The 143439-nt window shown below is 37.4% G+C and overlaps 11 protein-coding genes and 4 pseudogenes across 14 annotated transcripts; 10 read left to right on the forward strand and 5 right to left on the reverse strand.

Annotated features, from left to right (window-relative positions):
• The first annotated feature begins 5483 nt into the window (after positions 1–5483).
• LOC143555140 (auxin response factor 11-like) lies at positions 5484–18116 on the forward strand. Its single transcript, XM_077044757.1, has 14 exons — positions 5484–5538; positions 5628–5731; positions 5842–5937; positions 6048–6104; positions 6200–6352; positions 6987–7162; positions 7239–7349; positions 9678–9688; positions 16737–16779; positions 16851–17037; positions 17138–17291; positions 17365–17705; positions 17778–17965; positions 18050–18116. The coding sequence occupies exons 1-14, from the start codon at positions 5484–5486 to the stop codon at positions 18114–18116; spliced, it is 1743 nt and encodes a 580-aa protein (XP_076900872.1).
• A 487-nt stretch (positions 18117–18603) lies between these two features.
• Positions 18604–20252, reverse strand: LOC143555141 (small ribosomal subunit protein bS6c alpha-like; annotated as a pseudogene).
• A 29711-nt stretch (positions 20253–49963) lies between these two features.
• LOC143555142 (protein ABIL2-like) lies at positions 49964–52300 on the forward strand. Its single transcript, XM_077044758.1, has 7 exons — positions 49964–50083; positions 50174–50256; positions 50331–50481; positions 50552–50651; positions 51604–51664; positions 51815–51894; positions 51984–52300. The coding sequence occupies exons 1-7, from the start codon at positions 49997–49999 to the stop codon at positions 52298–52300; spliced, it is 879 nt and encodes a 292-aa protein (XP_076900873.1). The 5' UTR covers positions 49964–49996.
• Positions 52301–52585: 285 nt separating this feature from the next.
• Positions 52586–52864, reverse strand: LOC143555144 (cytochrome c oxidase subunit 5C-1). The gene has a single exon (XM_077044759.1). It carries the CDS (start codon positions 52856–52858, stop codon positions 52634–52636), a length of 225 nt encoding a protein of 74 aa, XP_076900874.1. The 5' UTR covers positions 52859–52864; the 3' UTR covers positions 52586–52633.
• Positions 52865–54597: 1733 nt separating this feature from the next.
• Positions 54598–58840, forward strand: LOC143555164 (uncharacterized). Its single transcript, XM_077044774.1, has 5 exons — positions 54598–54646; positions 57008–57126; positions 57217–57323; positions 58646–58680; positions 58755–58840. The coding sequence occupies exons 1-5, from the start codon at positions 54598–54600 to the stop codon at positions 58820–58822; spliced, it is 378 nt and encodes a 125-aa protein (XP_076900889.1). The 3' UTR covers positions 58823–58840.
• A 588-nt stretch (positions 58841–59428) lies between these two features.
• LOC143555152 (signal recognition particle 19 kDa protein-like) lies at positions 59429–61319 on the reverse strand. Its single transcript, XM_077044766.1, has 3 exons — positions 61140–61319; positions 59869–59968; positions 59429–59662 (listed from the first exon to the last, which is right to left on the reverse strand). Exons 1-3 carry the CDS (start codon positions 61317–61319, stop codon positions 59502–59504), a joined length of 441 nt encoding a protein of 146 aa, XP_076900881.1. The 3' UTR covers positions 59429–59501.
• A 2442-nt stretch (positions 61320–63761) lies between these two features.
• On the forward strand, positions 63762–67450 carry LOC143555153 (putative alkaline/neutral invertase F). The gene is made up of 4 exons (XM_077044767.1): positions 63762–64275; positions 65526–65966; positions 66033–66591; positions 67116–67450. The coding sequence occupies exons 1-4, from the start codon at positions 63808–63810 to the stop codon at positions 67418–67420; spliced, it is 1773 nt and encodes a 590-aa protein (XP_076900882.1). The 5' UTR covers positions 63762–63807; the 3' UTR covers positions 67421–67450.
• Positions 67451–71735: 4285 nt separating this feature from the next.
• On the forward strand, positions 71736–74463 carry LOC143555151 (rab GTPase-activating protein 22). The gene is made up of 5 exons (XM_077044764.1): positions 71736–71854; positions 72571–72706; positions 72837–72886; positions 72966–73019; positions 73117–74463. Exons 1-5 carry the CDS (start codon positions 71739–71741, stop codon positions 74378–74380), a joined length of 1620 nt encoding a protein of 539 aa, XP_076900879.1. The 5' UTR covers positions 71736–71738; the 3' UTR covers positions 74381–74463.
• Positions 74464–76926: 2463 nt separating this feature from the next.
• Positions 76927–80498, forward strand: LOC143555165 (protein HLB1-like). Its single transcript, XM_077044775.1, has 13 exons — positions 76927–77237; positions 77902–78018; positions 78110–78179; positions 78257–78370; positions 78458–78541; positions 78621–78671; positions 78755–78784; positions 79261–79389; positions 79461–79589; positions 79658–79693; positions 79775–79894; positions 79981–80127; positions 80379–80498. The coding sequence occupies exons 1-13, from the start codon at positions 76927–76929 to the stop codon at positions 80487–80489; spliced, it is 1449 nt and encodes a 482-aa protein (XP_076900890.1). The 3' UTR covers positions 80490–80498.
• On the reverse strand, positions 80498–84370 carry LOC143555154 (metal-nicotianamine transporter YSL1-like; annotated as a pseudogene). The gene is made up of 7 exons (XR_013139155.1): positions 83916–84370; positions 83640–83809; positions 83488–83582; positions 83268–83405; positions 82582–82768; positions 81623–81737; positions 80498–81538 (listed from the first exon to the last, which is right to left on the reverse strand). The product of XR_013139155.1 is annotated as a metal-nicotianamine transporter YSL1-like (transcript).
• A 13566-nt stretch (positions 84371–97936) lies between these two features.
• On the forward strand, positions 97937–105692 carry LOC143555155 (uncharacterized). The gene is made up of 23 exons (XM_077044768.1): positions 97937–98117; positions 99357–99611; positions 101804–101928; positions 102023–102067; positions 102161–102242; positions 102322–102390; positions 102467–102637; positions 102724–102789; positions 102886–102954; positions 103027–103095; positions 103176–103237; positions 103310–103552; positions 103630–103763; positions 103863–103957; positions 104025–104063; positions 104134–104190; positions 104281–104385; positions 104492–104543; positions 104621–104676; positions 104760–104818; positions 104935–104986; positions 105094–105195; positions 105285–105692. The coding sequence occupies exons 1-22, from the start codon at positions 97956–97958 to the stop codon at positions 105157–105159; spliced, it is 2133 nt and encodes a 710-aa protein (XP_076900883.1). The 5' UTR covers positions 97937–97955; the 3' UTR covers positions 105160–105195; positions 105285–105692.
• Positions 105693–108125: 2433 nt separating this feature from the next.
• Positions 108126–110779, forward strand: LOC143555166 (uncharacterized). The gene is made up of 7 exons (XM_077044776.1): positions 108126–108161; positions 108295–108378; positions 108890–109099; positions 109186–109265; positions 110343–110418; positions 110485–110553; positions 110645–110779. Exons 1-7 carry the CDS (start codon positions 108126–108128, stop codon positions 110777–110779), a joined length of 690 nt encoding a protein of 229 aa, XP_076900891.1.
• A 21880-nt stretch (positions 110780–132659) lies between these two features.
• Positions 132660–135004, forward strand: LOC143555157 (uncharacterized; annotated as a pseudogene). The gene is made up of 6 exons (XR_013139157.1): positions 132660–132862; positions 133569–133869; positions 133944–134102; positions 134180–134473; positions 134563–134691; positions 134781–135004. The product of XR_013139157.1 is annotated as an uncharacterized LOC143555157 (transcript).
• Positions 135005–136332: 1328 nt separating this feature from the next.
• LOC143555156 (uncharacterized) lies at positions 136333–138619 on the forward strand (annotated as a pseudogene). The gene is made up of 7 exons (XR_013139156.1): positions 136333–136560; positions 136667–136813; positions 137331–137429; positions 137579–137770; positions 137857–137976; positions 138052–138123; positions 138217–138619. The product of XR_013139156.1 is annotated as an uncharacterized LOC143555156 (transcript).
• Positions 138620–139349: 730 nt separating this feature from the next.
• Positions 139350–142668, reverse strand: LOC143555145 (putative N(6)-adenosine-methyltransferase MT-A70-like). Its single transcript, XM_077044760.1, has 7 exons — positions 141568–142668; positions 141313–141411; positions 141156–141239; positions 140740–141080; positions 140453–140669; positions 140287–140366; positions 139350–139656 (listed from the first exon to the last, which is right to left on the reverse strand). Exons 1-7 carry the CDS (start codon positions 142663–142665, stop codon positions 139365–139367), a joined length of 2211 nt encoding a protein of 736 aa, XP_076900875.1. The 5' UTR covers positions 142666–142668; the 3' UTR covers positions 139350–139364.
• Between the last annotated feature and the right edge of the window lie 771 nt (positions 142669–143439).

The following is a 143439-nucleotide window of genomic DNA, read 5'->3' on the forward strand; positions in this document are numbered from 1 at the left end:
TTTTGGCTAGTAAAAACATGCATAAAGAACAAAGTATTGGGTCAGGTGGTTCAATCCATTTCGATAGTAGTAATATGTTGGATGGTTTAGCTTTCTAGGTGCGACTTCATATTCAATAGTGTTCCCCTGTACTGTCCAAAACGGTGAACGACATCAAATTGGCTTTATTCATACTTCTTTTGGTTTAACAAAATTGGTATTGAAAAAAGAGAGAGAAGAAATTTTGGATATACAATTTTAAAATGTCAAATAATTTTAGTTTTAACACTTTTTTTAAGGACTTAAATTTTAACACTTATAGTAATAAAGATGTGTGTATCTGAGTTGAGATCTGCCATATACCCAGTCCATGCAATAAAAGGTGTAAGGGCACGTGGTGGGGCAAGTAGTGGCAGTGTAGTGTAATTATCCATGACAAGTGGATCTCGTACTATATTAATAACTGAAACAATAATTATGTTCTGTTCTGTGCCGGATTTAACCTAGCCAACATTGTTGCCTAACCACGGAACACTCTACCATGACGTCACTCCTTGATAACTTTTTTTCCTAATTATATTTGCTTTTTATTTGCGTTACAAATCTACTACTTGTTTTCTATTTAAAAACTAGCGTATCTTATTCTTATTAATATCCAACAATTTGGATAATAGCTGACGAGATACCCGCAAATTATGGACATTCACCTCCTCATTTAAACCTCGTTTCGTATCTTCATATTCCTCATGATTGAAGTTTTGAGTCTTTTCACTTTTGAGTGTTAATTTAGGAAATTTTATAACAATAGCTTAAGAAAGAACATTTATTAATAGGGTTGAGTTATTGTATAAAGTTTGGGCTGAATTATTATATAAAGCTTGAAATGGAACGATAAGGAAAACATTTTAAGTTTTTTTTTTATTTTTGATTTATATTTTAAGTTATATTGTAAGTATGTTTAAATAGTTATATGTGTATAAAAATAAAATAATAAAATAATAAGTAAAATACAAGCAAGCCGAGATTGAATTTGAAATTCTACTCATGCTACAACCTCGAATGTTGAATATACAACTTGAAACAAACTAAGTTCGAAGGAGCTAAGCTTGTGATCCATTCGCAAAATCATAAATTCATTAACAACTTCGCCTATCAAATCCCACATTTTGTATAGTCACATTTGTACATAAAAAGATGAGAAATTCTTGTTCTCCTAAAGCCAAAAAATATTCGTTAACAACTTCAGTTACATCGAAAATTTTCACAAGATATTTAATCCAACAAATTAGGGAAGAGGGTGGGGGTGGTGGGGGGGTTTAATTTTAAAATATTTATATCCTAATTTCAATGAGTGGGCCTGTCACCTGGTCACAATATACTTTTACAAAACAGTCGTGTGCCTATTCAAATTGAGGCCCAAAACCATTGCTTGGGTTTACTCTCCCGCGGACAAGCCTATGTGCAACCCCTTCCCTTGCCCAAATCACCATGTATTAACTATCAAGATCCATTTAATAAATATATCACAATCCTTTGTAACGCTAATGAATTAGTAACATTTTTACTAAAATATCATTGGTTGCTGGTGTAGATCACAAGATTGTATGAAAACATGTCGCATTAAGAATATTGCATGATTGCACAAAAAAATATCGCAAAATTATTATTTCATTAACAATTTCTACCTATCAAATCCCCAATTCCCTATTAACTCATTAGAGAAAAAAATGCATAGCTCCACTTGTATTGAAGATCTTCACGGCTTTAAGCGAAAAGAATTTCATTCATAACTTAACCTATAAAGAATTTCCTTAAAATATTTCTACCGTAATTTCAATGAGTGGGCATGTCGCCTGGTCACAATATACCTTTTACAAAACTGTCGTGGGCCTATTGAAATTGAGGCCAAAAACCATTGCTTGGGTTTACTCTCCCGTGGACGGGCCTATGTACAATCCCTTCCCTTACCCAAATCATCATGTATTAACTACCAAGATCCATTTAATAAATATATTACAATCCTTTGCAACGCTAATGAATTATTAACAGTTTTACTAAAATATCATTGGCTGCTGATGTAAATCACAAGATTGTATGAAAACATGCCGCATTAAGAAGATTACAGGATTGCACAAAAAAATATTGCAAAATTATTATTTCATTAACAATTTTACCTATCGAATCCCCAATTCCCTATTAACACATTAGAGAAAAAAAATGCATAGCTCCACTTGTATTGAAGATCTTCACGAATTTAAGCGAAAATAATTTCATTCATAACTTAAACCTATAAAGAATTTCCTTAAAATATTTCTACAGTAATTTCAATGAGTTGGCATGTCATCTGATCACAATATACTTTTTTACAAAACAGTCATGGGCCTATTCAAATTGAGGCCCAAAGCCATTTCTTGGGTTTTACTCTCTCGTAAACGGCCCTATTATGTACAACCCCTTCCCCAGTTCCCCTACCCAAATCACCATGTATTAACTACCAAAATCCATTAAATAAATAATTCACAATCCTTTGCAACACTAATGAATTATTAACAGTATTATTAGCATATCACTGGTTGCTCGTGTAGATTACAAGATTGTACGAAAACATGTCGCATTAAGAAGATTGTAGGATTGCATAAAAATTATTATTTTATTAACAACTCCACCTATCGAATCCTCAATTCCCTATCAACACATTAAAGAAAATTTTGCATAGCTCCACTTGTATTGAAGATCTTCACGGCTTAAGCGAAAATAATTTCATTCATAACTTCACCTATAACGAAAAATTTGCATAACTCCACTTGTATTACATAGTTACAAAACTAGATAGTGTTTAAATTCATCACAAAATGATTAAAAACCCGAGATGTGATATATGACAATTGATATTTACAAAGTGTGATTCAGGGCCCGCCATGGCCTAAGGCAGAGGGGTCGACAGACGTTAGGCCCGATTTTTTTTTAATTATATGTATTTTTATAAAAAAAAAACTATATGTATACTTAATGTTTAATCTTAATTAAGTAACAACTAACTTGGTCTAGTGGTAAAGGAAATGACATTTATAAGCTTGTGACTTCCAACCCAAAGGTCGTAGGTTCTAGTCTCATTTGATGCATTTATAAGCTTATTTTTATACATTGGTTTTACACAACCCAAGTCACAACCAAAGAAATTAATTTAAAAAACAAATTATTTAAACCTAACAAAATACTATTTTTACTTAAGGCCTAAAATATTTTTCGCCTTCGGCCCGATTTTTTTTTTCAATTCTCGAAGCCGGCCCTGGTGTGATTTACATACTAACCCGAGACTTGCTCATCCATGTACATCTATCTATGTGTATTTTACCGGATACAAACATTGTAAATACATATTAGCCACATTAAGTGAGTATATATGGTAAAGCTTTCTAAAATATCAAGTTTTCATCACTTTGGTCACCGAGGTATGCTTACTCAACATGGAGTAAAGGTACGGCAACTCTATAAACCAAATTGGGCATTTAGGCATGTGTGATTGCGTTCTATGCACAACACAAAGTAGTAGAGCAACCACTTTCTAAGTGGCGTACACCTACATCAAGAGGTATATAACTATGCTAGCCTCTAAACTAACGTTTTTTAGAAAATATTTTGTATGTTAATGTTATTTCAGTGTAGTTTTATAAATTTTTTATATTTAAGATTATAATTATGAAAATTAGTTTTTATACATATCTATGTTTTTTTTGCACATATGCAAATTTTATTATTACATAAATTTTAAACATATGTAAACTTGTTATTTATATATGTAATTAAAAATTTATTTATAAAATATGATAAAACTACTTTCAAATAATGTTGATATATAAAAAAATTTTAAAAATGTTTTGTTGTTAAGAGTTTATTTAAGTTCTTAACATTTTTGGAGTTTTTAAAGGATACTAACCCTACACACACACACATATATAAGTACCAATTTACATATGTATATAAAAATGTATAAGTACAGTATAAAAACAAATTTCCATAATTTTAATTATAAAATTACATATACTAAGTAAAAAAGCGGCCATCAAACAGTACTAATATATAAAAAAATAAAAAATGGTTGATTGTTAAGAGTCCTTAAAATTCTTAAATTATTTAAGTGTTCTGAAATGAATCTAATAATAAAAAATATATATTAGCAACTTATAAACTTTGATTATAGTAAAAAAAATTACAACAGGTTATCCCGTCGCAAATGTTCATTAAAAATAATAAAACTAATATTCCATCACATAAAGTAATAGGTTTTTAGACTACTTTAGTGATGGAATATTTATTTATACTATAATATGTAACATTAATTAATTTAGATTACACAACATTACATCATACTACATTATATAGACATATTACATCATATCATATGCAATTATATCACATTACATGAGTATTTACTATTTACATGATATTATGATATTACGTTATATTATAACATATTACATTATATTTTTCATATTTCATCTTATTGCATAAAGTTGTATCATATTAAATTATTTAGGATAGTAGGTGTGTTGTGTGCACATGAGTCGAGCCGTAAATTATTTGTGAGCAATTCGCTAAATGTCAAAATCACATTGTACTTTAAATGACTGATAAATTTATTTAAAAAACGAGAGCAAGCACGAGATTTATATATTAAGCTTGACTAGACTCTAGAGTCCAACAAATATTTTAGCTTTCTCAAAAGTTATTAAATAACTTGTAAAAATGTATTATAAAAATTCTACTTTATGTTAGTTACGCATGAAATAAGTCATAGTATTTTCTGCCTGATTATTAGGTCTAAAAGTTATTACCATTCTTTGCGAAAGTATGTTTTAATCTATCATTATCTTTTTGCATTTATTATTTAATAAACTAAATATCTTTTTTTATAAAATCATATCTTTTTTATAAAATCATAAACAAGAAATTAAGTAGCAAACTATGAATCCCAGATAAACATTTATACTTGTTTTTACTGTAATACATAAGACACGTAACTATCTCATTTTATCTTACACACCTAATGTGTAAGTGATTATACGGTTGTGTGCGTTTTTAACTTAAAATTTGTACTATATTTTATTAATTTAATCCATTATAAAAAAATCAACTATAAAAGCAAAGCTTTTTATCCATACTATCCGGTTATAAAAGTTATGTCACAATTCTCATACATTGCACTGAAAGAGTAAAAAGTTATATTTTAAGGGAAAAAGATTTAAAGTAAGTTAACCCAACATACCACATTAAATTTTTAGATTCATGCTTTACACACCACCCAGAAAGGAGACAAACACATGCCTATATATATGTGTGTATATATCCCATTATACACACAGTGATAGAGACAAAGAGAGAGAGATAAGTATTTCTCATATCTTTTTTTCTAGTGAGAGAAAGGAAGACATAAGTCTGAGTTATCACCAGTTTTCACATATCTTATAGATTGTGTTTTATAAAATTATCAACTGTTAAAAATCATGGAGAATGCAGGGCCATCATCATCATCATCAGCATCTTTTGTCTCAGTTGAAGGTGATATTACTTCATAAGTCCATGCTATACTATAATGATTAATGTTTTAATTTCCATAGATAACTAATGTTGTTCTTAACATTATGCAGATCTTATGTTCAAAGAGTTGTGGAAATCCTGCGCTGGACCACTCGTCGATATGCCAAAAAACGGAGAACGAGTTTATTATTTTCCACAAGGGCATATAGAGCAGGTGAGCATATATAATTAAATTACAGATCTATGTTTGTTGAAGTTTAATATTTTAACTTTAATTAATCAATTTTAATTAATTCTGTTATTCTGTTTATGTTTTTTGTTAAGGTGGAAGCTTCAATGAATGAAGCACCAACTCAAGAGATACCACATTTTGAACTCAATTCAAAGATCTTATGTCATGTAGTCCATACTCATTTGTTGGTATGTAATTAGCTATTTTTGGATTAAGATTTTATTTTAACTAGGGATTTAAAGCGAATTCGGCTTTTTATCAAGAAAGATCATAATATACAATTCTTGTGACTTTGTAGGCTGAACGTGACACGGATGAGGTGTACGCGTCAATAACCTTATTGCCCGCAATGGATGTAAGAATTAATTTGATTAATTAATATTTAAATTAAATTAAATATATATGTAATCATGGTTTTCTTACTTTAATTTAATGTCACATTAATTGCAGCAAAGGGAGTTAACAAGTCTTGATCCATGTCATCCTGAGCCAACAAGGCTAGCCTTTCACTCGTTTTGCAAGGCTTTGACAGCCTCCGACACCAGCACCCATGGTGGGTTTTCCGTGCTCCGAAAGCACGCGCAAGAGTGCCTTCCCGCATTGGTAAACTTTTTTTTTATGTGGGAAATTGGATTTTAATCATCCAAACTTTGCCCCATTGGTCAGCGCTAAGCCAAACTTCAAAAATATACCATAGCAGTCCCAAGCTTCAACCTATTGGCCAACAACGAGCTTTTCACTAACGGGGTTATATTCCGTAAGTTTTTGTTGACGTGGACCAGCTTACGTGGAAAAATATAACTTTTTAATTAATAATGTCGGTGGCCTGGTCCACCGATATTATTAATAAAAAATTTTAAAAAAAATCCACGTAAGCTAGTCCACATCAGCAAAAACTAATGGAATCTAACCGCATTAGTGAAAAGCTCGTTGTCAGTCAATAGGTTGAAACTTGGGACTGTTGTGATATATTTTTAAAGTTCGGCTTAACGCGAGTCAACGAGACAAAATTTAGATTGTTAAAATCCAATTTCTCTTTTTCATTTCCTTATAATTAATTATTATTATTATATTATTATTTAACACTAAGTTCCACCTCACATTTAATTTATGAAGGGGGTACCATATCACATTTATAATTAATTATTACTAGTTATTCCAATCTCTTTTACATTTTTGTTATGCTTTAAATAAATAATTTGTTTTTATGTTCTAATTTGAGTAAATTTGTTGTTAGATCATGAATCAAGAGGCCCCAAGTCAAGAAATAGAGGCCTTTGATTTACATGGCACTATCTGGAGATTTAAGCACATTTTTAGAGGTCAACCAAAGAGACATCTGTTGATAACCAGATGGAGTAACTTTGTTACTCAAAAAAAATTAGTGACTGGGGATACACTCGTATTCCTAAGGTATTGTTTTTTTAGTTATTGATTGTAAAGTTTGTACATGTTATATGTCTTAAATATATACCGTGTTTAATTATAGGAGTGAAAACGGTCATTCACGGGTTGGCATTCGACGTCAAGCTCGTTTACACACCTCCGCGCCTTCTTCAGTTATTTCAAGCCAAAGCATGCATTTGGGCGTGCTGGCAACGTGAAGAGGTAGGTCCCAGCAGAGCCCAGTTGGACCCGCAAGACTCACCTTGAAGAGGGACGTCTGCGCAGAAACCAACTGGATCCGCAGGACCAACCATGCTCAGAGACGTGACGTCCTTACGCGCAGTACGCAAGCTGTTCCCGCAGGAAATGCCTCCCAATGGTGAAGTACTCTGCCTGTTCCCGCAGCTGCGGATACAAGCCATCAGGGAAGGCCACCCGCGCAGCAAGGCTACACGCACAAGGCACTTAGCTCTCAAATCACTCAGTGTCACCTGAAGGAATGAGCAAAGCCGGGAACAATCCCGCACAAAGGCGGGAGGGGGAATACTCCTGCCCAAAAGCCAGTCCGTACGATACGGGAATATCTTTTGTACTGTACCTGACGAGGTATGGGCAAAAGATCTGACTAAAGATACGACAGCTTATTGACAACAGTATGGCGAGCAGCATGCTCTTGTACTGTATGTCACTATTAGCCGCTGCCTACTCACCAACTCCTGTCATACCACGTGCATAGCCGGCAGTTGGTGGAAAAGGAATAGTACACAGCAGGCCTGGTCACTGTCAGCCGCTGCCTACCCACCAACTACCAGCAGGGCACGTGCGTAGGCCACAGTTGGTAGAACAGGAATACTATTCAGCCGGCCACACCTCCTTGGAAACCTACCTTCGGCTATAAATACCCCAAATGGTATGATCATCATATCTTATCATATAATCATCATATTATACCTGATATCTGCTCTAGCAATCTTTTAATATACATTTATATTTAAAGAGCAATCTAGTCTGATTCTCACGCCGGATGGTGGTCACAAGGAGGAACCCCCCCTTCTCAGTGACAAGCTCACGGTGTCTGTTTTGCAGGTTATCAGAAGAACCATCTTTGCCGGATCTAACCCCTCGTGGGAAACATCTATCTAACCCCCAGGTTACCCGTAATCTGCCGGGGTCCGGTTAGTGTTTCTTCATTGGCGTCATCCGTGCATAAAAGCTAGAACTTCATTTCTTTTCAGTTTTTTCAAACTTCTGGAAAGATGGTTAAAGAAACTCCGGTAACCACAACCCCAGCTACTGGGGGGAATACCGACTACACAGTCTTTACAAACACTACCCCGGTTACCCAAGCCGGGGCAAGTGAAGTAAATTTTACGAACACTACCCCAGTTACCCAAGCTGGGGCAAGTGCAGTAAATAATCGCTCACTGGGATTCACCGATACCCAGTTAGAGAAACGAACAAGACTCCCCCGCCAAACACTCGATGAAGTTAAGGCATGGGCGGAGGCACGTCAGAAGGAATTCCAAGCTGAGTTGGACGAACGCTTGCGTTCCGTCCAACAGGCTGACGAATTCGAAGAATACTTGGACGATGACTCGGAGGAATCCGACACCGACATAACCCTCGCCATAGGGCAAAAGGGAAGCGTAAGGAAACGGACTCCCAACCGAGAAGGCGTTTTGGGGAAGCCTTCAAACCAAAAAACCCAGGTGGAAGTCCACGTGACTTCTCCAAAACATATAGACCAACTGTGGCAAATGCGGGAACGTCCAAATTTGCAAGGGACATTGCGGAAGCAATTGCCCCAAAAAGTGCCAAACAAATGTCCAACATAGGCACATATGATGGTATATCTGATCCAGACGATCATTTGAACAGGTTCATAGCGGGGGCAACCGTTAGTAGTTGGACGGAACCCACGTGGTGTTACATGTTCCAAATGACGCTTGTTGGGGCAGCTAGAGCGTGGTTCGATCGTCTACCGGTCAACCACATCTACGACTGGGCAGACTTCCAACAGAAGTTTAGCCAACACTTCAGCCAACAACGAAAGTATACCGAGGAGCAATGGACAATCCTCAAATGCATTCGAGAGGAAGATGAATCTTTGCTAGACTTCATCACTCGCTTCAACTCAAAGAAGCTAAGTCTGGGTAATATCAGCGAAGATCTTGTTCGCGCTGCTTTCATCCAGGGCGCGAACGACCCAGAGCTCATCCGCACCTTAACGGGTAAAGATGGCATGCCATCCACATGGGATGCCATCATGACAGCAGCAAAACGCTTTGCGGAAACGGAGAAGCAACTGGGTAGAGATCTCCCCCAGAGCACAAACCTCTACACCCAGAAAACAAGGGAAGACAACGTCCTTACCGCCCGATTAAACAAAAAGCGAAAGCTAGGCATTTGGCAGTCAAGGGTAAACTTTGACACCTCATCCGGCTTGCAACATCGGTTAGGCGGAAGGGATAACGTACGGTCGAACCAGAACTCCAGATGGACGCCACTCACCAAAAGCGTCACCGAGATATTCGCCACTGAGGAGCTCCCATGGCCAAAGCCTCCAATAATCCGACATCGTCACAATGCTGATCGGAGCAAATACTGTGACTTTCACAGGACAAAAGGCCACAACACTGAAGAATGCACAGACGTTAAGGACATGGTCGAGGCATTTGTCAGAGATGGGACACTCGCGCACCTCGTGGCGCAATGAACGCTGAGCAGGCTGATGCGTGTAGAACCCCACTTGGGGAAAACACGAATAAAATTGCAGCTTCAATGTTGGAGACTACATACTGCGCAAACAACGAGATCCCGAACCAGGTGCATATCGGCTCGATGGCACTCCCATCCCAACAACATGGAAGGGAGCTCAATTATACAGTTTGCATGTAGATCAATTCCAAATTTGTAAAGAAAAGGCCCAGAGCCACTTCTAATGGAAATGATTCTCCTTAGAACATCGACGCTGATGATTTTACATTTATACTTTATGAACTATCAACACTGATGCCGGTCTTCACCGCATACATAAGTGTGAAAGTCGTTGCATGGGGAAGGCGGCAAAACCCGCATAAACCCAAAAAAACGACAAACCTTCACGCAGGTCAGTTAGAGGGTAAAGTTCAGTCATCCCACTAAATGAAAGTGCCGGTCTATCCGCATGAATCATGATAGAGGAAACTGAACACTAACCTATTAACAACCGCACGTCGAACGGTTAATTTATTCAACACAGATATGCCGGTTTTCACCGCATAATCACGTGGAAAGTCGTTGCGTGGGGAAGGCGGCAAAACCCGCATAAACCCAAAAAACGACAAACCTTCACGCAGGTCAGTTGAAGGGTAAAGTTCAGTCACCCCATTAAATGAAAGTGCCGGTCTATCCGCATGAATCATGATAGAGGAAACTGAACACTAACCTATTAACAACCGCGCGTCGAATGGTTAATTTATTCAACACTAATATGCCGGTTTTCACCGCATAATTACGTGGAAAGTCGTTGCGTGGGGAAGGTGGCAAAACCCGCATAAACCCAAAAAACGGCAAACCTTCACGCAGGTCAGTCATAGGTAAACGTTGGTCAACTAAATGAAAGTGCCGGTCATAACCGCACAAATCATGAGAGGAAACCGAACCTATTGACAACCGCGCGTCGAACGAATTAACATTCAAAACAGAGAATTTCTAACAAAAGGATGAGGAAAACCTACACGCAGGTTAGATGTAGGTAAAGTTTAGCCATCCTACTAAGTGCAAGTGACGGTCATACCCGCACAATCACGAAAGAGGAAGCAAAACTTCAACCTATTATCTGCCACGTTCAAAGGTTAACTTATCCTAAACACTTAGAAATTTCAAAAAAGATGAGGAAAACCTACACGCAGGTTAGATGTAGGTAAAGTTTAGCCATCCTACTAAGTGCAAGTGACGGTCCTACCCGCACAATCACGAAAGAGGAAGCAAAACTTCAACCTATTATCTACCACGTTCAAAGGTTAACTTATTCTACACACTTGGAAAATTGCTAATTTAAACTAAAGTATGCAAGTCATATAACGTTTATAAAGCAAGGAATCCAGAGAAAGTAGCGGTCTTACCCGCACAAAGATTTATATTTCACAATGATTCATTACAAGAATGGCCGGGTAACTACCCGCCTACAAGAAAATAAATCTATACAAGCTAAATCTATCCTAGCAGTGGGAAGGGATCTTCAGGATCAAGCTTCAGGGCCACTTCCACTTGGACCAGCACCATCAGTAGAGCGTGGCAGTTCAAGGAAAGCTTTAAGGATAGCTAGCCCATCATCATCAGCAGCAACTTCGTTTACCTTCTCCACCACCGGATGCGGGAAGGCGGCATACTGATTCACTGCTTGGTCATAAACAGCTTCAGTATCAACATTATATAAAGGGAAGTTGGAAGGCGGGATGCCTTTCTCAACGAACCCTAGACCAAGCAGGAAACCGGCCTTTTCCCCATCCTCGTGAGAAGCGTTGAGGGCTGCGCTCATAGCATCGTCATAAGACGTCTCCGTGAAGACTCGATGCACAACCTACAAAAAAGAAAATATACATCAGAACCTTTTCTATTTACAAAGAAAAGCGTAAAGACATGAAAAGCATACCTGAGACAACGCTTCTCGAAGAAGCCATTCCTTGGCAACCAGAGCCTCCTGGAGGGCAGCTTGAGCTTCGTTACGGGCGCGTTCGGCTTCACTCTTGTTGAGGTTGGCAAGCTACACATCTTTAGCCGCAGCCTCTTCGACGCCCTTTAGCTTACGCTCAGTATGGTCAAGCACCCCCCTCTGGTCCAAGATTTCTTGGAGCTTTTTGGCGTCTTCCATCGCCAAGGCATCATGAGCCTGCTGGAGAGCCTCTAATTTGGCTTTAAGCTCTTCATTCTCCACGCGTAGAGGCTCAGCAACAGCTTCAGCCTTGGTGGCCCTTTCGGTTGCGTTCCTAGCAGTTTCCTTAGCCAGCCGAAGCTGTTCATTAACTGCTTGGGCAGCCTTGGAACGGGCCTCGAGACGGGCCTGAACCTCAACTTCAAGGGCCTTGAACGCCTTCTCCTTCTCCGCAGCCGCGGCGGAGAGCCTCCTATTCTCCTCCCGGACAGCCCGCGCCTGAGCTACTTCGTGAATGCAAGCTGCTTTTAACTTGTCGTTTTCACGACAAAGCAGCTCGACGCGCGGCTGCATCCGGGCCAGGAGAACCCGAAGCTCATTGGTTAGCCTACCCTCCTGGTAGCTAGCCATGGCTTCCCCTAACGCACCACTGGGAGCAGCGTGACGCGCGGCTGCATCCGGGCCAGGAGAACCCGAAGCTCATTGGTTAGCCTACCCTCCTGGTAGCTAGCCATGGCTTCCCCCAACGCACCACTGGGAGCAGCATGACGAGCCCACTCCACGCACTCCACAGGTGTGCGAAGGGTTGTTCCTCGGCGAATGTTCCATCGTGGAACATACACTTCATTGGAATCCGACACTGCAAAAAACAAAAAGCAGTTAGGAAAAGATGATAAAAAAATATATAAAAAAGGCCAAAAGAACCCTACGCACCTGTAGGGTCAATAACAAGCCGATAGCCGCCAAACCCATCACCTGAACCCAAGGGAAATCCATCCAAGAGGTCAGGCAGATGGGAATGAGGCAGAGGTTGGCGATAAGCCCCATGCATACCTGAAGGATCGGCCGTCGTTGCCGATGACGGAGGAGGCATGGTAAAGGCCGCCGCGGCCGCCGCGGTCGCCGCTGCGGAATCCGCAGCAAAAGTAACCGCCGGCTCGGTGAAAGATGCGGTAAAAATGGCACTCACAGCCGGCGGTGACGTTATCACAGCTGGAACAGTCGGCTCAAAGGAGTGAGCAACTGAACCAGCGGAAGCAGGCGCAGCCGCCTGGGTCGTCGCCTCAGGTAGGCTGACCAAGCCTACCGTCATGGGCGGAGGGGTACTCCTCTGCGCTCCACCCTGGAATGCGTCAACATCCACGCCTGCATAAAGAAGATAAGTATTAATGATGGAAAACTATGAAGTTAAAGATGAAGTTTGTACTTACGGGTTTTCTTGAGCCTAAAGGTACGGAGAGGCGGGGACGAACCCGGCCTCTTTGCGCCGCTCACCGTCGTCTTCCTGGGCTCTCCGGAGGTGACAGTCACAGCCTCCAGAGCGGTGGTCTTATCACCACCGGGATTCCCCGCCACCTCTTCGCTCTCGGTCTCCGAATCAGACCGAGGCACCGGATCGGCAGTGGAGGCCACCTTCTCTTTCCCCTTCCCGCCGGCAGCCTTCTTCTTCCGCACCAACGGAGGACCATCTGCGGATTCCTTATCAGAACATAAGATTAGAGGAATTCCAGCAGAGGTTTCAACATTGAGGGGTCGAGGGTTGAATAGCGCCTTACCTGGCCGCCTGGCGCTAAGGATCTCGTGGCCTAACGGGTAGACCTCCACGAACCGATCCGCCGTTTGTTCTAGGATGGGCAACTCGTTCTCGTCTAGAGCGCGAGTACCCATCCGAGCGGGACCGTCAGCCCCCCGCGGGTACAGGAGCGACTGCAAGTCGTTCCCCTCTGAAATAAACAGGAAAGAAGTTAGAAGAAATTCTAAATCAACAAAAAGAAACAGAGCATACCGTAAGGAACATAGTTCAAACCGTATTCGAGGACGATCGGGATCTTTCGCGCATCCGCATCTTTCCACACCCGGCTCATCCCGAACATCACCATCCCGGACTCCGCAAACCGGTAAACCGGAGATTGGACTCGGGATATCTTCGAAAACCATTCCGCCTCCTCGTAGTTGGAGGCGTGAAGGCTGGGAAGTGCTTGCCCATTCTTGAACTTCATGGCAAGGGGGATGGCGCGAGCGGAGATGTAGAAGAACTTCCGCTTCCACGAGCGAAGACTGCGCTCGGTTGCGCAGATCTTCAAACCCTTAATCCGGGTTATCAACGTATACCACCCCTGGATGCACCTCCAAGTGTAAAAGGTCATCAGGCGGTCGACGAAGGGCTCAATGCCCAGAATCCGGCACACCCACTCGAAGTGGCGAATCTTGGCGATCGCCATCGGGTGCACCTCGGTCAAGTGAACACCGTGCCTCTCAAGGACACGGTAAACAAACTTTGTCAATGGGAACCTAAGATTCCCATAGACAAAGAATGCAGCATATACCCCGATCTTGCCTCTGGGGGAATCATACACCGTCTGATGGGGTTCAGGAAACTCAGGCTCGAGGGACTCGAGCATGAACTTCCTGACGATGTACTGATACAGATCGACAGGCAGAGCACACTGGCACTCGCCAGCAATACTCTTGTCATCGGCTGTAGATTCGAGATCACGTGAAGACATCTTGCAGCTGAAAGAAGAAAGCGATTTCAAGAGAATGCTTGCCTGAAAAGGTGAGTATTCGCCGAAAATCGCTTAGAAGATGAAGAGAAGAGTGAAAGTGTGGATTACAAAGAACCCTCTCCCCCTTTATATACTAATTGCAATTAATGCGATGCATTTAATGCGGAAGAGAGAGAAATCGAAGGTGCAATGAAACTATGACACGTGGCAAAAAGCAAGCTGGCAACAGCTGTTGAAAGGACGCGTACCATTAATTTCGCGGCCACGCGCCCGAAAAATCGCGCCCACGCGCCTGAAAAGGCGTCTGGAATGACCATGTACTGTCACGTCACCATAACTTCCTGCACGTCCTGACACAGTCAGAAGAAACCGTCGCACGACGTTTCAGAGGTTTGGACTGTTCTTATCCTTTCACCAACTCTTCGAATTTCAAAATTCAAAAAGATTCAAAAGTAAGCGGGAAAATACCCCTTACCTTGGCAACCAAGTAACCGTAAGACGGATGCGGGTACAGTGTTAAGGCAAAACCCTTCACATACCTAGCACCCGCAGGGAATTGAAGCCAAGAATAACTTGGCAACCAAGTAACCGTAAGACGGATGCGGGTACAGTGTTAAGGCAAAACCCTTCACATGCCTAGCACCCGCAGAGAATTGAAGCCAAGAATACCTCGGCAACCAAGTAACTATAAGACGGGTGCGGGTACAGTGTTAAGGCAAAACCCTACACATACCTAGCACCCGCAGGGAATGGACGCCAGGAATACCTTGGAAGTAAAGTAACCGTAAGACGAGCGCGGGTACAGTGTTAAGGCAAAACCCTTCACATACCTAGCGCTCCGCAGGGAATTGAAACCAAGAAGGATCTTCTGGGCAATGCTTGCGGAAACGGAAATAACATCCCCGCATAGCGGGAACGTCGAGAACTACGTTGTTTGAAGCTCCAGGATGGAATTGGTGGTTTTAACATAATTGATCACTATGTTCAAAACTACCAAAACCTCATGGAGATCCACACAAGTGGGACTCAACGCTCCTGACTTGCGAGGAGGTTACAGACCTACCCGCATCATACCCAAAGATCAAGCAGGAAAGTCGGGAATTTCTGCAAGTGACAAGGACTTCCGCGGGAAGAATCCCCATGGAAAACCTTAAAAAACCCTTTTCAAAACCCTTTGCTTAAGTCCAAAAGTTCACCTCACTTTATTAAACATTCATGAGAAGAACATTGGACTGGGGGGACTTGAAGAGGTAGGTCCCAGCAGAGCCCAGTTGGACCCGCAAGACTCACCTTGAAGAGGGACGTCTGCGCAGAAACCAACTGGATCCGCAGGACCAACCATGCTCAGAGACGTGACGTCCTTACGCGCAGTACGCAAGCTGTTCCCGCAGGAAATGCCTCCCAATGGTGAAGTACTCTGCCTGTTCCCGCAGCTGCGGATACAAGCCATCAGGGAAGGCCACCCGCGCAGCAAGGCTACACGCACAAGGCACTTAGCTCTCAAATCACTCAGTGTCACCTGAAGGAATGAGCAAAGCCGGGAACAATCCCGCACAAAGGCGGGAGGGGGAATACTCCCGCCCAAAAGCCAGTCCGTACGATACGGGAAGATCTTTTGTACTGTACCTGACGAGGTATGGGCAAAAGATCTGACTAAAGATACGACAGCTTATTGACAACAGTATGGCGAGCAGCATGCTCTTGTACTGTATGTCACTATTAGCCGCTGCCTACTCACCAACTCCTGTCATACCACGTGCATAGCCGGCAGTTGGTGGAAAAGGAATAGTACACAGCAGGCCTGGTCACTGTCAGCCGCTGCCTACCCACCAACTACCAGCAGGGCACGTGCGTAGGCCATAGTTGGTAGAACAGGAATACTATTCAGCCGGCCACACCTCCTTGGAAACCTACCTTCGGCTATAAATACCCCAAATGGTATGATCATCATATCTTATCATATTATCATCATATTATACCTGATATCTGCTCTAGCAATCTCTTAATATACATTTATATTTAAAGAGCAATCTAGTCTGATTCTCACGCCGGAGGGTGGTCACAAGGAGGAACCCCCCCCCCCCTTCTCAGTGACAAGCTCACGGTGTCTGTTTTGCAGGTTATCAGAAGAACCATCTTTGCCGGATCTAACCCCTCGTGGGAAACATCTATCTAACCCCCAGGTTACCCGTAATCTGCCCGGGGTCCGGTTAGTGTTTCTTCACAACGGCATCACAAGCGGTTTCCACCCAGTCCCGGTTTACAGTTTTTTACAAACCAAGGTATGATGTTGATCTTTGACTGTTTTTCTTATAACATTTGTTGAATAATGTTTTTTTTTTTCGTTTTTCAGGACGGTTCAGTTCATCATTGGGGTGAACAAGTATTTAGAAGGTGTGAATAATGGGTTTTGCGTTGGAATGAGGTTTAAGATGCGGTTTGAGGGTGACGATACGCCGGAAAGAAGGTTTACCGGCACGATTGTTGAAGTCGGAGACTTGTCGCCTCAGTGGGTAAACTCCACGTGGCGATCGTTGAAGGTTACAGTTATTTATGTAATATCATGTAATATAACATATGTTTGAATTTGATGTTTGTTTAAATAAACTAAAAAGTCAAACCTTTTGTTGACCATACCAGGTTGCGTGGGATGAACCGGCATCAATTGTGAGACCCAAACGGGTTTCACCGTGGGAGATTGAGCCGTTCGTGGCACCTGTTCCGGCTAGTTTAGGTGAACCAGTGGTGCTAAAACATAAAAGGCCAAGACCAACAATGGAGGACCATAATGCTGGTTAGTTGACTTTCTTATCTATTATTATTTGTATACAATATGCATATTATTAACATCTTTTACTTTGTTTTAGAAGCAGGAAGTTCAGGTTTATCTGCTCGGTTAAACAAGACCGGTGAAGGACAGAGGGATGATAACCCTACCCCTAGCCGTAACCACAACCACGGTTCCTGGTTATCATCGCCATCACGTGTGAAAGCTTCAAGGAATGGTCATCATGGAGATGAACCCGAAGAAAGAAGAAGTGCTTTCTCACCTGGGTCGGGTAAGCAGCGAAAAGATTCGATACCAAATTCTGCAAGCGGATCAAGCTGTAGAATTTTCGGTATTGACATAAGCATCCCACCGAAAGGAGGTGATAAAGAAGCTGAAAACATACAAAGCAGTTCCACTTCCACCCGAAGCCGCACAAAGGTATGCATATAACTTTGATTTTTCTTTGTGATCAAGATATGCATCTGACCAACTTGGTTATGGTTATGAAAGGTAAAAATGCAAGGGGTGGCGGTTGGTCGAGCGGTGGACTTGACCGTGCTGAGAAATTATAAGGAATTGATTGAAGAGATGGAAAAAATGTTTGGTGTTGAAGGACAGTTGCGCAATGCAGAGGAGTGGGAAATTGTGTATACGAACGACGAAGGAGACGACAGGCTTATGGGGGATCGTCCATGGAGGTAAGACTTTTAAAAACTACTTTTACCCTTTCGAAATATGCATTGCTTTGTAAACAGTGTCTGATAATGTGGTTGTAACTGTAGGGAGTTTTGCAGCACGGTGAAGCGCATCACCATTCGTTCAAGACAAGAAAACGAGGGCGGGAAGTAAGTTTCCCTCTTCAACCGACAGCGAGGCTAGCATATGTAGCTTAGAAGCTTCTGGAAAGTGATGTTGAAGATGTTTACGAAACTCCCTTGTAATGGTTTCGGGGTTTTTTTTATCATTTGTTCATAGGCGTTGGATTCCACCTAAAAGAGGGGATGAACGAATGTCCGCTTTGGTAGATAATTAGTGACCCTCTTGAAGGATTGAATAGGATAGAGTAAGGAGAGATGTGAGATTTATGAGTAACATATATATATGCATATGAAAGATGTGTATATGATTAGTTGTATTTTTGGATGGTTTAATGATAATTATGATGATGAGTTTCTTGTGCTTATAATGTGTATACTCTTCTGTTCTCTCTTTCATGGACTACACAAATATTTTGACTTTTGACAACATATCAAACCGTCACATGGTTCGAATTTGACTTGATGAGCAAGGTATGAGGTATCAGATATCGAGTGAACCAGGTGATACGAGAAAACAGCTTCAGTGCATATGTCCTGTACCCAGTTTAGTAACAAAAAAGCCCACGCAACATAATCTGCTAAACGGCGTTTTAGTTTTACATCACGAAAACATCATATAGTCCTTACTGGTTCCTAACTTACTATGCTATTCTACATGAGCTAACACTTTCTTTTCCGAATCTTGAAGGTGGATGACCTGATCACATCATCATCCATCTTCAATGTTGCCTCGAGTACCTCCGTTGATTCGGGTTTCGTGAAAAACGCGAATAAGAGATAAATACCGTCCAAGTACGTGTTTGTTTCTCCAGCTTTGTTCTTTTTGATGCTGTATGCAAGTGGAATAACTCCCCTGTTGAATACCTCAACATACATCCCACCTCCAGCAACAAGCAACTGCAACAACAATAATAAGTCATAAATAATAATTGAAAATTAGATGACAAATTCTTGAAATTAATTCAACAAATTTGAGTTTAGATTGCAATAAGCATCCCTACTAATAATTTACAAAGCCACACTAACAAATACTAATAAACCTAACTAAATAACAACTCTCAAATATTCGCTTTTCAATCTAAACGTTTGGCATCGACATTTAGCTTGCAACAATGACAGAAAACAAATACTAATAAACCTAACTAAATAATAACTCTCTAAGACTATGTGCAACGGGCGTTAACACATAGCGCGTAGCATACCATTACGGAAAGGAGGAAGGGCGCCAATGAGGGGAGGCGTGAACTGAATGGCGAGCGATGGGGGCTGGGTGTGGGGCCATGTTTATTTCTAACCAATCAAACAACCCACTAACAATTTCTACAAAAAAAAAAGTTAAAATACAACTAATGCTTTTCATTAAATCATTACAAGTCTTCAGTTAGTGAATGCCCTTCCGCCTATGTGGCAGACTGGCAGTTATGTGACAGTTTATGCAGTCAATATCTCGGTTATCAATTCTCATGTGAATATCGGTCAGAATATCGGTACCGATAATATTGGCGATATTGACCGATACTTCACAATTATATCATCGATATTCATGATATTAGTGTTTTAAGTCTTAATTTTCAACTTTTAGTGTTTTAAGTCTTAATTAGATCCTACTAGCTACAATTGCTAGTGTTTTGCAGGTTGCAAAAGAATAATTTGTTAATAGTAGGACAGGATACTAAATTGTTAGTGTTAAAGTACTATATATACAAATTCTGCATGATATTAAAATTACCGGCATCCCTCAGTGATAACCAATATCTCAAATATCTGTCCTCGACGCATTAACTACTTAGACTAATAAACGTAACTAAATAATAATTCTATAACAACACTACCTACCTCTTCGTACTTGTGGGTTAGAGTGAGTCGTTGGTCTTCAGACATAAACAACCATGGATTCATACTGTCTTAAACCTGGTGGGCACTGGGGCTCCTGGGTTTCTTCAACGGTGGGGTTTGGTTCATCTTCATTTCCATTTCCGAGTCCACCTTCGAAGAATGTTCCAGAGAAATCAAGGGTTTGGGCCCTGATTGAAAAGCCTCTGCAGGGGTTTGTTTTGATGTGATGATTGCAGACAAAAGGTGTGAGCTTGTTGGTGATGGTGTAAGGAGTTAGGGTTTGAAGCAGAGGACGTGATGGGCCAAGAGAAGAAGAACAAGAGACCATCATCGTGTTAGGTTTAAGGGGAATCAAAGAAAGAAGAGAGGGTTTAGCAAACTATTTTCTAAGGTGTTTTGCTGTGGTCGCTTGAACTCGTTCGTTTTTTTCTGTTTTTGGTTAGATTGTAAACGAGCCGCTATGTTTGGTTCGGTTTGTAATCAAGCCAAGCAACAAGCAAAGGTTTGCTCAAATCGGTTCGGCTCGAATATGTTTAATTTATTTTATATATAATTATATAGACATCACACGTAAATAAAGTATACAAATTTTTAAACCCTTTAAAGTTTTTTCCCATTCTGTCAATTTTATAGTTTTATTTGTTCACATCAAGTTTTCAGAATACCAAAAGTTTGTTTACATGTTCAGTTTCGATATGTTTGATAGGGAGCCTTTAGGAGTTTCTAGCTTTAAGCTTTTAAGAAAAAACCGTTATTCAATAAAAAGATATGTTTGTTTGAAGTAGCTTGAAACTTTTAGGTTAGAAAAAAAGCTCCATATTTAAATGCTCCTAATAGTAGCGCAAGCTTTTAGTATTTAAAATTTTACAAGTTTGATACTTGAACTTTCATTAGCTTTTGTTAATTTATATAATGGTTACACATTTAACACGTTAATATATTTTTTTTAAAAAATTGCATCATAAAAACGACATTTTATTCTCTTTGATTTGAGTATGGTATTGCTATACTCAATTTAACTTTAAAAAATTAATATATTACGTGATTACCGGTTAGAATCAACAACAAGTTGAATCAGGCGAGCTCGGGGTCATGTGGAAGACCAAATTAGGGTCGGAATGAGTTGATAGGAAAAGGGTTAATTTAGTTCGGTTCGTGTCCGTACGGTTTTGAGTCAAAAAGGTCAGGTCAGAACAAGTTTCAGATTAGAAGAGTGTCGGGTCGGAATGGGAAACAAGTTGGTTTAAAAAATTATCCATTTGAAATTACTATATATTTCAACTTTGCTTCTTGATTTTTGTCAACGGTTACACGCGTACTGCCTTTGTACGAATTACACGTCTACATTCGGGTTATATGTGCATTGTCATCAGGTGAATCATGTACCAACACTGATTATGTGGTTGATGTCAGGTTGCGCGCCCACTGCACCGCGCGGGCACCCAAGTGTTTCTATTAAAAGCTCCAGCTACTCTGCCAAAAATCTAAATATATCTAAAAGGCTACAACTAACAGCTATCAGCTTCCAGCTACCAGCCAACAGCCACCAACTAGTTTTGCCAAGCATACCCTATATCTCAATTCAAATTTATTTGTCATAAGAATTTATAACATATTACATGTTTGTCTAAATACCACTAATTTGTTTACAAATAATATTATTTACAACCTCCAAACTTGTTTTTTATTGGAAATTTTAAAGTGAAAAAGAAATAAATAATGTTCGAAAATCGCTCGATATTCGATTGAAAAATACTCAACTCGATTTTGGCTCGTTTCGATTTTCGCTTGGTTCGGCTCGGCTCAGCTTGTGAAAAGCCCTAGTGTTTTTGTTATTCTAAAAAAGGGTGAAAAAAAATACTCTCACGTCAGTGTCACTCTTATGTAAGATTGTCCGTTGTTCGGGTGTTAAAGAGGGGCTCAATGCCACGTCACTCGTGAATACCACAACGGGATGACTTCAACCAAGTAACGTCCGCAAAGAGGATTTTGGATCGTTGGATGCTATGCTATTCACTCATGTGACCAAGTTATGTACTCATCTTTGAAACCCCCTCACTTGAACCAAAACATGGTCAGGTGGCTTCAGTAATAGCTTTATCCAATGCCCAGTCAGCGTTAAGCTGGAGAGTGCCATCAACCACTACGCATAGTCTAATTATGAGAGTTTTTACTAACTTTTTCATTAGAAATTCATAATGGTTTAAGCAAAAAAATTATTAATTTTTAAATCTTTTTTTTATATATATAAAAATTATGAGTGGATTATCTAATTGGTTAGAACAAAGTCCGGCCTCACTCACCCCTCACGCCCACCAATAGGATGGTGCTCACGCTCTTCTAACACCTCACCTTTTTTTTTTTTTTGGTAACGATATGTTTAATGCTCTTAAAATATAAAACAGGAATTATTCTCCTCTTATGAAATGAATAAGATGTTTGATTGTACTTGGCCCAGTAGGAAATAGGCTTCCAACAAACTAGGCCCAATAGAAGATGAGCTTGTGTATATGATCATGGTTTATGCACAAGCCTACAACTCTACAAGGTCCAAGAGAAGATGGGATATGTATAATGTTAATGAGAAGGCATGTAATTTGTTGATTACTAATGTTTTGTAAAAAACATCACTTTAGTCATGTACATTTGATTGATGTTGTATGTGTTATAGCAAAAGTAATTTAACTTGTTTTACAGGCGGACCTACTTCATAAGTAGGGGTAGCATCCGCTACCTCCCAACTTTTCGTCGGCAGTTTAGATTTATTTCTTTTTGGGCCGATTTTGGTATTTCGTTATTCCTGAAAAAATATTATGTTACCTCTATTTGTTTAAAGGCCAACCAATTTAAAAGTTCAAATTAAATAAAGCCCAAACAAATTTATAGTCCAAAGCAAATAAAAACAATTAATTTTTTTTCTTTTGTTTGAACAAGAAACATTAAACAGAAACAGAGTCAAGCAGAAACAAACTCAACAGAATCGTCATTTTTTAAAAGTTCAAATCAAATAAAGCCAAAAAAAAGTTTATAGCTCAGAAACCATTTTGTTTGAACAAGAAACTTCAAACAGAAACAGGCTCAACATAATCATCATTTTTAGGTTGACATTTTTAATACGGTTTTGGATATACAAATTCAATAACTTGGAAATAAATTTAGTGAGGCGTTAACTAGTTTGCTAGAAAATATGTCTGGTTTAAATCTTGAGATTCGTTTTCCAAGTTTAACATATCTAAGATAGTGGCATTTTCAGAAATGTATCCGAATGATTTTAGTAATGAAGAAAGACTGTGTATTTCGGTGATCATACGGCATTTTATCACACTTTAAAGGAAGATAAATTTTCGAAATTGGGTGAATGTGTGACCTTGTTCGTGTAATGGTGGAAACCGGAAAGCACATCACCTTTTCTTTTATTTATCAAATATTGAAGCTAGTGCTGATTTTACTAATTGCAACCGCAATATCTGAAGTATGTTTTTCTAAAATGAAACTTATCAATACAGGTTTGTGTAAGCGAATTGGTGATGAGTATTTGAACAATGCTTTTATGCAGTCGAAAGAGAAACGTTCGATAAAATAAAAGAACGTGGTGTAATGGCTTGATTTTAGGCTTTCAAAAACCGAATAAGAGAAATTTGTACTCTATGTATCATGTTTCTAATTTTTGTTTCGTTTACACTGTAAAAATACGGTTTCAAGCTTTCATAAAAAAACGGCAAAAAAAAATTCTTTTTGAACATTACCGCTGAGATTTTTTTCTAGATCCGCCACTCACTCCACCTGCCATTAAATTTACACATGCTATAATATCCCACCTATTTAAATGCGACATAAATACTTCTTTTAACATATACAATTTAGTTAAGTCAATTTAAAATAACAGAAAAATAAACATCAAAATCCACCGATACCGTAACACTGTTAAACAACTCATATTAGATCATGTGTAGTGGTTTTAACTAAATCTTTAGTTAAAATGACATTTAGGCGCCATGTAGGCGAAAATTAATTCACTAAAGCCCATGTTAAATCAAGTGTAGTGGTTTTAACTAATTGCAATTATTACTCAATCACTTATTTTATTTTTTTTTAACATCATTTTTTTTACTTTTAATAATTTATTATAAACGTAAATAATTTAAATAATAAAAACACATATTAAAATACTAGAAAATTTTAATAAATAAAAGTTATTAGAACATAATAAAAAAAGTAAAATTCTTAATTAACCATTTTTATTAATTTACAACAAACGTCATGACATAAAATAAAATAGAATAATATATAATCAATAAACAACTTAAAAAGAAATTATTTTATCATAATAATGGTCATTTTCGTCATCGTTGTACTTCTCCTCATCATTGCTCTCATAATTGTCGTCGCCAATTATGGATTGTTTCATAGATCTTCTATCAAGTCCGCTCGAAAATTTTCACGTGTCCCTATTTTTTATTTTCCGTAGGTTTGCTCCTTTTTCTTTGACGGATAATATCGCTTGGATTATTGTCACTTTATCCACCTTCTAAGAAGATAAATAGTTGAGTAGTTGAATCATTTTTTTGTAATATACGAGAGAATTAGAAAGTGAATTATAAGAGAGTATGTATGGTTGAGATTTAGAGATGGAATTATGAATATAGGTAAAATTTGTTTTTTAATAGATAGTTGTTTACTAAATAAGTAAATTGTGCTATTTGGTTCTAATAATAGTATGTTGCTAATTTTGCTTATTGGTAAAAATCAAATAGCGCCGTGATGGGCTTGGCGGTGAATGGATTTTACACCCCTATAGTAATGGTTTTAGCGCCACATTTTATTCCACCTCATCACAAATGGCGCCTATTTTTTACCACTACTTTCAGTCTTAGAACACCATACATTTCAGCATTTGTTTGCATCGCAGTTGTAGAGATTAGAGAGTGATGTAAATCATGTTATAACCGGTGTTATAATGTAAAATACTATGTTTTAAATAAAATATTGGGTTTTCCACTTTTACATGTTTATTTTTATCAAAAAAATTTGTATAGTGAATACTAATGTACAAGTTGTCAAAACTGAGCCTTACAAGTTTTAGCACTCCTACTGTAGCACCTGGGTTAGGCCTGTTAGTTTTCCAAACGTAAATGCAAATTAATTTTGTATGTATTTATTGGTAAATGTAACTTCCTTTTTGTTTGTGTGATTGTGTCTTTTATTTCACTTAACTTTTTATGCTTGTTTTCAAGCTTTCTTCTCACTGAGAATGCGTGAACACCATTTGTATTGGGTCAATTCAAACCGTGTGGCATATCTTCAATGTGTTCACGTGAACTTGACCCTAAAGTTTCAACCTTCAACCACCAACAGCAGTTATATCTTACCTTCATTTCATATATAACCACTTTTGAACTTAGTAAACGGTAGGTGCACTATTTGAATAAGTGTACAACAATAGCAATTATACCCAGTATAAATCCTACCAATAGCAAAACTGTTAGCAGGGTCTGGGGGGGGTGGAATGCAGACAAACCGTACCTCCATTCTAAAGGATAGAGAGGTTGCTTCCAGAGAAACCTCCGGCTCGAAAACCATATGCATGGGATCAATAATAATAGTGATATTAGTAGTGAATACTAAATATGTGTTATAGTGATAATAGTGATATTAGTAACGAATAGATCAATAATAGTGATATTATAATGAATAGATCAATACTAAATATGTGTTATAGTAATAATAGTTGTATTAAATATTGAAATAGATCAATAATAATAGTGATATTAGTAATAAATACTAAATGTATTATAAATACTAATTTGAGGATAAGGTATTATAGTAATATATCATTTTTCACTCGAAATAAGGTAAAGAAACACCCCATATGAAAGAATTATAAGTGTGAGTAATAATATTTTTATGTATTTAAGTTGACCTATTAGACACCCTGTAGTGGGGCGCTATATCCACCCAAAAAGTCCTCGTAGCGCCGGAAACACCACTTCCCACAAAACGTCGGATGAGGGGATAAAAGTGATTATTGATTGGTGGGCTGGTTTAAGTTGTATTATTTTAAATAATAATAATAGGTAATGATTGAAAGAGACTCCATCCACTAGAACCCTTTTAGCCAAAAAGCCACGTGATGACGTGGCGTTACATGACGCAAAACACACCTATATGAACTCCATCCACTACACACGTTTTTATAAACAAATAGGTTTTCTATTTTTCTTAATTAATTAACTAACTATGTCAAAAATTAAATTTGACACCAGAAGACTTTAACTTTGGTGATATATGCGTGGAGCCACTGACTTCTCAATCCAGTCTAATTGACATTGAAGAAACGTGGATCGACTCACTGGTAGACGATCAACTTTCCTCGGGTGTGACTATACTATTTCACCGATGGTTCTCTGAGATCTGGATTCTTCCACCTACAAAATGAACAGCACCGTAAACTTACCCCTCAGAAAGGGACAGAGGGGTCCTCTTTGGGGTAACCCTCCGGTGTGAGAATAAGAGTTTGTAGGAGAAGATAATAATCTGAGAGTAAGGAAATTGGAGTGTATTGCTTAATATAGCTGAATACTATGTAATAGGGCATACCTCTCCTTGTGGAGTTGATGTGGTATTTATAGTGCTAGGGTTTCCAATGATTGGGCTCAGACCCAATTAGGGCCTTTTTGGCCTCCTCCTATTGCTTCGCGCCACGTGTCCTTAGGACACCTGGTGCTTTTTCATTGGTTAGTTGCATATGGGTTTTGCTGAGTTGTCCACCTTTCATTGGCAGCTGTCAACATCAGCATATTCTTATTCCTTAAAAAGATACCTTCTGGAAGGTTGTCTGACGTGCACAATCAAGGTTGTCCTTACCCTAATTTGGATAAGGACGAGGTTGATTATGTGCATGTGTGATATGCGCATATCCTGAGGATGCGCGAGGTCTTCTCTTTATTCTCACGCGCAGATGTTTCATGCGCAGATGTGATATGCACAAGCATGTGATATGCGCTACGCGCGGATGCGCCACGCGCAGATGTGATATGCGTGAGCATATATGGTGCGTGAGCATGTGATACGCGTGAGCATATGTGATGCCTGAGTATATGTGATGCATGAGCATATGTGATGCATGAGCATATGTGATATGCGCCATGCGCATAGGTTTTGGCTTTGTGCCTTCATAATGTCTTGATTTCAAGCCTGTTGTCTATATCTTGTGGGTTGACCCGCCTCGCTCGGTGTTGAGGCGGGTACATACCTCTTCAAGCCCCCCCAGTCTAATGTGTGTCTTGTCTCGCGCGAGCGAGGTAAGATAGATATTAGACTTAATAGTTTGCTCTTTTAGTAGGGTTTTGTCTTTTTCTTCTTATTACTCATCGTTGCGCGAAATTCTATCCTTTTGGTTGAAAACGAATCGTCCCTGTACGTGTTTGGTTGTTGCTGACATGCGTCAGTGATGGAGACGTGTCAGACTTTTCGCGTGTTCGAGGTGCTACAGTTGCCTTTCATGTCCCCTCACATAGTGTCAGGAACACGTGTCGCGCTCGCGTTGGTCCGTACCTGCGAGTGGTGGCGCGTGAACTCTGGCAGCACCTGTATCGTTTCTTTTCGTGTCCCCTCACACAGAGTCAGGGACACGTGTCGCGCTCGCGTTGGCTTACACCTGCGAGTGGAGGCGCGTGAAGTCCGATCAGTACCAATTTTTCTCTCTCCTGGGCCTATAAAAGCAAGCCCTTTGAGTTTTTTATCCTTCATCTTCTTTGTTGTTTATTCCGAGCTTTTTCCTTTCATTCTATTCCGATTGCCTGTCTTCTGCTTCCAGGTCTCTGTTCTTCAGAAGCATCCTTTGTCCGATTTTATAGTTGTATGTCTGATAGCTCAGACAACACAATCTCCCCCATCCATCGCCGTGTGAAATCGTTAGTAATGTCTACGTTGAAGAAGACCGGCAAGGGGAAGAAGGCTGCTGAGGCCTCATCGGAGGAGGTAGGGAAAACCAAGGCAGTGAAGAAGTGGGATGAGATCCCCTGTAAACTGAGGCAGTCCGATTTTGACAGTCTTATCGCCTCTCAGGGTTTTCTCCCTGAGTATGGCTGCATGCTGCCGGCGGCCGGGCAAACGGCGGCGGACCCGCCCACCGGCTATATATCCCTTTATTGCCATTTTTTCACCCACTGCAACATTCGTCTCCCGATGACAAGGTTTGTGGGTGCGCTGCTTAGGTTTTATGGGATTCATATATCCCAAGTCCATCCGTTTGGACTCGTACGCATGACTCACTTTGAGTTCATGTGCAAATCTCAGCGCGAGGAGCCCACCCCTCGGCGCTTTCAGTTTTTTTATAAGCCCAAGATCCAAGATTCTTGGTTCTCCTTCATTCCTCGCAGTCAGAAGGTCAAGTGCTGCACTGTTTCCTTCGAGAGCCTTCATGACTGGTCTGAGAGATTTTTTTACATTAAGGCTGGTGTGATCCCCATCCGCATGACCATGCGCGCGATCTCTTCTGCGCCTGCGGATGTGGGTGTCTTCAAGAACCCAACTGGCGCCTGGGTTAAAAAGTTGACTGCCGAACCATCCCCCGCCAAGAACATTTGCGAGGAGGCGCTGGTGGGGGTTGGTATGAGCAGGAGGTGGGCCGACAGCGCGACTGAGCCCGTTATCCAAGTTGACGGCTTGTGTAAGTTAACTCATTGCATTACTTCTGCGCGAATATAATTCGTTTTGCTGATATCATTTGACTTGTTTTGTGCAGTCAGCAAGGAGTATGTCCACGCCGCCTATGATGAGCATATGGAGGGTGGCTCCGTCGCGCTAGGCGCTGGGGAGGTTGGCTTCCCCGATCGCTTCGATGACATGTTCATCCCTGTTGATCTGGGATTTCGCTTTGACAGCGACGCGCCTGGTAAGCCTTTGTACTTATGCTTATGCCTTTATAATACCAGATTTGGTTAACCTTTCTGTTGCGTGTATTGTAGACGCGCTTGAGAACTACGAGCTGGAGCTCGCGGAAGAGGAGGAGGATGAGGAGGCTGAGGTGCCCCAACTAAAGCGTAAAGCTAAGGGGAAAACTGGCGCAGGGGCCAGTAAGAAACAGAAGAAAGATGTTGCCCCTGTTGCTCAGGATCCTCCTACTCAGGCGAGGGGACTTGAGAAAACCCAGGAGTTTACCTCCAAGTTTTCCTTGTCTTCCCTGCCTCAAAATGTGGGCAGACCTCCTGTCCACACGAGATATGGTGCCGCCACCTCCTCCCTTCTCGCGGCGGAAAAGGGAAGCGGCGCTGCGCCTGCCGTTTCCTCATCGACAGGTATACTTTATACTTTATGGTTTTATGAGCGCGATTCTGATAGAATTACTAATGAATCTTTGCTCACTCAAATGTTTGTAGAGCCGGCGACGTTGGTGGATCAACCTCAGGCGCAACAAGGTGCCGAGGCTGCGCCTGAGGTCGCTTCGAAGTCCCCTTCTTTACCCTCAAAAAAGGGGAGAATGGACTTCATGGCGATGTTTAACTCGCGAACTGCGTTGCGCCAAGGTATGCATTGCGCTTTTATTTTCTGACTTTTTCTTTTAGATCAAGTCATGAACCATTTGTTTTTGTTGATTTTTCATAGGAGTCATAGCTGGCGTTCAAGCTGCTGGCGGCACTGCTGGCGCCGGTGCCAGCGCCGTTGGTTCTGCTCCTGCTCCTGCAAGCGCTGAATCTCCCCTCATCGGGATTACTAAGGAGCAGGAGGCCGTTTTACGCGCCGATCTGGCGGCGTCGAGACCTCCCTCACCTCCTCCTGCGCGCAGCCCTCTTCACGAGACTGATTTTGTTTCTTCTAGGTCGCAGGAGAAAAGGCCTGTTTCAGAGAATGAGGAGGTTCAAGTTGAAGGCTCCGACAGCGGCCGCGCCAGCCCTGCAGCGCCACGAGATTTCGCGGCGCAGTCTTCTCGTGGGGCTGGCGCTGACTTTTCTGCTTCATCCCCGCAGGTATAGGTTCGTTTTTGCTCCGCTGTGCGGACTTCCATATTAGTGTTTTGATGACTTAGATCATTAATTTGTGTTTGCAGGAAGCCGATCACATTTACCGCCCGAGATGGAATATTACTGAGGACAGCACATTTCAGTCCATGGGTGTGTGCGAGGATTTCTGGGCTCATTCTGTGCCTCCAGCTGAAAGGAGGTTTCAGGAGGACCGCGCTCGCGATGACTTGCTCAACGATCATCTGTTTGCTGGGTCGGCTTTCTTTGCTGCCTCCCAAGAGCTTCGCTATGATTACGTAAAGGTACGTGATGCTCTTGCGGAAGCCAAGCAAGAGGCAAAAGTGTCTGCTTGGCATCTTTCTGATGCTCGAGAGAGAGCTGAGAAACTCCAAGCAGAGCTCAGCGAGAACAGAGCAAGTGCCAACACCGCCTTCGTGAAGCGCGGGCATGAGCTACAGGCGGCGCGGGAGAAGCTACAGGCGGCCGAGGCGGACTCGGCCAAGTACGCGCGTAGAGTGCGCGACTTGGAGCTTGACGCGGAGGCGCGTGACCAAGCTCTTGTCCAGTCTATAACTGACAAATCATCATTGGAGAGTGAGGTTGCGCGCCTGAAGAAGGAGCTGGCGGCCGCGCGGGCCGAGAAAGATGAAGCCTTGGCGACGGCAGCGTCTAGCCAGGAAGCCCTCGATGTTGCGCGAGCGGAAAAGGAAGAAGCCTTGGCGGCAGCAGCGTCCGACAAAGAGGAGCTGAAACAGACTAAGGAAACTGTTGAGTTGTTAAACTCTCAGATTCCTGCTCTTGAGACGTCTGTTTCTTCCCTCGCGCAGGATCGCCAATGGCTAATCTCACAGGGTATGACTCGTTGCGCTTACGCGATGAAATACTCAGACGAGTTTCAGGCCCTTGTGATGGATTGCAACGCTGCCGCGCGCTTGGTGGGTCGAGCTGAAGGGTTTAAGGATGGCTGTGAATATAGCATGCTGAAGAAGAACCCATCCGACTACCCTTATCAGGTCGACGTTGCCCGCGCGGACATGGCCGAGATGGGGGAGAAGTATTTGAATACTCCCATTCCCATCCTTGCGCAGGTATTTTAACCTTAATGAGATTACCTTGACTTATTTTCCAAGTCTTTTTGTACTCAAATTTTTCCTTATGATTTGCAGATATCCGCGCTTGCTGACCAGCCAGATCTCGGCGCGCTAAAGAAATTACTTGACGAGTGCGAAGGGGCTGGTGGCGGCGATGATGGCGCGGGGAATGCTGCCCCTGCTAGCGGCTCTGGCGTGGCCAAAGGACCCGCTCCTGACACTATTGTGATAGATGGCGACTCCATTCAGGACGAACATCTTGACTATGGTCAGTTTGGAGATGACGAGGAGTGGGCTGCGCCAGATGCTGAGGGCGGTGATGAGGACGATGAAGAGGCTGACGTCGACGTGGAGACTTGAGAAGCCTTTCATGTTTTTTTTTTTTTTTTTTTTTAGTTTGTATCACATCATCTTGTAAACTTGTAAATTTCAATGCTTTGGAATGAAATTTTGTTTTTCCCTTATTTGCATCTTGCGCATTCCCCATTCATCTCTTTATATTGCATGTTTGCTTGTTGAATATAATATATGCTTGCACGTTGAAATAAGAATAAGGTTGTAAGGAAATTATTATACTTAATCCTTGTCATATTGTAAGTGATTTTGCCATATCCTGACTATGTTGACACGTGCTTTGGCGTTTCATTATTCCTCTTTTGCGCGACGTTATCGCGCATTTATTATAGGGAACTATGAATTTTTTAGCCTTTACGTGTCAGTATGTGTTACTCTGATATCCATTACAATTTCATGCGCGACCTCGACCTGAGACCTTAACAACTATGTTTTGGCATGTGCTTTGCCTTAGTTGTGCTTAGGTATTTTTATGGTCAGGCTGCGCAGCATGTAGGATGGATGTTGTGAGTGATTTGAGCTAAGGCTCACATTATTGGGCTAAGGCCCTGAGCTAAGGCTCATATTATTGGGCTAAGGCCCTGACGTTTTAGAGTTAAGACTCGTTAACGCGTTTGAGCTTAAAGCTCGCGCATGTATGTTTTACTTCGTTTTATTTTTGTTTTGATGTCAATACAATGTTGTCATATTGCTCAAAATTAATAAAGGGAAGTGTGAAACATGTATGCAAAAGGTAATAGAATCCTCATTAAGAGAAGATAGCGCGTATCATTATTCATAATGGCTTAAAAAGCCTTGATTACAAACTTGACATTTTTTACATGAAACATTTTCTAAGCTGTGCCGCGTTCCATGCGCGCGGGATCTTCTTTCCATTCAAATCTTTTAAAGCGTATGCGCCTTTTCCCAATTCTTCCGAGACTTGATAAGGTCCCCCCCAATTGGGGGACATTTTTCCCGGGGGTATCGCGCGGCTAACTTCATTGTTTCGAAGGACAAAATCATTTTTCTTGAAGTGGCATTCTTTCACGCGCTGATTGTAATATTTTTCCAGTTTTTTCTTGTATTTGGCTTCACTGATGATAGCCGCCTCTCTGCGCCCTTCAAGTAAGTTGAGATCCAACCTCCTTTCGCGCTCGTTATCAATCTTGCTCATCATGAGCACTTTATGGGATGGGCATCCAATTTCTGCTGGAATCATTGCCTCCGTTCCATAGGTTAGGCTGAACGGGGATTCGCCATTGCTGGTTTTGCTTAATGTCCTGTGCGCCCACAGGACATTAGGTAGCTCGTCGACCCAAGAATGGGATTCTCCCTCCAACCTTTTCTTCAGCCCATTTAGCAAGCTTTGGTTCGCGCGCTCCACTTGGCCATTCCCCTGAGGGTGGTATACTGAAGTGAAAATTTGGTTGATGCGCAATTCCTTGAGCCAGCTGGATATCTTCTTGTCAGTGAATTGTTTGCCATTGTCGCTCACAATTTCCATGGGAAGGCCAAAACGGCATATGATGTGGCTCCAAATAAACTGCTTCATCGCCTCGGCTGTGATTTTTGCTAGTGGCTTGGCTTCGACCCATTTTGTGAAATAGTCTACTGCCACTACCAAAAATTTTACTCGCCCTTGCGCTTGCGGTAGGGGACCCACAATATCGATTGCCCATTTGTGGAAAGGCCATGCAGAGGTAACCGGAATCAAGTTGTTCTTTGGCCGCATGGTGTTTGGCGCATAGCTCTGACATGCTTTGCATTTTCGGATCTCTTTTAATGTGTCCAACTACATGCCTGGCCAATAGTAACCTGCGCTCATTGCCTTGGCAACCACCATGCGCGGGCCAGCATGTATTCCAAAGATTCCTTCGTGTATCTCTCTGATCACATAGCTTGCTTCCTCAGCATCTAGGCATTTCATGAGCGGTCCAAGATAAGAGCGTCGATATAATGTACCATCAAGCAGTTCATAGTTCTGTGACTTGTGTCTTATCTTCCTCGCCTGTGCGCGATCGTCCGGTACCTTTCCCTCCATCAAGAATTCCATTATTGGAGTTATCCATGATGAAGGGGTTGTATGAGTTACAAGGACAGACTTCGCTCCCACCGACGGGTTGCTCATTACTTCCACCCTGACATCTTTGCCAAAGTGATCGAAGCTGGTTGATGCCATCTTGCTCAGCGCGTCGGCAGATTTGTTTTCACTGCGCGGAATATGAATGATTCTGAAGCAGTCAAATTGCTCGATGAGCTTTTTCGCCTGCTCTAGATACAGAGGCATGGTGTTCTCCTTGGCATCATAAAGGCCATTGACCTGTGCTGCTACCAAGTATGAATCAACATGGGCCTCTAGCTTTTTAACTCCGAATTTGTGCGCGATGCGCAGGCCAGCCAGCAGGGCTTCATACTCAGCTTCATTGTTGGTGCTCTTGAAGTCCAACCTGATGGCGTAAGTATATTCATGATTCTCTGGATCCACCAGTTTGAGGCCTGCGCCGGACCCTTCGTTGTTTGAAGCTCCGTCAGTGAATAATCTCCAAACATTTTCGTCATCATTGGCTCGCGGAGGGTCTACCTCACGCTGAGCCTCTTCGATTTTTCCTTCGGGGATTTCTGCGATAAAATCAGCCAAGACTTGTCCCTTTATTGCTGGACGGGGCTTATAGGCGATCGTGTGTTCTCCTAATTCCAGCGCCCATTTTGTCAGCCTTCCTGAGAGCGCGGGACGCCGCAAGACTTGCTGGAGGTTGTAACCAGTCAGAACTTCAATAGGATGACCATTGAAGTATCTATGAAGCTTGCGCGACGCGTGTGTTAGTGACAAAACTAACCTTTCCATGATGGAGTAGCGCGTCTCAGGATCTGTCAGCACCCGACTCACATAGTATATTGGCGTTTGGATTCCCTTGCGATCCACCAACAATACTGCGCCGATGGCGCGCTCTCCTGCTGATAGGTACAATATCAAAGTTTCACCAGGAAGTGGAGCTGTGAGCGCGGGCAGATTTATCAAACATTCTTTTATCTCACTGAAAGCTTGCTCGGCCTCAGGAGTCCATTTGAATTGGCTTTTCTTTAAGCAATTTCTCAATGTGTTGACAAATGAGGTAGATTTGCTTGCATGGTTCGCTAGGAACCTGTTGATTGAAACCAATCTACCATTCAGCTTCTGGACTTCTTTCATGGTGGATGGCGAGGGCATGTCAAGGATGGCTTCCACCTTTTCTGGGTTCACCTTGAAACCATCCTTGGTGACCATTACACCTAGAAATTTTCCCTCTTGTACGCCGAAAGTGCATTTGCTCGGATTGAGCTTCATGTTAACTTCCTTTAGGCGCCCAAGGGTTTCTTCGATGTCTTTGAGCATTTGTTTTTCCTCCCTGCTTTTGATCACCAAATCATCCACGTAGACTTCTAGGTTTCTTCCAATTTGCTCGCTGAAAACGGCATCCATAAGTCTTTGGTAGGTGGCTCCCGCATTTTTCAAACCAAAGGGCATTTTTGTGTAACAAAAAACACCCTTGTCGGTTCTGAAGGCGGTCTTGTCCTCGTCTTGTGGTGCCATTTGAATCTGGTGATAGCCCTTGTAGGCATCCAGGAAACATTTGAGCTTGAATGGCGCCACGGAGTCCACCTGGTGATAGCCCTCGTCTTGTGGTGCCATTTGAATCTGGTGATAGCCCATGTCTGGTATCGTATCGGGCGGATGATGTTTGCGCGCAATAGATCCTCAACCTGCTCATTCATGGCCCTCGCCTTCTCATCCCCCATGACTCTCTTCTTTTGAGCAATTGGCTCTACAGACTTGAACGTGTTGAGAGAATGTTGCGCCAGGTCTCGCGGAACCCCAGTCATATCAGAATGTTGCCACGCGAAGACCGACATATATGCTGTGAGCAATCTTTTCATTCTCAACCTCGTTTCGTCTGATATCGTAGCGCCAATTGTGATTGTTTGCTCCGGGAATTTTGGGTTGAGAATCCATTCCTCTGGCGCGTTGTCTGCCATTGGAAGTTTCATTCTCCCTTCCCGCGGAGTACTTGTCACTGCACACAAATGATCCCGGTATACAAAAGTTACACCTGTTGGTGTTGGGAACCCCAACGCGCCGTGCGCTGGCGACGGTATGGTGTTGAATTGGGCAATCGTTCCCCTACCCAAGATCATATTGTGGCATGAAGTGGTGGGCAAGACCAAGAAGTTGACCACTTCGGCTCGCTTGTGTTTCTCATCCCCCATGGTTAGTTCAAATTGTATTTGACCTAGGGGATGAATGATTTCATTTGAAACACCAGAGATTGGTGCATTCACAATTTCAAGCCTTGCTTGGTCTGCCGGATCCAGTTTCCTGAAACATTGCTCATACATGATGTCTGATTCGCTGCCCGTGTCCACCAGGACTTTTGACACTTCATAATGAGCAATGTGTGTAGTGATGACAAGAGGACTGCTGATAGAAGGGCCTCCCCTGATTCTTGGGAAGATTACTTGTTGCTCGCAGCCAATCTCCTTGGACTTGCGCGCTTCTCTTTCTTGATTTTTGCCCTTGCCTTCCTCCCTCGGCTACACAGATTCTTTTGAACTTTTTGCTGGCAGAGGCTCCTTCTGGTTGTTCATTTTCTGGTCTTGAGTTTTTCACCAGGTGAGCCAGCTTGCCTGATTTCACATCTTTTTCAATTGCATCCTTCAAGTGGTGGCATGCATCAGTGTTGTGTCCTGTGGACTTGTGAAACTCACAGTACTTGCCACTGTTTGATGGTCCCTTGTAGTGTAGTGGCTTGGGGCTTTTGAACTGGACATTCTCAGTGCTTAACACTTGTGAAGGCGTTTTAGTGAGGGGAGTCCATATTCTTGGCAGAGGTCTGTTAGGATCTCTGCCGCCTTCCCTCTTATCACCTTCTCCGCGAATACGAATGTCTTTTTGGGGCTGGGGTGAGCTTGGTTGCGCCTGTTTTTCTGGGGAAGAAAAACTGGTTGGTTGCAACCTGGACCACACAGAGTTCTGTTTGCCCCTTCTTTCGTTGTTGCGCGGTGCCTCTGCTTGATGCCATCTTTCTCTCGCTCTATCTTGGGCAATTTGTTTTTCATTTATCGCGAAGATTCGCGATGCTTCCATTAGCTTGGCCCAAGTGGTTGGCATGCCATCTCTGCTTACGAGAGCTCGGCAGAGTTGATCACTGCGCGCGCCTTGTATAAAGGCCACGCGCAAGAGTTGCTCAGTGATACCTCCGATTGCCAGAGACTCCTGATTGAAACGAGTTATGTAATCTTCAATCGTTTCATCATTCCTGCGCACGCAGTGCATGATGTCATCAGGGTCGCGCGTGTGTCTGCGCTGCTGTACGAAGTGAGCTTGGAACTTTTCCAATAGTTCCTCGAACCCATCGATTTGCCCAGTCGGCAAGCTTTCGAACCAGACACGCGCCGCGCCCGTGAGGCAGCGAGCAAACATGTGACACCATGTTAGCATCGTCCAGCTTTCTAGGTTTCCAGTGTTGTAAAAACCTTGTAAGAAATCGTCTGGATCTGTTGTGCCGTCATATTTGCCCAAACCACTTGGCATCTTGGTTTTGTGCTGAATGGGAGCCTTCGCGATGCGCTCAGTGAATTTTGAATGTTTCACCAAGATGGCTGGCCTGTACGGTGTGGTTACGTCCACTTGCCCTCTCACTGGTGGGCTGTACGGTGTGTGCAGATCCATGTCGGCTTTGGCTCCAGGCGTCACGTTCATGTGCGCGCGGAGCTGTGAGCCTCCTGCATGAGTATCTCGCGTCTTCCTCATGCTGTGCACTTCTTCATCACTAAACTCAGCTTGTTCAGTGTGAACAGAGTGACCCTCTTCCGGCGCGCGCGCCCTTCTTGTTCCATGAACGGTTTGCTTGTCAAACGCTAGCCATTGTGTTAAGTCGGCTGACTTTTTGTGTTTGACCATTTCATTGTACTTGTCCATTAGACGTCGTTGCTGGTTTATGAGCCATTCTTTAGGGTCATTGGTTTCATCTTCTGGACCCATTGATCCTTTTTGTTTCGCGCCGGTAAGATTTTGGAACGTGAGATCGTCTGGAGGAGTTTCAGTCTGGCTATGAGGAGTTGTGATGAAGGGATGGTTACTGGTGGTGCGCGTAGAATCACGCGGCACCCTCAGAAACTGCTGTCCCCCATTAACATCCTCACGCTCAATATCCTCCAGAACTTGATCGACGTTACGAACACCAGAAACCATGGTGAAATTTTTTTTTTTTGGAGAACTGATGAGATTTTGTTGCCGTGGTCCCACGGATGGCGCCAATGAAGAAACGTGGATCGACTCACTGGTAGACGATCAACTTTCCTCGGGTGTGACTATGCTATTTCACCGATGGTTCTCTGAGATCTGGATTCTTCCACCTACAAAATGAACAGCACCGTAAACTTACCCCTCAGAAAGGGACAGAGGGGTCCTCTTTGGGGTAACCCTCCGGTGTGAGAATAAGAGTTTGTAGGAGAAGATAATAATCTGAGAGTAAGGAAATTGGAGTGTATTGCTTAATATAGCTGAATACTATGTAATAGGGCATACATCTCCTTGTGGAGTTGATGTGGTATTTATAGTGCTAGGGTTTCCAATGATTGGGCTCAGACCCAATTAGGGCCTTTTTGGCCTCCTCCTATTGCTTCGCGCCACGTGTCCTTGGGACACCTGGTGCTTTTTCATTGGTTAGTTTCATATGGGTTTTGCTGAGTTGTCCACCTTTCATTGGCAGCTGTCAACATCAGCATATTCTTATTCCTTAAAAAGATACCTTCTGGAAGGTTGTCTGACGTGCACAATCAAGGTTGTCCTTACCCTAATTTGGATAAGGACGAGGTTGATTATGTGCATGTGTGATATGCGCCTATCCTGAGGATGCGCGAGGTCTTCTCTTTATTCTCACGCGCAGATGTTTCATGCGCAGATGTGATATGCACAAGCATGTGATATGCGCTACGCGCGGATGCGCCACGCGCAGATGTGATATGCGTGAGCATATATGGTGCGTGAGCATATGTGATGCATGAGCATATGTGATGCATGAGCATATGTGATATGCGCCATGCGCATAGGTTTTGGCTTTGTGCCTTCATAATGTCTTGATTTCAAGCCTGTTGTCTATATCTTGTGGGTTGACCCGCCTCGCTCGGTGTTGAGGCGGGTACATACCTCTTCAGACATCTGAAAAGAACCCTTGACATTTGAATGTTACATAATATTCTTTGCGAGAGAAAAAACAAAAATAAAAAGAAAACTTAAATTATTGATGAAGAAAATGTGTCCAAGTGATTTAAGACTGATTATGATGCTGCTAACGACTTTGATAAGGAAGTTTCATAATATAAGAGTTAAAAGTTGAAACCATTGATTTGAAACCATTGATGTTAATTTGTAAAATCTATTAAGATTTTGATTTCAAATTTTTAAAAATTACATTCATGGTTCCACTACTCACTCCTTTTGTATTAATTATAAGGTAACTAGTAATATTATATAACTAGGTTAATAACCCGTGTATTTAGCTGAAAAATGATATAATGTCAATAAAAAATATTTACATATTTGATACAAGTTAAAAGTGAAATCAAGCATATAGAACAATTATAATTATATTATTAGAAACTTGGATAGTGGCCCGTGTTACACACGGGTGGAAAAAATTTCAAACGTCACACACACACACACACACACATATATATATATATGTATGTATGTATGTATGTATGTATGTGTGTATATATATATATATGTGTTGTGTAGCTATCATAAGAATTCTTAACATTGTTTTCTACAAAACCACAAGATGTAGGAAAAGTATATGTAGGAAAAGTATGTATTAATAGTGTGAATGAGAAACTGTATAAATATAAAAATCATTAAATTGCTAAAGTAATAGTCATACTAAAAAAGGTAGCAAAAATTAGTTATAAATAATTAATTGTAGGCAAAATCGGTTTTTAAATCATTTGAAAGGAAATAGTTGGTTATGATTCAAGAAACGTTAATTAGTGAGGTTATGATTCTAAAAAATATTAATTAATGAATTATGTGGCAATTCTAGAGATGGAAACCTTATAAACTTATGTGGACATCCTATTTGAAGGCCATTTGGATATCTTGTTTTGTTTTAATAGTATAAGTAAGAAAATTAGCATTAAGATTAAAAATAATTGATTAATTATGTGGAAATTATAAGTATGAAAAGTGGATGACATGGAACATTAGGTGGACCCCCTAGGTGAAGGACAAATTGACAAATTGGTTTTGCTTTAATATATTAGTTAGATTAGATTAGATGTAATAAAGTCAAAGTAAATGTTAAGTTATGAATTCAAAACTTTAAATGTTAAGTTTGACCAATTCTTGTCTAATATATTGGTTTAAATGTTAATTAGCATTAGGATTAAAATTAATTGATTAATTATGTGAAAATTATAAGCGTGGAAAGTGGATGACATGAAACATTAGGTGGACACCCTAGAAGAAGGACAAGTGGACCAATTGATTTTGCTTTAATATATTAGTTAGATTGTTAATAATATAAATTTTAGAAAGCAATAACTGGTTTAATTGAGTTAATTAATAAATATTAAATAATAATAAATTCATTAATTGTTATATCATTTAACATAAAAATTATGAAATTGAATGAATGGTAATAAAAAAATTGGTTAATTAGGTGGAATATGTATAGTATAAATGAAAATTGATTGGTTGGCATCCCATGTGGATGACATATTTGAAAACCATGTAAAACATGCATTGCTTTAACATATTAGTTAGATTAGATTAGTAGTGTAATAAGGGGAAAGGTTTAAATACAAATGGGGACAAAAATGAGAAGTGTGAGAAGGATTTGTGACAACACAAAAAACCCCTAAAAAATTCCAAAAAATTAGTAAAAAAAATCATAACTCAAAATATAAATAGAAAACAAAAAATTTAAAAAACAAAATTATTTTCCTAGTCATTCTCGTTAAAAAAAAAACCCGCCATAAAGACACAATGCAGAGACAAAATACACAATGACAAAACAAAAGACACAATAAATCGTAAAATATAACACAATGTTGTGTAATATAACGCAATATAAGAAAAACACAATGTCAAACAAAAAAGACAAAATCAATGACGAAAATAAAAATAAAACACAACGTTAAACAAAAAGACACAATGATCTTTTTCCCTTAACTTTGGTTTTTTTTAAGAACGAAGAAGACGGTGGAAACATTTTTGTGTTTTTACTTTTTTTGTTTTTTTATTAAATTTTAAGTTACGATTTTTTATTTAAGTTTTTTAAAAAAATTTGAAGGGTTTTTTTTGTGTGGCTATAAATCCTTCTCATGTAACATCCCGAAATTTCCAAAATGATATTAATTATATTACTTAATAATAGAGGGAAAGTTGACTCGGGTTCGGGAAATAAATAATAGAGTAGGAGTTGGTATGAGTCGGGCTAGTGTTAGATTAATTGAGATGGGTTAAATGAGAATGGGCCTTAGGTCCATGGGCTTTAAGGGATATAAATATCCCCTAAACCACCATAAAACCCTAAACCTCATCTCTTTCCATTCTAATCTCTACACATTCAAAAACACACACACCATAAACGAGCAGGATCCGAGAGAGAGTAAACGTTAGTTGGTGCTAGATCGTCGTGACGAACCAAAGCAACACGACCAGCTCGTGTTCGTAAGTCGACTCGTTCAAGGTACGTTTATGGTTAGAAATCGTTCGTATAGGTTCGGTTTGATTTGAGAAATGGTAGATCTGAGTTTGTATGGTAAAACGATTCCAACAAAGCTAAACTTACTGAAAATGGTTATGATTTGATGGGTTAATCGATTGATAAAAAGGACCCGTAACCTATATGCCTAAATCGCACCCTCTAAACATCGATGTTAGGTCGATTTGATAGTTGGGGTTTGTAGGCGCTGGTCAGACGATTCCATGGGTACCTAAATCGAGTTATTTGGTTAAGGAACGAAGGATTTAAGAGCGAACAGAACCTGCAGACGACAACTTCGCCTGCAAGCTAAGTTCGCCTGATGAACTTCGCCTGCAAGCTAAGTTCGCCTGATGAACTTCGCCTAAAGCTAAGTTCGCCTAAGGTTTAACTTCACCTAAAGCTAAGTTCGCCTAAGGTTTAACTTCGCCTAAAGCTAAGTTCGCCTAAGGTTTAACTTCGCCTAAAGCTAAGTTTGCCTAAGGTTTAACTTCGCCTAAAGCTAAGTTCGCCTATGGTTTAACTTCGCCTAAAGCTAAGTTCGCCTATGGTTTAACTTCGCCTAAAGCTAAGTTCGCCTAAGGTTTAACTTCGCCTAAAGCTAAGTTCGCCTAAGGTTTAACTTCGCTTAAAGCTAAGTTCGCTTAAGGTTTAACTTCGCCTAAAGTTAAGTTCGCTTAGAAAATAAATTAAAAACCTAATGGAAAATGTGTTAAGACAGTTAATGTAAATAAAATTTTTCCAAGCTGACCTGGCAGCTCGACCCCAGCCAAGGGCTCTGCCCCTTGGACCCTGCTAGGGGCTGCCGCCCCTAGACCCCGCTGCCAGGGGCGCTGCCCCCGGACCCCCGTTCGTTGTGGGTAATAGTTAAGACTGGAAAGATGATATGAGTAGTGATAGTTGTTTGATACGTGTACTTGTTATACAGTCAGCCGTGCACAGCTGAAGAAAGGGATTACGATTAACGGTGAACGTAACCGTGTTCAGGTGAGTTTCTAGCCCCATTCCTTGTTATGTTTTCGGGGCTGTGTGCATACTCGATGTGTTGTTAATACATTTATCCTAAGTGATAAGTGTATGTCATATGTGATATGTGTGATAGATATGAATGATTGTTTGTCGGTACGCGAACGATCTTCGGATATTGCGCGTACTGTCAGGTTAAAAATAAAGGTACGAATATTATATATCGTAGATGTATGAATATTTCAAATGAATACTTGTCGGGGCGTGAACGATCTTCGGATATTGCACGTAACGACAAGGGGTATGGTTGTTAAATGAATGAGGTAAAGAATGCCTAGAGTGTTCTTATGTTATAATGTAAGTATGTGTATTTAGGTACACGAATGGCATGTGAGTTCTACGTTCGACATAGTAAGTTAGGATGACAAATCCCTCTAGCTTCTGTCGGACATAGACTCGGCTGGTGATGGCGTAGTTAAGGACTGCGAGCCTTATACATGAAGTAGATGATATATATAAACGTAGATAAGGACTGCGAACCTTATACGTAATGTAGATAGGTGTCAGCATAGGAAAGGACTGTGAACCTTATACGTGCTGATTTTGTAGCATAGGGGAGGACTGCGAACCTCGTACGTGCTATGAATTAGGTTGCAACATAGGGAAGGACTGCGAACCTTGTACGTGTTGTGGATGTATTTCAGCATAGGAAAGGACTGTGAACCTTATACGTGCTGATTTTGTAGCATAGGGGAGGACTGCGAACCTCGTACGTGCTATGAATTAGGTTGCAACATAGGGAAGGACTGCGAACCTTGTACGTGTTGTGGATGTACTATGGTATAGGGAAGGACCGCGATCCTTGTACGTACCATAAATGGTGAACATAGGTAAGGACTGCGAACCTTGTACGTGTTCACGACCTTGAGTACAGGTATAGACGGTGAACTATGAACGTACTCTCGGTAGACTGAGGTTAGTGATTGTAGATATGTATGTATGTATGGTAGCAAGTATGTATGTAGAACAGAAGGGTAACTAGTGAAGTATGGATATGTATCTACGGATATGTATGTATGTGTATGTATTGTATGGCGTTCGATTAACTAGAACTCACTCAGCGTAGCTGACTTTTAGTATGCACGCAGGTGAGCTGATTATAGAGTTAGCATGAGGATGACACACGGCATGGATTGAACGGCTGGCATCTGAAGAAAGAAGTAAAGATGTTTTAAATATAAAGTTTTGTGTTATGGTATCAAAGAAAAGATTTAATGTTTTGTAACAAATGATTGATGTTTTATATTTCGCGAAAAGTTTTAATAAACTCTGATTTGAAGAACTGTGTTTATGAGTAAATCCGACGCTAAAGTAGGGTCACCGGGTTCGGGGCCTTACATCTCATTTTTGTCTCCCTTTGTAAAATAACCTGACTCGTGTACTAGATAGCCTAATTTCTTTGTTTTAGTCTAAATGTTCACTCTCCAAAACCTGCCCAAGGCCTATACCAATTAAAACCAATCCTAATCGGTTAATTTTCATTTTTAAATGCATCTTGCCATCGTGAATCAATCTTCTAGGTCCCAGACACCACTCGACTTCTTATCTTCTGCCTTGTCGCCACTGCCCACTAGTTCGTATTATGCCCTCAATACAAAAAATTTCTGTATCCATCTCCACATATGTATTATTATAAGTAAAATGAACTTTTAAAACTTAATACTTTTTGGCTTGACATGGTTCGAGTCCTTATTTCATCCGGTTTTACCGGCTCCTTGCTGTCGTGCCATTTGGCGGGCGTGGGGGTCGGGTTTTATCCGGGGAATCCCTCAATAGGTGGACCGCTAGGGGCTCCGTCCGTCCGGACTCGTGGTCGGCTCGGGCTACCTTTAGCCAATGGGGGCCGCGTACGAAATACCCGGCGTTACTTAGTTGATCGTTCCAAAAAAAAAAAACTTTTTGGTGGTCCTTTTCTTATGTTTTGGATATCTATATGCTATGGAATATGGACGCATTTATTTTGCTAATACGCCTACAATAACAACATCGCTTTTGGTCTAATAAATTGTATGTATCCTTCCTCACATGCAATTAAACATGGAACAAGTCAAATCATTGATCAACTTCGCCCCCCCCCAGACAACCCACCCAGTTCAACCATAATCATAAATAGAAGCTGTCATTTCAACTTTAATTGTGTTTGGATACAACAATATTTTATTCTCAAATTTGATATTAGACCATGTGTAGTGAACGTTAACCAACTGCCATGTCGCCTAAAGACGGCGATACACACCATCACATCCAAAGCATGGGGGCGCCAAAGGAGCGCAAAGGAAGCGACTACATTAGGGGCTGTGCGTGGGTCGAGGTTTATTTCTAACCAATCATATCATTCATTCACAATTTGTATATTAAAAAAGCGTTAAAATATAAATTATGTCTTTAGTTAAACCATTACACCCATTTGAGAGTTTTGTTAGTGAGGTGCTGTTTGTTTTTTACAGGTAAAATGTCTACAGTTTGCGGATACATCTGCATAGGGGTGTTCATCGAATCGAATAATCCGAATAATTGTTTTTTTTGCCGGTATTCGTATTCGATTATAAGTTGAACTATTCGATTCGTATTCGTATTATATGCCCAATTCGAAATTCGATTCGAATTCGTATTTGAAATTCGAATCGAATTCGAATAAATTCGATTTTCATTCGAATAAATACAATCTAACTCAAGTTTACCTATGCTAAAAAATTTGAAAACCATAATCATAATTACAAAAGAAACATATAAATTTAAAGTAGCTACAATACCACATGATAATAAATTCAAAACTAAACTACAAATAGTATAAATTCAAAATATTCAAAACGAGAAATAAATAACACCCGTATTAGTATAGGCTAGGAAACAATAATATGGCATATTGGATTTAATAATTTGTAATGGACATTTATTATTTATGGATTTGACACAAATAAAAAAATATTATATATATACATATATGTATATATAATTTGAATTCGAATTTTGAATCGAATAATAAATCATAAATTCGTATTCGATTAATATACTCGAATACGAATCGAATTCGAATTTTTTAATACCGAATTCGAATCTTAATAATCGAATTCGAATCAAATCGAATTTCGAATGTTTCGAATGCGAATCGAAATCTGAACACCCCTACATCTGCAGACATCTGTAGTAGAAGAGGTGGACCAAACATCTGCATTCTGCAAGAAGAAGAATGTTTGTTTTTTAATGTTTGTAGACTGGTAAAATAAACTGGTGGTGGTCTACAAATTGATTTCTAAAAAACTAATAATAATTCAACAAATCAATTTCTAAAACTAATAAGAATTCGACAATCAATTTCTACAAATCAATTTCTACAAAAAAAACTAATAAAAATAATACAACAAATCAATTTCTAAAAACTAATAATAATTTAACAATCCATTACCTGGATGTGCGGTAGGGCGGCGGAGCCGGCAGACGTGAGGTAGGGAGGCATCAGAGGTGCGGTGGTGGCGTGGCCAGCCGACGTTAGCGTAGGGGGGCGAAGGGAAGGGGCGTAGGTGCGGCTGGGAGGGCGGCAGTGGCGTGGGGTGGCCGGCATTAGTGTAGGGCAGCTGACGGAGACACGGGGAAGGGCGTCGGAGGTGTGACGGTGGAGAGAGAAAAGGGGCGGAGAGGTTGCTAGGGTTTGATGAAAGTGTTCGATGAAAAGAGTTTGGTGTTAATGATATGATATGAGATGGGAATAGGTTAGAAGATCTTAGAAGCTCATGTTCCAAGTCTGTTTCAGAACGATGGCGCACAGACCTTTTTTAATTAGGTATATTGGTTTTTAATGGTTCTAACTATTGCCTTTTGGTCACTGCTGGTCCCAACTAATGAATTGGCCATTGATGGTCCCAACTTTTAAAGTATTTGTTCCTAATGGTCCGCGAGTAACAGAATCCTAACGTCGTTAGTTTCAGGTCGCCAGGAAAACGTTTTTGGCCGGAAAATTCATATTTGTTGCCGGAAAACACCACCTGAACACCGCAACCACCGCCAATTGACTCACCGCTAATCAACTACCACCACTTGAGCACCATCAACCGATTCCGATAATTGAGTTTTCGGGGAAAAAATTGAGTTTTCTGGCCAAAACCATTTTTCCGGCTACCTGAAACTAACGACGTTAGGATTATGTTGGTCGCGGAACGTAGAAACAAATACTTTAAAAGTTGGGACCATTAGTAGCCAATTCATTAGTCGAGACCAGTAGTGACCAAAAGGCAATAATTGGGATTATTAAAAACCAATATACTTTTTAATTAAAGTCCTTCTGAAAAACAAACACAATATCCGAAATTTCGGATTCGGGTTCGAATAGTGAAATCCAGTAATCCACTATCCCAAAAGGTTCGGATATCCGACTTTGAACACCCCTAGCAGAGATTAGTGGTCAAGAAGACCTTTTCTAGAAAAACAAACATCCCTGATTGTCCCTCCCTCTACATGACAGTGACGTAACACTATATTTTTCGTTAGTTAAAGTCATAACGTTATATTTTTTGTTAGTTAAAGCCCCACCATCAAACATGCCATTATTTTGCAAATGTTACCCTTGCCTAGAGGTGTTCAAAAAAACCGGTTACGGAACCGGTTTGGGCGGTTAACCGGAAAACCGGTTTTTTAAAAACCGGTTTTTTTAAAAACCGGTTTGACCGGTTTACGTAACCGGTTTACGTATCGGTTATACTTTTTGGAGCCAAAACCGGTTTTATAACCGGTTATAAAAAAAACCGGTTTTTTTTAATAACCGGTTATTAAAAAACCGGTTAACCGGTTTTTAAAATAACCGGTTTATAGCCGTTATAAAAAAACCGGTTAACCGGTTTTTTAATAACCGGTTAACCGGTTAAACCGGTTTTCGAACGTTACCAAACGGCTTTATAGCCGTTTTTTTTTTTTTGCCCGTTTTTTAGCCGTTTTTTTGGTTTTTTTACCCCCACAAACATCTATATATAGTTTAGGTTGGGTATTGGTTAGATCACACTTGATTATACAACTCCAAAAGCTCTAAACGTTTATTTCATACGCGATTATAACTCCAAACGCTCTTCTTTCGTAGTCGTTTATTTCATACTCGAGTATACCACTCTTAATTCGTAGTCGATTATCATGGCCTCCCAAAGTGCTGCTTCATCGGTCAACATGGGTGCCTCGAACACGGGAGAAACCGTCGTTCGGGTCATCCCCACGAAACGAAACCAAGATATTTGGCAACATTTCGACCTATGCGAAATGTCTAACGGAACCCAAAAAGCTAGATGCAAACATTGTTTGAAGTTTTATAACAAAGAAGCAAACTCCAGTTTAAGAGCTCATGTAGAAAGGCCCTCTTGCAAGGTCTTGAAGGACGAATCCGGAAGTAGTTCGCAGCCGGAGATGACGAATCAAGGAACGGTGTTTACGTACGACCTTGAAGCGGTACGTCAACAGTTTGGCAACTTTGTGATTCAACAATCACTTCCTTTCAACCACTTCGACAACCCTCAATTCACGGAGATGATGCAAAAGTATGTTCAACCACGCTACCAACACGTAAGTCGTTCGACCCTTAGAAGAGATATGCTTAAAGCATGGAAAAACGCTAAATCCGAACTAATTTCATACTTTTCAAACTTACAAACTGGTGTGAACTTAACAACGGATGTGTGGTCGGTACCTAATGGTTCGCCCGACTCATACATTTGTGTGACGGCTCATTGGGTTGACCCCCGGTCGTGGCAAATGATGAAACGAACCGTTGCGTTTCAATTGTTTGATTACCCGCACACGGGTAGAAATATTTTTAAACTCTTGGATAAAGTCATTCGACAATACAAGATTGAAGATAAAATCTTTTCAATATCGTTTGATAACGCGTCCAACAATACGGCCGCGGTTGGCCATTTAAAATTAAAGTATAAACCTATTTGTGATGGAGCGTTTTTTCATAGCCGATGCATTGCACATATTATCAACTTGGCCGTGCAAGATGGGTTAAACGTGATCGAAACGCAAAGAAACAATTTTAAAAGAATGTTACGAGATGTTTTTAGCAACAATAAAACATTTTCAAGATACAAAAAATTTTGTGATGAAGCTAATTGTCAATGGTTGGGGCCCAATTGGGATTGTCCAACAAGATGGAACTCGACTTGTGATATGTTTGAGAAAGCCATCCAACAAAAAGAATCACTAGTTGCGTTTCATCAAATAATGTCAAGTAGGGGTAAATGTGCACCGTACGATCCTAGAAACTGGTTATTGATTGAGATCGTTACGGAGGTTCTTCAAATTTTTAAATCTTGCACAACTAGTTTATCCGGGGTTTACTATCCAACAAGCCCCATTGCTTTACCAAAAATTGCTGTCATGTGCACAAAGTTGACTGAAATTCATTGTAGGGGTGCACCTTATTTTGATATGGGTGCAAAAATGAAAGAAAAATTTATAAAATATTTTCAACAACTACCCGCTGTTTTGACCTGTGCGGCTGCGTTAAACCCTTGCATCAATGTTGGTGGTGTTGAAGCTTTAATAGAAAAAATTTGTGATGAGCTAGGGTTAAACGACGATCAAAACCCCTATTATAGCCAAACTTTAAAGAATGATTTCAACACCACATTGGCAAACATGTATGATGTTTACCTTACAAAACACGGGTCGTCTTCCCAAATTCATGACTCGTTAAGAGCTGTTGCCCAATCCCAATCCCAAACCGACCTTGAAATGGGGATGTACTACATGATTTGGGAAGACGCCGGTAAACGTCAAAGGGTAAACACCCCAAGCAGTGAACTTGGAAGGTATGGTGGTACCAACTTTGTGAAACACATGACTCCGGATGAATTTAGAAGTCTTGATTTGCTGGCTTGGTGGAGAGGTAAGGAGGATGAGTTTCCGATCCTCGCCGCCATGGCCAAAGATTTACTAACGGTCCAAGCTTCCACGGTAGCTTCGGAGTCTGCTTTTTCTGTTTCTGGCAGGGTTATATCGATTAGGAAGACTCGACTCACTCCAGCAGCTGTAGAGATGTCGATTTGCTACAAGGATTACTTGGACTCTTTAGACAGGGCACAACATCAACGCTCACTCGAGGGGGAAATGGACTATGAGGCGGCCTTGTATGAAGACGAGGTCAATCAAGGACACATTCAACCAATGACCGATGAAGAAGCCGCGTACGACGATTACCTAAGGAATAGCTCGGGATCGGGTAGCGAAGAAAATGAGTAACAAACATCAACTTGTTAATGTAATCGTGTCTAAGCATTCTTTAATGTTTGTATTTTTGAGTTACGAATATGCGATAACGATTTAATGTTTGTATTTTTAATGTAAAAGCTATAAATGAAAGTTATGTGTTTTTAATCTTCCAAGCAAAGAATGCTAACAACGAAACCCTAAACCCTAAACCCTAAAGAAAAAAAAAAAAAAAAAAAAAAAAAAAAAAAAAAAAACCGGTTAACCGGTTAGACCGGTTATTAAAAACCGGTTATAAAAAACCGGTTTAATAACCGGTTCTAACCGGTTTTTAAACCGGTCCAAACCGGTTTGGCCGGTTTGAGTTTTCAGCAATAAAAACCGGTTAATAACCGGTCCGGTTATTAACCGAACCGGTTTTTTTCTGGATAAAAAAAACCGGTCCGGTTAATAACCGAACCGGTTTTTTCAAAAAAACCGATTTGTGCACCTCTACCCTTGCCTCCAAAACCAACCATACATGAGCCACCAAGGTCATGGTCGTTCTGGCCGAGCCCCACCCTTTGTTTTTATTATTAAATATTAATCCTCATTTAATTTGTCCATTTCCACCCATCTTTTCAGCCTTTATAGCCGACATATTATAATAAACCCTTTCAAGAACAACTAAAACATTAAATTCTTGAATCAAATCTTTGTGTTCTTCTAGCTAGCTGTGTTTAAGTATCCATGGAGCCTGTAAAAGATCTTCATCTACCATCAAATTATGATGAAATCTTCATGCAACGCAGTTTAATCTTTGCTGATAATCTACAGGTTTTTTTTTTTTTTTTTTTTTTTTTTGTTTTTTTTGTTTTTTTAAGTTTGTTGCATTATATACAAACATATTATGATCTTTGCTTATAGGATTTGAGGAATGTAAGAAGTCAACTATACAAAGCTGCCGAGTTTTTCGAAGACACGTACCATAAAACCAATCATGATCCCTTGTAAGTGTAATGTTTTTGCTAATTTGACTTAGTTAATAATTTCCAACTAATTTATCACTTTAATCTTGGTTCAGGTTGCTAGAAAGCTTGAAAGATTACGTGTCGAAAGCTCTCATAAGCACCATTGACCATTTGGGCTCTGTGACATCTAAAGTCAATAGTTTCTTAGATGAAAACATTGATGAAGCTTTCGAAACAAATTTTCGAGTTTTATGCATCAAACAGGTGGGTTAGTTATCTTGTTTGTTTTGTTATGTATCAAATTTTCGTGTGTGATTTTGTTGAGATTGTGCAGAGGATGCAAACGTGTCAAACGTTTAGCCACCACGAGGGTCTTTCGCAACAATCGTTAGTGATACATACACCCAAGTATCATAAGCAGTATCTGCTACCAGGTTATTAAAATGTTTTACTTTTGTGATTTCGTTACTAAGGCTATGTGTAATGGTTTTGGCTAATTGTTTAGTTAAAGTGCCTCATAGGTGCCCCATAAGCAAACATAATTTCTCTAGAGTCTCCTTCTAAATCAAGTGTAGTGATTTTAACTAATTGTAATTATTATTTAATCATTTTTTATTTACTTAATATTTATTATTCAATAAATATAATAATTTAAATAAAAAAAGTCACACAATAAAATACTAGAATGTTTTAATAAAGCAAAAGTTACAAGCATATTGTATATTCAGAATAATTATATATGTGAAATTCACGCTCTTGTTTTTTTAATGGAAATTAACTATTTTTATTTATAATATATATAGTGCAATTATTTATTTTTAATAATTGTTTCTCTCCTCATTGTTGTTTTTCTCACCGTTGCTCTTGTCATCGTCGTCGCCAATTGCCAATTTTGTAATTGTTTCATAGATGTTCTACAAAGTCCACTCGAAAATTTACATACGTGTCCCTACTTTTTTTCTTCTTAAAATAATCTTTCATCATCCGGTTATGAGTCTCTATACGATCCGTTAGGTCGTTGATCCATTTTGTTATAAAGTATGAGAAAATTATAGAGTTAATTTACATGTGTGTGGCAAGTGCATTATGTAATAAGTAATTTTTTATTTTATTTAATGACATTCGTTGAAGTGCGGTGGGGGAAATTGCCACAATTCTCTAAACAATATTAATAGCATATCAATTTCTTTTGCCAAATAATAAATGCTTTAACCCAAGTAAAGCTCGTTAAGGGGTTGGCGGAGAAACTCTATGGCGCTAGAATTGAAGGTCTCGTAATGTTTTTAGCGGACAAGTTGGTAGCCACATCACATGTTTGGCACCCCTAATTTTACCACTACATGTAGTCTAACATAATGGTAGACACTTACTGTTGTAAAACTACAGACGGGCAGTTTTCTGAAGGTGTAGAAGCGGTGAAAACGAAGGCCGAATCACTAAGTTTGAGGTAACTTTGTTACTAAATAAAATATAGGGTAACTTTATAGAATAGTCGCCAAGTTTCCCAATTGTGTCGTGAAAGTCACTAAAGTTCCTTTGTTTCTCTGAAGTCCCTCAACTCATTTTAATCGTGTCATTGTATAAGATTCCGGTGCAGGAGAGGAAGAGATGTAAAAGAATCCGGGCCCGACTTGGTTGATTTTACATTTGCAAAGGTTACACCAAACAAAGGATTAGGTGGGATGAACAAAGTGTTTTGTTTTCATTTACCCAACTATTTTGACCTTCAAATACTATGTACTGATTAAAGTTTACCTGATAACCAGAAAAACGATCGCAGTCACTGTCACCGAGCCGGTTCAGAATCAAGCGTTCGGGATCCGTTTCTAATCCGTCCGTTAGTCCAATCTCTCGGGTCGGGCATTTTGGATCAGTTAGTCCATTCTCTCAGGTCAGGCATTCTGAGTCGGTTCTTTATCGATCAGTCAGCCCTGATACACAACATTATCAGCCAGAGGCGAGGCGGTCGTATTCAATGTACTCTGAAAAGGAAAGAAGAAAAGATATCCAACTTTACTCCAAGAAAACCAGAAACCTTTTCAAAGCATTCCTTAGCATACAGAAGAATAAGAGTGAGAGATAGTGTCATATAGACAACTTTTTTAAGTTATAGAACCAAAGTACTGAATATTCAGATCCAATAAATATATATGTACATAAAGCAGTGTAATTATTCTGTTCATAAAATCATTAAAAATGTATTGAAAAAAGCTTTTATAATGATATAGGCTGAGATGTTTTATTGTTTGCCTGCAAAAGGCAAATGAAGTGATTTTAACAATAGCAACTTCAACAATACAAAATTAAGAAACATCACAAATCCAATACAAAAACTTATTTAAGTTTCCAGAGTATCATTATCTCTGACTTAAGCCTTGGAATTTAAACATTAAGGAGATGAAAATGTTTTTGCTTTTCATTCTTGTACAACCACGCTTATTTCGCCCTTCTCTAGAAGATCATAAAACGCCCTGGTTTTTCTCTGCTCATTCCAGTGATGCATTTTCCATAAACCACCTGCAGCTAACCCAAGCACTGAGCCGATGATCAATTCCTTAACCACACTAGGGCCTTTCAAGACCGGATGAGCAACTCTACCACCCACCATTTTTAATTCTATAATCAAAAGCCAATAAAACATAAAAACCAGTTTATCATAACCAAAAGTTGAATAAATTACTTTGATATACAAGTATGACAAAGGTGGTGTGAGTCGAATGGGTCAAAGTCGGTCAAAGTGTATTCAAAATGCATAAGACAGTCTTGAACAAATGATTTACCACATTAATTATTCATACAGTTACAAAAAAAAAAATTAATAGAGGGTTCATGGGTCAACTCCACCTCTTTCGCCACAAACTAAATACTTATTCAGTTTAACACTTTAACCCATTACCAAACGGTCCAAACATGACTCAAATGCCTACTTTACTACCCCTAACAAAAACTTATCCACTTAGAAAAGATGAACCGAGAATGAGCAAAGACGGACCCGAGAGTTGAACGTTTAATAAACAAATTTCTCTTTTTATGAAGTAGGCTCTTTTAAAATACGCATAATAGATTTTTAACGATCTAATATATAGCTCTATACAATCCTAAAGGTCTCTATAAATACAGAACATAAATCGACTTAGCACAAGTCAATAGCAAAATACACATGCACAATGCACTGCAATTTTTCTATATACGAAATTGCGAATACGAATCACTTAATATTTGAAGCAATCTTTTAAAAATTCTAACACAAGTTGTAAAAGTATCGCCATATGTTTATTACACACACTCACACATTTATATCACATTTCGCAGAGTTTTTACTCCCTAATTGAGAAAGACAAAGTAAAATTTTTACCAGTCTCACCTATTACCAAACCCAAGTCACTCAGTCTGCACCTCTAAACAGAAACATATGTATTTAAAAAGATGCATAATGGGCTTTTAATGATCCAAATAAATATATATAGCTCTGTAACAATCCCAAGGGTCTCTATAAATGCAATTAGTAGTAGAATGTCCGGAATCCGAATGCCATACAGCACATAAATCAAGTTAGCATAAAACAATTATCAAACACATTAGACTATGTGTTGTCGTTGAAGCCGACGTGTGAATTCATCCAATCATATTGTGCCGCGTGGCGCTGACTGGACCCAACCCTTCAACCCCTGTCGGTCGCGCCACCGGTGAATTCAAATTCACCCCGTTGTCGTTCACGCCCACTGAATTCATCCATTCACAAGCCAACCCATCAATTTTCTTCCTTTAGCCCAACCAGGGTCGCGGCGCCCGCTCGCGGCGAGTGGTGAAGCGAGGGTGTTGTGGTGTTTGTGGCCGACGTGACTCGCGCCACTCGCTCGCTTGCCACAACGCATAGTCTTATGCATATGCACAAAAGACTGCAATTTTCTAATTGATATTTTAATATTTGATAATGTGAATCAGTTAAAATTTATATGAATCTTAAGAAAAATATAGCAAGTATCCTCTCTGTTATACATCAAATGTGAACTACCATAATTTATACACTTTGCTGTTGCACAGCTCACATAGAGCAAATAGATAATAAAATTAGGGTTTCGTGGACTTAAGCTTAAATAATCCTATTAATTTACACAGATCCAATGTTTACAGTTTCCAGAACCTAAATAGAAATGCAAAATGCCCTAATTATAAATTCACAATAAACATAGACCAATGAAATGAATATGATAACAGCCATCGATCGAGTTCAAATATCAATCTCAGCAACAACAAATCAACCGATTCAAATTCTAATTTTAATTCATTATATTACATAGCAAATCGGAGTCGTGTAAACCTATGGTGGCTATAGATCTGATTGATTGAAGTTCGTAGAGATATAAATAAGTTATAGAAATGATGGTTGAAGTGTTACCGGAAGATGACGGTGACGACGGTGGCGACGGTGATAAGACTTTCCGGTAGCCTTTTTTTGACGTTCACTTGACCTACGGATGCGTGTATTCAGGTTTTCTCGGCTTATATCTAGCGAATGGAAAACAGCAGTCACGCCCCTCACGGTTTACAAATGTTTTCAAATCAAGTCCATAACTTGGCCTATATGGACCAATGCACGGGGTGAGCGAGGGAGCAGTGGCGGGCCCGGAAATATATTTCGACGGAGTTTCGTGTTGGTGTTCTGATGTTTGTTAACTTGTTCTCTAAATTTTTGGTTTGTTTCGTTTGGGTTGGGTTCTTTCGGACCTGGAGAATGTGTGACGCTGACTCGCTGAGTCGGGAGTTGGTGAACCAGCGGTCGCTCCTCTAATTGAAGTATCGGCCCCCCTTTTTGTTGCCTAGGTTTTAGTTGGGTTAATTCATTAACAATTAATGATAGTTTGTCGTTACATCTGGTAAAACTGAGAGATAAATAAAGGTTTGTAGATGTAATAATGACTATGAAAGTGTAAAATGAGTTCAAAAACCATTTAAAAAGAATACATGGATTGCTTAACTTTACTCAATTCTTTAGCTTTTTTGTTTATTTTTCATATGCAACCTTTATGGATTGATTTTTCTTCATTAAGTTTAAAAAAATATGGAGTCGACACTAAAAGGTCTTGGGGTTATTCAAAAACCATAAAATATATTATATATGAAATGCAACAGCGGTGAAATCGGTTGATCCTGCACCTTATATTTTAAGCCCACCCATGCAAATGGGTGCCTCTCGCCTATCCTGAGGGACTAGTCCCCGCCCTTTCTTCTACATGGGGTAGTCTCCATCCTAGGGACTAGCTCCCAGTAATTGATGTTTAGATGCCAAGTTGATTGTGGACTTAGGATGCAACATAAAATCATGAGACCACTTAATCGATGTAGAATTTGCTAGTTTGATTAAGAATTCTATGCAATCATCGATTTCATTACTTTGTTATCGTGGCTATCAAAATCAGCGTAAACAATCTTATATTAAGATGACACCTAAACACATGATATCTCTTTTACTAAGAACACATAGTTACAATTTAGGCTGTCGAGATCAAGAATCACAAATACTAGAGAGAAATAGTTAAAGAAGAATCAAACTATGTACGAGTCGAGACGCGGGCTTTTACATCACTCCAAAAACAATTCAATAGCATTTATTGCTCTTCATCATGAAACTTTGTCGTGGCTGCCTTAAGCTTGTCAATTAGGCCATTACTCGATGAACATTGAGAATGTCGAGTTGATAAAGCTATTACAAGTTGTGATTAATTCCATGATCCACAATAGCTTTTAACTCATTAAAATTATTAGTTTAAATCAATGTTTTAAAAACCGTTATTTTACTCGTACCGGATTTGGTTTAAAAATACAACCGGCTGAATCGGGATGTACAAAAAGGTTCAATCGGGTTGAATGGTTTACCCTGTATTTCCATATAAATAAACTCCAACTAAAAAAATAACCTAAAGTACATTAATGAACATCACACGTGAACAATGATCAAGTCAAATAGGAAGTTTATACTTTGTATATGAAATTAATGAATTACAAAATATGTAAAGAAACCAACATTGTATTTGTAAGATACAAAATTGGTTGATTAACGCATCATTGTTTTGTGTGTTAAGTTGTTTTAATTTTATCCGCTTAGTTAAAAGTAATTTTTAAAAAACATGCACCGCAAAAAATATAAAAAATCTCTTGCTTTTAAAACCATCATTTTTCTAAAAACCAGCGGTACGATGTTTTAGCAAACCGCCAAAAAACACCGGGCTCTAAATACCGGTTGTCTTGCCGAAATCTAGTATAATCGGTTCAACCTGCCGGTACGCACCGGTTTTTAAAACATTGGTTTAAATCATTTGTGATATTTTTAGAACGACAACTTTTTTGTATTTAGGGTACCGCACTCTCTCATTTTAGAGAGCTCCGATGCCCCACTTTGGTCAGGCTATGTTGTCTTAACCAGGCCCACGTTTACTTCAAAATTTGGCTTGGGAGTTCCCCCAGGAAACCATACTGCCAACTGTCATTTGACAATCGTTGTGCCAACGCAAAAGCAAAACTCTTTGATATAACACACGGTGGGACGAAAACTCAGATGGGCTCAGGGTTCGAACTGACAACCTTGCCTAACTCAAATCCTTCGTTGCTAACTTTTTACTTTTTAATTATATATCCGTTTTAACTTCTACTACACTTATATTTCTTTTATACATATACATAAAATATTATTTAACAACAAAACAAGAGCCTATGAAGCTTTTAGATTTAATATTATTCGATAGTAACCATTTTATATTTGGATGTATTGATCTGTAAGTCATTCATTTAGTTTTAGCTAAACGACACCGTAATACGTTTTTTGCTTTCTTCGTCAGTATTCTTTGCCGAAATAAATCTGAATCGGAGCTCAAGAAGAAGAACCCCCATCATAACGGCTCTATAAAAATGGTAATTTGATCCGCTCACTTCTGGATTTATGTAATAATCATCATAAAATTGTTTAATCTTATTATTAAGCTTTGGATTTGATTTCGACAGTCGGCGCTGTTCAATTTCCATTCGTTTCTGACTGTGGTTTTGCTGGTCATCTGCACATGCACCTTCTTAAAGATGCAGTTTCCCACCATACTTGAACAGAAAACAGGGTGCGTTGGTTACATTATTATTATTATTATTATTATTATTATTATTATTATTATTATTATTATTATTAAATTTATCCTCTTTCTTCTATCTTTAATTTCTAATTTGCTTCTTTAGGTTTAAGCAATCCCTAATTTTTGTAATTAACATCAAATTGTGAGCTTTATTATGGTTAATGATCTGGAAATTAATATTATAAACACAATTGTTTGTAAAAAGTGGCTGTGTTTTGTTACAGAAAGACACATTTAATAATCAGTAGTTTGTTACTGTTTGTATCTGTACTCATGTAACTAAGCCTGTAAACGGACTGAAAGAACACAAACAAGGGCATCTTCGTGTTCGTTTATTTAACTTATTTAAATGAACACAAACACCTACTCGGACAAATATTCACATGTTCGTGTTCGTTTATGTTTGTTCATTTAAAATTTGAACCATAGTTATTAAAAGCCCTCGCTTCTTGCGCCTAGGCCCATTTTTCAGGCGAGGCTCAATAAGTGCGCATCTAGTTATAGGCGAGCGCTTCGGCATTGTCTATGCCAAGAACATGAGAACATAAAAGCCGAGCAAAAGAAACGCAAGGGTTGGCTATTGAAACTTAGATCTAGGAGAAGTCAAAAGGCATTATATTGATACAGTTTGTTATTCAAGTTTTGGAATCACATTTGAATCTTGACTATTTAGAACTTTTGGCACTCATTAGATGATATTAAATGTTATATAATAGCTTCTGTTTATTTTATTTGAAGAATAGTATTATTTTTCATATACATAATATGTTTTAAATGTTTTATCTAAGGGCGCTTATTTTTCCTTAGGCCCTCGCTTTTTTTGCTCCTTGCGCCTAGGCCCTAGGCGAGGCCTATGCGCCTTGACTGCGCCTAACGCATTTGATAACTATGATCTGAACAAACAATTCACCAACATAAACGAACATAATTGAACAAAGATAAAGGAACATAATCTAACGTATGTAAACGAACACAAACAAACATAAACGAACAAATATAAAACACATTAGGGTGGTATAATTTGTAAAATACAAATAATTAATAATTTTCTATTAAAATGTAAACAAACATAAATGAATGAACGAAACATGTGTTCATGCTCGTTCTTTTTAACTAAATTAACACAAACTTTTTGTTCATGTTCGTTCATTTATTAAATGAATGAATGAACATAAATGAACTTCCCACTGAATAGTTTCACTGAATGTTCGGTTCGTTTATGGGCTTACATTTTTTTTTTCATTTGTAACTTTGAAGATTATCATTTCTTTTCTTTGTAAAGTAGTTTTTGATTATTATGTTTTATGCAGATTTCGAGGATTCTTCTGGAAGGCTGCTAGAATAGGTTAGTTTCTGATGAAGTACGCTCGGTTTTGATAAGGTGGTTTGTTTCTTACTTTTGACTGATATTTGGAACAGGTGAGCGGTTGAGTCCTTGGGTGGCTGTTGGATGTTTTACAATGGGTGTCTCCATCATATTTTTCTGAATGATGTCTCTCAGCTTTGGTAGCGACTATGGTTTCTTTTTGGGATTATATGATAGGTTTGGTATAACTTTCTTGTTGAGATCTTCTTTATTCTACATTTCTACTTCCCTTTTGTGTATTACTGTGTAATTATGTATTTTTGAAGACATGGGAAACTTGAATTTTATAAGTTTTATATTAGCATATTATTTGTAGTTGATGGGTTATATTTGGTTCGGTTATATTAGCATGCTCAAGTGGGTAACTAGACCTGAATGATGGGTTATATTTGGTTCGGTTCTTGGTCATGGCTCTATAGAACAAGGTTATAACATGATGAAGGTTTTAGCGTTTCAATTCAATGTTGTGGAGGGTCACATTCCAAAACTGGACATAACCAAACTAAAATTAAGAAATAAGGAAAGCCATGGTCTTTGACCCATTTGGCTTGACCAAGCTAGTGAACCGAATGCAGTGTACCTCAAACTCAAAAACAGAAAACCATTCAATTTAGTTGATATACCATACCAGGGTAATAACTCATAACGGATGCAAGCATATTAAGCTCAAGTAGCTTGTTATACAAAAACAACCCACAACATTAAAAATTGTCTACTATGGTTAACAATTAAGCAACCACCAAAGGGTCAATTTTAAACTAAAGCCAGTTTGTACGAAGAAACAAGAGCGAGGTCCCAAATCAAAGTAGCAAAAGGTACACATTATAATCTAAATCATATCTCTTCTTTCTCCCAGATTTTGAAGGTGCAGCATTTGAAGCAGATGTTGCAGCCTGTCGTTTCTTTACTCTACCCGGGTGTTTTGGAACCAATTCAGCCACACGAAGCATCAGCAGTTTTTCTGCAATATCATTCCACCAAATTTAGTTACTAAAATCTTCAAACAGATTAATAATAATTACATCTACTAATCTGCATATACAAGTGAAATGCAAAGCAATCATGTTTCATGAAGTCGTTTGATCAAATCTGCTTACCAAGACAACAAATATGCAAGCAAAAACAAAAGTATTAACATATGGAAGCACATAATATAATTATGCTTACTGGACGAAATAAGAGGATTGTGCAGACTCCCATCTGATCTTTTCAGCATAACCCTCACCCTCCCTACTTGCATAAAGTCCCTTGAATACGCCTTATCAATCTTCAAAACCACCACAAAAGTTTGCAATCACTGATTAGCAAATTGAGCATAAAATAAAAAACCTAGATTGTTAACATCTAAGGGCTGTAAACGAACTGAACATTCAGTGAACAGTCCGTGAACCATTTGTTTACGTTCGTTTGTTTAATTAATGAACGAATATGAACAAGAAATTTTGTTCGTTTAGTTAAATCAACGAACACAAACAGAAGTTGTTTTATATTTTTATAAAATTATATTTGTAAATTAAAAATTTTATAATTTTTACGCCCTGCTTGCGGTGCGCGCATATAATGTATATATGTGTGAACCCTCGGGTGGGCAAAAGCGAAATTGCACTAATTTTTGACGTTATTTTACTAATCTCGTGAAAATAAAGTTAAAAGTGGCGGAAGGTTAATCAGGCATCATGTGGTGGCGTTGATAGCCGAAAGACAAGGGCACATGCACCGATCAGCCGGTGTCCCGATGATTGAGTGCTATGTGCCTTATGTCCAAGGCTTGATGCAAAACTACTATCGAGCCGGGGGTCTCACCGGAAGCAGCCTCTCTATCCCTATGGGATAGAGGTAAGGCTGTCTACATCTTACCCTCCTCAGACCCTACCATAGCATTGCTATTGGTGGGATATACTGAGTACGATGATGATGATGATGATGATGATGAAAATTTTATAATTTTTATTGTTGATGTTCTGTTCGTTTCGTTAACGGTTTGTTTTATATAATCTTTCTTTAACTAACAACAAATCTAACTTGTGCTTCATTGACATTATCAGAATAAAAACCGCCAAATATCTCAAGTGCTTAACGTTATATTTAATTAAGGTGATTATGTCTAAGGTTTTGGAGTAAGAATGCTGCTTTCTTTTCCCCTTAAATAGTACATGTTCGTTTGCGTTCGTGAAAAACTTCAATTCCTTAACGAACAAACATGAACAACATTTCCCGTTCGGTTAGCGTTCATGAACTATTCGTGAACAAGTTTAATGGTAAACGAACAAACATGAACAAGGTTTTGTTCAGTTTGGTTCGGTTCGGTTACAGCCCTATTAACATCAAGTCATCAAACTCATACTCTGAGATCAATTGAAAGCCAAATTAGGTCACACTCAGCTACCAGTTCAAATGTAATTCGATAACACAGACGATCCTATAACAGTAAATTAAACCTCAATAGCAAAAGGAATTTTGAGGTGGCCACAGCAATCACCGATTTCCAAAGCCGTAGGGTTTTCGCATGCTTTTGAAGCCGGGATTCTTCTGCCTTCAGCAATAGTTTTCTTTGAGTTCAAGTAAACAGGATACAGTATCTTCCACGTTTTCAAGTTAACTGTACCTCCATCCATCATTCCTGTGCTAATTAACTAAATTATTAAGTCATTTGATTAGTGTGAATTTGTATATGAAAGCGATAGGAAGATGAACCTTGTTTGTTAATTATTCCTCGGCCGGTTTGCCGGCAAGAACATCAGAGTTCGTTTAGAACAGATTCAGTTCGGTTTAACCAGTTTTTCCTTAAACCGGTTTGGTAGTTCAAAAGAGGAACCGGTCCTAAAACTAGCGGGCTGGGTCAGTTTGAGTGAAACTGGTTTTCTTGTCAAACCGGTTTCGGTTCAATTTCCAGTGAACTGGTCACAAACCGGTTTTTTTGGACATCTCTAGCGTAAACAAACAACTTAATAAGTACAAATTCTAAAGGTCGATTAACCGAATCGAAACTAAAACCAAGACAAAACCATATTGGCAAACCAAAGAAATAATCAAACAAGTCCAAAGAAATTTGAAAATTGAAAATGATAGTATATGAAGCAAGAGAACAAAGGCAAATCGAAGAAACCATAGTGACATAGCATTCTTCCATCTAAATTGTTACAGTTGCTCTCTAAAATAAAAGCTCACCACTATACACCAGTATGCAAGACTAATTCACTCATGATCACAATCCATTGTAGGGTTTGTTCTACAAATGTATTAAATATGACTTTTAAACTTGTACCATACGTGAATATTCTTTTGTTGCTTGCACTAGTTAGTGAGTTGAGTAGATTCAAGTGTTCTAACACATGTTGGTGTTGCAATGCGAGCTATTCATAATCACTTCGTGAATGTCTGCTTTATATGTTAAAGTCGTTTAAATACGAAGTGCCTGATTGCCACATCTAGTAGTGTGTACACTTAATAGATATATGCACGCTTAAAGCTTCGTTAATTGTCCATCATTTACGTGTGAGAAACAATGATATATATGTCTTTGCATCTTAATGGTGCAATATCAACTCAGGTTATGCATAGTGATATCAAATCTAAATCTAGACATAATCATATTGTACTTATTTCATTAATTTTTTTGGACCTGTTTATTCAAATAGAATATCTACATGAACTAATTTAAAAATCTAACCTTAATTATGTCTTGAATTAAGGCCGTCCCCTAGCTTCCTAGGAATCGAGACCATGTTTACTCTAACTAGTCTATGATGAATAGATTCTTAACTCTCTTATCAAGACTTTGACATTGACTAACTTCGTGTGGAATTGACACCATGCTTACTTTAACTAGTCTATAAGACCAAAGTGTAATGAGGCAATAATTGTCACATTACCGCCGATTTTGGGCAAACATTAGGGGAGGCTACATGTATTTGTCACTCAACATCTTCTTTTTTCTTTTCTTTTTAATAATATGTGTATAATATATATATATATATATATATATATATATATATAATGATGTAACGCGCAATATAGTTACAAACCACTAAACCTTAAAATGCAAATCGCCTCCCCTACTGACGTGACGTCACGTGTTAAAAATCGTCCTTGATGTAGCCCCTTCACTACACATAACCTAATGAACAAGTTTTTAACTCTTTAACCACCTTTAATACTTTCTCACTCACCATACACACGGTGAGTAGTTTATTTCCTTATTCTTGACTAAAAATTAAAATTGAAATTTTACTTGAGGAAATTTATTTCATATACTATCATTTTTATATTTCTTATATAACTCCTTATCTATGCAGTCAATAGCGATGGAATAGCAGTGGGATAGCGGTTAGCGGACTTCTACAAAATAGCGGTGCAGAATAGCGGAACCGCTATTAGTGGCGCTATTGGCCGCTATTTGACCGATTTTTATTCCTAGATAACGGTCATAGCACCGATTTTCAAGGTTGGTATGTTTGGGCTAAACTAAGAAAAGACCAAAATATCTCAAACTTCAAATTTGATCTTTTATTTGTTTATAACCAGTTTTTTTTTATCCAAACCCTAGAAAAGTCATGTTCTCTCTCTTTTGTCTACCAACGATTCCTTGGTTGATGTGGACTTGGAGGAAGATTTCATTGCTTATAATTGAATCATGTTTCAGTTATTGATACTTTTATGTTTTTTACTTTTGATATTACTATTAATATATAGATGATGCATGATATTAAAATTACTGTTTTTTCACCGCTATCCAATGATGTTTAACGCATTAGCTCCTTATACCCTATACTACATAGTACATACTGTTTGTTACACCACCACTTGTCATCTCCTCATTCGCCCCGATACTTTCACAGTTAACCCACAAGTCTATTAAAAATTACAATCCATGCCACACACCCATGACTGTCTCTGACTCATCCCGAATGGCATTTTCGTAATTCATTCAATTTACAGCACACGTTTCCAACAGAAAGCCCGTCACAATAATAACCGCCAACACTCCGTACACTCACGCATTTTTCATTTCATTTCACTCCGTCTTCAACTCTCTCACAAACCGTTATGAGCTTCAACAACGGTAGCCATAACCTTCCGTCATCCATCGACGAACTGCAGTTTCCGATGGACGAAGATAATAATAATAATAATAATAATAATAACAACAACAATAATAATAATAATCAAGCGGCTTTGACGGAACAGAACGATACGACTGACGAAATCTGGCGGAGTATTAACAGCAATCGTAATGATAATAATAATAACGGAGGATTGGAACGAGCTGCTGCATTGACGTTTGATTATGATTCGTCTAAGCATTTGCAATCTGCACTGGTGTTTACTGACGACGAGGAGAAGTTAGGACGTGGCTCGATGATATTGAAGCCGTCACCTAGCGTCGGTTTGAGTCTGCTTCATATTGTTCCTGAGGTGACCGGTGCGAAGTTGAATGGATCGGATAGCGGTGGTTCGTGTATGATGGATGATGCATGGGAGCGGTTGAGGATGTCGTATGTTAAGTTCCAGGATAAACCGGTTGGAACGCTTGCAGCACTTGATACTAGTGCAGACGATTTGAATTACAATCAGGTATATATTATGCGCGTATTTTCGATTATGAATTGAATTAGATACCTGCATTTATCTATCTGTTTACTAGTCCTGGAGTGTTTTGTATATTACACATAGGCATTTTCGTTGCGCATATTCTTGTAATTGTAATACTAATGTGTCATATAGGCATACAGTTAATCAATTTACGATTCGTTTACTCTTCACCTCTACTTAACAGATAATGTTGAATTAATTTGCATCTTAGTATGCATAACGAAGACCTAATATAAGTAATATGTGCATTTATCTATCAGTTTAATCCTTAACTGTTTTGTAGTGTGACACATCTAGTATGCATAACGAAGACCTAATATAAGTAATATTTATATTACACGTAGGCATTTTCGTTGCTCATATTCTCGTAATTGTAATATTAATGTGTCTACAACTAGAATGAATCAATATATTGCTTATGAATTTGTGATTCGTTTACTCCATTCACCGCTGCTTATCTGATAGTGTTGAATTAATTTTCTTGTGTTTATGTTTTTTCTCTATGACAGTGAATAGGTGATTTGCTTGCGAGTGTGTTTGTATGATCAGTTTTGGTTGATGAATGTATGCCGGATTTGCTTATTTGCTTATTTGCTGATGTGATTTGTCTGTTGATACAGATAGGCTCTAATAGGTTCAACCGATGATGATATGTGTGCATGTATAGAAATAAATTAACATGCTAGGTTTTTTCGGTGATGCTTTCTCTGATATAAATCAATTTGAAATTCTGATGTTTGTAGTCTTTGATTTGCTCTGTTGACAAAGCAATACCAAAATAAAGCAAATTCAGGAGTTCTAATGTTTTGGTTAGCTATTAATAGGATTAAAATGCTAACTGAAGCGTTTTGGATAGAATATGAGAAAAGTACCATATCTTTAGCCAGCTCTTGTTGAGCTCCTGAGTATTTAAACAATGTGCTGCACTGGTAGTAATTCAAACCAGAGGAGTGTTTACATGAACTTTTTATTAATCTATCAATTATCACTTTTAAAATGCATAAATGGTAGTAACCGGTCTACATATGCGTGCAAGATTGTATCGCTCCACTTTAGCTTCTAGCACAACTGGTGGAACAAATATTTGTGAAATAGGACATGAATGTATAATGGATATGGATGCATCATACATCACTTGATGTCATTATGGGGCCATATATACAATTTTCCATGATAGATGCTGTTTGTGTAATCTTTCAAGTTTCAATCATGAATTGTTCAATTCTGTGCAGGTATTTGTTAGAGACTTTGTGCCTACTGCCTTGGCTTGCCTCATGAAAGTTCCAGACTCCGAGCCAGAGATTGTGAAAAATTTCTTACTAAAGACTCTTCATCTCCAAGGATGGAAAAAGACAATTGACAATTTCACCCTTGGAGAAGGTGTCATGCCTGCAAGTTTCAAAGTCATGTATGACAAAATCCAAGAAAAAGATGTTTTGAAGGCTGACTTTGGTGGCAGTGCAATTGGAAGAGTTGCACCAGTTGATTCAGGTTTCTGGTGGATCATACTATTAAGATCATACACCAAGTGCACAGGGGATTATACCTTGTCAGAGCAACCCGAGGTGCAGAAAGGAATAAAGTTAATACTCGACCTTTGCCTGTCTGATGGTTTTGACACTTTCCCAACACTCCTGTGTGCAGATGGATGTAGCATGATTGACAGAAGGATGGTAAGATTTAATTTCATCTTCATAATACTAAATAACCATCTAACTTGCATGTGTGATATGTGACAGGGAATATATGGATATCCAATAGAGATTCAGGCTCTATTCTTCTTTGCACTGAGGTGTGCACAACAAATGCTTAAAGAAGATACCGATTCAAACAAACTTATCGAACGAATTGAAAGAAGGGTCACAGCTCTAAGTTACCACATCAGAAACTACTACTGGCTTGATTTTACCCAACTTAACAACATCTACAGATACAAAACAGAAGAGTATTCCCACACAGCAGTCAACAAATTCAATGTCATTCCTGAATCCATCCCAGATTGGGTGTTTGACTTCATGCCCTTGAGAGGCGGCTACTTTATTGGAAATGTGAGCCCGGCCCGCATGGACTTCAGGTGGTTCTTAGTTGGCAACTGCATAGCCATATTGAGCTCTTTAGCCACCATGTCTCAAACAACTGCTATTATGGACTTGGTTGAGGAACGCTGGGAAGACCTGATTGGTGAGATGCCGTTAAAGATTGCTTACCCAGCTTTGGAGGGATACGAGTGGAACATTGTCACGGGATGTGACCCGAAAAACACACGTTGGAGTTATCACAATGGCGGCTCTTGGCCAGGTGACTTTAAACTAGAGTTGTAAACGAGCTTGACTCAAGCTCGGCTCATTTTGCTTGCAATTCTGACTCGACTTGTTTCGAGCTCTTTTTCTAAATCTTAAACTCGGCTCATGAATCGTTTTTTCAAGCTAAAACTCAGCTCGGGCTTGGCTCGTTTATTATTTGTTAATTAATTATTTTAATTACTTTTATACGTTTTTACTTATAGTTTTATATATAACAAAATATATATTATTTAGTTATTTTTATAATAACTTTATATATAAAAGTTATTATTATATAATTGTATAGTTAATGCATTAGATAAAAAATATATTAAGTAATAGGCCCGTTACGCTCGGGCTTGTTTATTGAACAAACTTTATATTAAGGCCTGAGCTCGTTTAAGCTCGACTTGATTCAAGCTTAAACAAGCCGGTTTTCAGTAGCTCAGGAGCCGCATTTATACTCCTACTTAAAATTAGAATATTTTAGTTTAAGTTAAGCTTTGGCTGAAACTGGCAGTATATTTGTGTGTTTTGCAGTTCTTCTATGGCTGCTGACTGCAGCATGTATCAAGGCAGGAAGGCCTCAAATTGCAAAGAGGGCTATAGAATTAGTGGAGCAGAGGCTTTCAAAAGATGGATGGCCTGAGTACTATGACGGTAAGAAGGGGCGGTATGTCGGGAAGCAAGCTAGAAAGTATCAAACATGGTCCATATCCGGGTACTTGGTGGCTAAGCTCATGATAGAGAACCCATCAAACCTAGCCATGATATCTCTAGAAGAGGATAAAAAGATTGAAAAGCCCCGGCTCACTCGGTCAGCCTCTTGGCCCTGTGCCAGGTAAAATGAACCTAAAAACTTAAGCCACTTACATATGCAGGTCCATGTGATATATCATATACTGATATATCATTTTGTTGTTTACTAAATGGCTGGTTTAATTTTGTTTTGAACTTGTAACTACTACTACTATTACTACGTACGTACGTACTCTAATTCCGTACTTTGAGATCATGACTTGTGTTCAAAGTATATGACAGTGGATCAATTTTGGAATAAATAATATTAGTTTGCATGTGTAGAGTAAATATATTCGCAAATCTAAGTGATTTGCGTTTGAATCCATGTGGATGGGTTGTGAAGTTGTCATGTCTCCTTATATCATTTACTTAATGTTGCCATGTGCAAACTCTCGTAAGCCATAATAGTCTCCCCATTTTAATCAAACTTTTCCTTTTTTTAATCTTGAATTTTATAAATTATAAATAAATAACTCAGAACTAAATTTTGATCCCTTGGTGATCATTTAATTTGAAAATTTAGATATGGATTTTAATTATGATGCTTGGTGAATGTTGCATCAGAACAAGGGTAGTAGTTTGTCTTTTGTGTTAAATCAAATATTGAGTTGTCTAGATAATGAAGTTAGTTGATGATAATCATTACTAGATTCAAGGTGCTTTATAGCATTTACTGAATCCCTCAATGTACAGGTTGTAAATTTAAATTTTGTTTAATGCATCTAATTTATAAAATCATTTAAAAAAAATGTGTGTATATTTCTAAAGTGAATTGTCAAAAAGCGATATTTTTCTTTGATAAAGCAAAGAATGGGAATCTCATTTCCTTCTCAAACAAACAAAGTTCTCATCCTTCATAAAATTTTGAAAATAAAATAACTCAATTCTCTACTTTCTTTTCTCCAAATTAAAAACTGAAAATCAGAAAGTTATAAAATTCGACACGTTGGTCATTTTAACATCTTATATAAAAATGATATATAGTTATCTTCTTTCTCTCTTCCATCGCATCTATTCAAAACCCCACACAAACATTTGCATTACACCACCAGAGCTCTGCTTTAAATTGATATTGTGCCAAGAGCGTCATAGTTTAATTAATATTTTTTGTTTTCATCAAATTTAAACTATAAGAGTCGATGACATTTCTAACTTTCACTTTTATTGCAAGGCAACTCCATTCTAATACAGAGCATCATGTTGATGTGTTGCCCTTGAGAGACCCTTAACTAAACTTTATGTAATCAAGATATCATAAATTGTTTTAAATCAATGTAAAATAAATTTGGATACGAACTTACTTCTAAGGCTGAGGGGTGTGGGGGGCGCGAGAGGGGGCGCGAGTGGGGGCTCCAGCCAATAATATTGTGACGTGTGGCAGAGAGAGAAACTTGATAAGATGGGTGTTGGTTGTGGTGCTCGCGCCCCGGGCCCTGGTGTGGAGGGGCGCGAGAGGGGGCGCGAGCGGTTTTTTTTTTATTTTTTTATAAATGTATTAAAAAACGTATTATTAAAAAAACAAGAAATTATTTAAAAAAACACACATTTTTTTGAAAATTCATAATAAAAAAAAACATACTAAAAATTAAACAAACAATAATATTTAATAATAAAACTAATCTAATACAAGATCATCTGGTCGCCTCGCCCACAAATGTTCAACCAACTCATGTCGAAGATCCCCGTGTATCTCACGGCTCTTGATATTTGCTATGTTATGAAGTTTTTGTTGATCACTGATTGTGGACGGTTGTGGCGGAATGTCACCTTGGTAGTTTTGGCATATAGCTTTGCCCTCGTCTTCTAACGTCATGTTGTGTAGGATAAGACACGTGTAGACGACGTCCATTATCCTCTCCCGAGTCCAATAACGTATCGGGTTCGCCAGAACATAATATTGTTTTTTTATAGCTCCAAAAGCTCTTTCAATATCTTTTCTAGCAGACTCTTGCTTCTTCGTAAAATATTTCCGTTTGTCGGCGATTGGATCTGTAAAAGCTTGAACTAACACAGCCCATTCGTTGTAAATACCATCGACCAGATAGTACCCGTACTTGAAGAGTTCTCCATTTGCAAGAAAAGATTGAGGTGGTTCAACCCCGTCGATAAGGTCGTTGATCAAATGTGACTGATCGATAACATTAAGGTCGTTATTTGACCCAGCAACACCAAAAAAAGCATGCCAAAACCAAAGATCCTGTGACACCGCCGCCTCAAGTATGAGGGTCGGCCCTTCATGATCACCACGGTGGAACTGACCTCGCCAGGCCGTTGGACACATAGCCCATCCAACATGCGTACAATCGATGCTACCTAGCATCCCAGGAAAACCATGTTTTTCTGCGTGCACCTCATATATGCGTTGGATGTCATACGTTGTAGGTTTACGCAGATATCTCCGAGCGTAAGTCGATATGACTCCTACGTACAATATATATTACAAAATGTAATAAATATTTAATAAAAAGTAAAATTAATGTTTTTTACCTTGGCAGAAAAAATGAAGGGATTCACGTGCAACCCTTTTCGACATCTGTAAATACTCATCCAAAGCGTCCGACGAGATGCCGTACGCTAATTGACGGATAGCAGCCGTGCATTTTTGAAGAGGGGTAAAACCGGGAAGACCCCTAGCATCCTCCCTTTGTTGAAAAAAGGGATACCGTGCCTCTAAATCACTCGCTATACGCGTGAACAATTGCCTGCTCATTCGAAAACGAGTTCGAAAATCCGACTCCGCGTATACCGGTTGAGGGCTAAAATAATGCCTCATCAAAGTATCGTTAGCACCCGATCGATCACGATCACGAGGTGGTGTTCACGAGGTGGTGCTCTAACCCTCGGGAGTCGGGGTTGATGGGCTTGATTTTGCAAGAGATTGACCACGGTTGCGGTCAAAACTCCCCCTACATGAAGAAGCAAATCATCCTCTTCGGAGGAGTCGGAATCAGACGAATACGACGACATTATTTTTTAAAAAAAAATTGGGACGATGGGTTGTTTTTGGATTTTTTTTTGAAGTTGTGGTAATTGATTTATATGAAATGGGTTATATATAGGAAAAAAATTTTGGGTTTTATAAAGGAGTTTGGGATATTATATATGAGTTTAGAGATTGAAGTTGTGTTTGATATGGTTAAAATGGGTTGATTTAGGGGTATTATATAGGATTTTGTAAAGGTTTTTTTAAAAAAATACCCGAGCTCAACGGCTCTTTTGGGTGGGCCCACCAGCTTTTCCTCTCTCTTCTCCCGCGATCACCCTTGCGCTCGCCTGGAAATCCGCGCTCGCGCCCCTCTCGCGCCCCTCTCGCGCCTCGGTGGTGTGGTGCTCGCGCCCCGGGGCGCGAGCGGATGGCCTCACGCGCCCTTTCTCGCGCTCCACACCCCTCAGCCTAAGGCTAAGGGACATACACTCCTCAACACCATTCTTCTCACTCGTCACGTCTGTGCCACGTCAGCTTTTTCCTCATCATTCAACATCACCATTTAATCAATAAAATACACCATTCTTCACCTTTCTATTATCTAATAATAAAAATAATTGAAAAAGAAACAAGATGGAGAGAATGAGCATACTGACCACCGTCAGTATCATCAAGTCATGCATGAGGGGGTTATGGGGGCAGGGGTGTTCCATGGAGACCTCTCACGTGAGGGGAGCCACCTAAGCAGCCACGTCGAACCATTCTCCTTCCCTACTGAACTACACCGGTTAACCTAACGGAACCAAAATTGTAGAAATCATTGATCACATTATCTTTATGAATTATATCAACCAAGGATCATATATACAACAATAATCATACCCATAAAATTCCACCAATAATAACATACTTAAAAGGCCAGTAGGTAAAATGTATTATATCTGTATATCTGTCCCAGAAAACAGAAAAGCTACTTTCAGAACAACCAAATCAGGATTATATTATATTATATTTTATTTTATTTGTATAATTAAATGTTCAATTTACATTAAAAATAAAATCTCATGTCACTTGTACTTCATAATGAATTCATGTTTGCGAACTTTCAAGACAATTTCAAGTTTTCAACGATTATAATTTGAAAAGATATTTTCATTCAACAACACTGATTTAAAAGAAAAAGAAGCTTGTTGAAAAAGCGAGCCTGGGCTGAGCCTTGGGCCTGTCTGTTAAAAGCAAAAGTCATCAATCTGATAACACCAACACAAAGATGGCTGATAGAAGTGTGTGTGTGAGAGAGAAACCAGACATGTAGTAGCTTCATCATCTCCATCATTCCTTTCTGCAGCAGCCTAACCTTATGCTGTGGATCAACCTTTACAATAATAGCAATAATAATATTCAGATTTTGTTCGTTGGCGTTCAACGTGTTCCGGATGACCGGTGGTGGTAGTGCTGGTGGACACAGCTTCCATTCTAATGTCGGATTAGCGGTTGCCGTCACGGTCATGGCCGGTCTAGCTGTGGCCGCTACTCTCGTGTATTCCAATAGGTAAAAACAAAACAAAACAATTGATTGGAATTCGAAACCCTAATTTACTAATTTGAAACCCTAGGCTCCATTAGGCTTCAATTAGGCTTCCATTAGGTTATAGATTATATTAAGTTATAATAAGTTATAATTAGGTATATAGATTTAGTTGAGAAATGTTGGATTCAAGACCTAAACAACATCATGTATTGCGAGCACTCCGGCGGAGTCACACTTCGTCTTCGAGTTCGTTGTCTCCGACATCGTCGTGGATTCAATTGCGATCGGTTTTATTAATCATTGCATCCTCCTCGTCATCGTCATCACCAATTCCGACGAATAGGTCAGTTCCTCATTCATCTTCGTATCATTTTCGCAGATCTCGGTTTCAGTCTAGTGTCTTTTGGTTCTAGAGTGCGTTGATCTAGCAGATCTGTTGCAGGTTCCTTACTTCTGTTGTTAAGTTATACCTGCCTTTACGGTTTAACCGAATACTGTGTTGTTCACTGAACAAACCTTTGAATATGATTATTTTTTGTTCGTGGAGCTGAAGATGCATTAACTGTTAACTGTTAACCGTTAAACGAACGCTCTAGCTCTGCTTTAAGCCACTTTTATAACAAATTAGTTGCTGGCTGTGTCAAACTTAAAATAGTTGTATTTAAAGGCTTATACTTTCTGCAATTTGCTGTTAGTTATAATGAGTTTAATGTTTTTAAATGGTTGTTGTGATGCAGGGGCCATCTGCAATCTCCTTGGTCAAGACGGAGAAGAAAACATGCTGTTCAGCCAAAGCTATGGAAAAGTTTATTTGATGAAGATGGAAGACTATGTGATGGTGGAGTTAAATTCTTGAAGAAAGTTAGAAGTGGAGTATGTTGTTACCTTAACATAATTTCACTTGAAAGAATGCTTTATTTTTGGAAATTAGTTAACTTTTACCTATATTGCGTTTTGAAGTGCTTTTTTTTGGGTGCTTATGTTATTTAATTTTTTTATGCAGGGTGTTCATCCTAGTTTAAGACCAGAAGTTTGGCCATTTCTTCTTGGAGTGTAAGCACCTAAAACCTATCATGCTTTCTTGTACAGTTGAAGGTTGTTAAAAATATGTATTTTGCCATTTTTCTTGCAGATATGATCTTAAAAGTTCAAAAGAAGAACGAGATGTTGTGAAAACTAAGAATAAGTATCTGATTCTGAACCATGATACCATCATTTCAGATTTCACTTTTAAATTGTTTTATTGTTTTTTATCTTAAATGATGTTTTCAAATTATTGGCAGGGATGAGTATGAGAAGCTTAGGAAACAGTGTGAACAAACATACACACGAAGTGAAGAAACCACCCAGATAAAAGAAATTAGTGAAAGCAACAACAATGAGGACTGCAAAGATTCCGGTGAAGTTCTAGATCCTTCTAGTCCCAAGATTATCCTTTCTACTGATCTGAATCAGATAGACAATCAACATTGTGAAGTTAGTGATGAAAGTGAAGTCACTTTCAAAAGTGAAGAGGTTCCAGAACCCTCCAGTCCCGAGAGTCCCCTTTCTAGTGGTCAGAATCAGGCAGGCAATCTTAAACCATCCGAAGCTGGTGATGGAAGTGAAATCACTTCTAAAAGTGAAACCGAGTCTTCCGATTCTGATTCGTCTTCAGAAATTGATGACATGGGTCCTGAAAAATTGACACAACAAACCGACACCACTTCCTCAAATACGGGAGGTAATAAAACCTTAAATCTACACAGATCAGAAAGCTTCGCCACATGGCAGCGAATCATTCGCCTGGATGCGATCCGTGCAAATGACGAATGGGTCGTTTACACACCATCCCAGGCAGCAGTGGATTCCGCAAAAGCGCACAAATTAGCAAATAGTGTATGCCTCAAAGACTACACTCATCTAGAAGCTTGTAGAATCTTCCACGCTGCACGTTTGGTATCAATTCTAGAAGCATACGCGTTATATGACTCAGAAATCGGTTACTGCCAGGGAATGAGCGATTTACTGTCACCAATAATTTCAGTTGTAGAAGACGACAGTGAAGCGTTTTGGTGTTTTGTTGGTTTCATGAAAAAAGCCCGTCATAACTTCCGCCTAGATGAGATCGGGATCAGGCGGCAGTTAAACATCGTGTCGAAGATTATTAAAGGGAGAGACTCCCATCTTTACCGCCACCTAGAAGAATTGCAGGCGGAGGATTGTTTCTTTGTGTACAGGATGGTGGTTGTACTGTTCAGGCGTGAGCTTAACTTTGAACAGACATTGTGTTTATGGGAAGTGATGTGGGCGGATCAAACTGCCATCCGGGCGGGAATCACCAAGTCGGCTTGGGGGAGGATGAGGATGTGGGCCCCACCGACTGATGATTTGTTGTTGTACGCGATAGCTGCATGTGTGTTGCAGAAGAGGAAGCAGATTATTGAGAAGCATAGCAGTATGGATGAGATATTGAGGGAGTGTAATAATATGGCTGGGCATTTGGATGTTTGGAAGCTTCTAGATGATGCACATGATCTGGTTGTAAGTCTTCATGACAAGATTTAGGGTGACTGCTAATTGTTTGCTTTTATTTCTTCTGTTTTTCTTTCACCCCCCTTCCACAAGTGTCTCTTATCCTGTTCTAATAAGTTACATGAACTTATGAAAACTGTGTTCTTTCTAGTGCCCGCACTCGCTCGAGTGATGGTGGCTTGTTGTTATAACATGTCTTAATGTCGAAAAATTAGAAAATTTACATTTAAACGTGTTTTAGATATATGCTGCTGTCTCGGATAGTTGGTTTGGTTTGATTTGGTTTCGACACGTAAGCTTGCAGTTGAACTCATGTGGTCACCGTCTCTCATTGGGTGAGTTTATCAACTGCAACCTCTGATTCGTCATGTCTCGCAGCTCGTTGTTATCATTCTGCTGCATGATAAAGTTTAAAACGAAAGAGTTCAGTTTAATCATGAAAGAATAATACATTTACATTTTTATTGGAGGTTATGTTTGCCTTCATTTGGATCCAAAAGCTAAAAATAATGAACTCCAAATCTAATGTTGACGATTTCATTAGATATCACTAAAAGGTTTAAGTAGAATTTAAGTAGTTCAAAAAACTGAATTTGAGTTTGGTTTGGTTTTGATTAGGGTGTAAACAAGCCGAGCCTGAGCTCAAGTAGTCTCGAGCTCAGCTCATTTAACTTACGTAAAGCTCGAGCTCAATTTCCAAAGCTTGAGCTCGAGCTTGGATCGGGCTAGGCTAGTTTACTATTTATTAATTAATTTTTATACTTTTTTTTTCAATTATAATTTTATACTAGACGGGAGTCCGTGCGATGCAGCGGGAAACGCGGACTTTGGTAATCACATTACAAGTTTACGTGTAAACCGGTCATTGGTTTGATTTCACGAGTGATTTTTTTTTCTTTAACTTTTGGCCAGCCGATTTCAATTTTCAATGGGGTGGTTTCTGTTTTCGACGACACGGTTTGGCTCACGGTTTAATTTTAAAATGATCAAACCAGACCGTAAACACTCATACATAAAATGCAGTTTTTTTTAACGGAAAAACTATAGCAATATGATACTCAAATTAAAGATAATAAAACGCTCGTTTTTATGGTGCAATATTTTATAAAAAATATTAACGTATAAAAAGGTTATGACCGTTCAAATTTTGTGGTGGAAGTTGGGTTAAAAGTGAAAATAAAAAGGGTATATAGGTAAAAAATTAAGGATTATAGTTGTAAATATTGTTTAAATTTATTAAATTTAAGGAGGCAAAATTGTAACTATGTTTAGTAATTTGAAATTACATGTGTCCCATCTCTCTCTCGTTATATATAGTATATAAAATTTTTTCATAACATTATATATATTCATTATATATATTCATTATTATTACTATTATTAAAATTTATATTATTTAGTTACTTTTTCATAACATTATATATATTCATTATTATTACTATTATTAAAATTTTATAAATAACGGGCTCGTTTAGGCTTGTGAGTCTTTTTGAGCTCGATAAGTGAAGCCCGGGCTTGGACTCGTTTAAGCTCGACTTGATCTAGCTTTTTCACAAACCGATACGAGTAGCTCGCGAACGACTCGACTTGTTTGCACTCCTAGTTTTGACCGAATAAACCAAACAAACTTCTGTTTATGTTTTTGTACCATTATTTGTTATTGGTTTGACTAATAAGACTGTTAAAACTAGTAATTGAATTTGAGTAAATAATAAATCTTAAATAACCAAATTCAAATTTTTAGTACCGAAAACCCAAATAATCAATCCCGTTTTGGTTTAAAACCGAGAAAACAAAACCAAGAAAACCAAATATATGATTCAGTTCAGTCTTTTGTTTAATCAGTTATTGCGCCAAGATTTTGATCCCCCCGTTTAGTGAGTCGTGGCACCTACCTTATGTTTAGCCATATTAGTTTAAGTGAAAAGCCAAATAGAGAGTTTTGCATGTGCCTGCTTTAGTAAGAGTAAGGAAGAAGTTTAAAAGCGTACTTGCTTTAACAACGTTAAGAGGTTCCTTCAGCGGTTCAGCTTTAGGTCTCGGTTCGGGTGCTTTTCATGATTGTGGTCACCAGCTTCTGACTCCTTGCCTTTGTATACCTCGCACGAGGCTAGGGTCACTTAGTCGATGCCAACCCCTTTTACTGATGCCTGACGCTTGATGCTCGCTGTTCCTTGAGACATACATTATAATAATGAAGGATTTTGATCAATACAAATTAAATTAACGTGCTAACTATACGAATCAAATAGTGTAATTATAGTGTAGTGTAATTACTTACATAATTACATACTTGATTCACAAAGTTAGCACGGTAATTTAATTTGTACGTTAACTTTCCCTTAATAATGAAAACTGTAGCGTTTTTTTTATTTATTTATTTTTATGTGTTTTTACTTATAATAAATATACATGTGATGACTACTACATATTTTGGTGACGCATAAGGTTTACGTATCCAAATATGGGAAAGACTCCATGCTACGTTACCATCATCATTTCATAACATCTACCACCAGCATTAATAAATCTCACTACACAAACAACCGTTTCAATTCCGTTGATCCAACATTAATACAATGTCTACAAACAACAACACTCATCAGCCGGAACTGCAAAACGGACCCAGAAAACCCGATCCAGATTCCAAATTCCAACCACAACCAGACGCTCCCATCAAACCGTCTCCGGAAGACAACATCGATACTCGCTCGCTCAACCTCACTCCACCCGTTGTTAATAATAATAATAATGATAACGATAAGAATAATAATACGCTACAGAAAGACCAGGCTAGACAAACAGTCACTATGAGAGAATTGCTCAAGGAATTGGAGTGCGGCTATACCAATGACAACAATTCTCCTTCCTCCACCACGCCTCCGAGCAGGTCACACCTTTTGCATGATTTCATTAAGGTTTTACTGGTTCGTAATGTAATGGTTCGGTTCGGTTTGGTTTTAATTTCAACGAAACATGTATCTTTTACTAGGCCTGTAAATGAACCGAACGAACACGAACAAGGGCTGTTAGTGTTCGTTCATTTGACTTTAACGAGCATTTGACTTTAAACGAGCGAACACTTGATCAGACAGATATTTGTGTTCATGCTCGTTCGTTAATTTAAAATCTAAATGAATAGTTCACGATAATAAATGAACATAATTGAACAAACATAAAGGGGCATGCATGAACAAATATAAAGCCTTAGATATGTGATTCATCCAAAAACGAACATTCACGAACATAAATGAAAGAACGAAATATGTGTTCATGTTCATTCGTTTAATTAAAATGAACATAAACAAACTGTTCAAACTATTAGCAGCAGTTTGGTTTGGATTGGTTTTAGGTGATAAAAAAAGTTGTTACTACTTACTAATGATTTGCCTCATGGTTTGATCTAAAAACTGTCAAAACCGGACTGTGAACACCCCTAATAGTTATCATATTGCGTTTGGATTCATCATGTAAAGATTTATACAATGTTGAATTTCTATTCAAACTGCATAGATTTAATACTGACATGTAGTTTTCACTTTTCTGCACTTTAGTCAAGAAAGCAAACAACAGAAAGAACAAAATAGTGTTGTCATGGCCTTTATCAATAGTATCACAAGCTCAGATGGCGGACAATCAAGGAAACGAATGCTCAAATTTGCTGCAAGAAGGTAATAAATAATAATTACTGTGTTGCTCATATAATGATTGAATAGGACTCAGTTAGCACTTTAGTTACTAAAAACTTATGCATGTTTTCAGATATGCAAATGCCATTGAAAACAATCCAGATGATTATGATGCACTTTATAATTGGGCACTTGTTCTTCAGGTGTTACGTGTTGCTGCACTACATTTGATATAATTACAATGAGATTCATGTTAAAATTTGATTGCTTTTATCTACAGGAATGTGCAGATAATGTTATTTCAGACGCTGATTCGCTTACTAAAGATGCCTTGCTTGAAGAAGCCTGCAGAAAATATGATGAAGCTACTCAGTTAAACCCTGCACTGCATGATGTATGCATTTCTCTTGAATGATGAAATGATGTGATTATGATTTATGAATTATGATTATGTTTTAAGTTTTTTCATGTCTATTTTCAGGCTTATTATAATTGGGCTATTGCCATAGCAGATCGAGCCAAACTGCACGGTCGCACGAAGGAAGCTGAAGCATTATGGAAACAGGTTACAGTTACACTTTTAAACCTTTTTTTTTTAATAATAAAACAGAAGCAATGTGTATTTTCTTCTCTTAATAATGCAGGCAGCAAAGCATTATGAAAAAGCAGTTCAACTAAACTGGAATAGTCCTCAAGTAACCACGAAAACAATTCGCTTTGAATAATAATATATTTTTGTATATAATCACTTAGCAGTTAGCAATTCTTTACATTTCAGGCTCTCAACAACTGGGGACTTGCTTTACAGGTGCCTGGAAAATATTACATGCTTTATTCTAAAACTTCTCATATAATCCCTAATCATTGATATAATTTAGAGTAAATTACATTTTTCGTCATTTAAGTATATATCAGTTTGCAGATTGTGTCCTTAAGTGATTACAAAAAACTTCCTTTATTTGAAAAACTTGTAACACATTACGTCCTTTCTACTAACTGGTTTTAAAAGTTATGTTAACTTTTAACAAAATGACTATTTTGCCCTTATTCACGAAATCTTTTGTTCTTTAGGTGTAAGGGCAAAATAGTATTTTTAAAAAGTTATCAAGACTTTTAGCACCAGTTAGCGGAAAGGACGTAATGCGTTTTACAAATTTTCAAATAAATGAAGTTTAAGGACACAATCTGCAAGTCGGTATATCCTTAAATGACAAAAAATGTAATTTTCTTTATATATAGTTATGGTCATACAGATATTAATTAAGTCAGCAATGAACATTGCAGGAACTGAGTGCGATTGTCCCCGCACGAGAAAAACAGACGATAGTAAAAACTGCCATCAGCAAGTTTCGTTCTGCAATACAGTTGCAGTTTGATTTCCATAGAGCAATTTACAACCTTGGCACTGTTCTGGTCATATCATATATCACTAAGTTTTATACGAGTGTATGAAATCGTTAACATGATTATTCATTTTTCTGCAGTATGGATTAGCAGAAGACACATCAAGAACCGGAGTACTCGTTATTGGAAACGAGATTTCATCAAATGAGTTATACAGTCAATCTGCTATCTATGTTGCAGCTGCTCATGCATTGAAACCAAATTACTCGGTTACTATCTTTTATTTATATGCTTTCAAAATATTATTAATCTTAACTTTTAAGTTTATTAATCACAGGTTTACGCCAGTGCATTGAAGCTTGTGCGGTCTATGGTCAGTAAACTTGATTACATTAATAAAAAGTATTAATAAAAGTATAGATTACGTTTAACGAATAATCAATTGTTATTGCAGCTTCCTTTACCATATGTAAAGGTTGGATATCTTACAGTTCCTCCAGTGGAGAATCCGGTGGCCCCGCATTGTGATTGGAAGCGGTCTCAGTTTGTTTTGAACCATGAAGCACTCCAACAGGTGTCATTCTGTTATTCATATTTTTCTGATGATTTTAAATTTTAATTGTGATTGTTGGTTGTTTAATGATTTGTTATTTGTTTTAGATCCTTGATGATGAAGAAAAAACTAATGACAGACCAACTATCAGAGTTGACATTCCGGATGTTGTCTCAGTAACAGTCTCCTCGGATTTGACTTTACCGCCCGGTCCTTCCATCAGTATTTATACGATTCATGGACCAATCTTCTTGGTATTCATTTTGTGAAGTTTAAGATTTAATAATGCTAATCCTCAAAATATCGTCACAAAAATTTAAAAGGGTTTGCTATTCAAGAGGGGGTTGCGGCGCAGCTTGTTCCCCGTTTGCCTGCCAATTTATTGTAATCGTTTTGAGTTTAATGAAAGCCGGTTTTTTTCTAAAAAAAAATTAAAAGGGTTAAAACAGAAAAATGATGAAACTTTGCAGACTAAACTTTTAAAAAAACATTGTTTTCTCCTCAGGTTGCAGATTCATGGGAATACTTGGACTCATGGCTTGATGCGCTAAGGCTAGTTTACACGATATATGCACGGGGTAAGACCGATGTTCTAGCGAGCATAATAACTAGTTAATGTGTCCGTATCTCAGACGATAATTTTTTATCAAACAATATTTGAAACCACTGATTTCATGAATTATATTGATATATGAAATGTATCATGTCATCTTATCAAAACTAATAACAAATTAATCCTAATTCAAGAAGCTAAAAACTTCATACAAATGGGCGGTTTTATTTTAGCCAAAGCGAGAACCGAAGCTGGTAGGGACCACATGCCTTCGCCACATATCAAACCCGAAGCAACTGCGGGCACCATCGGCTCAGCCTCCTTTGCATTAACCTTGTGCCAAACAAACACAACCAAACTCCCAATACACATATCTATCGCAAAATAACCGCCGACCAAAAATGGCACAGCCATACATATAGGCAACGGCATCCACTTTCCTATTTTTTCCGGTAACAAGTCTTTAATCATGTTAACCGCTACTGCAAAGGCAAAAAAGCCATAACATAACTGTAAACAATGTTTTGGCAAAGCTGAAAACCCTTGGACTCCAAGAATCGCTAAGTTTCTTTATATTAACGCGTACGGTGCCTTATATTCGCCATCAGGGTTTCCAATATCGAAAGCTTTGTAGAACAAAAAGAAGCTTAAAGGTGACACAATGCACCCGATAGCCGTACCAATTGCTTGACTTACAAGCATGGTTCTAGGAGAAGTCAAAGTGAGTTGACCTGTTTTCAAGTCATGCATAAGTATGCAAGAAACCGAAACAACCGACTTAACCAAACCACACCCTGCCATTCCCGCCACCACACCATCCTTTTTCCCTGCCAATGCTGCCATCATGAAAAGCCCGATTTTACCATAATTGTAGGCCATGTTAACGTCGGTCAACCCGGCTCCATACGCATTACAGAAGGCTAAAGATGGCGTGAATATATAGGCTATGATTACATAATACCATTTGACCTCAGGAAACATTAAGGGTAACACGATTACTGCAATGAGGGCGAAGATAACGTATCCCGTTCCTCCAATCGACATCGGTATGGTTTCTCTAGTGAAAATTTCATTTTGTCTTTGCTCTTCTTCAGTAACCTTCTTTTCTATAACTACAGTTACAAAAACAAGACATGTTAAGGTTATTTAACCAAATAAGCAAACAAGAAAAGTTAACACGTCTGTTAATAATTAACCTGAATTTACGGTTTTCGTCTTCTTTCTTCCATGAACACTTCTGGATGTGATATATAGTATCTTGGTGAAGTTGTATAGCCCATCACCAAGGATTAAAGCAATAGAAATGAAGGCCTGCCAACACAAGTAAACCGTTCGGTGAGAAGTCTGTTTATTAAATAAACGAACGGATATGACAAAAAAAAAATTGTTCATTCAGTTAAATAAATGAGCATGAACACATGCCTCATTCGTCTATTTATGTTTGTTTATTTAATTTAATAAAGTTATAGAACAAAGTCTTGGGTAGTCGACTAACGAAGGAACAAGAACACATTCATTTTATTCCTTTGTTTTTGTTCATTCACGTTCATTTAGAATATTAACGACTAACAAGCGAACGAACACAAGCATGTTAAATTTCTTAACAAACAAGCATGAACAAGAAAACCCTTTTGTTTAGCAGTTCGTCTTATCAAAACAACAATGCTATATATTTAGGTTAGTCTATATAAACTGAGTTATGGTTAGATATTAAATAGAACACGAGATGCCACCAAGTTAGGAACTTGTTTATCAAGAGTCAAACCAAGTTAGGGTTTGAGATATTGTAAATTTGTAATAAGTTTTTTAGAGTTATATTTTCTGATTAATAAACGAGAGTCAGTCGTTTAGTTCGTGTTTGATTATCGATCGGGACTTGAGGAGTTGAGGGTAGTCGACTAACATACGAACAAGAACATTCATTTTATTCCTTTATTTTTGTTCATTCACGTTCATGTGAATATTAACGACTAACGAGCGAACAAACACAAACATGTTAAATTTCTTAACAAACAGGCATGAACAAGAAAACCCTTTGTTTAACAGTTCGTGTTCGTTCGGTTTCAAGTTAAAAAACACAAACACGGTCATTTACGTTTGTTCGATTTGTTTAAAGGCCTTGCGAAATAAATAAGTGAAAGTGAAGCAGCATGACCTTTTAACCATTTAAGCTTTTCATGCTACTTTCAGGCAAACCAGGAGGAAACCAGTCACCCTTTTTTCCAATCAGTGGCCACATTATACCCCATGAAATTACTGCTCCAAACAACAATGATAAGTTGACAATGTGAGGGCAAATCATCCCAGTTCCCACATAAGTCATGCTAAAGTCAAAGTAAAACCTGTGATCAACAAGTATTAATAATAATAATAATAATAATAATAATAATAATAATAATAATCAATGTTGTAAAACTCACTAGCCAGTCCCTAGGCGGCCGACCCCCTTGTAGGGAGTACTCGGCTTGCACTCGGACATAATAAATATAATATAAAATAATTATTGGATATTATATGTATGCTAAGACACAAATAATTCACTTCAAATATGCATAATTCATATGAAAAAAAAATCATAATTAAAAAATTCATGTTTTGTTGTTATTTTTAACTTTTTACTAAGAAAAAAAATTGGTGGCCGAGTAATCCCGAGTATTCCGACTTTTGACCGAGTTGGATCTTGGCGAGTAATGATGGCCGAGTTGGGAAAAAGCGGCAAGGTTGATGTCCGAGGACCTTGGAATCACCGATTCCAAGGCCTTGGAATCCGACTTTTACAACACTGATAATAATAAACTTGCTTGTTTTATAAGCAACAATTAATTAGCAGCATTCCCATACATATTCTTCCAAGCTTCCAATCCAAAAGTGGGAAACTGAGCAAATCCACAATCTCCTTCTTTTCCTGTAAAAAACCATTGAAAAAATCCCCATAGAAAACTTGCTGAGAAGTACTTTGCAAATCCCTTCACTTGTTTCCTATAATAATCAAAATATTCAAAAAAAAAAAAATTCATGAGGTGCCAGACTAATATTACAAATGCTTGGTTTAGTTAAATACTTCGCGATATCGTCTCCTTGACTATGAAATCCGTTAATAAGAACTCCGGTCGCCATCCCGCTTGGAAATACTAACTTATAGTCAACTATTAAAACCTGTGGTTAACCAAATTCAATTCATTAATCAATCTTTAAATATTATTAATAGTAGACCAGAAAGATTAAGATGATATACCTTTCGAAGCGGCCGATAAAGCAGACCAAGAAAGAGTATCCCATCATCCAGCCAACCCCGGGTTCTTTGCAAGTCCCTGGAGAACTTGCCCCGCCGGCTAACTCGTATGTTTTCTTGTTCAGTCCCAGTAAATATGACCCATATCCACCTACATATTTGTCACCAAAACAATAAGCATAACTATATATTTTTGTAAAAAAACTTGTAGAATTTGTAAGAAACAAATACTTAAAAAAGCTGAATAATTAGCAAACCTCCAATGGCAATGCTGTAGCAGGCAACAGAACATGTCTGGATCATAGTATTCTCATATCTGGTGAATGGAACAGTGGCGATCCCAGATTTTTGGAGCATCTTTGTCCAAGTTCTCATGAACGCAAACGCAAGTAGTGCAGCCGAAACATTCATATTAGGTGTCATCCCAGTTGTAAGATTCAACTTCTTGGCTATGATACTATAAACACGGGTTATAATAACACTCGCTACGATCCCACGAACAGTTATTTGTTTTGTCCATGGTTGCAGCCTTCTTGAACCCACTAACTGATGACCACTATAACTACTACCATCATCACAATCATTATTATTATTATTATTATTATTATTATTATTATTATTATTATTATTATTATGATTCTTTTCTTGTTCTTCTCTTTTGCTTTCAATTTCTCCATTCTTATTCATTTCTATGTTCATCATGTATTCTACATCAACAAATGATCAAAGTTAAACAACACATAAAAAATAATCTAAGTTTCAATATTGTATAATCTGTCACACATAATATGCCTTTTATGCTCCAATAACGCTTTTCAAAACGCCTGCCACGTGATTCTAGAGGTTATTATTTCCGTTTGAGCAATGAATTTGTTCCGTTGAGTTGACACTCTTGATGTTACTTGCTCTTGTATTGTTTTCCATTTCCATGGATGTTGGTTGTTATAATTGAGATGGGATGTCTTGTTTTGTTATTGATATGAAAGGAGTGGCAATAGTATTTGAAGCATGTTACTTTGCAACTTAGTACCCTATACTTTCATTTGCTTGGTATTTTGAATGTGACATTACATCCTTTGTTTGGTTCAAAATGCAGTAAATAGTTAACTATTGTTAATATTTGGATCTTTTAAGGTCTCAAGTTTGAAATATTATTTTGTCCGGGGTAATCTAATAGCAAACCTGCCGTCCGAAGACCCACTGCAGTAGAACCCGATTGGCAGGGGCGGACCCACATGGTGTGGATCGGGGTCCCGGGACACCAATGTTTTTTAAAAATTTATTAGAAGCGGTATATTAAATTTTTTGAGAACCCCATAAGATTTAATACTTGGAACCCATACTATTAATGTTGATGTGGTCTGGTAGAAAGTCCCTTGTTTTATCTTTGAAAGGTCATGGGTTCAAGTCTTATAAGGCTCAGTTTTGGGTTTTTTGTGTTAATTTTTAGTGTTAATCAATCATTTGATTGCTAATGTTGCAATGATAACTTTGGAAACATTCAAACACCTCTAAAATACATATCATTGTTTTCAACTTTATGCATGGTTTTCTTTAGAAACATTCAAACACTTTAAAATATCAGTTTTATTTTTCACTAGTTTAAGTTAATGGTTTTCAACACATGCTTATGAAAGGGTGGATCTAGGTTCTATCTCAAAAATGTTTAAGAAAGGGAAAACAAAGTGTTTATGTGTCAACCCGACCCATTTTGACCCGTTCAGGTAGTGATGATTGAAAAGAAAGTTTTATTATGATATTGTTTTTTATTATGTTCTTCGCCTCGACCCGACCTGAACAACGACCGACCCGAAAAATTTGAACACCGAAAATATGGGACCCCATTGGCAAAAAATCCTGGGTCCGCCACTGCCGATTGGGATCAGTTTTGAACTTGAGACCTTGCAGCCTTCTGCTCAAATCTTCATTTTCCCTTCAATATCAGTTAAGTTAAAGCTCATTGGCGGATTAAGTGCAATAGACCTTGTAAATGCATTCAATATCTTTTATTCTGAATTTTATAAATAAATACTAGTTAAAAATTACTGTTAATATTTTCTTTTGCTATTATTAAAATCTTTAGAGCTTCTTTTAGTAACAGAAATATTCTCTTTCACTATACAAGTGCTTTTACTACAACTCTTATCATTCTCTGTTTAAGAATAATTTTGTTTAATGGTACCTTATATGCAACCTATATATCCAGTAAAAAAATTCATTTTGTCTAATTCTTATTGGTTCCATTCACTAATTCCCAAATATATCTGGTAACCTTAGAATTTATTATCATTTAAATAATTTAAAATTAAATTCAAAATACCTTTGTAACTTCAAAATTTATTACCATTTATTACTATTTGTAGTATATGTATTAATTTTAAAAATTTGTCACTACTAAAAGTTGGTACTATATAATAATTATTGGTACTATATGATAATTATTTCTTGCGTTCTCTACACGTGAGTCTAGAACCTTTTAATTTATCATCTTTTCTCAAGTTACTATGATAGGCTTGTAAGATCTTCAGGTTGGATCATCATACATGCAACGCCCTCCTTGTTCTAGAGCTCCATTATAATATATATGTTGTATATAAACAACAAAAAGTTTTTGTTGTAACTGAAAATTCGGTTTTCAAAAAAAAAAAACTAGCCTTCGGTTAATGCTTCGGTTCGGTTTTTCTGTTCGTTTTTCGGTTAATTTGGTTTCGGTTCGATTAATTCGTTTTTCTGCTCACCCTTGCATTCTACTATGTAACTTCATTTTTTGTAAGTTTATGATTTTCAATACTCTCTTTCCGTATGGATATGAATTGCAATTATAAATCATGTTGTCGTCTCAAAAACGTATTCAAAAACATCTTGTCGTTTTAAATGGCATGTGTGTGCTCGACGATTTCTATATAATGGAGTTGGATATTTGAGAACTCACCTAAGTTATGAAAGTTATGAGAACTCAAAATAACCGTATTTAATAATATTTTAAAAAAATATTCCTGATATGCATTATATGTAAGTTACATACATGAAATAATTAAAAAAATACGTAAATTTATTTTGGGCATAAGTGTAAGGAATATGTAAATGCCCGTAACAATTACACAAATCACATTATTTAGACATATATGTAAAGGTTCGCTACACATATTTCAATAGTTGATCCGCGTATTTTTTTTTCGTCGTGTAAATCACATATTATGTGTGAATTTTTTTAATAAAATTATTGTAAAATAAGTTCTCTCGAGTTCTCACAAGTCACAACTCAATTTAGTTCTCAAATAATCTCATTCATATATTACACACATACACACACACAAATATACACACACATACATACATACATACATACATATTATATAATGAATAAAAATCTCATGTCACGTGTCAATTTCATATTGTTTCTCATCATTTGTTCTTGCCTTTTCCCTCTTATTTAATACACTTGCATCTTTTTAATTAGTGATTTATTTAAAATAAACTAATTTTATAACATATTTATATTAAATTATCCCTTCTTTAAAGAATTTTGAAATTTAATTATATAAATTTTAGTTTCAATCAACTAATAAACAAAGTCATATGGCATTAGATAGTAATTATTGCATTTTTTATATTTAATCATATATCAGTTTTACTTATTTTTTAACCTTTTAGAAATCATTAGTATATATAATCTATTTTACAATCTTTTAGATGTACATAAAAAATTGATAATTTTATGTATTGATGTATAATATGTGGGTTCTAAGCTAATGCAAGAACAAATGAAAGGAGTAGATAGAAATAAAAACCCATATAGTGAATGAATGTGCCATTCATGTCATGTGAAGTTGTTCTGATAGTAATGGAATATGATAAAATAATAATTATAATTTATAAAAAATAAAAATAGTGAAAGTGCAAAGGCCCATTAAAAATGGTGACCTCACAAATGGTGGGTGGCCTATGGCTAATGGCATGGAGGCCAAGAAAGATTGTTCAGTTTGGAAGGCTATGATTTCGAGTTCAAAAGTGGGCGTCGAATATTTACTCCACACGCCCCCACATTCTACATATCACGTTGCGTACGATAATGATATTTTACCATTTATATTTCTTATTATATCTTTTTTCTTATTTATTAATTATATACCAACGTTCATAAAAATATAGTGTTTGCATCGACAATGTAATGACAATGTAAGATAAACGGGAACCAAGTCGTTTAAAAATCGCATTCATAGATTTGGGGGTCTTATTGTTACTGTTCATGGCCCGTTGAACACGAAAAGTTGCTCTACGACCTCAAGTACAAGGAGACCTAAAGTATTAAACGTGAAAGGTATAAATACGTGCTGGTTGTCAAGATACTTTTTTTATATGTTTGGTAACTTTGCCAAAAAAAAAAAAGAAAAAATTAACACAGTTTGGCCAGACTTAACACTACTGCCCAAACCCACAAGAGCAGAAACCCATGTCAGATCTACACGCACGTGCATCCCTCCCATCCATTCCAAAATCAAAATGTCAAATGGTCTAATTGCTGGCATTTCTTTTAATGGGTCGGTTAAGAAATTCGCAGTTGCTTCTTTCTTAACATAAATCCCGTCACGTCTAAATATGCCAAAAAAAAAAGAACATCCCTAACAAAATTGTGAAAATTGTGTCGATACTTAAACCTGATAGCTCTCTACAATGTACTGCATGCTCAGCAAATGAGTCCAATAAGAGCATATTTTATTAACCGGAAAATATGTTGGTCTAACCTATATATAAAAATATCAAAAGAAAATTTTTGAACGTGTGCTGCTCATAAACATTAAAAACAGTTTTCTAATTGTCTACCGATCATGTCAATTCCCTAGTGACTAAAAACGTAATATATTAAAATAACTAGTATTATTACCTGCGCGCTGCGGCGGACGTGTTAAAGCATGAAAAGGGTCAAGTTTACATTCCATGTTCGAATGCGCAGAAAGTTCAACATGCAACAAACACCTGAATGACCTTATTCAATGATGAAATCTTAAAATGATATTTCCATGGCCTCGAATTATAAGATAATCCTACTAATGGCGTGTAAACCAAAGGAGCAAACAGAAGTATAAAAATAATAGAAGACGCTAATCATCACTAAAGTATATGATACAAACAAAAAGAGCACACATACAATGAACAATGCTTATATGTATAAAAATTATTTTCGAAGGGACTTATATGTACAAAAGAAATTAAAGTTTTAACTACTCATATGAAAAGTTAACTCCTCTACACACATGTATAAAAGTAATTGGTTAGTGTTTATGAAAAGTAATTTTTTTGAGATAACTAGAGTTTTTTACAAAGCAAGTGTAGTTATAAAAAATATTTACCAGACAGGGGTACTTTGAAAAATAATTCCCAAAATGGATGTTTTCTAATTTAATGTTTAAAATCAATTAAAAAAAAAAACTCAACCAACTCCATCTTCTCCAACAATAACCCTAACAATTGAAATTAAAGAATACCCACACTTGAAATAAGAATTAGTTGGCAAAGACTTAATAATTAACGCCCAACAAATCGTTTCATATGAAGAAGACATTTGATAATCAAACATTCAAATCAATTAAAACCACATATGAATACAATCAAATATTTTTGTGAATCCCACAACTTGCACTGACGGTCGTGAACAGCCGGAATAACAAAAACGTGTGTCGCCGTGAACCGTCATTGAAAGCCGCCTGACCGCCGGATTCGAAATCGACGTTCGCAGTGGCGCAGCAGTGAACAGCCGGAAGAACACAAACTTGTCGCCGCCGTGAACCGCCATTACAGCCGCCTAAACGGCCAAAATCAGAATCGAGGCTTGCAGTGACGTTGCGTGAACCACCGGAATTCATAATCAAGTTTCCAGTGTCAGTTTTGAATTAGGGTGACAAGTTAATCAGGGTAACTATAGGAGAAGATGAAGTAATGAGAGTGTTTTAATTGTTTTTGAACATTAAATTAGAAAACACCCATTTTGAGAATTATTTTTCAAAGTACCCTCATTTGGTAAATATTTTTTCTAATTACACTTACTTGGTTAAAAACTCGCATAAGATAGAAAAGAAACAAAATGTTTATACATAAAAAGATGAGGATTTTTAATCCAATCAATACACTTAATACTATTTTTTTTCCTCTCTATATCTTATCCAGGAAAACGAGGAATAAGTAAGAATTAAAGTTCGAGTTCATTAAATTGGTTTGTTTTTAAATTCGATTGAGTTGGTTCGATTTGGGTTAAGTGAAAATTTAGTTTATTTTAATATTTTAATTGTTTATTTGAGTTTAAGTTAAATATGTTTATTATTTAATAAAATTTGATTAGATTTGGGTTACTTGTTTGTCAAGTTTTGATTAGTATAAATAAAGGGTCTAGAAGTAATTGTAATGTGTGGTTTTGATTATTAATAATATTAAAAGAGGTCGTGGGTTGTGTTTTCTCATAAAATATCATGTTCTTGATCCAATTCATCCAACATAATATATAATAAAATTTATATCTAATTCGAATTTCAATTTAGATCAAATCGAAAATCATAAATTCATATTTGACAAGAAATCTAGATTCGAATCGGTAGGGCCGTCTCTGATAATTCTTAAAAAAATGGGCCTCTAAAATATAAACTCAATAACTCTCATATATAAAATAAATTATACGATGATAATTGTGAAACAATAAACAAAACGAAAGTATATTAGCAAAATATTTTATAAATATTTAAACGAACCGTGAAGTTGTCCTACCACTTTTAATTTTAAACTAAATAGTTTTTTCTTTAAATATGAATAAAAATTATGACTATTAACGTAAGATTAATAAGAATTCGGCTCATGACATAGTAACTTTTATTGAACATGAAAAACAAATGAAAATAGAAAAAATTAGAGAGTATAAATGAGATGTAAGATTTGAATTTGGGCAACTCAGTATTAATGGAGGAGTATTTACCAGTTGAGCCAAATTAAAACTACTTAGCTACATAGTTTACATTATATATACATATATACAAACGTGTCAACTTTTTCTAGGCCTCATCAACCGGTAGGCCTTGGGCCGTCGCCCTCTCTACCCGCCCCTCTGGACTGGGCCTACGAATCGGTTTTGAATTTTGATTTGAACATTAAATTCAACAGTTTTTGGAGTTCGATTAGAATAACGAACACCAACCAAAATACGAGTCAAGACAACTAAACAAGATGACACCATTTTTCATCACGAGCTAGCATTACATACAAATCAATTAATAAACATTTATAAAAGTCTACTATCCGAATAAACCTCGCAATCATGGTCCGTGTTAAGAGGTTTGAAATGTCGATCGACTTAGGACAAGCCTCGTAAATATCTTTGGACTTATCCTATGACACTAGTTGTGTCACAGGGACATCAAATGGAGACATTGCTATCCACACTTCAATTATTACTTCAGTTGTCCCCGCATGTTAATCAATAGATAGAGTTATTGTTCCTTTTAACATCAAAGGTTGTTTTGTGGACATTTGGTTTTGCTATTATATATATATATATATATACTAAAAGACAAACTAGGCTACACTTACATAATCCTACTATTCATGAAAGTTATAAGTAATTAAGCTTGGTGCAGAAGCTCTTACATCATACTATTTATGAAAGTTATAAGTAATTAAGCTTGGCGCACAAGCTATTACATCATAGCATATGATTTGTTATATGTGTGGAACAGGAATTTGTCACTTATTTTTTTGACTTTTTGTTCTCTTTGGGAGTTTGGTGAGTAGTTTTTTAAGAACTACAAATACAACTTTGTTTTATCATTAATGTTATTTAAATAGTTAATGAATGTACGCCAACACTATTAGTATTATATAATATAATACTACATATTAAAATTGAATTTTGGCCGTGTCATTTTTTAGTGCAGCTACGGTAATAAGCATAACCGTTAATCAAATTCCTGTCAACTCACTTATGTAACGTCTGTGACCGACAGCGCTCAGGTTTTGCCGACCAACACTGCAACGTCCGGGACCGACAACGTTGAGGGTTGACGACTTTTTTGTTTTAGTCTGGTATCATAACGAATGTACCGAAACTGACTAACATATATGTATATTTATATTATTTTCTTTCTTTATGCAAACATTTTTACTTATAGTTTTTTAAACAAAAGGCGTAATTAAATTTAGAATCAACTAAAAAATGTAAAATAAAAGCATGCTTAATTTCAGATAATTAAAATAACTAAACGTATTTGTATCTTAGTCCAAATGGTTTGACTATGGGTCAATTTTTTGTTTTTCTTTAAAAGCAATTTTATATATAAAGGCCTTTTTTTATTCACAGAGGGCCCTCATGGTCCTATGCATTCTCAGAGACGACCCATCATAAACAAATCCCAACTGCAGGCGCAACGCGCCAGGTAAAGCGCTAGTTTCTGCTAATTACAACAATGATCCGATGAGTTTGTTACTTTAATTTTATCAAACATATAATTAATAATAATATTATGTTTTTGGAGTCAAGTAATTCTACAAACAGGAACACAAATAAGAAAGATGAGAATTGTAGTCACACAAAAAAACTCATTAAAAAAAACATAACTCAAAATTTAATAAAAAATGAGAAAAGTAAAAATACAAAAATGTTTTTAGCGTTTTCGTCGCTCTCGAAAAAAATAATAAAAAATAAACACACACACACACACAATGTTGAGTGAAAAACATCATTGCATCTTTTTGTTTATCATTGGGTTTTGTGTTTGTTTTAATTACTAATTGTGTATTTTTTTCTTAATATTTGTGTTATATAATCAATATTTTGTTATATTTTGTTCGGCATTGTGTTATATTTTACGATCTATTGTGTTTTTTTAGTTATAATTGTGTCTTTTGTTCATTTTCGTCATTGTGCCTTTGATCTCGGCATTGTGTCTTTTCGTCATTTTTTTTAACAGGAATGATGGGGGAAACATTTTAGTTTTTTAATTTTTTTCGTTTTTTATTTATATTTTGAGTTATGATTTTTTTATTAATTTTTTTGAATTTATTTTTAAGGGGTTTTTTGTGGTCACAAATCCTTTTTACACTTCTCATTTTTGTTTCCCTTTGTATTTTAACTTTACCCTATGTTTTTGTAACAACTTTAATGCAATTGGTTGCCGAGGAACTCCGAAAAACTTACCACCAGCATACAACTCATCTTACCTAAGTTTGAATCCTAGAGCACCGGTGTTCTCTCCCATTAGTGACATATTGTTGGAATTGGACCTGGACCAATGGACCATCAGGAGGTTTCCATAAATTTTTGCCACATGCGTGATTCAAACTTGGTACGTCCATATTGCGTCACACTTAACCTGACTAGTATTTACCAACTGAACCAATGATCATTTACAGTAATACTATTACGTGGTTGGAGTACGTATGTGATTACAGATGTGAAGTTTTAGTTATACCTTTTGTGTTTAAGATATAGTTTATACCAAACGCACTAAAATATTAGATATGGAAAAGACTTATGGAATCTGATCGACAAAAGGGGGTTCATGGGGGTGCCGGATCTCTTTCATAATATCATTTTTATGCCTAATATTCATGATAGAGTCATCTCGACGCCATGGTCCACAACGTAGTGGAGTCCGTAAACGACACAAACTACACGTAAAATATTTGAGATTGGCTTATTAAAATTTAAAAGGAGTAGAGTTGAAATAAATTCAAGTCATGTTTAATTTTAGTTTATATAATATATATTATATATACTTACGTAGAAAATAATGTAATATATGTTATTTTATGTTATAAGACGGCATGTCGTGGACGGTAACACCGTCGGGCGGGATGCCCACATGGCCACCGACGTGGCAAGGCTTTTGCAGAGTTGGGGCGGTCAGCATGTGCGGTATATGGTTACCAGTGGAATGCTTGGATGGTGGCGACGGCAAGGGTGTTGTCATGCGCGGAGGTGAGGTGGAGGCCATACCGCTCCTGGGCGGTAAACACAACAACTGATCTAACTGTGTAATCGCATATAGATAAATAACAAACAACTTGAGCCCATACCAAAATAGGCTTGCAAAAGAACTTAGATCTCCATCTTTAGATATACAACTTGAAACGGAGCTAACTAACTTTTAAGCCCTTTTAACTTAAACGAGATCCACAAAATTCATTTATACCCTCGCATATAAACCAACACAAAAGTTCCGAGTTTTAAAGCTCAAAAAACTGTGGCATCATAACAAACTTTTTATGCTTGTGTTCCTTATATCTTTAAACTCATTGAAAAAGTGTTAAAATACTATGTAAACTTTAAAATAAATAAATAAATGATTATATATATATATATATATATATATATATATATATATATATATATAAGGACAACTTCGTTACTTTTTAGTTCTTGTACCGAAAGGGAAATCCACTTTCTATATTGCCATTTCTACTATATGTTCTATATCGATGCTGACGTTACAGATATAGAATAAAATCAACGGTCTAGATTGAAAAAACGTCACCTAAGGTTTAAAGATATTTTAGTAGATAGTAGACTTTGGAATCTCGCAACCATCCAAAAGAGAAGGTTACAAATTTCAAGTGATCAAAATTCGTGTTCCTTGATCATGATATTCTATTTTCTAAAGTAGCTTGGCTTTTAAAGAATATATACCATAGCCTTAACCCCACAAGGTGTGGTCCGTTATTTTATATTCTAACATTTTTCTTTGTATTCAATTCATTTATATCACACATAAGTTTAAGCGTATGTAAGTGGGATTCTCATGTAGCTTGGTAAAAGTACATCAACACTTGGTTTTTAATATACAAAGTTGTTACTATACAATACACATTCATTCATATACTGATACACTTAGCGGCGTCAACTGTTAGCACGACCCAAACTCAATATGAAAAAAAAAGGGTTTTGGGGGTTCGGGTTGACTTGCTAACATGTTTAATTACTTTAAAAAATTGTAATTATATTTTTAATTTGGGTTTTTTTCTTTTTTCATTTTCCATTTTTATGAAGATACACTAGTAATTTCAAATTCGTTTTCAAGAATTTTATTAATTAAAAAAAATATTCATATTACTCATTTATTCTATCGACTCTAAATTATATGAACTAGTGGTTAACCAGTTGCGCTTTGCGGCGTCGGTGATTGATGCAAACACACAACCGAAGAATAAAACGTTAAATTGGTGCTTCTAGCTTTGCGCGTTCGTAAATAGATGGGAAGGGGTGTTGTTTTTATTTAGTCAATTATATTTGTTAATATCGAACTCCCGGTGAAGCAGTATTTTCCCTATGAACATATATAGATGGCGAACATAGATTACAAACGTATGCTGAGGCCAAAAATTGATGCTTAAAATAACAAAGGACTAACCTTGCTAAAACTTATAAGGGGCCAAAATCTGATTATCAAAATACCAAGGATCAAACTTGAAAAACTCAAATACCAGGGACCAAAAAAGCACAAACACAAAGTACACTTTAATGTGCTTTTATATATAGGATAATTTTGTTTTTTGATAAATGGGTTAAACGAGTCTTGCTTAGGTTGACCCGAATTTATATGTGTGCGGGTTAGGGTCAAAATCTTTGGCATGAATAATAATATGTGTCGGGTCCAGGGTGCGCATTTTAACCCACCAGCCCGTCAATCCGCAACCTATTAACCCTCAACCAGTCAACCATCCATCATCCACACGTTTTGGTCCTTTGGGAGTTGGGACAACCTTAGATCAAGACCAAGCCACAGACCACAGTACCAAGTTGGCCCCAATCAAGTGATCAACATAAATCAGGCCCATTATGGACCCAACATAGGGTGGGGACTTATGACTTATGACTTATGACTTATGACTTAGGTGTTCAGAGTAACCAAGTATCTATAAACTCTTTCTATGCAATAAAAGAATAAAATGTATTTCCTTAAAACCTAACCATAACTCCATAAGTTTATGTCTTGATCCTTGTACATGTGAATGAATTAGTTTAACTTGTGGCACTAAATATAACATCCATATTCTTAAGTGCAACAATTTAAGTTGATAATTGAATTATATCATATAATGAAATATGTGTGAACCTTTGGGTGGGCAAAGGTGAAATTGCACTAATTTTGTCGTTATTTTACCAATTTCGTGAAAACAACGTTAAAAGTGGCGGAAGGTTTATCAGACATCATGTGGTGACGTTGATAGTCGAAAGACAAGGGTACACGCATCAATCGGCCGGTGTCCCGGTGGTTGAGTGTTATGTGCCTTATGTCCAAGGCTTGATGCAAAAGTACTATCGACCCGAGGGTCTCACCGGAAGCAGCCTCTCTATTCCTATGGGGTTGAGGTAAGGCTGTCTACATGTTACCCTCCTCAGACTCTAGTCCCTACCATAACTTTGCTATTAGTGAGATTTAGTGAGTACGATGAGGATGATGATGATGAATTGAATTATATCATATGGATATCCAATTATTTCAAAACATCTTTTAACATGGTGGTCCTTTATGCCATGATGTGTATATTGTAGAAGTTTTCTTAACTACTATCTAAAAGTACCTTAATTAAATTACCAATAATGAGTGAAATATTAACATGGTCGTCTTTGAGGATTTAAATGTCTCGGTCGAATCAAAATAAAAAGGTTTGTATACTTTAACGAGTAACGAAATAAATAGGCCCGTAGGCCCAATACCTCAAATGTAAACAAAATATGTAAACAAACATTTCAAGAGCATTTCCATAAATATGTAAACAAAATCTGAAGGATTATGGATTGTAAACAATACCTAAAGATCTTCTCTATTTCAAGAGCATTCACAAACGCACCAATTAGTCTATATCTCACTAGTTCTTCATCCAAAATTTCAGACGAATTCAAAGATAAGCATGTAAAACTTTTCCTTCGAAGCATCCGATCGGACACGTACTTACGCTGGATGCGAACGAGCTCACGGGCAATAACATTCTGTAAAAGGAAGAGAAAAGTGACACATGGGTTGATCATGACTGCGCATTAAGGTAAAGAATAAAATCATCTTCAACAACACTATAATCTCAATGTCTAAAGTAACAAAAGACATCAACTCTTTAGGTTTTTTTTAATTAAAAATAAGTCTTATTTCAAATCTTTGTATTTGAACGATTGATGCATCTTTCCTTGTAAAACTTTGTTATCATTCCCCGCTCTAGCACCTGAAGAGGGGGGGGGGGGGGGGGGGATTCAAGTCAAGCACTCTAGCTAGTAGCTACCAAAGGGGGGCAAAGTCTAAATTCCAAAATACCCTACAGGGTTGTAAACGAACCGAAGAAACACGAATAAGACCTTGCTATTGTTCGTTTGTTAAGGAAATAATGTATTCACGAACATTTACCGAATGAGTTTTTATGTTTGTGCTCGTTCATTAAGAAAATGAATGTGTTCACGAACAGTTCACGAATACAAACGAAATCGCCAGAGCCTAGAGATTGAGACCGATGCATTCATCAATATGAATAATGAAAGCCTGTAAACGAATCGAACAAACATGAGCAAGGGCATGCTTGTGTTCGCTCATTTAACTTTAAACGAACACAAGAACTTAATCGAACAAATAATTATGTTCATGTTCGTTTATTTAAAAATGAGCATTTGTGTTCATTTATGTTCGTTTGCTTAAATTTAAACGTATTTAGCTATTGCAATTCTTTTTCTGATAGCGGGTCACATGTATAGGACCAACTGGGGCATTGGTCGGCATATATTATCATAAGCATAAACATAAGTGAGGAGACCTGATTCAAATTAAAAAGAACCTCTAGGACATATATGAACAAATGCAACTGAATACAAACAAACATAAACAAGCATAAATGAAAACACTACACAAATTAACAAATATAAAACACAAACTCATCCAGATAATATTCAATTATTTTCTATTAATACATAAACAAACATAAATAAACATTCATGAACACAATTAAACAAATACAAATTTTATGTTCATGCTTGTTCGTTCATTAAAGAAACAAACTTAAACGAACTTTCCGTCAAAAAATTCACGAGTAGTCCACCGAAAGATCGGTTTATTATTAGGAAAAATAATAATAGTGAGAGTTTGACGTGAAAACCCGGGACGGGAGGGTGATCGGAGTCAGTAATTATCCATCCATCCATCTAACTATTTGATTTCAGCTCCGATTTATTAGTCGTCTTATTCTTGTTCACCGTCACTCCATGCCGTCAACTTCTTTTCAGATCACCGTCTAGTAACCGCTCTTATTATTATTATTATTATTATTATTCACCATCCATGGGAGGAGGATACGCCTACACCACTAATCCAGACGATTACAAGCTTCTAGAAGAAGTCGGTTACGGCGCCAGCGCCACCGTCTACCGCGCGATCTATCTTCCGTCCAATGACGTCGTCGCCGTCAAGTCTATGGATCTCGAACGCATCAACAGCAATCTGGTAATTATAATTATAATAATAATTTAATCTGTTATTCATCCAGTAACTAATCAGTTTGTTAATTTAGCTAAGACCTAGGGCATTTGTTCCTTTTTCATTGAATTGAAAGTCTAGTAGGATTGAATCTATCATGTGAAGCTCAATGCGATTGGTTACAGATTTTGTAGAATTGAATCGATCTAGAACTTGAAACTTAGGGCATTCGATATCGGAAGTCGAAGCGCGTAGGGAATTTTAATTTTGCTTAATTTGTGCAGATTCTATTTGCTCTAGTTAAAGTAGGTGTTAAAAGAGGTATTGGTAATTTTATTATTTATGATCTGCAATATTTGTAATGGTCCTTTGAGCTAACAGCAAAGGAGTTGCAGTTGAGTCACTTTAATAAGTTTAGGTGATTTGGGGTAAATTTGAGGACTATACTGTTTCTCATAAATAAAATAAAACTAGAGCTTTTTAAATTTGCCATGGTAAGTATCAATGTGTCTTCCTTCAACTACAATCGATATAAAAATATGATCGTTGTCGTTAAAGATTCTTTGTTGACAGTGCTTTTGTAGATGCTAACCTCTGCAAGCCATTTATAGACAGTCGATACACCAGAATCCCATTTAATTCTCCTGAGAAATAAAAATGATTATATAGCAAAAAAGTACACTCTTATTCACCACATATATACAATATCACAAACCAACAGGCGGTTTTAAAATGCACGCATCACATGATGCAGTAATGCAGTTCCATGATGCGCACATCACATGATGCGGTTTAATACGATCTTATGTGTAACATGGTGCCTTATGCGGTTGACCAATATTTAAACAGATTAGATCATCGATTGCGATTGATCTGAGTTTTTTAAATCTGATTGAGCAAATCTGTCCATCGATTACGCAATAGGTTGAGTATTTGAACAAACTCGACTACTTATTGTACAAATTAGACCAAAGATGATGGGAATATCTTATATTCAATGTTTAAAAGTTAAGCAAGTTCAAACATTATCTATAAATAATTTTTTAGTATTTTTTAATAACAAATGCCTCGCATACATGATGTGCACGCTTCGCACATTAGAAATTGGCTTTTAAGATCAAAACACATTGGATTGCAGCATGCCTTTTAAAATCAAGCCAACAGGAACTGTACATGAATACAAATGCTACTACATGAGAGATGTATAATAAAGTACACATGTAGTGGAATTTGTGGTGATTATAACTTGTGTAAGGACTGTTACAGGATGATATTCGAAGGGAAGCACAAACAATGAGTTTGATAGATCACCCTAACGTGATAAAAGCATTTTGTTCATTTGTTGTCAACCAAAATCTTTGGGTGGTTATGCCATTCATGGCAGAAGGTTCATGTCTACATCTTATGAAATCAGCATATCCAGATGGCTTTGAAGAATCAGCTATTGCCTCTATTCTCAAAGTGACTCTTAAGGCTTTGGAGTATTTGCATCAACATGGACACATACACCGGGATGTTAAGGTCACTAGATTTACTCTTCCTTTTGTTTTTATTATTACTATTTTTATATTGTTATTGAACTTTTTTCTCTCTCATCAAAGCGAGTGAAATTTAACACTTTTGACTAATTTAAGAGTGAATATGCATTTATTTACGAATATAAGAATTTAAACGTGGGATCTTTATTTACCCTTGTTTGGCTATTTAACTACTAGGTTTTTGAAAATATAACTTTCACTCTTTTGTAATGAGAGAGAAAATTTATTGTTCGCCATATCGTCAAATTTAGGATCTTTATTACCTTTTTGACAAATCTCTCTTATCATTATGAGATAATCACAAACGTAGCCATTTTTATGAGTGTGTTATACGGTTATACATATACCTCTGGTCATGTCAGAACGATGGCACCTTTTTTGCTTAATTTTACGTCGGTTTTGTTTCTTATCTATAATGAAATGTTGCTTGAAACTTACTAATATCATATTGTTTTTAGTTTATCATTTCTATACTGCTATTTTTTATTTTATATCTTTTTATTTTATTCATTTATTTATTTACTTTCGAGTTGGGGTCTCGCCGGATGCAGCCTCTCTATCCTTAGGGGTAGAGGTAAGGTTTGCCTACATCCCACCCTCCCCAGACCCTACTGATAGCTTTGGCTATTTGTGGGATATACCGGGTATGATTATTGTTGTTGTACGTGAATACACAGTTTTTTAGTTGTGTATCTACTTTTACTCACGCATTTTTGGTCTTGTATGCGAATAATAATACATTGCTACGTGCCATACCCTTTATCCCATGATCTTTATGACATGTGGCCCATGCTCCCAATTTTACTTCATGTTTCCGTTAATTTTATATAGTTACAACTTACAAAGTGTTAGTGGTTAGTTTAGAGTTAGTAGTCGTGAGTTAGGATTTCATTTCTTGTTGCCAATAAAAGGCTATCTAATTTCAATATCAGATTATGATGAAAAATGATGAATTGATCTGGTTGTTCTCTCTAGTTTCTGATCTAGAATCCTTCTTATTTTCTTGGACCATTTGATTAATGATTCGATTCGTATCAGTGGTATGAGAGCCGCCTTGACCACCCGGACCCATGGCTGCTTAAACACTATCCAAACCCGAGTTCCGTCAATGGAGGGAATCCTTTGTGAGACTCGAGTCCCAGTTTGAAACCGTCTTCGTCGAGCTTCGACAGCGTTCGAAGCCCGCCACACTCCTACACCGCCACCGCAGTTTCCGCTCCCATGCCACCACCGGTTTCTGCTTCCGCACCAGCATCACCTCCATTCCCCACCCCTACAGCCGCTCAGACTCCAAAATTGTTGTCTATCCATAACCCTCACACCTTGCACCACATCTACGGCGTTGCAAACTTAATTGAAGATAAGTTCTCAACCCAAGCTAAGCCTACTGTACGCTCATTGGCCCTAGTAGCAAACCACAGTTCCAAAACCACAACTACTTCTAACCTTCAATCCCATTTATTACCAACACAAATCAAAGCATTAGCAAAACCGTTTTCACCAACACCAGCACCGACACGGTCACAAAAACCACCCCTCGGATGTATTCGGCTCTAACCACTTGGTTCATGTGATCACCAAATCAACATGGATAGCTGATAGATACCAACAAAGTTTTGATTTAGCTGTTGAAGACCAACTAGACGAATCAAGGCAACGCGAGTGGTGCCCCACGAATGCATCCCTGAATGCACTTGGACGGGTCGACTGGCGGCTTTCCGTCCTTGAGGACAAGGACGATTTGAAGAGGCGAGGAATGTTACGTGCCATACCCTTTATCCTATGATCTCCATGACACGCAGCCCATGCACCCAATTTTACTTCATGTTTCCGGTTATTTTATTTAGTTACAAGGTGTTAGTGGTTAGTTTAGAGTTAGTAGTCGTGGGTTAGGGATTTCATTTCTTGTTGCCTATAAAAGGCTATCAAATTTTAATATCAAATTATGAATGAAAAATGATGAATTGATCTGGAATCCTTCTTATTTTCTTGGACCATTTGATTAACGATTCGGTTTGTATCATAATACGCAATGTGATGTCACAAATCACATTAGTTTAAGTCAACTATTGATAGGAAATATGTCTTCTTTTGTGATTTTATCTATTATTATTGGTATGGTAGTATTAATACTGTTATTGCTGTTATTTGTTTTTTAATGATATTTTGGTCTAGGCTGGAAATATACTTCTCGACACTAATGGGGTGATAAAGCTTGGGGACTTTGGTGTGTCAGCCTGTATGTTTGATAAAGGTGATAGACAACGTTCTAGAAATACTTTTGTAGGAACTCCTTGCTGGTTAGTACATGATCTAATTTCTTTAAATTAGTATTTTGTTTATTTTTTTAGTTTCTGAGGTCACTCATGACTTAATTTCAATACTACGTTACAGGATGGCACCAGAGGTACTGCAACCAGGAAGTGGATATGATTTCAAGTGAGTGTAGATGATCTATTTATTAATAAATTGTTTATGTTTTGCACATAGAATCACAATTTGGTAATAAAACATTACAATCATCATTTACAGGGCTGACATTTGGTCATTTGGAATTACTGCACTGGAGTTGGCTCATGGTCATGCCCCTTTCTCAAAGTATCCTCCAATGAAGGTTAGTAATATATTCATTTCAGGTGACGGATACATTTTATTATAAGTTATTTTTTAATGATTATTCTTTTGTATCACAGGTTCTCTTGATGACCATTCAAAATGCACCCCCTGGACTTGATTACGATCGCGATAAACGGTTTTCTAAGGTAGTTTTTATATTTGTAGTAGCATGCAATGTTACATTCTTACATAAACATGAAAACTTTATATCCTTTTTAACAGTCGTTTAAAGAATTGGTTGCGATGTGTTTGGTGAAAGATCAAACAAAAAGGCCAACTGCTGAGAAGTTGTTAAAGCATTCTTTTTTTAAACAAGCAAAACCTCCAGAACTTTCTGTGAAGAAACTTTTTGCTGACTTACCGCCACTGTGGCACCGTGTGAAAGCCCTCCAGGTATGCAATTCTCGTTTTATTGTTTATAAAGTTAAAGCGTTTTTAGTATCCATTTAATCTTTATATGTTTTGTGAAATATGTGCAGATTAAAGATGCTGCACAGCTAGCTCTCAAGAAGATGCCCTCAGCAGAACAAGAAGCCATATCACAGGTTAGATGTTTTTTTTTTAATGAAGTTAATTTTCTCCTTTTTAACACTAATTATCTGTCTAATTTTTTTCTTTCTTTTTTGAATGATGATATCCAGAGTGAGTATCAGCGAGGTGTTAGTGCCTGGAACTTTGACATTCAAGATTTAAAATTTAAAGCATCCTTGGTATTATTCATATATACATCTTTTAGAATTGCTTCTTATACTACTATAACTGACTTTATTTGAATTTTAAAGCTGCAAGATGATGATGAAAGTCAAGATACCAAAGAAGATGATGTAAATGCTTCATCTTTTGTCAATAATGTAATAATATTTCATACAAACTATGCCCGTTAAGATTATAGAATTTGTACATCATAATAAAATACTGTTCTGTGCTTCAGGATGCATCCGATTCAAAGGTGACACTTGACGAACAAAATTCCACAAGCGAGATTATTTCTAGGTCTTGTAAAGTTTTTATTAATTTATTAATGCTGTTTGTAATTAGCTTCTAACGTTTATGATCTTGCTTCAGTGATGAGGTGGTCCCATCTGAATCCTTGAACAATAAGTTAGAGACCCCGGAAAGTAATAGAGGGAACATTCTAGAAACAAAAATAACAAAAACAGAGCAACTTCCTTCTACTTCAGATAAAGATTCAACTCAAGCTAAAACTAGAGTTTTAACAGGAAGAAACCGACAAACGCAAAGTGGGCCTCTGGTGGCGGGTGTGGTTTTAAATCATTCCAAATCTGAAAGAACTCGTATTTTAGAGAGGTTTCATCATTATCTTTAATTCTTTACTTGTTTCTGAAGATTTATGATTTACATAAATAATTTAATTTTTTAAATAGGTCTGATAATGAAAGCTCACAAGCAATCGATAAAATTCATCAAGTAAGAAAAGCTCCCAGTTTTAGTGGTCCTTTGAATCTTCCAAACCGAGCTTCAGGAAACAGTTTATCTGCTCCAATAAAACCAACCGGAGGTTTTCTTCTATTCTCACATTTTGTTTAATAATTTTATTAATGAAAAGTGAAAACAGTTGTTGGTTGACTCGTATGCGTATATTTTGACTTTTTAACAGGGTACAGAGAATCGTTGGATGAAAAGTCAAAAGCAAATTTGGTGCAAATAAAAGGACGGTTTTCTGTGACATCTGAAGATCTTGATCTTGTAAAGGTATGATTGATTGTAAAGCTAATGGGCCTGCTAAATTACGGTTTCTAACTTAAGTTTTTTGCTTCAGGATATACCATTATGTACGGTCCCACGACGGTCGCCTCAGGTAAGAAGATAAATCTGATATTAGTTTAGATGCAAAATTTTAATATAATGCCTTAATTATGTTAAATTAGGAATCACTGAGGAAGTCTGCAAGTGTGGGTGACTGGATATTTGATTCAGATAAAATGGTCTGTATAATTGTATCCCACTCGACTTCATCATCATATAGCTTCATAATTTTTGTGTTTCTAATTTCATTTTTTTTTCCTGTTTACCAGCCAATCCCTAGGGAGAACAATAGCAGTTCTGTACATAGTAATTTACCTGCATCATCTCTAATGCCACACCTTCAAAACCTTTTTCAGCAGACATCGATTCAACAGGTAATTAATTACACCAGATTTACTTCTAAATTCTAAAACAAAATTGAAAATATGAAATTGATGATGAAGTTAATGTTCTTATTAATTTAATCACTTGTTTGTTCAGGATCTTATTTTGAATCTGTTGAATACCTTACAACCAGCTGAGGTGGCAGACGGTGAGTCAAAAAGACTCGAAATCTTCATTGGTTTTTCAATTTTATTGTGAATAATTTCTAACTCTTATTTTATTCAGCTTCTCAAAATGGGAAATTGCCCCCGCTGCCTCGCACTTCCGAGAACAATGGATCTGTATGAAAAAAATTCACATTTTACCTTTTAAGTTCAAATGTTTCATTAGCTTAGTTTTAAATTATTTGTTACCAACTTTTCAGGTTGAAGTATCTGATAGAGAACGCTTGCTGTTTACGAAGGTTTCTGAGCTACAATCCAGGTTCAACTAACATTCAAACTGTCTTCACATATACGTATACATATATGTGTGTGTATGCATATATATGTATGTATATCGTTATCATGTTTTTTATTTGAATTTTTTTTCAAATACAGGTTAACAACCTTGACTGAGGAGTTGACTGCTGAAAAGTTAAAATACTTACAAGTGAGTTGGTTTAGATCTTGCATTCTACATGTTTACCTCTCAATATGTTTCAAAACAATTTTATCGAAATTTTGTATATTAAGCTGGTTATATCATGTCAAATACAGTTACAAGAGCGAGTTAATGCGATTACAAGCCGGGATGGTGGGCAGAAAGGCGAAGCTGATGCTTGATATACTCGTGGGAGTGATGTAACGCTGTATATTCTGGTAAACTAGTTAGTTCGCCTTGTTTTATAAAATAATTTTTATAACAATGTTGTATTTAAGGCTAACCGACTACAATTAACTGGAAGCAGTGGTGCTTGAAATGAAGAAAATTGGGTGATCTTCCTCAGCTGTGTAATAAGTTTTTTGTTTAAAGATTTCCCGATGAATAAAGAAAAAGAAAAGAATCGGGTAGTGAGGAAACCTTTTCTTTGATTAATTTTTCATACAAAGAGAAAGAGTGCCTGGGTTTGCAGTTTGCTGTTATAGTAGCAAGCAAGATTGATTGCTTGATTCTTTGGGCTGAATCTCTGAAGCTCATTATATATATAAAAATATAATATGTATTATGTTAAATGTTGGTAGTAAACTGTAATTGTGAAGAAACCAAAGGTTTACATGATAAGTTTTTGTTTGTATGTTGAGATTCTATGCAACTGTTGTAATCCAGAAATGTGAATAAGATAATAAACTGAACTACTTCATGTTTTTATTTTGGGGTTTGGGAGAGAGTTCTTCCTTACGTGTTTAAAAGACTTTGTCGCATACCACAAGCAGATTTTTTCGGAAAAGTTCATTTATTCTCGTGTGGGTTTGGTTGAGGGTTGTGCTGCAGAAGCGTCCTTATTGAAGCCTAGCTAACGTGAAGCGTTACAAATAATATGTTCGTCCCATCAGCTTACCTTTTGTTTAATAATCTTTTATACGCTTTAGACCTTCCATTCTAACCGGCCTTCACGTCAGCTATACTTTCCTTCTCCTTTCCTATGTGTTTTGCTTCACTTTCCTCTCTTGTAAAGTTTGTTTCGAGTATGTTTGTGTACATGGGCTCTCACTCATTGACAATCATGCGTTGGAAATAGTCTTACGATCATAATGATGTAAATGTATAATGTTTTGACGATGCTTTCACCGATTTTGATCAATTTTGTTTTGGTTTTGTCAGTTTATATGATTTATCCTAAATCAACGGTTTGTTTGTGTGCGGTCATTAGCTCATAACTGAATGAATGACAATGATTATTTTCATTTAACCATTCGGCCAGGATTCAATTTTTATATTATGTGTAATAAAATTGTATTAGATGGAATATCTTAGTTAGTGTTTATTGTAATTATCTCTTTCACTCTAGTTATTAGGAAACATGATCTGATTAGGGTTCACTGTAAGTATTCCTATTATATCCTATATTTAGTTAAACTACACACGACATCTTACAAGGCTTTTTATGTTATTTTATGTATTCTTAATATTATTATTATTATTATTATTATCTATTTCTTCTTTATTTTGATAATTATTAAAAGAAAGATATTGGTTAGTTGTAGTCCTCTTAGACTTCCTCCATTGCACCGTCATAGCCAAGTGTGCACCCACAGAGGAGAGAGATTGAGATTGTGAGTTGGGGGAGTTGGGCCATGACTGCTCCACCCGTTCTAGAGCATCAGTTGGAAGAGCGTGCAAGGAGGAAGGGCACCTCATAGTAATGGTGTCAGTCTTATATTAGACGTATTGCAGAAGTTGCTAGGCGCTAGTTAAGAGGCCGGGTACAGCCTAGGATTAATAAGGGATTGATTGGATCAGAATTTTTATATGTAATATAGTTATATACACATCAATATGAATATAATACTTGAAAATAGTTCAAAGTTCAAGCATTTAACCATTAAGATAACAAAGGAAGTACTTAAAAGCTCATTGTCTAATCATATAGGTTAAAAATATTCGGGCTGATTTGTTTGAGCCAGATTTCACTAAAAAGCTTTTGGACATATTGGGCCGAGTTGGACCAATCCTAGTTTGGCAATTTGAACCTATGATATATGACCAGGATCGATTTTGACTGACTCGCAACTAGAGCCTCCGATTAACAAAATCGAGACGCCAGAAGTCTTATTATCGCCTATGCAACCATTATTTTAGCAAAACTAAATAGAATTTATTTGTTATAGTTTAATAATGCAAATCTCTATCATAATTAAAGATATAGATTGATTACTTCCTTAATAGTTATAGGTTTTTTTTTGTATGTATATATAATTATACACATAACAAAAAAACTCCGTATATATATTGAGCCTACCCTCCTGCCCATACACCCAATGATAAAATAATAGGCGAGTGAAGGAAGAGTTGAAGTTGACGATGGCGACGGCACACATTCCCACCATTCTTCCTCCCATACTCGATGATAAATCTTCTTTATTCTCCGCCTGCTGCTGCAACTCATTAAAACTCAAACCTAGTATATACACTATTCATCATCACTATTATTATTATTATTATAATAATAGTAATAATATACACCTACTCAACCAGGTAGAGGCACTCGTCTCTTTTTGTTACTTTTTATTTTGAGAAAATTACCGTTTGCGTCCACACAACGAGTCCCCGAAAAAAATTTTAAACTGGTTGAGTCCTCGTGGTTTCTGAAACGAACAATTTGAGTCCCTATCGTTTCAGAAACGAATAATTTAAGTCCATGTGGTTTCAGTAAAATGAAAGTTTACCCTGAAATTTAAGTAAAGGCAGAGACTCAAATAGTTCATTTTTTAAACCACCGGACTCAACCAGTTCAAAATTTTTTTCGGAGACTCGTTGTCTCTCCGCCCAAAAACACAGGGACGCAAACAATAATTTTCTCTGTTATTTTATTCGATTTCTATAACCCTAGCTATATACTATAGTATACGGCTGGACGTTAAACGATGAAGTTAAAAGGGTTTAATTTAATTGAATTTAAATACTTGGACATACCCGTATTCCATTGAAAATTTTAGCCCGGCCTCTCGTTTATGATTTAAAAAAAAACACATTTTGAGTCCGCCCCGAGCATTTTCATCCAAGCTTCTCCCCTTCTCCCCTCCTTCTTCTTATTATTATTATTATTATTATTATTATTATTAAGAAGTTTTGTGTCACAAAGTCCCGAATGGGCCCCTATGCGGCCCCTCATGGGTCCTTTTTGGTTTGTTTTAGTTTCGGTTCGTAACAAACATAGCGAAAACCAGTCGAATGTCAATTTTGTTTTTTGTTTTAGTTCTGATAACGTAACGAAAATCGACCGAATGCGGATTTTGTTTTGTTTTTTGTTGTTTTAGTTCTGGTACTATAACGAACATGACAGAGACCAACCGAATTTGCATAAACTCACCACCTCAACGCCCAAGATCGACAACGGTCTGGTTTTACCGACGCCCGAGTTTTACCGGCCGACACCACCCTAGTGGTCCACCTCAAATTTTATTATTTTTTGTTTTTATTTTGGTTTTAGTTCCGGTACAATAACACACGTAACTGAAAACCGACCGGATTCACATCGACTTACCACCTCAACACTTGCTACCGACAACGTTTGGGTTTTATCATTGCCCGGGTTTTACCTACCTGCTTCGGCGCGTTCTGCCCTGACGCAACGCGCCAGGTAAAACACTAGTTTTAATAATAAAAAAAGAGTCTATATGTTGTGACAGCGTTGTCTCCGAGAATCGTGAATTTTTTTTTAATAATTGGGTTTAAACATTAAGAATACATTTTTTTTTCAAAAAAAATGTATATAATATTAAAAAAAAATATTGGGCCTATCGAGGTGTCGGTCCGGGGTCTGTCGACCACCCAGCCCTGCCTCATATTCTTGCTCTTGATATCTCCCAGTTTAACATTCTCCGTATGTTTTGGCATTGTTGTTTTTAACAGAACCTGAGAATAAGGAACAGAAGCTGCAGGGCAGTGCTATTGCACGACGCGCCGTTTGCTGGCGCAATCGGCGCATGCATACTCAACTCGCTGATCTTCCCACCGGAGGTTCGCACTGACGACGAAGACAGTGAGTCAATGATCGACCCGGCTGACGCAAGGTTTTCGGTCATGGGGATCATTAGCTTCATCCCTTACTTCAATTGGATGGTGAGACTTTTTATGTCTATGTTTAAATAGACAGTTTATATGATGAACTGTTGATTTTGATTATTAATATATTTCATTGTGTGCAGAGTTGGGTGTTTGCTTTGATGGATACAGGGGATAAGCGTTATGCTGCATATGCCATTGTTTACTTAGCTCCTTATTTAAGGTTCATAAAACTTGTCATCTGCTTATTGATTATAGGATCTGAAAACAAACATGTTTTGGGTTGGCTGACATCAGTGGCGGATCTTCAACATCTAGTATGGATGGGTCGAAAGTCACGAGACTCAACTTTTTTCCTACTTTTAAGTTTCGGGTCAGCAATCTGGTTTAGTCGGGTCGGGTCAAACAAACACTAATTCAATCATTCAACTTACCGTTCTTACACATAAAAAACCAATTTTTAAACAAAGAAAGACAAGGTGCAAGGGGAAAGATTTCTTAGGTAAATGGTTTCCCGCTCTTCGGCTTCAAGGGATTTATTAAAAAAAACACTAATTTTTAAAAAACCAATTTTTAAACAAAGAAAGACAAGGTGCAAGGGGAAAGATTTCTTAGGTAAACGGTTTCCCGCTCTTCGGCTTCAAGGGATGTATTAAAAAAAAAGTGTGTCCCAGACACAAATAATATGGATGGGCCGGACACATAATATGGATGGGTCGAGCTGAACACATATAATTTTTTTTTTGACTTTTTGGAAAAAATTTACCCTACTAAACGAAAAAGTTGGACGGGCCAAGGCCCACCTTGGCCCATTATAAGATCCGTCCCTAGCTGGCATGACCCACTTGAAAAATGGGTTAGCTTGTTAACATGGTTTTAAAATACGCAATGCATTCCCATGCGTATGTGAGACGTTTGTTATTAAAAAAATAGTAACAAGTTATTTTTAATATTATGCTATTTCTCGTTAAAATCAAAACGATTACAATAAAGTGGCAGGCAAACGGGCAACAAGCTGCGCCGCAACCCCCTTTTGAATAGCAAAACCAATTCTACTAAAAACAAAGCGTTGGGTCGTAGGAGACGACAAAGTACCATGGATGACAAAGTTATTTATAATGGATTATATTTTAACTTGTTAGTATCACCAAATAAGTTTTATGTATGGCCAAAATTAGTCTTTTAACTCTATATATGTGTACAAGTAGTACATGTAGGAACTCACTTTACCCTATTTAAGGGATTTTAAAACATATTATATTTTGATTTTAGAATTTTTAATCCCATATTGTAATTCCAGGTCAAATTTGTCATTGCTAACCGATGAAAGTTGGTTGCCTGTTGCCAGCATTCTTCTAGGCATTCTTCACATTCAGGTAAAACCTCATCAAATTTAAATCCGTTTGTGACCGAGATGATCTTGATATGTATGTTATTGACAGCTAGAAGCGAGCATCAAGAATGGAGATATTCTGAACCTGCCTTTATTTAAAAGAAAGAAACACGAACAGGTATAACGCTAACAAGTTGATCTTGTAACATATGTTTTTTTTGATACAAATGTTGATTATGGGGTGGTGTGTGGTGTTTTTGGATTATTAGGGGACAAGAAAAGATGAAGGAAGCCTGGCTTCTGCAATAAATAAATTACGGTATTGGCGGTTCCCTAAAATGCATGCTGCACAAGTTCAAAATTTGGATGAAGATGGAGAGGAAGGGAAAAAGGAAAAACATTAGGTGGTGGTTGTGATTTCTGATTTGGTTTTGAATTTTTGATTAATGCGTTGTTTGGACATGTTATGAAGGTTGTGCTGTTTTGAACATGGGTTTGTGATCCCAATCTTTAGGTTTATTGTTATGAATCTGCAGCCACAGTTTATGGATCTATGAAAACATGTCATCAGCTGGTTAATCACTAATGACAAAAGTAATACCATTTTGCTATAATTCTTTGTTAACAAGAAAATTGTTACTTCTTTCTACATAATATTGATTTGTAAAATCATTCAAAAAATCTACAGAATTAATGGTTAATTTCATGGAAATGAATTATATGTTTTTACACGTTTTATTATATTTGAGTGGCCAAGCAAAACGGATTAGACGTGTCGGCTAATGGCTCATAACGGGTTATGGTGAAACTGAGTTCGAGCCAAAACCAAGACGTTTTAACAATATCATTTGATTATAGTGAAAATGAGGTTTGACCTAAATGCGATTGAGTTGAAATAAGTTGTTTTACTTTTCTAAACAACAAACACACAACTCTAAAATCACCTAATGCCCGCTTTGTTAGACCAAAATCTACACCACTTCGTGGGGGCTAAACATTTGGTGCCACTAGGCCAAGAGATTGCCTTGAAATATGTTGTTTACTAAAATGGGGTTATTTTGTTATATTTGTTTGTGGTGACGGTTGTGTTTTTGGTTGTAGTGCTAGTGCCAGTTGTAGTGGCGGCGATCGTATAGGTCGTGTCAACTGTAGAGATTGTGAAGATAGTGGTGTAGTGGCGATAGTGATAGTAGTGACAGTGTTGGCTGTGATGATGTATGTAGTATCATGGTGTCAAAGTTAATGAAAAGGGCAGGAGCGAAGCTTGGACGAGTTTGTCCCGCAGGGGGCTCAAAATGTATTAAAAATCCATAAACGCGCGGGAGGGACTCAAATTTTAAGTCGAAAACGGGTAAATTTACACTACGTATAAAAATTTTCAAACGAAAACAAGTAAATTTATACCTCTGCGAAAAAAAACAAGGGGGGACCGGGCCACCTTGGGCCCTCACTAAACTTTGCCCCTGAATAAGGGTGATAGGATTAGTGGCGGTGGAGTAAAAAAATATTTTATTTATATTGGATGGGTGAACTATTACATACATATTTTTTTTGAGGCGTTTTTCATCTACGTGGGAATGAATTAGCTAAATTTATCCATGAATACTTACCAACTGGCATTGTTTCTAGAATCTTCTTCATTATGTAGAATAACGAAAACTGAATTTGTTAACGTAAAACTGATGCTTTGGATGTTAATAATGCACAAGCAAAACATAAACAATTGATGGATACTCTATGAAGGCAAAATAAGTAATATTCATAAAGTTGATCGATCTATTATTATTATTATTATTATTATTATTATTATTATTATTATTATTATTATTATTGCAATGGCGGACGGTTTTTAATTTAAAACAAGAACAACATAAACGGTGAATCAGAGAAACGAAGATCGATCGAATACAAACAAACAAACCATAGAAATTAAGCGATATCCGAATCGTCAAAGTCGTCTTCAAAGGAGTTGAAGAAGTTGGCATCAGTGAGGTCTTCATGGTTAAGGTAGGGCTTCTCGTTGAGGTTGAGACCGGGGTCATCCAAAGGAGGCATGTTGTTGATTGATGCCTCTGTGAAACAGCGGACGTTGGTGTTAACGCTCATCGCCGGCTGAAATTTGCGCAACTCTTGTTCAATTTCAGCGTCGTCCATGTAGTCGTAGAGGTTGGTGTCAAAGTCCGTCGTCTGCAGAATGTTGTTCCACACTTCTTCGAATTGAATGGCGTCCACTAACACGTCGGCAATCCCCATCGTTTTCTTCTCCATCATGTGACGGTGTTTCTGTCCATGTCTTTTATAGTGACAATGCAGAACGTAACAAACGCACTACTTCAGCTGCCACATTAGATTTCCACTCATCCTTTAAAACTAGCCGTTAGAAATATACTAGCCGTTGTAAGAAAAAAGAAACTAGCCGTTAGAAATTAAAAAAAAATATTTTTTAAAGTACCAAATTTGTAATATATTAGGTAACTCATTTATTATTTGGTTTAAGTAACATTTCCATTGACTATTTATTATGTTACATAAAATTAAGCAAAATTTATTAGAAATGGTTTACTAATTACTGGACAAGCTAAGAATTAATTAGAAAATAATGGGTCATGTGTTGCTTGATGTCATCCGCATTCTTGGATATTAATTCAAACAAATGCAATATTTCATTCCACTCCTCCAATGCATTGTCCGACCATAGTGGCATTTGAAAGCCATCCGGCGGTTGCATTGGAGATGCTCTAAGTGCAGGGCGGTCCAATCTTTTGAGAGGCCTAAAGCAAATCAAAAATTTGAGGCCCTTTTACTAGTTATATTATTATCAACCTGTTTTTTTTATTCTGACAAATTTTGTTTGAACGATTAAATTTTTACACACTAAAAGTTTTAAACCCATGACATCTTATTCACATCTTCATCATCTTACGACCCCCACCAAAGTAAGAATGATTTTTATTCTATCAAATATATATATAATAATAAACTTTAATAGCATGACTTTTGTGTGATACATGAGTGAAAATTAAAACATTCAACCTATAATATGCAATTATGCATAAAATAGGCTAAATATTGATAAAAATATATGACTATAAACAACGTAAATAATAGATATGTTTAACATATCAATAGACTATAAAAAAAGTAAAATCATTTTAATAAAAAAAAAATAAAAACACAAATATATTAATAGGGAAAATTTTCAAAATAGCCCATTTTAGAGAGAAGATTCTCCAAATAACCCTTTTTTCCTCAAAATAATTTAAGATTTGGACTGGCAAGACGCATTAAGAAAAGATAAAAATGATGAGGGAGCAGTCCAAATTTTGAAGGAAAGTAAGGTAGGAGACGGGATTTGAGAAAATAATGAAGGTAAAGTCCAAATTATTTTGTAATCTTGGGGCAAAAGTCCAAATTTTTTCAAAACTTTTTCTTTCAAAAAACCATCTTGAGAGACTGTTTTTTTATGTTTCCTACCTTTCCCGTTCATATTTTCAAATTCTTGGAAAACTGTATTTTTTACAATTATACCCCTAAACCACCACCACCACCACCACCGCCGACGCCGTCGGCCCCACCCCATCACCACCACCGTCACTATCACGATAGCCGCCTCCACCGTCAATTTTTCTGTCGCTGGAGAAAACCACCACCACCATACCCGTCAATTTCCGTCGCCGGAGAAAACCACCACCACCACCGTTACTTCACTCTCTCTCTCTCTCTCTCCATTATTCAAGCTTCGAATCTCTCTCTCTGTGTAAATTACAAAAGCTTTATGTTCAAAACTACTACTAGTGCTACATGTGGTCTTGTTCTAGGTCAAACTCCTCTATCTACTTTGATCAGTTCCTATATAAAATAAAATGGGGACGGCAGCAGATCGGTTTGACGGTGGTGGTGATGGGTATGGTGGTGGTGGTTTTCTCCGGCGACGGAAATTGACGGTGGAGGCGGCAATGGTGATAGTGACGGTGGTGGTGATGGGGTGGGGCCGACGGCGTCGGTGATGGTGGTGGTTCAAGGTGGTGGTGGTGTTGGTGGTTCAAGGTGGTGGTGGTGGTTCAGGAATATAATTGTAAAAAATATATTTTTTCAAGAATTTGAAAATATGGACGGGAAAGGTAGGAAACATAAAAAAACAGTCTCTCAAGACGGTTTTTTGAAAGAAAAAGTTTTGAAAAAATTTGGACTTTTGCTCCAAGATTACATAATAATTTGGACTTTACCTTCATTATTTTCCCAAATCCCGTCTTCTACCTTACTTTCCTTCAAAATTTGGACTGCTCCCTAAGGGTATGTTTGGTATTATGGGGTAATGGAATGCAGAGGGAATGGAATGGATATAGGAATGGAATGAACAAAGAAACAAAATGAGTTATTACCATTCCATTATCTTGTTTGGTTACCATATAGGAATAACATGGATCATTACTAAAAATGACAAAGATGCCCTTGAAACAAAAATAAAGCGAAACTGACCCATTTTCAATACGTTATCAAACATGAAATGTTTAATATATTTATGTTATAAAATTAAAATATTTTTAACTGTTAAAATCATCATAACATATAGAAATATCCTAGAATCCAAACACACAGTCACTATGTGAATGCCTGCATCTAACTGCCAACATATTCAAGAGCATTGTATCAGTACAGTACAGCAATGGAGATAGACGTGTTCATAATATAAATTATGATTTGGTCCGGATCTATCCCGACGGTTTTTGGTATAAACCACAAGCAAAACCATTTTACACCAATAGACCACAGGTAAACAAGAAAATCCGACCGTCAAACCTAACGTTAATTGGTTTAGACGATTGCACAGATTTACAAGAGCTGCGAACATCCTACACAACAAGCCAACATCACATGTAATCAACTACAAAGGAATAACGAAGTAAAAGTTAGAAATTGTTCATAACAAGAATAGGATAGCATTAGTTGACAGTGGAACAAGAGTAAGCTAAGGATTATAGGAGTCGACTATTATAATTTAAAATTTTCAAATTAGATTCAAAGATATCAAATAAAGAGTTTATTAAAAACACAACACCACATATGTGTTTTAACGATTATACAACAGTGATGAATCGGCAAGGTAATCAATGAATTATTGCCAACATATATATTTATTATGATCGATCCTGATCCATTTATGATACGAAGAATCAAGAAATTAACGATTGATGAAGATGAAAAATGTTATTGAAGAAGGGCAAAGTCGGGATTATGAGATAAAAAGAGACGGAATGAAAAAAAAACTGGGTAAGGTGGAGGAATAGATTTGATAGGTTTAGAGGGAATGCCATTCCCTACGTAATACATTATTCCTTTCCGACGTTCAACCAAACGCGTCTCATTTTCATTACGCTTGAATGGGTTATTCCATTCCTTTTTCATTACCTTATACCAAACGCTACCTCATTATTTTTATCTTTTTCTAATGCGTCTTGCCAGTCAAAATCTTAAATTATTTTGAGAAAAACAATGACTATTTTGGAAATCTTCTCTCTAAAAAGGACTATTAAAAAAAGCTGCTACCTATTTTCATCATCACCTGCGAACACTTCACGGTCTTAATTAGAAACCTTGGGAATACATGTTGCACGCTTGTTAACCAGCTTGTCCAACTGATCTCGCTTCCTACTCCTATCGATCTCTCTACCTTTCAGTAACAAACCTTAGTTATACATGCTTTCAAAACATGGAGGCCTTCTCAAATTAGAGACCTCAAGCCCTAACTTCACTTGGTTATATGGTAGGGCCAGTACTGTCTAAGTGTAATGATCGTCACCACGGTTGCTCTTGATCACCAATACATGTAAGTTTCATTGCAGTGTCACATTTTAGAGATTTAAAACTATGATCGCGAAGTAGCTGAGTCATACCTGGTCAAGTCTATGTAGGAACTCACTTTAACTAATTTAAGGGATTTAAAAAAAAATGATATTTTGATTTTAGAATTGTTAATCCCATATTGTAACTGCAGGTCAAATTTGTCGCTGCTAACCGATGAAAGTTGGTTGCCTGTTGCTAGCATTCTTCTAGGCATTCTTCACATTCAGGTAAAATCCCATCATAATTACATCCGTGTGTGACCGAGGTGATCTTGATATGTATATTATTGGCAGCTAGAAAGAAGCGAGCATCAAGAACGGAGACATTTTGAACCTGCCTTTATTTAAAAGAAAGAAACATAAACAGGTATAACGCTAACAAGCTGATCTTGTAAGTTTATGTCACACCCTGATCTAGGGCCTAGGCGTATGACCAATAGTTGGTACTTGTTTTGTAAATATATTAGAGTTACGTTCTTTTAGCGGAAGTTTTTTGAATAAAATATCATTATATTGAAATCTCGGGACTTAAATTACTTGTTTTGATATTTCAAATACCTGTCATTTTAAAATATGAATCTTCACGTATCATTCTTTATAATATTTTGAATGAAACATCTGAGCCATCAGAACCCTTTAATGACTATGTCCCCAATCTTCTAATATGTCTTGCTTGTCTGTTTTAACCTTTACTGTTTCCCTAAAATGTGAAGAAAATACGTCAGCTATGTGTTGGTGAATAACGCCGACTCAATAAAAGGTTTCCATAATTTGTCATAACATAATCACAATCGTTAATACAAAATCACCTTCTCGTTATGATACAACACCAATAGTGTTCAACGACTCAGTGGGCCTCATCCCATCTCATCGAAACTAAAAATACTCATAGACTACATAATCGGACTTCACTCACCCTAGAGACAGTCAATTGCCTCATGGTCAGTATGTTTGTAGTGTGCCCACTACAAATCATATATGTAAAGATCCAGACACATGTGTATTTTAGCCTAAGTGTTTAGTACTACCTTGTATCAAAACGTTTCAGAGGATTTGAATCAACCCTCATGCAAATACTTTCATAACTCTTTACATATGGATAACATTCCATAGTTTATAAGAGTAAATATCTTTCAAAAAGACAATACATAGACGTTTTCACCTCGAAAACATATTCATACTATATAAAGGTTGAGTGTATTCACCTTTGTTCTTGATCAGTATATCTTACTGATTTATGCATTCTTTCTATCTCGGACCTATAATACGAGAAGAACTTTTGTATAAATATCTAGATTAACGATCTAGCTTCAGACCTATAGTCTGTTTCATATAGCTTAACCTTGATAAATCATTTCTTTCTATAAAACATTTCGACCTTTAGTCTCTTTGTTCGTTCATCAATCATATACTTTGTTTCTTCTTCAAGAAGAAAACATCTATATTGGGTTTCTTCTTCAAAAAGAAACTTTAATTTAACTATAATCTTTGCATACATTTCTTAATCATAAAAAAATATTATTTTATTCCTTACGTTTCTTAATCACAAAGAAACAATACTTTGACTATAACCTTTACTTTGAAAAGGTATATTATGCTTATCAGTAATCAAGGTTCTGGCTATACCCCCGAATATGGTCTAAGCTATTATAACAATAATAAAATAATAATTTAATTAGAACCTATACCTCGCACGGGTATTTGGAGTTAAATGCTTTTGACTGATCGAGCAGCACTTCTACTCTATATCGCATACTAGAGCTTAAACCGTCAGAGCTTCGGAGCTTGACACTTTCCACGAGATCAGCACACAAACCGAGGCCATGTGTGTGATTTGGTGTGAGAAGGGAATGCCGAATCCCCTCCCTTTTATAGTTGATTTTGGGTACCATCGCGTAGCGCGATGGTCCCTTCTCCTTGGGCATCGCGTAGCACGATGTCAGGGAATGATGCGTGGCATGTTGACTCAGCCCTAGCATCTGCCACGTGTCCCCCATCGCGACACGTGTTTGATAAGTCATGATACTCCATCGTGTAGCGCGATGGTCTGGTTCTGGTGCCCATCACATAGCGCGATGGGTTTCTGAAATCAGATTTTCATTTTTAGTCCCTTGTCTTTGATAACTTGTCAAAGTGCGCCATCAAAACGTCACATTACGCCCATCGCCCGAGTCCAAGTCCGTGTGCGTGCGCGTCCAATAGGACTATGGAAAGTGGTTAGCCACATAAGAATATTACTATGGAAACTTTCTTCCTTATAAAGTGTCTCTATTTCTTTTCCTCCTTCCATGTGGGATGAAGTTTCATTACATATTTATATCCTTGTAAAAATACTTCAATTTTCTTCCTTCGTTCTATGGATTTTTCTTATCTATTTAACATAACTCATAAGATGCCTTACTTTTCTTATTTCATTTCTTTTCCATTACTTGTCTTGAAAATATTTTTATCCCTCAACTTTTCAAAATTTACATCTTTGGCCCAAAATAAATATGGGATTTTTCCGGGATGTTACAGTTTATAACATATGTTTTTTTTTTGTTACAAATGTTGATTATGGGGTGGCGTGTGATGTTTTTTGCGTTCTTAGGGGACGGGAAAAGATGAAGGAAGCCTAGCTTCTGCAATAAATAAATTGTGGTATTGGCGGATCCCTAAAATGCATACTGCACAAGTTCAGCATTTGGATGAAGATGGAGAGGAAGGGGAAAAACATTTGGTGGTGGTTGTGAATTTTGATTTGTTTTGAATTTTTGATTCTTTAACGCGTTAGTTGGACGTATTATGAAGGTTGTGCTGTTTTGAACACGGGTTTATGATCCCAATCTTTAGGTTTATGGTTATGAATCTACAGACATAGTATAGAACTTGTACAGTTTATGGATCTATGAAAACATGTCTTCTGCTGGATAATCACTAGTGACAAAGTAACCATTTTGCTATAATTCTTTGTTAACAAGAAAAATGTCACTTCTTTCTACAAGATTTATATTGATTTGTAAAATCATTCAAAAATCTACAGAATTAATATATTTTTACACGTTTTATTATATATTTGAGTAGCCAGGCAAAACGGATTGGGCGTGTCAGGTAATGGGCCAAAACGGGTTCTGGTGAAACCGAGACCCAAAATCAAGACGTTTTAACGATATCAATTTGTTTATAGTGAAATGGGTTCTGACCAAAATGTGATCGAGTTGAAATAAGTTGTTTTACTTTTCTAAACGACAGACGCACAACATCTAAAATCACCTAATGCTCGCTTTGTTAGACCAAAATCTACACTACTTTCGTGGGGGCTAAACATTTGATGCCACTAGGCCAAGAGACTGCCTTGAAAGACGTTGTTTTAGAAAAAAAGAAAGTACTAAAATGGGGTTATTTGTTGTAATTTTTTGTGGTGACGGTTGTGTTTGTTGGTTGTAGTGCTAGTGCCAGTTGTAGTGGTGGCAATCGAATAGGTCGTGTCGACAGTAGAGAATGTGAAGATAGTGGTGTAGTGGTGGTAGTGAGAGTAGTGACATTGTAGGCTGCGACGATGTATGTAGAATAATGGTGGCAAAGTTAACGATAAGGGTGATAGTGGTGGTAGAGTAAAAAGTTATTTTATTTATATTGAACTGTTACACAAATTTTTATGAGACGTTTTTCATCTACATGGCAATGACGTAGCGTAGTTTTCTCAACTTTTTTATGGAACCGTTTCGGATGCGATTGTCATCTCTAATTGTAGCATAGAGGTGCTAATTGCTAGACAGGTCGTGCTTTTGAATTGACAAGTCATAAGCAGCAGTAACCCGAAATCATGTTAAACGCATGAACTTAAACATGACACAACCTAACTAATGAAAGTAAACATTTACTATAAAAAACAATGACAACAAGGTTGAATGGTTTGCATCTTGCAGTTGCGCCTTCCACCTCTTGCAATCCCTCTCAAGCTCTCCCACTCTTAACAAATTCTTCTTCCAATTGGGTGCATTTCCGCGTCGACTCCAGATAGCTACCTCTGAAAGCCCATGGAGTGGTCCCAACCGGTACACATTGCCACCTGAGCTTTCTATTGCTTTTCTTCTCACCCTGACCGCCCCACTGTTAGCATTTAAATTAAAAATATGAAATCAAGGGGTAGAAAATGCGTCACTACACTTTGAATATATTCTTGATTGTGTTGGACGTTATTTCCGTTGGGCCCACTCATCGAGACTATGATGGGTTGGTGTCTAGACAACAAAGATACTTGTTTATCAAATTAGCCCATAACTTGGTTTACATGAAATAAATTACTTGGTGAACAAGTCGAGCCAATGACTTAGACAACAAAGAATTTATTTATTAATTATGATTTGGATTTGTTTTTACTAATTAGTATTTGAATATCATATGATTTTTGTGTTCTACTCTAGTTTGGTTTTCGAATCTAATTAATTAGTATATATACCTGTGCTTGTGGATTATATAAAGTAAAGTTTTTAGAATTTTCGAGTTCATGAAAAATTATAGAGATCGAGCTTATGATCTAAATTCGTTTTTGTGTTCATCGATTCTAGTTACCAAACTTCAAATTGATCCATGTAAAAAGCTACGAAATAGACTTAATTGCAGTTATGGTAAGGTAAAATCCAAAACGCAGCTTTCAGCCAAGGAATTGTAGTTTTAGCTATTTTTATCTACGTCATGAAGTCATACATTGTTTCTAGCATCTTCTTCATTATGTTGAATATTTGTTAACGCAAAACTGATGCTTTGGATGTTAATGCACTACATATGAATCAACTGTAATGAGAATTAAATCTATGAAATGAAAACCTAATTACACTAGCAAATATTGCAATTCTTCACTCCGGTAATCGAAACATGAATCGATATAGAGTTAATCACAAATCAAACAAGCAAAACATAAACAATTGATATGAAGGCAAAGTAATATGCATAAAGTTGATCGATCTATTATTATTATTATTATTATTATTATTATTATTATTATTATTATTATTATTATTATTATTATTGCAATGGTGGACGGTTTTTAATTTCAAAACAAGAACAACATAAACGGTGAATCAGAGAAACGAAGATCGATCAAATACAAACAAGCAAACCATAGAAATTAAGCGATATCCGAATCGTCAAAGTCTTCTTCAAAGGAGTTGAAGAAGTTGGCATCAGTGAGGTCTTCATGGACAAGGTAGGGCTTCTCGTTGAGGTTGAGACCGGGATCATCAGAAGGAAGCATGTTATTGATTAATGTCTCTGTGCAACGGAGGACTTTGGTGTTAACGCCCATTGGCGGCTGAAAATTGCGCAACTCTTGTTCAATTTCAGTGTCGTCCATGTAGTCGTAGAGGTTGATGTCAACGCCCGTCGTCTACACAATGTTGTTCCACACTTCTTCGAATTGAATGACGTCCATTAACTCGTCGGCAATCCTCATCGTTTTCTTCTCCATAATGTGACGGTGTTTCATTCGTGACACCGTCCATGCCTTTTATAGCAACAACGCAGAACGTAAGAAACGTGCCACTTCAGCTGCCATATCAGATTTCCACTCATCCTTTGAAACTAGCCGTTAGAAATATACTAGCCATTGTAAGAAAAAAAAACTAGCCATTAGAAATTTAAAAAAATATATATATATATTTTAAAGTACCAAAATTTATTATTTGGTTTAACTAACATTTCCATTGAATATTTATGTTACATAAAATGAAGCAAAATTTATTAGAAAGTCAATTTTATATATACACATTCAATTTTAGTTTTCCAATTATGCTTGACCTCTCATATTTATAATTTATACCTACCATATAAAAAGGTTTACTTAAGATGTTAGTTTAATGACTATAGACATTCAATACCATATAAAAAAGACGTTCTTAGATGCAAGGCGACCTCAAGCTAGGTGGTCTTTGCTTCCGACCGCGTGAGGCGTACGGCTCGGGAGCGCCTTTAATATATTGGATAGATTTTGTGCTCCTTTCTGTTGCTCATATGTTTTTTTTACAGATTGTTGCCATATTAAATAATATATATATATATATATATATATATATATATATATAGTGTTCACTATCTTAATTTGAGGTGCTCAATTATTAACATTAGTTGGTCATGGCAAACATTGTTCATAAATAAGTTATCATTTAACGTCCAAACAATGGTGAAGATGGTAAGGGTGACACTCAAGACATGAGCCGAACCGAACTGAGCGAGGGTTTGCTCGTTGTTTGGCTCGTTTACAAATCGAACTGAGTCAAAATCAAGCAAGCATTTTTTGAGTGTTTTTCGAACGGTATCTAGCGAGTTTTAGAAATTATGTTTTTCTTTTTTCCCTTTAAAAGTTTTTATCAATTTGATTATAGTGAAAATAGTTTTGACCAAAATGCAATCGAGTTGAAATAAGTTGTTTTACTTTTCTAAACGACAAACACCAACCTCTAAAACTCACCTTATGCCCCCTTCGTTGGACTAGAATCTACACCACTTTCGAGGGGGCTAAACATTTGGTGCCACTAGGCCAAGAGACCGCCTTGAAATATATGCGTTGTTTTAGAAAAAAGAAAGTACTAAATTGGGGTTTATTTTTTTGTAGTGACGTTTGTGTTGTTGGTTGTCATGCTAGTGCAAGCTATAGTGGCGGCGACCATTTAGGTCGTGCCAATGGTAGAGATTGTGAATAGTGATGGCAACAACATTGTAGGCTGTGACGATGTATGTAGTATGGTGGTAGCAAAGTTAATGATAAGGGCGATACTGGTGGTAGAGTAAAAAGCTATTTTATTTATATTGGATGGGTAAAACTGCTACACAAATTTTTATGACACGTTTTTCATCTATATGGCAATGACGTGGCGTACTTTTCTCAACTTTTTTATGGAACCATTACAGATGCGATTGCCATCTCTAACTGTAACCTAGAGGTGCTAATTGCTAAACAAGTCGTGCTTTTGAATTGACAAGTCGTAAGCGGCAGTAACCTGAAATCATGTTAAACACATGAACTTAACATGACACAACCTTATTAACATGAATAGAAAACATTTACTATAAAAAACAATGGCGACCTCACGGTTCTCATTGACTATATACTTGATTGTGTTGGACGAAATTAAAAATATGAAATTAAGTGGTAGAAAATACGTAATTACAGTACACATTAACTATATACTTGATTGTGTTGGACATAATTTCTGTTGGGCCCACTCATCGAGACTATGATGGGTTGGTGTCTTGTTTATCAACTTGAGCCCATAACGTGGTTTGCATGGACTAAATTACTTGGTGAACAAGTCAAGCCAATGACTTGAACAACAAAGAATTTATTTATTAGTTATGATTTAGATTTGTTTTTACTAATTAGTATTTGAATATGATATGATTTTTATGTTCTGGGTTTTCAAATCAAATTAATTAGTATATATACCCGAATTTATGGGTTATATAAAGTAGAGTTTTGAGAATTGTAATTTTTGAGTTACTGAAAAAATGAAAATTATAGAGATCGAGCTTATGATCTAAATTCGTTTTTGTGTTCATCGATTCTGGTTTGTCCGTGTAAAAAACTACGAAATAGACTTAATTGCACCTATGATAAAATCCAAATACTCTCTCGACAGTGTTTTAAAAACCGGTTCAAACCTGCTGGTTGAACCGGTTAAACCGGATTTCGCATAGCAGGCCGGTATTTTGAGCCCGGTATTTTTGGCCGGTTTGCTACAACATTGTACCAGCGGTTTTTTCTAAAATACCAGTTTCTACCGGCAAACCGGTTTTAAGTCTGAGAAATTTTTGATATTTGCAGCCCATATTTTATCAAAATTACTTTTAACCCAACAATTAGCATAAAACATGTACTCTTTAGGACTATTTTTTTTAAAATTGAGTGCTTTTGAATTATTTTTTCTAGGAAAGTTGGGAATAAATAATTTCACATTTTGTGTATTGGCCGATAATAATCTCACTTTTAAAAATCACTAGCAACGGTCCCACCTTTTAACTATTTTTGTCTCACTGGTCATTCGTTAAAAAATACTTAACGTCGTTATGTTTTTTCCCTAGTTTCAAACTGATGTTTTAGGGCTTTTGATCGGAAGAAGGATACGAGTCGACCGATGTAAAACTTATCTCGAAATGGTGATCTAAACGACGAAACAATGTTTCTATTCAGGTGCTTAAATTTCCAGTTAACAAAAATTAAGCCATTTGAATCACCGTTTCGAGATAAGTTTTACATCAGTCGACTCATATTGTTCTTCCGATCAAAAGCCCTAAAATATCGGTTTGAAATTAGTGAAAAAACATAACGACGTTAAGTATTTTTTAACGGAGGACCAGTGAGACAAAAATAGTTAAAAGGTGCGACCGTTGCTAGTGATTTTTAAAGTGGGATTATTATCAGCCAATACATAAAAGGTGGGATTATTTATTTCCAATTTTTCTTTTTTCTAATATGGATTAACTTATGGATTATTTTTTGCTATGGGATCATTTACTTTTAGGTTATTCTTGGAGTTGAATTTGCATTTTTAGGATATTATAAGGCAAATTATTCAATCGGTTGAACCTCCTGGTATAACTCGGTTCAACCGATTGTACCATTTTTTAGCTCAATCCGGCGCAAGTAAAAAACCGGTTTTTAAAACATTTTCTCTCGTCTTAGGGTAGGATATCCATAAACCTTTAATCACGGGAACCCTACGGCATCCTTAAGAGGCTCAAAGATCTTGAAAAAAGAACGAGTGAGGACGTGTCCAATCTGAACCAAGCTCAAAGCTAAAAAAGAATAGGGAAACACACTCTTTGTCGGAACGAGGAAGAACTTTTGACGTAAAACCTGCTTTTCCGCTCTTTCCCTATCTTCTTTGCGACAAGCTTCGGAACCTAAGTCAGAGAGATGAGATCTCATTGCTAGTGTTCTTAGATAGTAGGGACCTGCTTGTGCCAATAGCAAAAAACCATATCGTTGCCCGAACTACCCCTCTGAATGCCTGTTTTTTAACTTTCATTTCTATTGAGTAGTCAACGGCTCGCTCAAAGGAAAATCTAACAAGCCAATGTTTGCATTCGGGCGAGTGCATAGCCATTGATCTCGAGTGATCCCAGTCTATGATCTAGAGTCCCTAAGAAATTATTGTAAGATCTAAGAAATTACTATAAGATGTGAATGATGCTTTTCTTTTTACTTTCCCTAAGATGAAGCTAAAGTCGTCAAAGTCCATAGTCGACGAAGAAAGAATGATTTAGTTCCGATTCCCTGTCTTCCTCTTTTCTATAAAAGGCTTCCATTTATCTAGAGTACGAGAGAAATTCAAAGAGGACTAGATTATGAGAAATTGTAGTTTTAGCTATTTTTATCTGCGTCATGAATCTTCTTCTTCATTATGTAGAATCTTCTTCTTCATTATGTAGAATAACGAAAACTGAATTTGTTAACGTAAAACTGATGCTTTGGACGTTAATAATGCACAAGCAAAGCATAAACAATTGATGGATACTCTATGAAGGCAAAATAAGTAATATTCATAAAGTTGATCGATCTATTATTATATATTTAATTTTAAATCACAAGATAATTATATATAATTATCTTGTGTATATATATATATAATTTTAAATCACAAGATAATTAGTATTATATTTTTAGGGACACCGTTATGATATTATTATTATTATTATTATTATTATTATTATTGTTGCAATGGCGGACGGTTTTTAATTTTAAAACAAGAACAACATAAACGGTGAATCAGAGAAACGAAGATCGATCGAATACAAACAAACAAACCATAGAAATTAAGCGATATCCGAATCGTCAAAGTCGTCTTCAAAGGAGTTGAAGAAGTTGGCATCAGTGAGGTCTTCATGGTTAAGGTAGGGCTTCTCGTTGAGGTTGAGACCGGGGTCATCCAAAGGAGGCATGTTGTTGATTGATGCCTCTGTGAAACAGCGGACGTTGGTGTTAACGCTCATCGCCGGCTGAAATTTGCGCAACTCTTGTTCAATTTCAGCGTCGTCCATGTAGTCGTAGAGGTTGGTGTCAAAGTCCGTCGTCTGCAGAATGTTGTTCCACACTTCTTCGAATTGAATAGCGTCCATTAACACGTCGGCAATCCCCATCGTTTTCTTCTCCATAATGTGACGGTGTTTCATTCGTGATACCGTCCATGTCTTTTATAGTGACAACGCAGAACGTAACAAACGCACCACTTCAGCTGCCACATCAGATTTCCACTCATCCTTTAAAACTAGCCGTTAGAAATATACTAACCGTTGTAAGAAAAAAAGTAGCCGTTACAAAACTAGCATTTCGAAATTTAAAAAATATAAATTTTTTAAAGTACCAAATTTGTAATATATTAGGTAACTCATTTATTATTTGGTTTAACTAACATTTCCATTGAATATTTATTATGTTACGTAAAATGAAGCAAAATTTATTAGAAATGGTTTTTACTAATTCCTATAGAAAGTCAAATTTATATATTATTGAATATTTATTATGTTACATAAAATGGTTTTTAAGCCCTGCTTGCGGTGCGCGCATATAAGGTGTATATATGGGAATCTTCGGGTGGGCAAAAGTGAAATTGCACTAATTTTAACGTTATTTTACTAATATTGTGAAAATAGCGTTAAAAATGGGTTAATCAGGCATCATGTGGTGGCGTTGATAGCCGTAAGACAAGGGTACATGCACCAATCGGCCGGTGTGCCGATGGTTGAGTATTATGTGCCTTATGTTCAAGGCTTGATGCAAAACTACTATCGAGCCGGGGGTCTTACTGGAAGCAGCCTCTCTATTCCTATGGGTCGAGGTAAGACTGTCTACATCTTACCCTCCTCAGACCCTACCAAAGCTTTGCTATTGGTGAAATAACAGAGTACGACGATGATGATGATGATGACGAGATTCTAAGTTTAGTTTTCCAATTATGCTTGACCTCTCATATTTATAATTTATACCTACTATATAAAAGGTTTACTTAATATGTTGGTTTAATGTCTATAGACATTCAGGTGCTGTTTGTTTTTTTAGAGGTAAAATGTTTGCAGTCTGCGTACCATATCTGCAGACATCTGTAGCAGAAGAGGTGGACCAAACCTCTGCAGTCTGCAAGAAAAAGACTGTTTGTTTTTTAACGTCTGCAAACTGATAAAATAAACAGAAATTCAACTAAACCGATTTTTCCAATAACCAATATTCAAGTGTTATAAAACCAAATAATTTCCAGAAACTCCAATGCAAATAATATACAAAACATGCTTCAAGTATACAAAAGAAGTTTCAAAGTACAACAAATGTATATATGTTTAAAAATAACATATGTTTCAAGTAATATACAATAACTTCCCGAACCGACGTCTTCACTATTACAACCCGAACCGACATCTTCATACTTGCAACCCGAACCGACGTATTCATACTTGCAACCCGAGTCAATGTTTTCATACTTGCAACCCGAACCAACGTATTCATACTTGCAACCCAAACCTAATTGAACAAACCAATTAACAATCAAACCTAAACATAAACAATATTTCAACGCACAAATTAAACCTAAGCATCAACAATTTTCCAAGCACAAATCAAACCTAAACATAAACAATTTTCCAAGGTAACAATCAAACTTAAACATAAACAATTTTCAAGGCATAAATCAAACCTAAAACACAATTTTCCAAGCACAAATCAAACATAAACATAAACATAAATAAAATGGATCAAAAAGTAAAACCAAAATGAAACGGGTCAAAAATCGAGAATCAAGAATCCGTTGTCATGGGTTTCACTTTAATACACTAATATCACTTATGACTCGAGCCATTATTAACCAAGTAATTGAAAATTAATCTAAAGAAAATCAAGAATCAGATTGTAATCTAAAGAAAATCACTCTAATCAAGATTGAAATAAAAAACAAAACCTTAACAAATCAAACAGGAGATGAGGGAGGCCGATGCCGATTTGCTGGAGAGAGAAAGAGGCCAGCGGCAGCAGGGGCGGAGGTGAGTGTTGGCGATGGCCGGAGGTGGAGGAGGCAGGTGGCGGCGGCGCACCAGAGGTGGAGGGGGCAGGTGGCGGCGACGGTTTACCGGAGGTGGAGGGGGGCAGTGGGTGATGGGATTGAATGAAAGTGCCTAGGATTTTGAGAGACCTGATAGAAATAAAAGGAATGAAAGAATAAGAACCTGAGAAGATGTATGAAGATTTGAGAAGTAGGAGGTCCATGTCTGCGTGAAAAAGAGGGCGTGCAGATCTTTTTTAATGAAATGTCTTTAGAAAAAACAAACAGTCTGCAAACCTAAACGTCTGCGCGTGGTCTACGCCGCGCAGACAAAAGAGGCCAGGAAGATCTTCTATGAAAAAACAAACACCACCTCAATACTATGTTATTTTTTTCTTCAAAGCTAAGTTTTAAAAGATGTTCTTAGGTGCAAGGCGACCTCAGGCTAGGTGATCTTTGCTTCCGACCGCGTGAGGCGTACGACTCGGGAGCGCCTTTTAATATTGGATAGATTTAGATTTTGTGCTCCTTTGTGTTGGTCATATATGTTTTTTACGGATTGTTGCCGCACTAAATAATTATATAGTGTTCACTCAATTTGATTAACATTAGTTGGTCATAGTAAACATTGTTCATAGATAAGTTATCATAAATTTTTATTTTTCTATTAAAAATAAAAGATATTTATCTCTTCCTATTTTTGTTTTTTCTATTATTATAACTTAAGTCACCAAACTATATTAATTCTATTGGAATCAAAATTTGAATAATATTTATCTCTTCCTCTTTCACATACTAATTCCACATACTTTTTTTTTCTTTTTCGAACAGCAAATGCTAATTTTACATACTAACATACTATGAGTCTCTGCACGAGCCGAGCCGAACTGAACGAGGGATTGCTCGTAGCTTGACTCGTTTACAAATTGAACTGAGCCAAAATCAAGCAAGCATTTTCCAAGTATTTTTCAAACAGTATCAAGCGAGCTTTAGAAATTATGTTTTTCTTTTTTCTCTTTGAAAGTTTTTGTTTAAAGTTTAATATAATGTACATGAAAATAAGTTAGCATCTTTTAAAATGAAGTAACTCACAAATTTTTATAAAATTAAAGTTTGAAGCTGTATATAATCTATAAAAAAAAACTTAACAATTAAAAAATAATTATTTATATAATTATACATGCACAAATACATAATTTTGTATTTATAGTTATCTTGAATGTTGAAATATTAAATACTTCATGATTATATTCAATAATTAAATTTAATATTCAATATTTTAATATCAAATATAATTATAAAAATAATTATATGTTTGTAACATATATAATTACATATAAAATAATATAAAATTTTCATATAAAACCGAACCGAATCAAACAGGCCTTTGCTTTTTATTTGAATCGTTTACAAACTAAATCGAGCCGAGTGGCTCGCTTAAAATCAAGCATCCCTCATAGTTGTCGTATGGCTTTTGCTCAGGCCTTAACTACGGCTCTGGCAAAGGTGGTTGCTATGCCAGAGTCTGTTGAGGCATGGGTGAGACTTTTGTTGTTACCGTGGTGCACATTGCGAGTTTTCAGACCTTCTACTGGTCAAAAAGCAGGTCAGGTATGAGGAAGTCTTTGCAATGTCATAGTATTCAGCGGGCACTAACGGCTTGGGGTGGTAAGGATGGTTTTGATGCACTTATTTTATCCCTTTTTGCCTAACCTTTGAGGTGGACTCGAGTCATGATGGGCCTCTCGCTAAGCACGATGACTTTGATGTTTGCACTAATGTGAAACAATGCTTACGAAAAGTGGCGGACGGGCATTTCACCGCTATGATTAAAGTATTGTGCTCTTCAGGGGTTGCACCTTTCAGCAATGATACTTTGAAAGCGTTAGCGGCTAAGCATCCCAACTTGCCCCCACCGATTATGCCTGTTTCATTGCTTTCTGAGCCTCCTCTTGTTGTTGACGAGGATAGTGTGCTTGGATGCATTAAATCCTCCCCTAAAGGGACGTCTTGCGTGCGAGATGGATTGAGGGCCCATCACATTTTGAATGCCTTTTGTGGGGAGGGGTCGACGATCACTGTTGGGTTGCTAAAATCTATTACCGCAGTGGTTAATTTATATTTAGGGGGGAGGTGCCCGGTGGTTTTGGCGGAGTTCATTGCATCGGCTCCTCTCACACCGTTGCTCAAACCGGACAATGGGATTAGACCCATTGCCGTAGGTGCCATTTGGTGGAGGTTGATCTCTAAGGTGGCTATGAGGGTTGTTGGAAAGGAAATTGCCAAATACCTTTGTGACTTTCAGTTTGGGGTGGAAGTCTCTAGTGGTGCGGAGGTTGTGCTTCATAGTGCGAACATGTTTTTTAATAGGTTTCATTCTGATGGGTCGTTTGCTATGTTTACCGTTGATTTTTGTAATGCTTTCAACTTGGTGGATAGGACTGCCCTTCTGAATGAGGTTCGTGCTCGATGCCCGTCTATTTCCTTATGGGTAAACTTTTTATATGGGCAACCGTCCAGGCTATATGTGGGGGATGACCACATTTGGTCCACCACTGGGGTTCATCAGGGGGACCCCTTGGGACCTCTTCTTTTCGCCTTAGTTCTGCACCCACTTGTTTATCTTGTCCAGGATTCCTGTAAGCTCCTCTTCCATGCTTGGTACTTAGATGATGGTACAATTATTAGAGACACTAAATAGGTTACTAAAGCTTTGGATATTATCAGGGTAGAGGGCCCCCGACTAGGCCTTGAACTTAACATTAAGAAAACAGAAGTATTTTGGCCGTCATGCAATGGGGTTAAGGTGCAGGAGGGGATGTTTCCCCGTGAGATTAGAAGGCCGATGTTAGGTGTGAAACTCCTTGGGGGAGCCGTTAGCAGGGATGCAGAATTCATTAGCGGACTTGCTGTGAAAAGGGCTTCGCGGGCTGTAGAACTGATGAGCCATCTCCCACATTTGCGGGACCCTCAATGCCAGCTCCTTTTGCTTCGATCATGTATGGGAGTAGGTAAGTTGATGTTCGGCCTCAGAACGTGCTAGCCCGAGTATGTGGGGGAAGTTGTTTCTGTTTTTGATAATGGCCTTCGGGGGGCGGTTGAGGACATCGTGGTTTGTGGTGGTGCCTTCTTTGGAGATTTTCAATGGCGGTTGGCATCACTTCCGACTCGTTTTGGAGGTTTGGGTTTATGTTCAGCTTCATACGTATCTACATATGCGTTTGTGACCTCGAGGGCACAATTTTGGAAATTGCAAGACCACGTTCTTCGAGATTGTGGTATTGATGGGTTTGACTCCGATTATGGGAGTGTGATAGATCGGTTGCATATTTCACTTCCTGATTTTAATATTAGTGGTTTCTCTAATAAACACACCGCCCCACCTAAAGCCCAACATGCTTTGGTGAGTGCCCTTTATAGTGGAATCATCCAGAGTTTGGAAGTGAAGTTTGATTTATCTCCTCGTCAAAAAGCGGTGTTTGAGTGTCTTCGATCTCCACGGGCTCAAGATTTCTTAAGTGTTATCTCTATTGAAGGACTGGGCCAACATATGTCGGCCTTGGAGTACCGAACCATCCTTAAGTATCGGTTAATGATTCTTTTGTTCCCGGTAGATGAGCCATGCCCAGTTTGCCACAAGGTCTGTTTGGATTCTTTTGGCGAGCACGCAATTCATTGCAAAGAGTTACCTGGGTTTAAATACAGACATGATTTGGTGAGGGATGTTTTATGCGATGTTCTTAAACAGGCCGGAATTTCAGCTAAAAAGGAGGCTTCCGTAAACTTTCTTGCGGATCCTCTTAAAGGAAGATCTACGTTACGACCGGCCGATATTCTTGTTTTTGGGTGGGTAGGGGGGAAACACGCTTGTGTGGACCTCACAGGAGTCTCCCCTCTTGTTGGGCTAAGGGACAATGGGTTTATTGCCTGTCAGGCAGCATTGAAGGCGGCCTTGGGTAAGGTTGTTAAACACGAGAAAGCTTGTTTGGAGAATCAACACGTGTTTATCCCCTTTGCCTTTGACACTTTTGGTTACTTAGCTCCAGATGCCGTGGACCTTCTAAACAGAGTTCAAAAAGTCATGCATAGCAATTTATCGGCTCAAAAGAATCTAAACTTTGTTTTTAGGAGGATTGGGTTTGCTATCCAAAAGGGGGTTGCAGCGCAGCTTGTTGCCCGCGCTTACCTGCCACTTCATTGTAAATCGTTTGATTGATTTTATCTGATGAGATTAAATCAAGCTAGAAAACAAACAAGCATTTTCCAAACAATTTTCAAGCCAGCCACACAACTTGCATTGCCTCAAAAACGGACCTGAAAATGTAGTAGTTAAGACCTGTTTTAAGTCTTAACGGCTTAACCGAATATCAGTTACCCTTCAAGAAAGAAAGAAAAGCATTTTTCAGAGTCTTTTAACTTCCAAATTTCAGAAACCCTAACAATGGCGGACGCAGCCAAGATGAAGCTAATACAGAACCTCATATGGTACGCCGCTAGCGCCGCCGTCAGTTGCTGGGTACTCCTCGCCGGCGTCCGTCATCTCGAGAACAATCGCGAAGAAAATAAACGAGCAATTGAACAACGTAAACAGCTTTTCAAACGATTAGGCCGTAATCCAGTTTGCACCACTCCATATGAGGCAAGTTAATTAAACTGATAATCAAATTGATATGAAATCGACCGTGAAACCCTAATTTGTATTAAATTATAAGGCTGTAAATGAACCGAACGTTCGGTGATCAGTTCGTGAACCAATCGGCAGGAAAAGTTAATTTAATAAATGAATTAACATCTCATATGTGTTTGTGAACATTCGGTAACGTGTTTATTTATGTTCGTTTGGTTTGTTTATGTTCGTTAGTTAAAGGCTTGTTTTATATTATTATAATATTTTATTTGTAATAGCCAGTAGCATTTAAATATTATAACTTTATTGTTTATGTTCATTTTATTTCTTTAACTAACAACTCTAAATTATGCTTCGTTGACATTATCAGAATAAAACCGTCGATTGGGGGATGATCATGTTTATGATTAATTTTAATTTATTATTATCTCAAGTGCTTAACTTTATATTTAATTAAGGTGATTATGCCTAATGTTTTGGATTCAGTTTTTCCTTTTTTTTTAAATAGTACATGATACTTTGTGATCGTGAACAAGTTCAATTCCTTAACGAACGGGCACTAACAAGATTTTTCGTTCGGTTAGCATCCATGAACCGTTTGTAAACTAGCTTAATGCTAAACGAACGAAAACAAGGCTTTGTTCGGTTTGGTTCGGTTTGTTTACAGCCCTATTAAATTACGTTAATTTCAAAGCTGAAAGTGATTTCTTTAACACAGGATATGATAGCTTGTGATGTTGTAAATCCAGACCACATAGATGTGGAGTTTGAATCAATTGGAGGGTTGGACAATAGTAAGCAGGCATTGTATGAATTGGTGATACTTCCGTTGCGAAGACCGGAGTTATTCGCTAACGGGAGGCTTCTTGGTCCACAAAAGGGGGTTTTGCTCTACGGACCGCCTGGAACTGGGAAGACGATGCTGGCTAAAGCCATAGCGAAGGAGTCTGGAACTGTGTTTATTAATGTTCGGGTTTCGAATTTGATGAGCAACTGGTTTGGTGATGCTCAGAAACTTGGTAAGTTTGTTAATGTGGTTATTTGTGTTTATTGACTTATGATTAATTAATTGATAAGTTTATTAATCTATCAGTTTCAGCTGTTTTTAGCCTGGCTTTTAAGCTACAGCCTGCAATTATATTCATTGATGAGGTTGATAGTTTCCTTGGACAGCGTCGTTCTTCAGATAATGAAGTTTTAACCAACATGAAAACCGAGTTCATGACATTATGGGACGGATTCACTACAGACCGTGAGTATTATGAAATATTCAAATTAATTGTTTAGTTCATGGGACAAGTGTGGCATAATTTGTTTGTTTTTTTATAGAGAATGCGCGAGTTATGGTGCTTGCAGCAACTAATAGGCCGTCGGATCTTGATGAGGCAATACTTAGACGGCTTCCCAATGCTTTTGAAATTGGAAAACCGGGAAAGAGTGATAGAGCAAAGATATTGAAAGTGACATTAAAAGGAGAGAATTGAAGAAAATATTGATTTTGATCATATTGCTAGTTTATGTGGCGGCTTCACTGGTTCTGATATTTTTGAGGTTTGCAAACAAGCTGCTCGTTTTCCATTAACGGAGTTTTTACAAGAGGAGAGAGATGGAAAACAAACTTCCGTGAGTACATAATTCTTGCCAGCAAACTATTAAAGTGTATGTTTTTTTATATTAAATTTAACTATAATTTATTTTATTCTCTTTTTCAGGCACCGAGGCCGTTGTCCCAGGTGGACTTAGAAAAAGCTGTTGCTGCAGCAAGAAAAGCAAAGATTCCAACATATGAAGCAGGCGGGTCAACCTATTGGTCGCCACGTGTTGACCCTGATGATAATCTGGTAGACCATCTTTTCTCATGCGGTTGAAATTTGTTGAATATTTTTGTTTATAGTCACATGATGTATGCATGATATACAAAGTTTTTCAGGATTTTTGAAGGCGAAGAAGAAGGCTAACATCGTGTGTGAAGTTCGTTGTGGTTCTGGATGTTAAACGTGGTATTCGTATGTTCATTTCCACAACTTATGATGATTCTTTTGAAACAATTGTTGTATAGATTTCCTCACTGGTCTAGAATAGTAATAGGGTTTCTGTAGAAGTATATTTGTTGTTACATTTCAATTCTTTTGACTTAATATCCCTGTCTTCATAAACACATCCATTATGTAGAAACTGCTGCATCATAAACTTTCCAGTTTTATGTTTTTTTCAGTGATTTTTATGTATAAATAGAAGGTTGATGAGGTTTCAAAATGTAAAAATACTTTTGACGATGGCAAAAGCTGCATGGGTGCTTATGATGATTACAGTTGAAACTGGTAAGCTTGCTAAGGTGCCAATGGTGGAAGTGGATGCAGCTTTTACATATTCTAGCTGTTCTGCAGTTGGTCTTGCTTTTGGTTATTGTTTCTGAAATTTGTAATATTCAGTGGATGCCTGCATTTCTGGCTTTGGTATCTTGTTTATGTGCATTTCTGGATCTCAGCCAATTTGTTTATGTGCGACTGTGCAGCTTTATCAAAACACGTCTAGTATAACATTACTGTCCACCAATAATTGTTACTTGATTTTGAGTTTTTTCTCTCGGTAAGATAATTGATATTAGGGGGACCGGAGGTGGTTATATTTGACAATGAGTGACGATAATGAAATGGTCTTTAGTTTCGTGTGAAAATGGAACATTTGCAGCAGAAATGGGAGCGGGTAGGGGTGTTCAGAGTTTGGATAGTCCAGTTTTGATGAAAGTTTTTGGACCGAACCACCACAAGCCAGGGTTTCAAAAAGCGGCAAACCAAACGTCTTGGAATTCTATGGTCTTAAGTAATTGGAAATTTGGAATTCATGGTAAAATAAAATTTGGCCTGTAAACCAAAAGGGACGGGGATTGCTCGTGTTTGTTCGTTCAACTCTATTGAACAAACAAACACGTACAAGCAGTAAAATGACAATTTTTTTATTCATGTCTGTTTGTTAAGGAATGATCGTGTTCATTTATACCTAGTTCGTAATATTCTAGATGAATGGTTCCCAAACATAAACCAACATGAGTTTAACATTTTAAAATAAACAAGTATATCTAAAACAAAAGGTATTCAAATATGAAAATCAATTTAGATTTAATTTTAATACCAAATAAATTTGAATAAATATTTAAACGAATATAAACAAACCTAAATCAAACGGGTCAGACCCAAACTCAATCCGAACCCATTTAGTGGCATTCTCAAGACCCGGAACCGACCCGATTGTAAATAACCGGGTTTGATCTGTTCGTGTCTTATGAGTCTCCCAGGTCTTACCCGGTTTATGTAAAGAGAATATGATCAGATCCGCGACCCGACCTGGACCCTAACCCGTTTACCGGTATTCTTAGAACTGGAGAACGGGTCGGGTCTTGCGGTTCTCACCCGGTTTATGGCATAGGACCTGAAAGAAAACTGAAAGTCAAGAATCCAGACTTATTTCAAATGGGCGGACTCATGTTGAAAGTGGCTACAAAACTACTCGCACCCACAAGACTTCTGATTCCTAATAAAACCTTCACTTTCTCTCTAATGGCCGCCGCCAATTCACCCTCTTACGTCCCATTGAAACGGGTCGGCACACACAATGGAAGCTTTCACTGTGACGAAGCACTCGGCTGCTTCATGCTTCGCCTCACCAACAAGTTCTCTGGAGCCGAAGTCGTACGGACAAGAGACCCGCAGGTTTTGTTATTGCACACCAAGTGTTTGTGTTAATGCCCAGCTGAAAGTTTTTGTTTTTAAGCAATAATATTAAGTTATTGATGTGAAATTGGATATTGGGTTTCAGTTATTGGAGACTCTTGATGCTGTTCTTGATGTGGGTGGGGTGTATGACCCAAGTCGAGATTGGTATGATCACCATCAAAAGGGTTTTGCTGAGGTTTTTGGACATGGGTTTGTAACTAAGCTTAGCAGTGCTGGTCTTGTTTATAAGGTATACTTCACATATTTGCTAAGCAGTTAATGCGAAAAAATATCGGATATCGGTCACGGACCGATATTTGAGATATCGGTTATCGCGGTGGGATATCTGTAATTTTAATATCATGCAGAATTTATATATAGCACTTTTAACACTAGCAATTTAGTATACTCTCCTACTATTAACAAATTATCCTTTTGCAACTTGCAAAACACTAACAATTGTAGTAAGTAGGAACTGAGTCAAAACACTAACATTATACACTAAAAGTTGAAAATTAAGACTTAAAAACACTGATATCGGGAAGATCGGTGATGTATCAGTCAAATATCGGTCAATATTGCCGATATTAAGATATTAACCGAGATACCACCGAGATTGACTGCATTTTAAAATTTAGCATAATCGATAATCCAGATAGACGAAAGTAGAATCGATTGCAACTTAGTAACTGGTTTTCGTCTATGTAGAAATGAGTTTCAGCATTTTTCGTGGTTTATGTAAAGTAATAAGCGGTTTTTGTTTGTAGCATTTTGGTACAGAGATAATTGCAAAAGAGCTTCAGGTTGATGAAGGCCACCCGGACGTGCATAGGTTGTATCTAGCCATATACAAAAACTTCATGGAGGTGATGATTATATTGTTTTTCGTGTTTTTTTTAAGTGATTATACATTGTATATGTACATGCTGTAAGCGTTTAGCTTATCTAGTGATGTAAGTCTTGAAACAATGATAGGCAATGCTGATTTATTACTCTTTGTTTTCTTGTAAAATAGGCGATTGATGCAATTGACAATGGGATCAATCAATACGACACTGATCAACCTCCAAAATATGTGAACAATACACATTTATCGTCAAGAGTTGGAAGATATAATTTGGATTGGATTGATCCTGATCAATCTTCCGAGAAGGAAAATTAAGCGTTCCAACGGGCCATGACTCTTGCTGGCACTGAGTTTCTAGACGTACGTTTAAAGTTTTATCTTAAAAAAATTATATATATAGATAAATATAGTTTTTGTACTTGCTTAAGTTTGATTTGTGTACACAGAATGTTCGATTTCATGTAAAATCATGGCTCCCAGCACGTTCAATTGTCATGGAATGTCTTGCAGCAAGAACTAATATTGACCCTAGTGGAGAAATCATGGTTTTGGATAGATTTTGTCCTGTAAGTTTTATCAATTTGATAAAACTTTATCAGTTTTTTTGCTTGCTAATATGATTATTATTTTCATGCTAACAGTGGAAGCTTCACTTATATGAGCTTGAACAGGAGTTAAAAGTAGAACCATCTATCAAATATGTTCTTTATCAGGTATCCATTCATTTATGTGATGCTCTTTTCTTTAATTGTGATTTGGATTTTATGTATGAAACATTTTTAAATTTATTAGTTTTATATGGACAGGATGAAAGGAGCAAAGGCTGGCGGGTGCAGGCGGTAGCAAAGTCTCCTGATAGTTTTGAGAGTCGTAAGGCTCTTCCGTCTCAGTGGAGAGGGTTAAGAGATGATGAATTGTCTAAGGAAACTGGGATCCCGGGGTGTGTTTTTGTGCATATGAGCGGATTTATTGGCGGCAATAATACCTATGAGGGTGCACTCGAGATGGCTAGAGGTGGCTTAAAGCTCTAAGCAGGGTGAAGAAACTACACAATGTTTTTAATTTATGCACCATGATAATCGGTCCGTTTTTTTTATTGGAATTTTTCTGGAAACATTATTGTTTGTTTGGCAATCATCTTATCTTTACATGTGTGATAGATTGCTGTGTACTATGATGCAACTAATGAAAGAGTTGAGTTTTTAACAAGTTGTATTGGTTTACTGCATTGGTAAGTAGTTACTAATGTCAAAAGGCCGAAAGCCAAACTACAACACTGACACTTCTCTGTGGCATTGCCCTAAAATATACAATGTTAATACTAGAATAACATCTGAAACAATACAGTGTCACTTGGTTGTTTGATATAAGTAAGTTTTTTTTACTGGTGTCATATGGCACCAGTGAGATTTAGATCAACCTAAATCTATCCCCTGTAACATTACATTATGATGTAAACCAGAGGCGGAACCACATGAGGATCAAGGGGGTCCATTGACCATCCTGTGGCCAAAATTTATGTTAACCTATATATGTACCGGAGAAGCTTCTGGTAGCTTGGCCATTCATAATGTATCTCTTATGGCAGTTAAATCGAAGAAAAAAGAGTAAAATAGGAACTCCATAAAGTTTCTGCAACAAGTTGTTTAATTTTCCGCCATTGAACACCTTTGAAGCTCCCTCGTGTCTCTACAGCCACGCAGCTGCTCACACTCACTTGACCCTCTATTTATTTACCGGACTCTTAACACAGCATGGGCTAAGAAAGCTTGGATATTGGACAGATGGCTTTGCCCATACCGTGGTTAGGGTATTCGATTATTAAACTGACAGCGGATACTAAGCCGCTACAAAAAAGTGTACATTTTGGGAACACATTTAATTTAAAACCACAACAATAGTACATTTCAGGCATAATTAGATTAAATAAAACTCTAAACATACAAAAATTTTATCATCCGGTTGTCATCTCCACATCCACATTCCTCGGGTTGGAGTCACCTGCTACTGCAGCAGCATAAGCCGTCACCTCTGGAGGCCTAGCATCAGAAAACTGGGCTGACATGGGCTGCGATTCACCTCTCGCAGACGGGCTTCTTGACTGCCCACCCTCCACTTCCATAGCAGATGCCCTAGGCGGAGAAAGAGGCTGCACCTCAACCTCAGGGTAAGCCGCCTTGAACCTCGCCCTCAGACCCTCATCCACTAACCGAGCCCCGTTTAACTGATTACCAAGTGACATCCACCTAATCACATCCATCATCAATCAAAACATCAAAACCGATTCTGTAATAAAAACCACTTTTATTATAAACATTAGGGGTGGCAAATGTGACCCATGGGTTGTAATAAAATGTATATAATGGGTCAGAATGGGTCAAGCTAAAAAAAGAAAAGGATTGAAATGGGTCAAAACGGATTGACATTTCTTGAGAATTTTTATTTTTCTTTTGGAACGAGAAAAACGGAGGAAACTTTTTAGTTTTTTACTTTTTTAGTTTTTGATTTATATTTCGTGTTATGATTTTTAAATTTTTTTTTTTAATATTTTAGTGACGGGTTTCTGAAATCTCAACCCATTTTGACCCATTTCAAAAACCCCTAATTAAAAAATTCAAAAAAAAAATAATTAAAAAATCATAACTCGAAATATAAATCAAAAACTAAAAAAAGTAAAAAAACTAAAAAGTTTCCTCCGTTTTTCTCGTTCCATAAAAAAAAGAAAAAAAAACTCAAGAAATGTCAACCCGTTTTGACCCGTTTCAGTTATTTTCTTTTTTTAGCTTGACCCACCCATTATATACATTTTACTACAACCCATGGGTCACATTTGCCACCCCTAATAAACATTAAGCAATCGCCATTTGGAAGCTTACCCTGCGTGCGTGTTATGCATCCGAGCAAATAATTCAAGTTTTCTTGTCCTCGGACTGATTCTCTCCAACAAAGGGTACATCTAAATCACATATAAAAAAACAAAATTTAAAAAAAATCGTTTATTAATAATATGGTAACAAATTAAAGAGGGTGATTAAATTTAACCTCGTCTGGTTTACGACTGGTTTCTCGAACCTCAGCAACAATGACATCAGTATCAATATTCCTGTTAACGATCGGATCTCCTTTAATACCAACAAGACAATGCTCCTTACTATGATTCAACCAATGACCGGTGCGCCCCGTTCTTATTATCCTCTGAAGTTGATTTGTTTTCACCCATATAATCTCCTCGACACGCTTGTATCCCCATAGTTCCAAACTGCAAATTGGCATAAATTACACACATAAAAAACAACGGTAAATATCTATAAAAAACAATACACACATACCATTCGCGTCCAAGTTCCATTGCTCTACCAGTTACCCAAAGAAAAATAAGACCATCAGTTTGCAAAGCTTGAATATTAAGGTTTCTCATTTCATCATCAGCCATGGTACCATAAGGCAGTTCCATATGAATATCCCATGGCGGGTCTGCCATTATCACTCCATATTGTCCTAATATACCCATTCTAAAGTTTCTAATGTCACAATTAATCCACTGCGATTCACCAAGCTCCACCTCCGAACAATATTCAGCTCGTTGAGACTTTAACGGCTTTGAAGGACCCGTCAACATATTTGGAACATCAGGCGTTGAATCCAGTTCATAATGCACATACTTGCAAGTCTAGTATACAAATAACAATACCAGATTAATTCAATGATTTTCAAATTTCAAGATTAATAAAGTAATGATTTTTACCTTCATGTGGCGACATGTGTCAAGAAAAGAACAGTCACCGAGGTTCATATCAGTGTGTGCAGCAATTATCCGACGGAAATGAACCTGAAACCAATATTATAAACCTTAATTTCATCAAAAAAAATTAAGATGAATCGAATCTGTAACAAGTAACAACCTTTTCACAGGAGATAAAAGAACCGGATAGGCGTCTACAATCTTCTTTAGTTAAAGAAGTACAATACTCCTTAACTTGAGAACCACCTTTGCTTTTAAACTGAAATGATTAAAATTCATATAAGTTATTAAACAAAAGATTAACGAAAAAAAAAAAGTGATTAAAGCACAACCTTTGCTTTTAAACTGAAATGATTAAAATTCATATAAGTTATTAAACACAAGATTAAAAAAAAAAAAGTGATCAAACCACAACCTTTGCAGCCACTGCAGTTTCCCTTGCAGTAGGTCTATGAATAAGGTCCAACAACTCTTCACCGGTTTTCGACTTCTGCAGCTCTTTAAATGACTTCTTATTAAGCAACGCTTCAAGATCCTTAAGATCATCCTCCTCCGTTCTAGGCGGCTTCGTGTTCAAACCACCACCACCGCCACCACCCATAGGCGAATACATCCCCATTGGCGGCGGTCTATGCATCGGCGGCCTACCAGTCCCAACCACCCCCATCATACCTCTCGGCCCCATCATCCCGCCACCAAACTGCCCGCCATCTCCTTGCCCACCCCACCCGCCCGGCCCGGTAATCACCGACCTTTCCTGGTTCACATTCCCGCTACTTGAATTATTCGAATTCGACTCGTTATGTTTGCTTTCCGGCAACTCTTTAACCAATCTCGTCCTATCAATCCCCTTAACCAAAACCCTAACTTTCCCATTTAACTTAAACTCCTCTAATTGAACCCCACCCGTGTCGTCCGCAATCACCCTCAACGCCATCTCCACCGCGAGAACCGACTCCCCACCCGCCCCCGCCACGTCCTTCAACGCCGCCTTCTCGGCGGCCGAAACCGACTGAAACCCCTCGCTCTCCAATTTCCCCACCAACTCCACCGAAACAATCTCCGTAAACGGCACTCTCTCCAGCAAACAAACAGCCACCATAGACCTAACAATAACCAACGGATTAACACCACCGTTATCATCACCACCACCATCACCATCATTATAATTATTATTATCATGATCATCCACTATTAACTCATTTACCTTCAAACCCAGATCAAGTTTTGAGATTTTGATGGTGGGTGCAATTGGAACGGGTAGAAGGCGGCGTTTGATGGTGGGGTTAGGGTTGGGAAGTGGGTTTGGAAGAGGGGTGAATTGGCGGCCATTGAAGGAGGATATGACCTTCAGATGGAGGTTTAGAGATGAAGCGATGTCGGGGACGATGTGTTGGAGTGATGAGATGATTTCGAGCTGTGAGTTGTGTAGGGTTTCGATTCGAGACTCGATTTGTTGGCGGATGTCTTTGATGTTTGCAGTCTCGTCGGTTGGTTCCGATTGAGCCTCCATTATTTTCTTCACTTGGTTTTTGAAGCAGACGAAGAATAAGAATTAAGCAAAAAAGCGAGGGTTTATATTCTTTTATAATGAATGCGGGTCAGGTTCTAATACAAATAAAATTAACATATTCTATATACTATGTAATAATAATTAGTTTAGTTTAAATTTAAAAGTTATATAGTAATAATAATTACACAAATGTTAATATAATTAATTTAGTTATTTGTATAGTTCTCATGATAAAAGTTATTTGTATTTAGAGGTGGACGAATAAACCGGTTAACCGACCCGACCCAAAAATCAAACTGAAACTGAACCGTTTTGAAACCGATTATGTAGAAACTGGTTTGGAATCAATTAAAACCGTAGGTTCGGAACCGGTTTGTAATTTTCTTCACCAAATGTTCCAAACCAATTAATCGAACTGAAACCGAATAAAACCGGGCAAAATTGGTCAAAATCCGAACTGAAAGTGATCGTAATCTGGTCAAAAAATCGGTACAAAAATTGATCATAGATCCACTTTGACTTTTGTTGATAAAACCGAACCGGTTTCAACCCAAACCGGTCTTGAGTTTTAAATCGGTTTATGCACCTCTATTTGTATTTGATCATTGATTATATAAATATGTTCTAATTCATTATTCATCCTTAATGTATAATATATGTTAAAAAAATTTTTGTTATTGTGTTCAAATCTAAATAAAATAGGAAAATGGGATTTTAATCATCCGAACTATTAGGTATTCGTCAATATTAATCCCAACTAACAATGTAACTATT

This window comes from Bidens hawaiensis, unplaced genomic scaffold (assembly GCF_021521415.1).
Source record: "Bidens hawaiensis isolate Kalapana, Puna unplaced genomic scaffold, B.hawaiensis_p1.1 tig00018002_1, whole genome shotgun sequence".
NCBI lineage: Eukaryota > Viridiplantae > Streptophyta > Magnoliopsida > Asterales > Asteraceae > Bidens > Bidens hawaiensis.

Excerpts from the sequence above, each read along its gene's own strand:
- LOC143555152 (XM_077044766.1), bottom strand. The coding sequence starts at position 61,319 with ATGATGGATGGAGGTACAGTTAACTTGAAAACGTGGAAGATACTGTAT. Across the intron at positions 59,969-61,139 it reads AAATTCCTTTTGCTATTGAG|ATTGATAAGGCGTATTCAAG; the intron begins GTTTAATTTACT and ends GTGGTTTTGAAG. Across the intron at positions 59,663-59,868 it reads CAATCCTCTTATTTCGTCCA|AAAAACTGCTGATGCTTCGT; the intron begins GTAAGCATAATT and ends ATGATATTGCAG.
- LOC143555155 (XM_077044768.1), top strand. The coding sequence starts at position 97,956 with ATGGGAGGAGGATACGCCTACACCACTAATCCAGACGATTACAAGCTT. Across the intron at positions 101,929-102,022 it reads TTTGTAGGAACTCCTTGCTG|GATGGCACCAGAGGTACTGC; the intron begins GTTAGTACATGA and ends ACTACGTTACAG. Across the intron at positions 104,987-105,093 it reads AAAAGTTAAAATACTTACAA|TTACAAGAGCGAGTTAATGC; the intron begins GTGAGTTGGTTT and ends TGTCAAATACAG.
- LOC143555144 (XM_077044759.1), bottom strand. The coding sequence starts at position 52,858 with ATGTTTTATTGGCTTTTGATTATAGAATTAAAAATGGTGGGTGGTAGA.
- LOC143555140 (XM_077044757.1), top strand. The coding sequence starts at position 5,484 with ATGGAGAATGCAGGGCCATCATCATCATCATCAGCATCTTTTGTCTCA. Across the intron at positions 5,938-6,047 it reads TAGTCCATACTCATTTGTTG|GCTGAACGTGACACGGATGA; the intron begins GTATGTAATTAG and ends GTGACTTTGTAG. Across the intron at positions 17,706-17,777 it reads CCACCCGAAGCCGCACAAAG|GTAAAAATGCAAGGGGTGGC; the intron begins GTATGCATATAA and ends TGGTTATGAAAG.
- LOC143555142 (XM_077044758.1), top strand. The coding sequence starts at position 49,997 with ATGGAGCCTGTAAAAGATCTTCATCTACCATCAAATTATGATGAAATC. Across the intron at positions 50,084-50,173 it reads TCTTTGCTGATAATCTACAG|GATTTGAGGAATGTAAGAAG; the intron begins GTTTTTTTTTTT and ends CTTTGCTTATAG. Across the intron at positions 51,895-51,983 it reads TACACCAAACAAAGGATTAG|AAAAACGATCGCAGTCACTG; the intron begins GTGGGATGAACA and ends CCTGATAACCAG.
- LOC143555164 (XM_077044774.1), top strand. The coding sequence starts at position 54,598 with ATGATGGTTGAAGTGTTACCGGAAGATGACGGTGACGACGGTGGCGAC. Across the intron at positions 54,647-57,007 it reads CGGTGACGACGGTGGCGACG|TTTTAGCTAAACGACACCGT; the intron begins GTGATAAGACTT and ends TCATTCATTTAG. Across the intron at positions 57,127-57,216 it reads ATAACGGCTCTATAAAAATG|TCGGCGCTGTTCAATTTCCA; the intron begins GTAATTTGATCC and ends TGATTTCGACAG.
- LOC143555153 (XM_077044767.1), top strand. The coding sequence starts at position 63,808 with ATGGACGAAGATAATAATAATAATAATAATAATAATAACAACAACAAT. Across the intron at positions 64,276-65,525 it reads ACGATTTGAATTACAATCAG|GTATTTGTTAGAGACTTTGT; the intron begins GTATATATTATG and ends AATTCTGTGCAG. Across the intron at positions 65,967-66,032 it reads GCATGATTGACAGAAGGATG|GGAATATATGGATATCCAAT; the intron begins GTAAGATTTAAT and ends GATATGTGACAG.
- LOC143555165 (XM_077044775.1), top strand. The coding sequence starts at position 76,927 with ATGTCTACAAACAACAACACTCATCAGCCGGAACTGCAAAACGGACCC. Across the intron at positions 78,542-78,620 it reads CTGAAGCATTATGGAAACAG|GCAGCAAAGCATTATGAAAA; the intron begins GTTACAGTTACA and ends TTAATAATGCAG. Across the intron at positions 79,694-79,774 it reads TGAAGCTTGTGCGGTCTATG|CTTCCTTTACCATATGTAAA; the intron begins GTCAGTAAACTT and ends TTGTTATTGCAG.
- LOC143555145 (XM_077044760.1), bottom strand. The coding sequence starts at position 142,665 with ATGGAGGCTCAATCGGAACCAACCGACGAGACTGCAAACATCAAAGAC. Across the intron at positions 140,367-140,452 it reads CCAGTCGTAAACCAGACGAG|ATGTACCCTTTGTTGGAGAG; the intron begins GTTAAATTTAAT and ends TATGTGATTTAG. Across the intron at positions 139,657-140,286 it reads ATGCATAACACGCACGCAGG|GTGGATGTCACTTGGTAATC; the intron begins GTAAGCTTCCAA and ends GGATGTGATTAG.
- LOC143555151 (XM_077044764.1), top strand. The coding sequence starts at position 71,739 with ATGACCGGTGGTGGTAGTGCTGGTGGACACAGCTTCCATTCTAATGTC. Across the intron at positions 72,887-72,965 it reads TGGCCATTTCTTCTTGGAGT|ATATGATCTTAAAAGTTCAA; the intron begins GTAAGCACCTAA and ends TTTTTCTTGCAG. Across the intron at positions 73,020-73,116 it reads GTTGTGAAAACTAAGAATAA|GGATGAGTATGAGAAGCTTA; the intron begins GTATCTGATTCT and ends AATTATTGGCAG.
- LOC143555166 (XM_077044776.1), top strand. The coding sequence starts at position 108,126 with ATGGGCCCCTATGCGGCCCCTCATGGGTCCTTTTTG. Across the intron at positions 109,100-109,185 it reads TCCCTTACTTCAATTGGATG|AGTTGGGTGTTTGCTTTGAT; the intron begins GTGAGACTTTTT and ends CATTGTGTGCAG. Across the intron at positions 109,266-110,342 it reads TACTTAGCTCCTTATTTAAG|GTCAAATTTGTCATTGCTAA; the intron begins GTTCATAAAACT and ends TTGTAATTCCAG.